The following is a 128,610-nucleotide window of genomic DNA, read 5'->3' on the forward strand; positions in this document are numbered from 1 at the left end:
GTTTTATTCATTAACATTTTGAAAGCTAAAACTATAAGTCAGAGAATGCCATAGATTATATATCTCAGTTCATCAATTATTAAAAATATTGCGGCAAGCCATATTATGCCTTCAATATTCAATAGAAATCACCAAAATTAATTGATTACTTAGGAGTTTACGAATGATGACTACTTCGGAAAGGTGCAATTGGCGGATTGGTATTTGCATGATTTACTAAGTATTGACCGTGTCGGGATACGTCCGTTTCCACAAATTAAGATTTTGATCGTTTTCTTTCATTTTCAGTGTGATATTATACAATGTGCTCCTCTAAGCCCATAGATATATAGCTAGAACTAGAATACTGTACATTATGTAATACTAATGTGACATGCAGAGAATGTGTCCTCGATTGCTGTTTCGGACAATTTGGGTATGTATAGACAAATCATGGTCAACAAGTCAGAAGAGGTAAATTTATAATTAATTGTGGTAAATTTTGTTATATATATTGGCGTTACGTTCTTCATACATATGCATTGTGCACCAATAACCACACGTGTCAAATGATGATGTTTATAGCCAAATTAATAAACTTTCACATCCAAGTCATGAATGATCCATTATATTTTGTTGTCTCTTTAGGGAAAAAGGAAAGAGCTATAAAGCAAGACCTACCTTGCCTTAAGAAGCTTTCCAAAAGGCATCCATATATTTTGTTGTCTCATTAGTTATCCATTCGAATTCAATAATACACCAGACCTTTTTTCTAATTGAAGCTTTATGCGCAAGCTTATCAATGGTGTACTGTTAATACATTTCTAAACGCTCCTTATATTATGTTAGGTAGCGTCTGGATAAATTTTTTAAAATTTTAAGTAATTTATAATGGATGGAAATTTAATTACTTTAGTTATATTTTATTTTTTATATATTATTTAAATAAAATAATTTAAATTTCTTTGATTTTAAATATTTTTATGATATGTAAAATAAAATTAATATTTTTTTATCAGGTTCAGGTTCATTCATCAATTCGTCTCTAAATGAAGTGAGTTTAATTTTCAACCTATCTCCACCCTCCTTAAGGTGGGTTGAAAATACATAAGGATGGATTGGTCACTCTACCACACTAGTATGAAAGAGAGGGAAAGAGAAGGGAAAATAAAACAAAAGTGCAACAAAAATGGAGAAAAAAGAAAGTATTCTAACATAACTAAAGTATACACTAAATATATATTTAAGATAAGAGACTTCATAATGATATAATTATAATTTTCTTTCATTTGTAAATTCTTTCATTTCACTTAAAAATTCATTTTCTTAAAAGTATTTTATATTTAATATATAAAAAAATTATTTTAATATGTGATAATTTAAAATTATCCGAAATTAAATTGAGAAATTATATTTGAACAATAAATCTTACCATAAAGAGAGAGAAAGGAGGAAAAGTGAAAAGAGAGACAAAATTTTGAAATGCAACAAATAATATGATAAATAGATAAACATATAAAATAATATTGTATAAATTATTATACATGTATCATATTTCAATTAAATTCTTTTATCACAATTCTCCTTAGTCGTTTCAAACGCCGGTATGGATTTTTTTTTTCTTTTTAAAGTTGGATTCCTCGTTGAAGTCAATGGAAATATTTGCCAAGAATTGGAGGGAATAATTGCGTGACATTGGTAATTATTGTGGGGAGATTATTAATAATATTTCTTTTGGCAGACATGAGCTATATTGTTTAAATGCTAATATACACTATTTTTTTTATAATACTATTATTTTATCTCCCTTCACATATGTTTTCTTATTTTTCTTGTCTTTTCTACAAAACGAGTGGAATCACTTACAGATGATTTAATTATCTAAGATAAATTTATCATTTAGTAAAATCATTCAAAAATCCTAACTGACTTAGTTCTCTTCAATACTACTGTAGAGAATCTGGACTATTTTATCTACAAAATGTTACACACAAATAAACAAACGTTTCTCGTCATGCATGTATGTTGTTGCCACGTATGAAACGATATTGAGACTGCAAGATTCTTCTACTTTAACGTGGACGTGAGGAGTGCTTTGCGACTTAACGTCAAAGAAGTTTCGCAAACGAAATGATGGAAATTCCAAATCATTGAGATTTTGAAAAGGAGAACATCCCTCCAGGGAATTAGTACGAAATCCCCAACTTTGATTTTGCTCCGATCTTTCTAGTGAAATGACACAAAGTAAATTCTTTTCGGAACAGAATGTTCTACAAAGATTTTCATAACATAATATAATATCACAGCAAAGATTACTTTCCCTTCTATGAGTGGAAACAAACGCTAATTAACTCTTGTTGGTTTCATTGATATGAAATTGGTGAGAAAGCATAAGAAATTTTTATTATTTAGTGAGTCTTACTCTTTTATTATATTATCTTTTAATTAAAATACTTTTTTTTAATTTCTTTTCCTTTTCATTTTATTCTACACAGTCAAACTATATCTAAAAAAGATTATATATTTTTGTTTGATGTGAATAATAGTAGTTATTTGCAGAATAAATTTGGCGTGTATGGAAGTAATTTTGATGCTATTAGTATGATGTTCTAATCAATTGAATTAATAAATTAATTATATTAAAAAATAATTAATATCGTTATATATAACACTAAAATGTCTAATGTATATTTAATACACATATAAGTTTATATAATAAATTTTGTAATAATTAATTTTAATTTAATAATCTATTTTTTTAATATACATAAATCTTAAATAAAAATCATATGTTTAATAAAAATTTATATATGTAAGAGTTTTCTCAAAATATGTTGGGTGCAATAAGAAAATCTCAAAAATTGTTAAGATTTTCACTTGTTTCGTCGGCCTTAGTTCATCATGATTTGTTACATCAACAATAAAAATGAATGAGCTTTATTTTTCTGGAATTTTATTTTACAAAATACTTTTCACTTAAGCACAGAAGGTGTAAATTTACTGTATGCACCAAAAACAAGTTTCCCTTATGTATTTTGCAATTATAAAGGACAAAAAAAAATTCATTCAAATTTTTTCATAAAAATGATTTTGAAATATAGTTACGAGAAAAGGATATTTTCTATTAAAAATACAAAAATATGGAAGGGTGCAAAGGAAAAAAAGAGTGCAAAAAGAAGTTAGAACCCATTGGGCCTTATTGTGAACAGTCCAATAACGGGAGAGTGGAGTGAGAAGATACTTTACGAAAAATTCACCTCGGGCAAATAAAAAAATAAAGATATATAAAATGGACCCCCCAAAAAAAACACCTTATGCATCCCAACGGCTAGCCCATTCAATTTGAATCGGGGAGACAGAAAGAATAGGGCAAATTTTCGATTTTGATTTTCCAACCAAAAAATCCAGGGTTTACCCTCACACCCCACTCCCTCCAAAGCGTTTGCAATTCATCGTTCTCTTAAAAAAGTTTTCAATTGAAACACTGATTTTGAATTCGAGGTTTGAGTTAGTTCTCAGAAAGAATTGCAGCAATGGATCTCCCTCGAGACGTTGACGACTACATCAAACAAACCCTCGACGATACATTAGGTATTCCCGTATCGTCGAAAACCCTAGAATCCAAACTTCGAGCTTCCCAAGACTCGCAATGGCGCCTCCGCGAACGCCTCCTTTCCCTTCTCCCCCAATTGAAACAGAAAGACCAACTCATCGATCGCCTCAAGGTTTCGCGCCTCTTTAAGATCTTTCTCTCGCAATTTATTTTTAATTTGCAAATTGATATTGAAATTTTTGGTTTATGTTTTTTTTGGAGCAGTCTGAAGCGGGAATGAACGCGCGAGCTCTGAAGAAGTTCGTTGAGGAGAATCAGAGACTGGCGACGGAGTGTGAGAGATTGTTGGCTCGCTGCCATCAGTTGGAGAATGAGTGCGCGCTGTATGATAAGGACAGAGAAGCGTTGATGGAGTTTGGGAACGATGCCGATGAACGGGCACGCGAGGCTCAAACCCGAGTTCTTGATTTGGAACGGGATTTGCTCTTCATGGGGAATGAATTGAACAAATATAAGCATCAGCATCAATTGGTAAACCATATTTTTCCCCCCTTTTTGATTTTTTGTTAAGTGCTTTCCCACCCTTTTTAACAATTAAAATATATGTCTTCCCTTCTAACATAATTAGTGGATTGTAAATTGTAATGTGTGCAAAATATTGCAATGCAGCTAAGAGGGCGTGAAGGGATTTTAGTAAAGATTTCATTTTTATTCAGTTTATCGATTGTGAGAATAAATAGGTTTGGTGGATTAGTTGGAGTTTAATTTTCTGATGTTAATGTAAACTTGAAAATTTTAGAGGCCTCTCTTTTGTTTTTTTTTTGGTAGTGGATTAATTACAGATGATATCCTCGAAAGGGCTGTTAGGAAGGATTTTGGAATTAACTCACTCACCATAAGTTGGAGTTGCTGATGTGATGTGATGTGTTTTTTCTTCAAATCAGTAGCTGCAGTGACATTAGGATGAAATGAGTTCCATCCCAGTTAGTTATAGTTTAATTTTGGGTTTCCATTGGTAACCTTAGAAATTGAGATTATTTGGTTTGCTTTCTCTTTATGACGATAAGTGATATGCTACCAACATTCTCTCTAACATACTCCTTTAAAATACTCTCTATTGATGTTTGTAATTTATTGGAAATCACTAATTTAGGTGGATCACACACTACTTGTTTAATGAGCTTCACTCATGATTTTGTAGATTCCAATAACTAAAAATAGTGTTTGGAAGAGTGTGTTAGAAAATGTGTTACCAACACTCCTTATAATGATAATGCATTATGATGTTGTTAACTCATGAATCATATGATTGACTTTTGTCAGCTGTTAAGTTGACAACTTTTATATTAATGAAGTTCTACTGCTCATAACTAATCTTCCTTTTCACCTATCTATATTAATGAATTCTTATACTATTAAATGATGTTCTTTTTCAAAATTCCACTTTTTCCCCCTTATCTTTTTCCTTTACTCTTGAAATGGTATTAGCTTTTGCAAGTTCTTGTTCCTTTGGTTGTCAATGTTGATCCCAGATATTTGCTTTCTCCATGAAGGTCAATTCTTCTGTGTGCACACCTGGGGAAAAGAATTTACTTGATTCTGTTTTGGCAACGCCAACACTTACTAGTAAAGATGATGATTCTACATATGCATTTTTGCAAGTAAACAGTGAGAATGAGGCCTGTAAACAGTTGCTGAGTATGTGGAACTGGTGAGCCTGCAACCTCTCCTCATTATCTTCTCTTGTTTTGTTCTTTTTCCTTAACTCTCTAGTCTCTAGGCAATGTTCATTTGGCAAACTTTAACTGTCGTAGTTTTTATAACCATCAGAATCAATTTCTATTCATATTGCCATTTCAGTTTTTGTCAATTCATTTTTATAAGCCTAAATTTTTTTATTTTGGATTTGGTAGCATAAACCCATCAACTCGGAGTGTTTTGTCACTTGTTGCCAAAGTCAAGTCACTTGAGAAGGATAAGGAGCATCTAAGAACTAACCTTCACAAAGCCGAGGAGGAGGTAAACTTTGATTGGTTCCCAGGTTTTTGGACCATTTCATTTGTTTTGGGTGATGATTTGAGTGTGGATCAATATCTGACTTAACTTGGCATGGCATGCGCAGGTCAAATTACTGTTTGATGAAAACAATGTATTGGAAAAGGAGAACAAAAGGTTATTGAGGATATACAAGGAAAGAACCCATCCCGATTCAGGGGGGGAGTATACCAACAGCCCATCAGCCAAGGCAAGTTAGTTTTAAGATGTATTCTTGCAGCGCCAGTTCAAATTCATTTCTTTTTCGTTGGTGATGATATATTTATTAAGCATCTTCTGTGCATCATCACTACTTGAATGTATGCATATTTATATTTATTTGGATTTTGCAGTCAAACAAGAGAAAGTCTAGTCCCAGAACAAGTAGCCCAATGCAGAGGAAGATTGATTTTGACGATCAAGAGGTAGCAAGACGACCATTATCACCCTTACGACATAACTCCCCAGACTGTAGAATGCATAAGAAGTAACGTGACACACTAACAGTGTGTTTGGTCAGACGTTTGAAACTGTCAAACATCCCTTCAGCTCAATGATACACAAGACCCATGGTTTGGGTTCAATCGTGCCTTGTAATGTTTAAACGCTAAAACAAACACACATTAAGGGACGATGAGCTTACATCATGCGGAAAGTTTCAAACATTGTTTCCGATTTATAGATGGATGACTAATCATAGTATTCGTATTTGTTGCTCCTAAAAATCACTATTGATCATTCTTTGATTGCATGGGAGTAACTCTTTAATTTTTGTATTTAAATTTGATTAGAAACACCAGGGTAGACTTCTAATGAAAGATTTGGATAATTTGCACGAGATTAAAGTATATAAAATTAAAAAACAAAAAAAAATATTTGAATTTAATTAATAAAAGAAATTCAAAAATGAATGGAGTGTAATTAATTTTGTTTAAATTTAAAATAAATTAATTTAGCATGAATTTATAATAAATCAAATAAATAGAAAAAATCATATACATTATGGTTAAGAGAGGATCGCTATTAACATATATAACTAATTCTAGTTTATCAAATTTTGTCTTTTAATTTTTTCATTTTATCTCTCTCTTTTATTCATAAATTTTAAGGATATTATGTTAGGAAGACGCCCCTTTATCCATTTGGCCGGACACCACACACGGAAGCTATTCAGCTATTGTCTATTGCATTGCCATTTTCAAGTAATGGCGCTACTACGTCTTGTTTGCTTACCTTCAACAAATCAATTATCCACTCAACCCCATTCCCAATCCACCTCTTTCTCTTTTCTTCGCAAAACGCCCCATTCTCAACCCATCAATTTCAGTCTCTCTTCCTTTCACTTTCCACGCCTATCCCTTATCACAACCAAACAAACCCTTAACCTCACTCCCACACATGCCTCCACTTCCGAACAACAAACCGAGGAGCCTCTTGTCTCTGAAGAAGAATTTTCTCGCACCAGGTTGCTCGCTCAGAACGTGCCCTGGACAAGCACCCCTGAAGACATTCGCACCCTCTTCGAAAAACATGGGAAAGTCCTCGAAGTCGAGGTTTCTTTTTTCTTCCTTCTCTTCTTTTCGGTTCTGTTCATTTTTAAAGCTTCCGTTTTCTGACTAGTGTTTTTAAAATTGTTGTTGCCGTTAAGCTTTCTATGTATAAGAAAAACAGAAACCGGGGTTTGGCCTTTGTCGAAATGGGTTCCCCAGAAGAGGCACTGGAAGCTCTCAATAATCTCGAATCGTATGTAAGCCTAAAACACCACACTTACACTCTTTTACCGCTTTTATTATTTTTAGAGTTAACTCTCAATTTGGTCTATGAATTTGCATGATGTTGTCACATTAGTTCCTGAATTGAAGGACATTAAAAAAAAAGTCCCGAAAACTGTAAATCGACGGCAGTCACATTAGTCCAAAATTCAAAAAAATGTGCGACTAAAGTGATAATATTAACATATATTTAACAACTAAAATGATATTAAGTAATTAATTTAGGAACTTATTTGACATTCCAGAAACTTATTTAACATTTTATTAGTTTCAGGGATTAATGTGACAATGCCTACCACTTTTGGGACTAAAATAACTGTTTACTGTCATTTATAAGCACATGTTTTGATGACATTATTTGATGTGATCTTATTTTTTTCTTTCTTTGAATGATGCTTAGGAGTTTGAGGGTCGTGTAATTAAAGTCAATTATGCTCGGCCAAAAAAGGAGAAAACAGCGCCGCCCCCTGTGAAACCAAAGGTGGTGACGTTTAACTTGTTTGTTGCTAACTTATCCTATGAAGCAAGCTCCAAAGATCTTAAGGAGTTTTTTGATTTGGGAACTGGTAGAGTTGTCTCTGCTGAGGTTGTGTATCGTGATAATCCTAGAAGGCCGTCTGGATATGGATTTGTGTCCTTCAAGTCTAAGAAAGAAGCTGAGGCTGCTCTTGCTGAGTTCCAAGGAAAGGTAACTTGGGGTTTCTTATTTGTTTGAATTTGGATTATTTAGTCTGGGTAATGTCATTCTCACAAATTTTATCTGCGATGTCTTAGGCCTTGTTTGTTTACTGAATTTGTCTGAGTACATTTTTGTTTTCTAAAAGTTTGTTCAACAAACGGTTGAAGAAAACAGGAGATGATGAGAAAACATCTCAGTTATTTCTGGTTTTTTTTTAATACTTGATTTGGAAAAAAATTTCAAAACTTAATAGATTTTGGATGAGAACTTAATTGTTGAATAGTGTGAAATTATTTTAGGAAACAGTTTTTAAAACATGAAAGTGAGAAAGGAATCAAACAAGCCTTTAATGTTTGTTTTTAGTCTGAGTGACATGGGAAAAAATTGTTCTTCTACAGGTTTTTATGGGAAGGCCAATCAGGGTGGATCGGGGTCGGCGTTTTGTTCAACAACCAGGGGACGGGAGTGCAAAGTCTGAAGATACTCCTTCTGAGTTGAGTGTGAATGGGGCAGAAGCTCCACAACCAGCAGAGGGGAGTGCAAAGTCTGAAGATACTCCTTCTGAGTTGAGTGTGAATGGGGAAGAAGCTGACAAAGCTGATTGATATCAGTTTTTCCCTGATGCATATCGATATTATTGATGTTGTATGTCCTTGCTTCAGACATTTTGAATGTTTGCTCTTTCTTGCAGATAATCCGAAATCTTTGATTGGTTTAGATTATGTGTTTTACTGGTGGTTTTCACCCTTATATACCAGAGGCCCTTGAGATACAAGGAGCGGATAGGTGTAAGCACAAGCACTTCCGTGATTCAAGAATCCATTTATCTTCATTGCATAATTTAACAATTGTTGGCAAGCTACTATATCTTAAGAAAGCGAGAAATATATGTATATCAGTGGTGATGTTTTTTACATCTTTTTTGGTTAGTGGTTACTTCACAACATGTGTATGTCATTCAATATTTTTTCTTTTTATCTTTAATCAAGATATTGTGTAGTCTAAGAATATTAGTTTTAAATCTACCAAAAAGGGATCAAAATTAAACCGTTCAAAGAGGAATTGAAGCTTGACCATAAAATGCATGTAGTATAACAATCCAAACCATTTATTTTTATTAATAATAATTGAGGCATGTTTTGTGGATTCTTTCAGAGTAGCCCTAAGACTATTTAATTTAGTTTTTTTTTTTTATTTACTTTGATAGTATTGCTATTAGACAAAAAAGACTTGTCCTATAATCTATGAATGTGGCTTGAAGGTTGGGTTGGTATATGCATTAACTCCTAACATTAATATTTAAGCAGGATTGTTGTTCATAGCCAAGAGTTGGATTCTTGCTTTTACTGAGTTCACTATATGTGTTGTCAACAAAAGGGAATTGCTTACAATGCATGTAAATCTACCTTGTATTATCTACTAAATACTGCAATGTCATCAGAATCATGAATCATGGTATGATTTGTGTGATTTCATTTCATTTTGAGAATGCGTTCAAAATCATTTTTGGTGCTGAATTGCTCCTTGAATAATCTGAATTGCTAGAATCACACCTTGGATCATCCTTGTTGCACTGTGAATTGTTTTAGTTACTTGCTATCATTTTTTATTTTTTTTTTGTATTTTTTTAGGGACTATGCAGCTGGATTGTGTTGTCATTTTTTTTTGTCATTGTGAGTGCTGTGACTTGAATCTTTGTCTATTTTGAAGCTGATGCTTCACTTTGTAATGTTAGCTAGGCTAAATAGATAATGTTCTTTGCATACAAAATAAGGAAGCAACTGCTTCTTTTACTTTTGTTAATTGTCCTGCATTCCCTCCGCTGTAGAGTGGTTACGTATGCTCTTAAAATAATGTTGTTTTGAGTTTTTTTAAATGTTTTCTGCTTGCAAGCTTGGTAACTTCTTATCACGACCTCCCTTACTATTCATTATTTAGGGTATGATTTGAGATTTACATGGCATATATGTTTGAAGTGATGAACTTTACAGATGTAAAACGGTAAAGGCATCAGACATCTCTTCATTTCCTTTCCTTCTTAGTCGTTTGTGGGATTGCTGATTGTTGAACAGGTCTTTTTGTAGGCCAACTCCAAGGCTTTACATGTTTCCAACTTCTGATTATATACTTTTAAACTTGCAAATTATAATGTTACGCCCAAGTATATTTTGACTTTTGATGACCAATTCTAAGGGCAGTTTTATTACATGAATATTCAAAAATTGATATTAGATGTAACATTACCTATTATTTTTATCTCTTTGTCCACACATTTATAGATAAGTCGAAAATCAAGGAAATATTTGTTGTCCTAATTTTGTATGCGAAGAACATTATCTTTTTATACCGAATTTAAAACGTTTATGCCGATAACTTGTTTTTTCTCCTGTCACGGGAAGAAGAACGTAGCCTATGACACGAAATATGCTTCTCGTAGATTCTTACGAAGGTTACTTTAAATGCTCCTCAGCTGTACTGTTCAGCACGAAACACCAACGCATGATTGCTATCTTAAATAAATATTAATTGAAAAACACAAACGCAGGATTTTGTCAAACTTGCCCTAACGTGGTGACATTTTTAGCCCCAGTCACTTTTTTTGGGTTTTACTTTATCAGCCATTATCTCATGCTATTCGACATATGGTGAGCAAATTTACAAGATTGTATCAATGCCGTGTTGATTCTAATTACATCTAAGATATGATAAATTGAATAGATTTTTTCATCTCATGTCAAGTTTCAAGGGAGTGCTATACTACATAACTGTTGTTTCCTTTGCTGATAAAGTTCAGCTGAATAACTGGAAAGTGGAATCCCTTTAACTGTTAATTGTTGCCATGACATCAACTAAAAGCACAATAAGTAGTTGGGCATGGAGTAGGGGACCCAACAGCCCCAACCTTTGCAGCTTTATTTTACGTAATGGGCTCGTCACTAAGAGGTAAGAGCCTCCCTGTCAAAGGAGCCCATGAGACCAGGTTTCAGACTTTTTAACTATAAGTAATATACTAAATTAGTTCCTAAAATTATGAGTATAAGTCAATTTAATCCATGAAAATTAAAAATGCCATTTTAGTTTTTTAAAATTGTTAAGTGTTAATCATTTTTTTTTCTTACCATGATATTGTTGCAATGACAAAATATTCAGTATCAAAAGTAATGATTAATCTCCGTTGATGGTTTATGAATGCACATAAAATAGGTATTCTTCGTTCAACATAATTTATTTTATACTCATGGTTAGAATTTGAGCCATGGACAATTTAGTTAAGGAATATAATTCACTACCACTCTTACCAATAGTGAGTATTTTCCTATTAACATAATTTATTTCATGCTCATGACTAGAATTCAAACACTATAACTTAATTAAGAGATATAAGCATTTATCACTTATATCAATCCTTATGATAAATGTTAATCACTTAATATAATTCAAATAACCATTACTTTTCAAAGATTAAAATATTTTTATAATGTTAAGGATTAAATTAACCTTTTAAGAGAAATGATTAAGTTAACCGGTTATTATGATTCTAGTTTCTAGAGACTAATTTAACGTGCTACTCAACTTTAATTAGTCACCATGTTTGGTAAGCTGTTAAGATCAAGATTTCAGATGTCACATTCTTTCCCAAACCCCATTTTCTATCGCCAGAAAGAAACACTTCTCTCCGTTGCCACGTTCTCCATATTTTTTTCCTGCCGGTTTGCACTTTTTTACTTACCTCCAAAGCAATCTCAACAAACGAAACTTGATATTTTGCGTGACAATTGACAACACTTGAACCTTCCATTGGATGCCTAGAAGTTTTATTTCACCACCTCCCCTTTTGGTGAAAATCTGGAGCAAAAATAACACAAATTTGTAAATTGCCCCGTTCTGTTTAGCCAAATTTTGTTTTGAGATGTAAATTTATATCCCTATATTCAAATATAAACTACTCAAGAAAAAAAAAATATAAACTACTCAAAATTCTTTTTTTTTTTTCTGGTAAAACAAAGGATTAAGAAAAAAATAATATAAACTACTTGGTTGAGAATTCTTTTAAATATCATATTTACGGGAAAACAGCCTCAACACCAAATTAATCTCATTCTTGAAGAGATTGTTTATTTATTTTTATATATATATATATATATATATATAAATAATTTAGATGTGAATTACGTCATGCGATTATTAATTATACTTTTTCTTAAATGTTTCAATCCCCTGAAAAGTAGAAGCTTTTACTTTACGTACATGTCCAATAAGAATGGCCATACCGAACAACGCAACGATATCCTCCATACAAACGTTGATGTGTAAGACTCTATAATTATTAATGGTACCTTTTTAGCATGCCCATATATATATTATTACGCGTCATTCATGATTAAAAAGGATATAACGAGAAATTATAGCATGATTCCAGATGATTATGGCCTTACCTAATCTTCGTACGGCTCGTAGTCGAATGTTATTAAATTTCTATTGTAAATTGATAATACTTTATAGTATATGACGCGTTAGGAGTTGCATTGTCGTGTGCATCACAATGAGTATGTTGTAAGCAAATTCATTTTCAAATGATCTTGTTTATATAATTATGCAAGGTATTGAGGGACCCTCATCAAATATAGTTGACAAGCGTTCCTTCGAAGCATCAACACATAACCTTCCCAACTGTATATATGATCGAAACAAATAGCTACAAAATTGGAACTATGCATTTCCAATATTGGGCAAGCAAAGGAAAATATGTATAAAATTACACAACTTAATTGGCAATCCATCATAACCGATCATGTTAAACTACTACAGATGAGTTCCTATTGGAAGGTTTTGTTAAGTCAAAGGGCATTATGATTGCAAAAGAATAATTCCACTCAACCACTATTTCATCTCATAATAACACCATCTTTTCTGGGCGTTAGGTATGAAGTGAAACTCAAGTCATCCTCATGCAAAATGCGACAAACTGGGCCTAACTTTCAACAACTCGCATCCTCTCCTTTTCGATAATATAAAGCAAACCCATCCTTTAACTTCATCTTCAGAGCCTCCTCTGTTGTGTGTTTTCCTTGTTTCCCCTATTATTATCTCGCTCTCACAAAATCATGGCATTCTCTAGTGCTTTGATTCTGTGGTCGTTGCTAGCAATCAACATGGCCCTGCCAACCCTCGCAACCGTCTACACCGTGGGAGATACTTCAGGTTGGGCAATTGGTACTGATTATAGCACTTGGACTGGCGACAAGATCTTTTCAGTGGGTGATAGTCTCGGTAAAAGAAACTTCTTGTAGTAGTAACATATAGATGCTCTCACATTAAATTTTAAATAACATGACTATGTTCAGTAAGGAGAGAAATACACACATGATTTATGATTGATATAAACTCTCATGTAGCATTTTATTTATTTGTATTGTGACAGCGTTCAACTATGGAGCTGGGCACACAGTGGATGAAGTTAAAGAGAGCGATTACAAGTCGTGCACCGCAGGGAATTCTATTAGCACAGACAGTAGTGGTGCGACCACAATTGCCCTTAAAAGTGCAGGCACTCATTACTTCATATGTTCTGTTCCTGGACATTGTTCTGGCGGTATGAAACTTGCCGTCACTGTCAAATCAGGAAAAGCCTCTGATGCCACACCCACTACTTCCACTACTACCGCCACTAAATCAAACTCGTCTTCAGCGAGTAGTGTCTCACCAATTGTTGCTATGTTCATTGTTTCCTCGATCTCTTACTATGTTTTGCGTATGCTATAAGTTTCCCCACTCAGTCAGGACAGAGGCAGTGCTTTCTTTCTTTCTTATATTATTATCACTCTGTTTTCTGGTTTGATTTATCTCTGAGTACTAATCCAGGTCACTTGTTGTCGTGTATTAATTATCTAGGAAATCTCCCATGTTTGTCTTTCATTCTTTTTTTTAATATATGCTTGTTTTTATGGTGAAGAGAAACACATGAGAAATTATAAAAAATAGGGAGTCACTTAAAAAAAATTCAAAGTAAATTTGAAGTTAACCACCCAAATTTTCTTTGCAGTATTTCACCGGTTAGATCTAGCCTGATCACACGTGCACATACCAGTTATATGCACATGGAGAAAATTTGAAAGATTCTGTTTTCTGAAAATATGCCGAATTTGAAATTGAAATTACTTAAAACTTCTTGATACAATCAAAAATTAAAGTAAGTTTAATTATTTTGAGTCTTTATAATTGTAATGAATTAAGATTTTTTAATTTAAAAAGTAAGTTTTTTACGGTAATCTTTAGAGTAAAAATAAAATGAAGAGGAAATAAATAAATAAGAAATTAAAAAGTTAACATGTTTGGTTAAGAGGTCACCCGCTATTTCTGTCGTATTTCTTTCTTGTTTTCATTCATTTATTTATATTTTTCTTAAACCAAACACTTGGTAGTCTAGAGTCAAATACTCAAATAAATAGTGCAATTTACTAAATAAACAATAAAAATAAAATTAAAGCTAAATGTCTAGAGTCCTTAATCCCTAATCTAGGTGGAAAAAATCAGGCCAGAGGCAAAATTAGATTTTTTTTTAAATTATGTAATAAAAGATTAACCAAACTTAGAATAGAATGAATCCGTGAGAATCGTAAATATACAACTACTATTAATCTGAAATTCTGAATAATTCTAAATTCAAAATGAATCCGTGAGAATCGTAAAGATACAACAAGAATGTATCGCATAACGCAAACATTGAACTCAGTTTTTTAAGAGAATTAAGCTGGATATAATTCAAAATGCATGTTACTTATAAAACTAGAGCTGAGAGAATGAAATTAATAACGGAATAAATTCCATTTTCTAATAGAACGAAGCAAAAGGATAAATAAATAAATAAAAAACTCTTAAGTATGCATCATAGAAAGTCAGAAACACAATGAGGATGCTGTGTGTTCTAATTTTTACCCCTGCATGCTATGATCATGTCCACTAAGCAAGTGCCAAAGTGGTCCTATCGCTATAAAAAGTGCATAGAAATAAAAAGCTTAAGAGAATAAGAAAAGACTTTTTATGTTATGGCTTTTGTAGCGAAATAGAGAGGCAGATTTAATGTCGCGAAGCACATGAGTCAGTGACACGCGAAAGCCCGTTTATAGGCGTTTGCATGTGACACCTGTTAAAGACAACTCCATGCGTACTTTTTGTCCAAGTCCAACACTTTTATTAACACCACCGATTACCGAAAGAACCCAAAAAGAAGAACCCTCTCCCACCCCAAAACACGACAAAAACTTGTTCCTCCCATGAATTATGAAACTTGCTTCCTCTCTCTTTTTTCTTTTTCATAACAAGTGTATTATTTTCCCGAGCTAAAACTAAAGAGAAAAACCTCTTGTGAAACTGAAAATTGAAGGAACTGATTTTTCTATACACAAAAATCCAAAAATCGAACTCCTAATTATACATTTTAATCGAACAAACGGAATATGAAATATTAAACAGATGAAAAGATCGATAAGAAAAATCCGTAGACAAAGCGAATAATAAATAACGATGGTAATATTAATAATGGTAGTCTGAGTGTGAGAGGGAAGCGAAAGAACAAGATCTCCCAGAAGTCACTATCAACATGATCTGATCTCCCACCACTCACTCACTCACTAATGATGATAATAATAAAAACAAAATGTTTAGTGTCTTTAAACAAACTCTCGTACTCCAATATTTATACTACTAATAAACAATAATGGTAAAATAAAACCCTAACTACCGGATCTACATCATCAAAGCGGCCGCGGCGGCGAATGCAACGGCGGCGACAGATCCGGAGGCGGAGACTCTGCGGAGGTGGGCGTGGCTGCTGGGGCCAAGAGCGGTGGGGGCGTCGGCGGGTCCGTCGCTGACTACGGCGGGGCCGGAGGCGACGGGGGAGTCGGAGGGAGACACGGGGGCGGGAGGAGAGTCGGTGGGGGAGTTAGAAGGAGAGGAAGCGGTGGGGCCGGAGGAGGAGGAGGAGGAAGGGGTGGGGGACGGAGGAGAAGAGGCCGGAGCGGTCTTGGAAACGGGAGCGGGAGCGGGTGGAGGAGGGGTGGAGGTGGTGGGTGGGGGAGCGGAGGAGGTGGTTGGAGGAGAGGCTTTGGGAGCGGCAGCCTGTGGTGGCGACGGCGAGGCTTTGGGAGTTGCGGCGGGGGAAGCTGAAGGGGATTGGGCGAGAGAGGAGGTAGCGAGTAACATGAAGAAAAAGAAGAAGGATGTATTGGCCATTGTGAGAGAGAAAGGGTGGAAAGTTATGAGAAAGAAGAAGAAGAATATGAAAAGGGTAAACGGTGAAGGGGTGGTATATATATGAGTGTGGTTGGTTCGTATTGATAAGCGGCGAATGTTATTCTTTTTCTTTTCTGGATGGGTCCTGCCGAGTCAACCGCGCTAAACCAAGCGTTCTAAACAAAGTCTTAATCCTTCCTAACAAACAAACAAGATTCACTAATCACCACCTTTTTTCGTCACAACGCTTTTGCCTCATCATATCAACCAACAATAACCTAGGATTTCTTTTGGGTTTATTTTCCGGGTTAGATTCCAATCATCAATTTTTTAGGAAAGCAATTATTTCAATTAATTATTTTGATTTTTTTTATTAACTGTCTAATCAGTTTTTTTGGTAGATACTGCTTAATCAGTTTAATTTAACTTATACTATCTTATTTAGTTTTAAAATCTTAATTTCAAACTTCGATAATACTATTTTAAAATTAAATCAATCAAATTTTATTGAGTAAACTATCTTTCTATGTTTTTTTTTTAAAAAAAAGTTCCAATTTAATTCTAAATATGTAAAGTTATATTTACAAAAAAATATTATAAACTAAGGAGTGCAAGCCTCGCCCTAAAACCCAAAATTTCAAGTGGGTTAACACCCTAAATCCTAGAGATCAACAACAGCCCATCAATTAATATTGTTATTAAATAAAAGAAAGTCAAAAGAGTAATTACAAAAGTACGGAAGACATGCACCAAACCCATGAAAAAAAAAACTATATGAATCTTAACTTGGAAAACCTATCATGTTCCTGTTGAATTCTACTACAATAAAAGAGGGATGGTATCCCACCAACAGAATCGAAAAAAAAAAAAAAAAAGCCCAAAATACCATTTTGATCTCCTTTGGTGCAAGTCATATTTGTAAGAACTCATCTTGATGTCAATTGTAGACATTGAAGTTCATATTCTTTTTTTCTTTTTCATTTGATGTTACTGTAAATCATGATAAGGGAACCGATTTTTAGTTACCTTTAGATATCACATTGGCTCTGTTTTGGCAACAGCTTGGCAGTACCTGCATTTATGAAGCAAATATTGTTGTGTATTTGTGCTTCAAATGGAATACTAAATTACCAATATATAGACCTCGTGCAGTTTCAGAATTCACAGACGAAAGACATGTGCAACATTTATATTTACGGGACATTAGATTATTGACTGTATTAAGTGAGGGAGGTGTAGATTCACATTTGTGAACTTTTGACACAATACTCTCGGTCTCAATGTTGAGAACTTTATATTAATTGACTTTCGTTTAACAGCTTCATAAGTGCAACAATTACTTTAATAGGCTTTTTTTTTTTTTTTACAGAACTTTAATTGGCTTCTATCAAGCTGAAAGCGCACCTTTTATATACAATGATGGATTATAAAGATTTCTTTGATCTTATATGCAAAAGTTATTTGAGAAAACAAAGTGGTAATTAAATAATTCTTATATAATATAAATATTTTATTAAATTTGAGATAATTGTACCTTTTTTTTCTTCAACTATAAATTCACTTTTTCCCCTTTAATTTAATGTAACACTACTCAAAATATTTTATATTAACTCTACCAAGTCTTCAAAATATATTTAGGTTAATTAAGTTAAAAGTAACAAGTGACATTAAAATAGTCATAAAATATATAAACACGAGGATGGATATTTGTTTTTTTTATTTTATATAAAAACAAGTAGATAATTTTACACTTAATTCACGGGGATAGTTTAAAATGGAAATTAATATAAAATGTAACACATGAGAATGAACATTTTTTTATAAAATAAATAGATAATTTTACACTATAATTGACAGGGATATTTTTTTACTATATATATATCTGTGTGTAAATTTATTAAAATGGATACTATATATAAATTATAACACATGGGATGAATTTTTTTTACTATATATATGCAAATTTATTCAAATAAAAAATATAACATACAAGGATAATTTTTTTATGAAAACAAGTACATAAATTTACACTTAAACTACGATGATAGAATTTTTTTACTATATATATATATATATATATATATATATATATTATAATATCAATTATATATAAAATATAATACATGAGAATGAATTTTTTTTACTATGAAAAGCAAGTTGATATATTTTATACTTTTAATTGATTTTAAAATGTGCATTTATACGAATGCTACTGTGTGGGCTCACTGAAATGATCATGCTACTAAAGTTACAGGAACATATGCAATTAGAATACTCATGTTAAATTTGGACATTAATTCAATTGCTCTTGATTGTAACTATTGCAATTTCATATATGTTAAACATTACATCTCTTAACAAAATTTGGTTAATGCAACTTCATTTACAATCTTCCACAAATTATTAATTATTTTATAATTTCTTTACTGTCCATGCATCTATTAGCTTGATCAACATGTTTGGATGTGTTTTTGGTTCACATCAACTTTTATATCATGGAGTTGCTGCTACTCATTTTTTGATGCCATTAGACTCCACTGTTATCATATACAGTAACTGATATTTTGAAGATCAAATTGTGTCTTTTTGAAAATATTGTACTATGGATATTAAATTCAATATATTCATTCATTATTTAGCTCCTTTACAACATGCAAAATAGTCGGCACCACCCGTGAGTACCCCACGGGACCGTACTAGTAAAATAATATAAAGTAGAGAAGTCTTAATATGGAAGCTGCTATCCCTTCAATATTTGTTCAGGCGGTGCAGTAGGTTTCTCTATTGTCGATGGGTCCATTCTTAATATTTCAACAGTAAAACTTTCACGGCTTGATTTAATATCTTAACAATGTACATCAAACTGTTCTTATTCTACACAATGCCGTTATTTTTTTTTAAAGACATGGAACCAATTGAGCTACAAGCTCATTGGCCTTATTTACATTTTTATTTCAAGTTCAATTTCTCAGATTGCGCGGAGTTAGTGTGCGTTTTGTTCATTTTTCAGGAAATTATGAGGTGTCCTGTTAGTGAGGGTCTGAGGGAGTTAGTTAGCTGGGCTAAGATTTATCTAGTCATTTGGAATGCGTTGCACTCTTGAATATTTTCAACTTTCAATTTGCAGGATCTAAGTAGTAGAAATTAAGTATATTTTCAATTTTCGGCGTGTACAGGATCTTCCTCGAAGCCATGTTCTGCATGGACATTCCATAGAGGTGCTAGTTGATTCCTTAAAAAACTCAATAATCTCTTCCACAATCTTAGCACTGTGAAACAAAAAAATAACAGCCCACGTGAAAGTCTTCTGGTCACACTAACCTGGCAAGATCCGGTTTCTAAATGACTAAATCAGAAGATAAAGATTTTGAAAAAGGAACCTATGATTAGAGAAATGCTAGCAGCATTCTTCACCTGCCACCCTAGCAATGATAACATACTAACACCAAAATCTCAAATTCATTTGCATCAATTTGCAATAAGAAAAAATAGAACACATGATTCACATCTTGTTTCCACCTTCCATCTCCTGCAACCACGCTCAAAATCGAAACAGAATTATAACTTTTATTCCAAAAGTTCATCTTAGTATTCTCAAATTGCATAATTAAAAGCAGAACAGTACATTCTGCACCTGCCCCCCTCCTCCCTTGCAACAATAAATATTAATAATTGATACATAGCAAAAATCTCAGCCCAAAACCAAACAAATAGTAACAAGTTAAGTACATATTTATACCGATCCCAAATCCTATCTAAGTGCACAAGATGACTCGTGTGAGAGCAAGAGAGAAGCAAGCCATAGAGAAGAAGAACAAAGAAACAAGGTCCCTGGAGGACCATTTCCGAACCTCTTTGTTCTCCACCCTCAAACTCTTGGCCCTCCTCAATGCATCAACCTCCTTCAACAAATCAAATTCCAACCCTTTCTTCTTCAACTCCTCCACGCACCTCCCCAGCAACCCTTTGTCCTCCTTCTCCCGCTGCAGCATCTTCTCCACGTGGGCCTCCACGTCGCTCTTGTACCGCAAGGCCCATATGAGGCCCAGCGAGAACAACAGAGAGCAGAGTGATGGGACCCATGATCTATGACAAGATGAAGATGATGAGGAGTTGAAGAGGAGCATGAGGGTTGTGGAGTGGAAGAGGAAGAAGAAGATGTAGAGTGTGGTGATCTCTTTGCGGGTTGAATCTATTTGGGTCTCTTTTAACGCTATGCGGTTGTTGATGAGTTCTTCTTCTTTGAGCCACTGCTTCAGGAGGAGCTTGTGGGTGGGGGTTTCCGCGATTTGGTGGAGTGGGTGCATCTGCTTCCACTCCATGATCGATGATCGAATTGAGTTGTGTTGTTGTTCTTCGGTGTTGTTGGCCATTCGGAGCGTTGCAGAGAGAGAGAGAGAGCGAGAAGGGTTCGATTCAGGGTCTGAGAGAGGAATAGTTGTATATAACGGTATGTTTTTTTTGAATTTGTGCAACCAACGGTCGAATTTCGTGAATTCCCAGAAATGCCACTCTACAGTTTTATAAATCTACAATGGTTCCATTATTCTAATATTTAATAAAACGAGACAGAGATGACTTGAAACTTACCATCGACATTTTTTTTTCTTTTCATATTTTTAGTTAAAAGGAAATTTTTATATTTATTTATAATTTATAAATTAAGCTAATATTAGATAATTAATCTAACTTTGAAATAAACGGATTAACTTCTTTTTCTGCCATCAAAGGGTATTATTGTTACTGAACAACTAAGCAACTTCATTTTTTAAATGTCTTTAACATTTTTTTTTGATAGATTTGTCGTCTAATTAAATTATAGCAATATAAATAAATTCTTTACATAAGAAACCAACGTGTCATACACATTTTAACTAATCCTCAATTTCTTATCCACAACTAATAAGGTAAAGAACCCTCATTTTATACTGTTACTATAAAAAATAAATACTCTTAAAACTTTGAAATTTTTTCTATTGAGTACATCAAGACAACCAATGAAAAAAGAAGAAAGCATTTATCTAGTATTAGATTTTACCATTAATTAATTATGGAATTTTGTTGTCATGTTAAAAGAAGAATAAATATATTGATTCAATTTACTCAAAAGAATTAAATTTAGACGATTCAATATAAATTAATAACATTTATTCCAGTCAAGCCAAATTTACAAAGTAAACAATACCATTTGAATATACATAGATAATGGCATTTATTACACTCAGATCAAATTTACAATATATGTATAGATAAAGTGGTGATGATTAACCAAATTCATAAGACCGGTCTCAAGTACCTTGTAACCCAACTCCATGCCATGCTCCATTCTGGAAACGATAAGATTTTAGATTTTTCCTCTTCCGCTTTTGTTCCCCTTGACCTAGCTGAACTACACTTCCCATGCAGATGCAGTTATCTTTTGTTTTGTATATATGCATACACGTCTTCTAGTGCTTTTCTCTTTTTCGTTTTTATACAACAGCTTCTGCAATCAAAACTTCGCCTCAAGAAGAATGGAGGAGTATGGAGCTATATTGTACGTGTTTCCTACGTTAGGGACACCATCAAGGACAAAGTCATCCGGTGATTTGAGATTAGTGTCCACCTGCATACGCGTCCAGCATTCTTAATTTTAAGAGTTTTTAAATACTTGAGTGACTATGTAGCATAGTTTTTAAAAAACTTTAAGAACTACTTATATAATTTCATTAGTTTAAAGATTATTTAGGAAAAAGGGTGATACTTCAAGAACCAAATTTATGGTTTATTCTCATGTAAAAAACAAAATACTTTTTCTTTGTTTGATATACAAGGTATCCCTTTGGATGTAAAGCTAATCCCCTTCGGACATGAAATACTATGGTTAGACCCTACTCCCAAACGGTGCCCAAACCTTTGTCTTCCCCTGGGAACCAAGTTTGCTCCTCAACTCTTAATGGGTATAAATAGTGCTCTATGTCTAAGCATTGTAATTATGTATGCAAGTTGAAAGAAGTTATTTTTGGAAATGCCCCGAGCGAAAAGGAAAAACTTACCACACGAAACCAGTTTCTCTTTTTTGGAGGTGCCGGCAGCAGAACTTTGACAAAGTAATCGTGAGCATTAAATGCCAAATAGATATCTCCCCCGCTCTTGTCATGAAGCCTGCGTGCACATGCACAAACACAAGCACAAAGGGGAAAGCAAGTCAGTCTCAGTTAACTCCGATAATGAGCAATAAATATTCACTAATAAGAATGTTTTAAAAGCAGAGGAAAAAAAATCAAGAAAAACTCCGTTTTTCCATCGTATTAAGCATTGCACATTATGCATAAATTATATTCCAAGACCAAGATGATATCCCCATGTAGTGATTAGGTTCTTGAGGAGCCCCGTTGTGTGAAAGAATTACTGAAAATACAATATGGCTTTTCTATCTCAATTCTCAAATAAACATATGCATATATTCTTACGTGAATGCAAGAAATTTGCTGTCATGATTGTCCCAATTGTCTTCATGCCATGTTATGTCGTTCTGCAAAGTAAAAACTGTTGCATAAGCATAAATGGCAGTGTATCTGTGTATGTCTGTTTTAATAAAAATATAGCGATGTTTACCATATTATATTATTTATTAAAATGTGAAGCAAAAAATATTACCTTGCTGAGAAAACTTTCATGATTGAATACTTCATGTGCATGCCTGTACTTTATCATGTTTGAGAAAAACCGGAAGTGATCACTCTTCCGTGCATCCAACTATTTAGCAGAAAGATAATGCATTAAGAAATAGTCTCTAGTAGGAAGCGGTCAAAAGGGATGTTACAAACTTGCCTGATCCCACAAAAAATTATTAATGGCAGTATCATGCCCATAACTATTGTTATTTCCATTGCGAGTATGGCCATATTCATCCCCCATTAGCATCATTGGTGTACCCTGGTCATTCATTACAAAATTTAAAATCATTATGGTTTCAGTGATAGCATAGCACAAAAAAAATGAAAATCATATATTTGTGCTTCAAGTTTTCTTTAAAAAGGAAAATTAATCGAGAAAACGGAGTAATACAGTATAAACATCTAAACTGTGTGTATAGTTATATTAAAAATGCTAATATGCAAATACTCCCCAATCAAGTTTGACCCTTGCACATAGCCGTGGTTTTAACTTTAAATTTGTCAATTATGGCACTTTCAATATATAGCCAGTAGCAACTACCAACCATTAAGGGAGCGTTTGGTACAAGAAGTTTTTTTAGTTTCCAAGGAATCTGAAGTTGGGATACTTTGTTTCCAATGTTTGGTTTACTTTTTAAAAAATAACATTCCCAGGAAACAATGTTTCCCAATAATGCCTTTTAGCTATGTTTTCCATTAAAATTGTTCTCATGGAGGAGGTGGAATTCTAACTTTCCCCAGTTAATTTTATTTGAGGTGCTAGGAACACACTCCTTCAAACACACTCTCACTCGTTAGTTAAAAAATCCATTGAAAAACACAAAATCAGGAGAGAGATTCATTAAATAGGATATGGGACCCACAAAAGTTTGTGATTTCCCATAAATTTCAACCAATATGAGGGAGTGCATTCAAAAGAGTATATTTCTAGCATTTCTCATTTTATTTTATTGCGGTAAAAATACTACGTTACCCTTTTTTAGATCATTTAATAAAGCAAATGACTAAAGTTTTTGGTAAAAATACCACTTACTCTTTCATTCCCAAGAAACTCATAAATATTGACCAACCAAGAAACTCAAATATTCCTTTGTCATCGGTTGAAACTTGAAATTTTCAACACCTTAATTGCCAAATTGAAACCATATGGGGTTATTTGTTAAAGAGCCAAAGTTGAAGATAATTTGCATATTAACCCAAAATAATGCTGCAAAGACAAATTAGCCAAAATTCGATAAATGCAACCAGGAAAAGACAGGGTTTGGATTCCAAACACAATTTTCTGTTAACAAACAAATGAAGCATGCCAAAATGTAATCCAAGTATGTACCTGAGATATCATTAATGCCAAATGGAAGTTTTTCATTTGCCGTGATCGCAAAGCTCTTACACTAGCATCATCAGTTTCCCCTGACAAACAAATAGAGATAATTAACAGTTTTCAGTAAAAGGAAAATAAATGTCAATCTCTTCCTAACAAAGAAACATTGGTAAAGGTCATAATTGTATTTGTAGCTGGTTACTTTTGTAAGTTAAACATAGATATAACGATGTAAGGTCCACATTCCCAAAAAAAGCAAATCCACATTGCTAAACAAGCATAGCTAAACTGTAGACAGCAAATAAAGCATTGCAATTTGGAAATTACCTTCCAAACCACAATTCCAACTAAAATTATCATTGCTTCCGTCATTTCCACCTTCCCCATTGGCTTCATTGTGCTACAAAACCAAGAACCAAGAAAGATACTAGGTTTTGATGAACAATAAATTCAAGAAAAGAATTAAGAAGAGCTACCTTGAAATTGTATGAAACAAGATCACGCAAGGTGAATCCGTCATGTGCAATAACAAAGTTAATACCATGATATGGCCTACGATTGTTCACCTGTAAGACAAACAAATGAAGGAAGGAGGCAATCATTATAGGATTATTTATATAGCAGAGTATAGCAATTCATGAAATTAAGGTAAAAATCAGATACAATATATCTTAGATCAATAATTTCAATACATTAACTTGATACAACATAAAAACGGCATGAATGATAAGATGTGAGAAAACTCAACCTTTATATTTATATATGTATGCTTGATGTGAACGATAAAATGCTGTGACTTGAGAATAATTTACAGTAGTTTAATCTAATATTCTACCACCAAAAGTTCAATTTCATACTTTTTAGACCATAAAGCCATTCTCAGGCCTCTTAGTTCACAGCTTACGCTTTGGGAGAATTGGTCTTCAACACGATATCAAACACATAAAGTCAACAAACATACAAATCTATAAGCAGCTTACACTGTAAAGATCAGAAGACCCAGCTACACGAGTTGCAAAGCTCCCCTTCACACCAGAATCACCCTAGGACATGTTTTTAAAGGAAACAACAAAGAAGGAAAAAATCAAATAAGTCAAAGATCAAATCATAGCATATCACAAAGCCCGTCAGTTATTCCATCTGAATTTCTTACTTCCCAAACAACATAATTTTGATCAGAGACAGTTTATTTCTACTTCCTTTTACTAGCCTGTCAGCTACCTTTTTAAAAGGAAACAACAAAGAAGGAAAAAAATCAAAATTAGTCACAAATCAAATCATAGCATATTACATGGCCTGTCAGTTTTTCTAGCTGAATTTCTTACTCCCCAAACATAATATTGATAGGAAACAGTTGATTAATGATTTCTATTTCCTTTTTCTAGATGCCAGCAACCTTATGCAAATTATAGTACCTAACAAACCAAAAGAGAGGTCAGACAATCTGGATCAAATGATCAATTTAAGTTATGTATCTTGTTACTATTAGTCTCTTAGAATTACCTTAATAAATTTCCGTACATCATCACGATATTTCCCATTCCATTCAGCCCACCTACATCAAACACAAACCATTAATGAAGAAAACAGGCTTTCAATTTTAAAAATAGATTAACTTCTCCACGGAAGAACTAATTTCCAGTACTTGTGCGGAGATAATTCCCTTGAAATCATCTTATCGGCATTAAAAATAAAATCATATCGGTGCAGTTCAGATGTTGACCATTGGCAAAAACATAGATCACATTCCATTGGAGTGACCATTCCATGCAGAGGAGCTAAAAACAATGCCACAACCTTAAGTAATTTAATGACAGAATTATAGTAACTTTTGTGATGATTTTTATGTTATACAATTTGTGGTGCGCTTTCATACATAATCACTGCAAAGTTGCCAGTGATGAAGGTCGCAACCACAAAAAAAAAATAATTACAAATATCATGATAGCAAGCCACTGAATAAAAAAATTAAACTAGTAACCTATACACTATCAAAATCACAAAGATCATGAAGCCTGCATTGGTGAAATTGTTTGCTTTTGACCAGGCTGAAGGCTAGTCAACATGACCAACTGGTCACCAAGGTGCAACTTTACTGCTACGCTAGGGTTCAATATTATTCATAAAATAAATATTCACTAAAAAAATAAGAAACATTAACAACAAAAATATTACCGATCCCAATTAGGAAAACTCCCAACAAGATAGAGACCTCCACAATCCCAAGGCTCTGCAATAATTTTACATCTTGATAATACTGCATCTTTAGCAATAGCCTGCAAAAGAACATAAAAATTAGTTGACTAAAACATTAAAATTTATAAATTCTCAATTTTCTAGATGAGGGAGAAAACTACTACTCATTGTTGTCTTCAAATCTATAAATTGTAGGTGTGTTTAAAACTAATCAACTTAGATAAAACCAAATCAACCAAAAGTGATCAAAAACCGAATAAACTCAAATTCAGGTTCTAATTGACTCTAAATTTTCATTGAGTTGCTTAGCTCCTTTTGGCTTGCAATTTCTAACTAGGATAGCCTTGAATTTCCATCTGATGCGAAGGTCTTCAAGGTTTGGAGGGTTATAAGAAGAAAATGTGCCCTGAAATTCTGCACTTTTAGCCGATTAATGTTTCTGAAAGGAGCAAAAAGCCAGATTTTTCATTTAGCATTTTCTTCCTGTATCACTTTTGTATGACAGGCTTGTTTTCAAATCCTTTAATTGGTTTCAGGCTTTCAGCTCATGTGTAATTGAAATCAGTTTCTTTCTCTATTTTGCATAGGGGGAAATTTGCCCTTCTGTGTGCCAATTTGGCCAAACAATTCCTTTCACAACTTTATATAATTTTACTTGCTGCCTGTTTGATCAAATTTTCATCTTAATGCCACCACTATTTATCCATCTGTTTAGCTAACACTCTGTGTGCTTCCACCACCCCAATCCCAGTACCATTGTGAATAGGTAAAGCTGCAAATTTGCAGATACTTAAGTTGCTCAAGCTCTCCCTGTAACGAATGCTTGGAATGTTATTAACAACCTGTGATAAAATTTGGACTCTCATTTATTTATTTAGACTACTGAAAGCTGTAGGAACTCTAGATGTCTTAAGCCCACTAAACTAGAGACTTAAATTGAATGTTTATAGTTTGGATTTGTTCAGTCCAACACAATATACAGGTCTAGTTTTATTAACATCCTATGATAAAATTTCGATTCTCATTTATTTATTTCTTTAAACTACTAAAAGCTGTACGGACTTTTCTTTATATGTCCAAAACCTATTAAACCAGAGGCTTAAATCGAGTGCTTTCAGTTTGGATTTGTTCAGTTTGACACAATATATAGGTCTAGTTCTACTAGCCCCAAAGTAAAACTAATTTCATCAGTCCAGAGCTAAAAGTCATGGACACTAATAGAGTAAGTGCAACGAAAATCTAAAATGTCTAGAAATTTTAGAGTGTTGCATTATGTCTGACATGAATGTCCAACTCATGTCTGGCAGTAGTTTCGGATTGTTTGTGATCTCAAATGGCTGAACTAAACTAACTGACAAGCACAATAAGTGTCCTAGAAAATAACAACTGAACTCATTAAATATAGCTTGTGCATATTAATTATTTACCCTAATAAGTGGGGGTGCATTGAGGGGGGAGCCATCAATTCCTCGACACAGGACACTTGCAAGATCAAATCGAAATCCATCCACATGGTATTCGGTGACCCTACAATAAAGTAAAAATATTATTAAAATAACAATAGTGCTTCAATAATTAGGAACTTAAAAGAAAATGATGACTTAGTTAGTTTATAAATGTTAATACTTCCAATGCTAAAAGATGATTCCTTTCATTTCAAAAAATTAATAGCAATGGTCATACATTACCAAACCCTCATGCAGATTGCAAACAAGCCAGCATTTATTGATTACTGAATATAAAAGAATCACAGAAAAAGGGGGAGAACATACAGAAATCTAGATAATATGGAGAGCTTCATGAACATGTATCAGTTTAAGAAACCAGAAAACTATAAATTATGGTATATTAATTCTATGAGATACAAATGAACAAGGAGAAGCTGGTATTCAATGAATTCAATTTTTTATGAAATAAATCGAGATATATCAAGGCATATACAAATTCAGAATCATAAAATTAACATTTTATATAAGTAGTCCATACCAGTGTCTTAGGCTGTCAAGAATTAGCTCCATGACCACAGGATGATTACAATTCAATGTATTTCCTGCGGATAAACATTCACTCCCAGTGAGAAGACTTTAAATATTGATAATTTGATATCTCTTAATTTTCAAAATAGTCACAGATATGAAGTTTTGCATATTAAATGTTCTCACTTCTCAGAGACAAAAAAGCACAGCTCCACATAATGAGCAGCTACTGTGTGTTGTGAAAATTAAGAAATAGTTTGCAAGTTGTTCATGAAAATTAAGAGTACCCTTGTGTTGCACAAGGTTCCATTGAAAGGTAACAAGGAAACAAATACTACATAGCTTCAGGTCTCTTGACTCTCAGTGGAAGTGAAGATACATCCTGACACTTTGAACATTAACAAAAGTAGTCCAACAATTTGGTGAAATTGTCGTTCGTTTCATGTTGATTTCTTTCCATTACAAATGTGGATTCTGGAGTTTGGCGACATGCATGCTTAGCAGGCTTGGCCAGACATGCCTAGCTTTGGGTTTAACACACTTCAGTCCAAGCCAAACATTGGGCCTAGACCATTTTATAGCAAGCGTAGGCTTGACATAGGCTAACCCAAAAGCCTAACCCATTACTATATTTACACAACTTTGTAAATATTTATGATCTCTGTTCTCTTCATTTTTTCTTAGCCTTTGTTCCTCGTGTCAATTTTCTCACAACATAGTTATTTCTGTAAGAGTAGACACAATAAAAATGTGAGTACTAGGGTTTAGGATGAAAACACCCTTGTCTAAAAAAAAAATAATTACTTTGAAATGCATTAGTTCTTTTGCTCTGTTTTTTCTTTTAAAAAAAGTCCTCAGTTGCAATTCGCACCAAATTTCTTCAAATTTTCCCTTGTACATAAAGTGCAATTTGTAAGGGTTTATTCCTGGACTATTCACAGCCTTAGTCCCAAGCCTGACCCTTAGCAAGGGCCTGAAGAAAACTTGGATTTAGGTAACTTGGACTGGAACCAGCCTCATGGACAACATACATGCTATCTATTACAGCTGTCTGGCTATTCATGTGCTTTTGTTGTTCCTACTGGCAACTATTTTTGTTGCCTACTTGTCCATGTTACACCAATGTACAATATCATATGAATGGTGCTTGTTTTGTTTGCAAAAAAAGTTCTTTAAATTTATGGTTGGCTGATTTTCTACCCAGAGGGAGAGCAAGTGTCATCACATGTATATACAGTATCATTAATATAGAAAACCCACAAAATTAAACAAATATGTTCAATAGTATAACTTAACGATAGGTGAATGCAGTTGTAAATTTATAAGAATAAAGCTGCAAGGATAGAATCTCAATGGTTAGACCCAAAATATCAAATTACCACAGCCAGAGAAGTTCAGCAATTGCCCATTATTGTCCAGCATGTAATAAACCTGTAGAAATGAAGAAAGTTTTCGTAAAGAAAAAGCAACTCATTTTTCAACATTCTATATAACTAACATCACAGAAAAAATTGTTAGTGGATAGATGAACCCAAAGCTAAATATAGTGTTTCCAAAATTCCAATGACAGGTGAACAACTTGAGAGAGAAACTCACTAGGAATTTTTTTTAAGAAAGGAGACTCAAGTTACTGAGAATCAATTTGGTTTCATGCCGGGAAGGTCGACCATGGAAGCGATTTATTTATTACGGCGGGTGATGGAGCAATATCGCATGGCCCAACAAGACTTGCACTTGATTTTTATTGACTTGGAGAAAGCGTATGATAGAGTGCCTAGAGAGATTTTGTGGAAAGCTCTAGAGAAGAAAGGGGTTAGGGTTGCATATATTCGAGCTATCCAAGATATGTATGATAGGGTATCGACTAGTGTTAGGACACAGGGTGGAGAGTCAGACGATTTTCCCATCACAATTGGTTTACATCAAGGGTCAACCCTTAGCCCCTACCTTTTTACCTTAATTCTGGATGTCCTCACAGAACAAATCCAAGAGATAGCGCCGAGATGCATGCTTTTTGCAGATGACATAGTCCTCCTTGGAGAGTCGAGGGAGGAGTTGAATGAGAGGTTGGAAACTTGGAGACGAGCTCTAGAAACACATGGCTTTCGCCTAAGCAGAAGCAAATCGGAGTATATGGAATGTAAGTTCAACAAAAGAAGGAGGGTTTCTAACTCAGAGGTGAAAATAGGAGACCATATTATCCCTCAAGTCACACGGTTTAAATATCTTGGGTCTGTAATACAGGATGATGGGGAAATTGAAGGGGATGTGAATCATCGCATTCAAGCAGGATGGATGAAATGGAGAAAAGCATCGGGGGTGTTATGTGATGCAAAGGTACCGATCAAGCTAAAGGGAAAATTTTATCGGACTGCGGTAAGACCGGCGATTTTGTACGGAACAGAATGTTGGGCGGTCAAGAGCCAACATGAGAATAAAGTAGGTGTAGCGAAGATGAGGATGTTGCGGTGGATGTGTGGTAAGACTCGACAGGATAAAATTAGAAATGAAGCTATTAGAGAGAGGGTTGGAGTAGCGCCTATTGTAGAGAAGATGGTGGAAAATAGACTTAGGTGGTTTGGGCATGTAGAGAGAAGACCGGTAGACTCTGTAGTGAGGAGAGTAGACCAGATGGAGAGAAGACAAACAATTCGAGGCAGAGGAAGACCCAAAAAGACTATAAGAGAGGTTATCAAAAAGGATCTCGAAATTAATGGTTTGGATAGAAGTATGGTACTTGATAGAACATTATGGCGGAAGTTAATCCATGTAGCCGACCCCACCTAGTGGAATAAGGCGTTGTTGTTGTTGTTGTAGAATCGTGATATGAGAGAAAGTTGGCATTATTGAAATTACCTTATTATCTATGCCACGAAATGAAGTAGTGTAAGGAAAGGCATCATCAGCCTCATTAGTATGATTGTAGACAACATCCAAAATAACCTGCATATGGATAAGATTTATGGAAAGAACCAAGAGGTATATAAATAAGACTTTAGATAATATAAAATAAGACAGAACCAGGAAATTATAATGTAAAGCATACTTCCACTCCAAAGTTACACTAGGGAAATATTAACATTACTACCTCTATACCAGCAGAATGTAAGGATTTAACCATTTGCTTGAACTCTCGGGAAGCATTAACTGATCCTCCACCAGCACTAGCATAGCGACTCATAGGAGCAAAGAAATTTATTGTCGAATAACCCCATGTATTAATCTTGGAAAAAAAAATACAACCATCAGTGTCATATAATGCCACTTAGTAAACTAAAGTTATATATACTCTGATCTCTTCAATTCAATCATCAAAGAAAAATACATATCACAACTGTACTTGGTGTTTTAAGATTTGCACATTAACTCTGAAAACAAAATTCCTTGTTGTGCTTCCCATATGTATTCAGTTATCATGCACTAAGTTTCTTCAGAGTTCATGTGTAAACAGCAAGACAGAACCCCTTTACTTTTATTTATTTATTTATTGGGGAATACACAGTACATAAGGAAGAGCTTCAATAAGAAACCTTGACACAAAAAACAAAGCATAATACTTTTCTAGTTTACCATGTGATCTCTGGGATTTGGACGCCTCTGGAATTCTAACTCATCAAACTCAAAGACAGGCAGCAACTCTACTGCATTGATACCAAGCTCTAGAAGGTGTGGAATCTAATAGGCAAGCAACAAAATAAGTTTAAATAAAGACAATAAATAGTAAGTATGAAGCAGATAGTAATAAATAAACAGCTATATTTCATAAAATTGAAGACGGTGTGTAGCCACTAAAGAATTGCATACAACCTCCTTTTCTGTGATACCAAATGGTAACATAATTTTGTGTATCTAACAAGATTGCTGCAAGAATATCATTTCCAAGTAACTAACAAGAACATACAAAGCTTCTTTTAAACATATGGCAGTAACACAGTATCTAAGAACTACTACATTTATGAACTTTGCATTTACCATAGAACAAATTGAACACAAAAATAACATGTGCCACCCAACAGACTGAAATTTGCTAGCTGTGACTATGAGTCTCATCACAATTCTGAGCGCAACATGAAGAAAATGACTTTTTCTCATCTTCTATAGAAGGTTTAAAACCACTCTAGGATCCCAGCCATTTTTAACATGCATATATTTCGCATACACAGTGTATTAAAATTTGTTGTGTCAATGTCATGTATTGTTATGAGATATCAAAGAAAGATTCGATAAGCCCAATATAACTCTCTTTGGAAAATCTATCCTGTTCCTATCCTTCAGATTTGAGAGCTATATATCCCTGCCAAAGCACGATTCCAGAGACTGAAACTTCCTTACTAACTGAAACTCATCGAAATCAGTTCCCTTCTAGTGGTGGGGGAAGGAGATACCTTCCATTACTTTTGTAAAAAGTCAATATGTTATTCCATCAAGGGTTTGAAACTGCTACAGAACTTCAACAGTACATTAGGAAATTAGCATCATTCCGATATTCAAATGCCCATCCTTGTCAATATAACATCTTTTTCTCATTTGCCTATATTTTAATGGTTGAACTGCTGTTGGACTCAAAGGAAAACTTTCTTCAATCCATTTCATAAACACAAGGAAATGTAACTTTTAGAAATTTGTACTCATGAATCAAAGTGATGCATCATATTTGTCTTAATCATAACACAAACATTACCTTTTCAATCATACCGAGGTAGCTGCCACGAATGTTGCTATCCAAACCACTAGATTCATCACTTGTAAATGCACGGACATTCATCTCATATATAACAAGATCTTTCTGTATTAGCAGCCACAAAAATGATGAAAATGGAAGAGCATACATTAGACTTCATTCAGCCAGAAACATATTCTCAGTCAAATGAAGACTAGACATCAGGTGTAATAGCATACAAAGCAAAGGCAGGATCTAGCCATAGACATAACACAAATCAGCTTGTAAGAAGCCTTGATCTAGGAAAAATATCGTAATAAATATCACTTATAACAGCCAATTGTGCAGGAAAAATACCTCAGAAATATTTGGAAGCTTGTAATTTTCTCCCCAGTCAAAAGGCAAGCTGTCAAAATCATATGTGCCAAGAAACTTAGACAACTTCATGCTAATATCCCCGAAATATCTTCGACCTTCAACTAGTTTCGCATAAGGATCGACAAGCACAATGCTGCAATCAAATCGATGCCCCTTACCCCAGTCTCGAGGTCCATCTATGCGATATCCATACAGAACATTGCTTCGTGGAAGATCCTACACATTGAAAATTGAAGAAAAAAAAATACTTAAAAGCTACTACTAAGACCGTGTTTAGATAAGCTATTCTAGGGGGGGAGGGAGAGCTTCTTTTAGTTGATTTCTGATAGAACTGGGTCTTGACAGAGAAGAAAATGAAGAAAGTAGATGAAGTGATAGAAATGTGTATTATCTTCAGTGCCAGTGTACAACTCTTTGGTAATAGAGCTGGAGATAAATTACAGTAGTACTAGGGGTATTCAGGAGACCCTGACCTCTCCCTACTCTAAGAGTCCAATCCTTTCCAAGAGACAAGATAAATCTCTCTCAACCCATCTTCTTATTTATAGGCAACATGCTTTATTTCTTAAATTTCTAGAAGCTTTTGAAAAAGAAAAGTTATTCTCCCACCCCCAAAAAATAAAAGAAACACGAACTAACTAGTCTGCTCAATGAGATATTTCTGACACATGATTAACAAGCTGGAAGATATTGCATAGATGTAAGCAAGTTTTACGCTCAAATACTCAGAAAAATGTTATTTATTTAAACAATTTGGAAAGCTACTCAGGTTATTGTGCAGGTGTTGTATTTTAAAGCTGATACAGACCCTATAACAACAATTTCAACTGAAAGACCAAGGCAAGGCCAAAGTCTAGGCAATCTAATAGAAGATACCTCAATACATATGTGCCAAATGTCCCCAGTTTTGTTCAAATCAGGATCCAAAACCATTTCTATCATGCCACCATCCAATGCGTCAATGCTTCCCCTAAAATACATTATAACAAAATAAGTGTGCAAAACAAAAAGGAAACCGATATTTTTTTATGGTTATATTGACTTAAAAAAACTAGAATCAAAGCATAATGTTTAATGGCTGGATTATTCCGGCAATATTGCAGTCAAGAACATATGATTCTTATCAAGACATATAGTCAAGCCACAGAAGAGAACTCCAATTAATTGTAGCTATATTGGATGCAAAAGATATATTGGTCTTAAAAATGACCAGAAGGTATGATGTATGAAGACTGAAGTATGCATTACAACGTATGGAACATTAGAAAAATGTAGCAGTCTGCAGCCTCTTCAAAATTTCATCTGGACCTTGAATGACAGAGAAAATCCTGCAAATTTTGACTTACACAACATGGGGGGGATAAAGCTTTAATTTGACTGAGAACAAGAAAGATTGAATTGTAGGCCATTTTGTTAATCATACTAAATAAAAGCCTAAGTTAATAAGTGAGGGCCAATTAATGGTTATTGTAAATATATAACCTTAATGCCCCTAAACCAAAGCTACAATAAAAACTGATAATGTAATTACACAGTTACACTTTCCTAGCATGAATAATATCCTAAGTTTTTTAGTATTTATTTAAGTTGCACCAGTGCCATGAGGCCCTGCCAAAAGAAATCCAATTAATATAACAATGTTAGAAACTAAAGACTCATGGCAATAATGCTTACATGTGGCTAAAATCAAATTAAACAAAATACATCTTTCAAATATATACATCTTTTAATTCCATGAAATATTTTAAAGTTTGAACTAATATAATATTGCATAAAGAATATCTAAATTTACCTCTCAGGAAGGACTAAACAAAGTGTGACAGCAGTTGCATTTTGTGAAAAAATAGCAAAATTGATGCCACTGTCAACTTCTGATACCCCCAATGGAAATGACTGGCCTGGAAAAGCTTTCCATGATGGTCTGCTCTCTATCACCTTGGAGGATTCTTCCTGGAATTGCAAACAATAAGACATTACAAGATGGATAGGTTAAAGTATTTGATAGATTGATACTCTTCAACAGCAGATATGGGATGGGGCACTTAATGTAGTTGAAGAGCAATAGGTGTAAAGATAAGCAAGAATATTGCAGCACATAGTTATGTCAAAAAAGTCGATGAAAATTTGCAGCAAGATTGAAAGATAATGACATTCAATTGCATCGATTTCATCCCACTATTTGCTTTTAAGATTAAATTTTGAACTTTAAAGGTCATTCTAGAAGTAATGAGACTAACATCAAAATTCAAAAAGGTTTCATATCCGTGAACCTTGCTCTTTTTTTATATCACAGATGTACATTAAATTTTGAGTTGCATTACCAATTCCAGTCATTCTACAATCATGCTCTCTGTTATTGTGAGAACCACAGTTTTTTTTTTTTTTGGATAATAGAACCAGAGTTTTCATCTTAAGGCCAGTGACGCACATAACATAAATGACATAAATACCTCGAGAACACCTTCTTGAGCACGACCACCATAAGCAGTAGTTGCCCTATGCTTGGCACGATCCATTGTCTAAACTATGCCAAAATTTTCAATCAAATTTTACAATAGCTATGAGAAACCACTCGAAGTACTTGAATAGTTGAATGCATTTTGATTACGTTATGTACCTCGCTAAAAACACCATGTTCATTGTTCGATTGTCTTCCCGATGCTTGCTTCATAAACCTCAACGACCTAATAATAAAACCAAATGTAAATTCTAGAAACCACTTGCGTTTGCTAATAACCTAATATGCTTGCGAATTACAACCAGTGGATGCAAATTTGGAAGTGAAGTACCTCACGTCACGGACGGACGAATTTCCGGCAAACGAGCAACGGCCGGCGTTGTTTCCGCCGGAAAAAATCGGAGCGAAGAGTGTGAACTGATGGAGCATTGTGAAAGCAAAGGATATGCAAGATTGGAGTGTTGAGGTGATGATGTGAACGAATGAGATTGAGCTTATTTTTAATAGAGAAGCATGGAAGCAAGCAATGCGAAATTCATGGCTGACACGTGAATGCTAATTTGGGAATAGAGACGAGAACGTGGCAGTGGATTCTCTCTGTCACTCATCAATGTAATCATATCTCACGGGAATACTTTGTTGCTATTAGTGATACCGGGGACAGGTGATGGATTGAGGAAAAAAATGTCATTAATGGAATTATTGGTAAAGTCATGATAATTAAAAAAATATTTCACTAATTTTTTTTATAAATTTAATAGAAAATTATGTTTGAGAGTGTCTACTTCCGATAATATTTTTTCATTAAATTAAAGTGTAGTTTGAAATTATCTATAAATTTTACATTTTGGCTTACTGTTAATTAATTTCTAATAGAAAATTTAAGGTGTCACAGGGTTGAGTGTTTATATTTTATTTTTATTTTTTGAAAATAATTTTTATTTTTAAATTTTTAAAACTTAGAGGATATATATCGAGAATAAAATATTATAAAGTGCCACAATAATTTTCCTTTTCCAAACAAAACTTGAGAAAATATTGATTGATTTGTTGTTTTTAGTTTTGTATCAGTTTATTTAAATAAAATATTTTTGAAATTTTAACCAAACTTACTACGTTTACTTTTTTTGAGATCCCTTCCTAATTCCTAATGTGAGGAATGAAAAAATGTATGTCCAAAATTTATTATATAATAAATATATTACATAACTTATATTATTATAAAATTTCAATTACTACATGGAGAAAATGAGATCAGTTGTCAGCAACATCTGCATTTAAAAAGAACATGCATAAAAAAATATATATTATATATTTCAATTTTAATGTTTGTCTCATATGTTAATATATTTCATCTTTCCATAATTCAGTAATTCTCTTACTGAATTTTTATAAATCTTATAAATCTATAAAATCATTTTAAATTTTTTAAATTTTTATGATATAAATCTATTAAAATTCAAATTATTATTGTAAAATAATTTGATAAGTTATAATATTCTTAAACCCAAAGGATTGGAATAAGGTCTCGCTGAGTTTCAGATGAGTGAAAATGATTGATTTAGTCGAAGAATCTTTATTCAATTTTTATTGTTTACAAAATTTTCTTGAACCACCGATAGTCATGCATCATGAGTCATATTAGTCTCTAACACCCATGATCTCCAACTTAGAACAAAAAAAAAATATTCTTATATAATTCGTAAAATTCACAATACTTTTTTATACTAAAATGATTTTTAAAAATTATAATCCAATACATTTTCTTTACACTAAAAAATTCTATCATATGAAAAACAAACTTTTTACGATTTATCTTTTTGGTAATTCTTATTAAAAATGCTAAGATAAACAATATAAAAATAATCATCAATAATTGGTTCAGTTATAGTTTTTATGCTTCAATGCATAACATTCAAGCTCAAAGTAGAACATAAAAATGATATTAAATTATACTTTGGTAATAAAATGAATATTTAATTAATTTAAATTTAAATATGTTTTTTCATTGTAATTAAACCAATTTTGTTATTTTTGGTCATTATCTTTAATTTTATTTTGTTTTCTTTCCTAAATTTTCCACACATTTTATTTTTTAGTTACTCCCACCATTTTCTTAAACAAGAAAAAAAGATGATGCGACTAATAATAAAAAAATTACACTAATAATATGATCACATCAACAAGTAACACATCATATATCATGTCACCTAAAAATATTATCATCAAATATTAATATCATTATAAATTTCATCATAAGTGTTATATTATAAGATGATATCATCATAAACTAAAAGCAAAAAACAAAAGTGAGATATTTACCTGAATTTAAAAATTAAAAAAATTACAAGCAAAAATATTTAAACATTAAACTAGATATTTATTCCATATACTCTCTTGGCTGTGTCACCCTTAAGTCGCTATCACTATTGACTAACACCTAAAACATTGTAGTTTGCACTTCACTGTTCTTCACTTTGATACTAAAGGGAACCATTGGCATTCCACACCACGACAAACCCCACCATAGGCAAACCTACCCATGGCATTCCTCACTTTGAGGCTGGGAATCACATTGTTGACCTTCCATGCAGATCAACATTTCTCTGCCCAAGAACTTCGTTAACAATTTGCAAAAGTATAAAAACCTCCACACCAGTACAATCTAAGCCGCTATTTAAAAAATCAATATATCAACGGCTGACAAAAGATGCCGCCCCAATGCACCTCCGACAAAATTCAATTATACCTTATAAGAACTAAACGTTAAAGTTTTTAAATATAATAACTAAAATCACAATGAAAGTAAATTATAAAAATAAAATATGTATGTATTAAACCCTATTTTAAAGAAACATACAAACGCGTTAGAAAAAAAAACAAGGATAGATAGAAGGAAACCGACCTATTTATGGTAACGTGAGGGGTAGGGTGGGTGGTTAGCACGAGCAGATAGGTATTCGGTGGTCAATTTTTATTTTTATTTTTTAAATTCTACTTCAAGAGATTAATATTAAAAGATTAGATAAAAGTGTTTAGTATCCTGAATGATCTTTTCGTATATGTAGGTTTGATTTCTTTTAATTCACTAAAAAATTGATGTTTTGCAAATTTTATTGGTTAAAAGATTAAATAAAAGTGTTTATTATTTACTATAGTAATTATGTTGTAGTAAATAGACTTTTACTAGGTGTATTTGAAATTTTGAATGGTGGTTAACTTAAAGTTGCGTTCGGTGTGAGGCTAGGACACATAACAAGAAACATGGTGACATGTTGTTTGTGATTGGCGCGTTACCCATAGGTATTGGGGTGAGCCGTGCAAAAAAAGTAGGAGGAGACAGAAGACACAGTGGAACAGCGAATTTTTTATTTTTTGGTCAAAGCGGGGTCTTTAGCATGTTTCGAGGGATGATGAGCGTGAAGGCTCCCATGGGTTGGTGTCTGTGTTTCAAACCAAACAATATTACAAATAAGGTGCGAACGCCACAACACCCTCGTAGCCGCCAAGGTATGCACCAACATAACAACTTTCCTTCGCATTAGCCCTACCCTAGTAGTTACCTTTACTCCTTCATTCGCCGCATCTCTCTCTCCGTACCTGTAAGTTCTTCCTCTTCACCTCTCACCGACAACGTTTTCTGTTCTTATATGTTCATTATTCTCTTTTCCTGCTTCCTTTCCAGGATATACTACCTCTATTACCAGTGTGCTCCGTACTGCTTCCGAGACTAACGCGATGGCGCTTACTTTCGAGGTTCATCTTCTAATGCTGCATTGCATTGTCTCTGATTTTATTCTATTAATTATTAAATCAATTTGAATTTTTGTTAGTTGAGTTATGAGTACTTTTTTATGGTTCATTTAAATGTCTCAATGAACATTGAACGGTACGTGGATACAATAAAGTGTTATGGCTATATATGTTGGCTGAAAATCACTTCCCACGTGTTATTCATGCCAGCGCGTGATCCTTTTTTCTTAACGGTTTTTAAACAGTGTTTCGGTTATTCTTAGAAGTTTGTCCTGTTTCTTTTCCCAGGTTCTTGGCAGATTCAACCGTGCTCGCGCTGCGAGGTTGAGACTCCCTCATTTTGTGTGCCAAACTCCGTTGTTTATGCCTGTGGGCACACAAGGTCAAAGTTCTAACTTGATTCTCCCTGATTTGGTTTCTGCAATGCAGCAAATTCAATTTTCCTAGTGCTTTTTTTGTTCTCCTACTTAAAACTTTGCATGCAATAACAAAATAAACTCCTTTTTTTTTTTAAATGTGTTCCCAAACAGCTAAAATATTATTTTGTTTCAGTTTGGTCCCCCAAGTTTTAAAAGTTTTACTCTGTTCCATTGAAGTATTTTTGTTATACCAAAATTTTTCTTTTCTCAGAACATTGATTTGGTTAGTTTGGTGACACATAACAAACTGTGAAAGATGCCACGTTAGATAGACATTTGCCACATTAGTCAAAATTAATATTGTTAGTGCAAAAACATTTTAAGAACATTAGGAATCACATTGAAACTTTTTAAACTTAGGGTACCAAACTAAGACCAAATGTTCATAAGAGGGATCAAAATTATATTTTGGTCGTTCCCAAATTGCTTTTAATTGGAGCAAATTACTGAAGAAATGCTTCACATTTTGAAGTAAAATATTTTCCTATGGGCATTGATTCTTGCTTGTACATAGAATGCACATTACTGGCTGTTGGTATTTGCATTGTTTGATGTGAATTTCTTAGTCTGTTGGGATTTTGGTGTATTGCTTAATAGCTGTGGTTCGCTTTAGATGCTGCAATTTTGCTTATAGATGATGGGATTTTTGAATGATCAGTGTTAACTCGTTGACAAGTGTACCAAATTTGTCACAAGTAATAAAGTATTGAGAAGTCCGAGTGTCAAATTCATAGAGATTTTGTGTTGTACTTATCTTGGAGACCTTTTCAATTTACAAGGGAATAAAAGAAAGAGTAGAAGACAGAATAGAAGACAATAATAGTAAATTATAAATAAAAAGCAAAGGAATTAAAAGCAGAATAATTAAAGAGAGAATTCAATGGAATGCAAATGTTAGGACCTAGCATGCCTTGTTATCCTAGGATGTATGGATTTATGATTCTTCTTTATCAATTTAGGTGATTCTATTCTACCCATATCTGTTCATTTACTTGCCCCTACTTCTTCAGGATGACAAGCCTATTTTATTTATCTATCTCCCAAATTCCTTTGCAAAGACTCAACAAATAAAATGCATGGGCATAAAATTATCATTTTATTCCTAGCAATGATTTTTTTATGAAATCCTTTCTTTTTGTTATATTAGAAGTTACCCTCTTCTAAGTGTCTAACCCCTAAAACTAATGCATGCATATTTTCTTTAAATTTTATCTAGAAGTTAGCCTTTCCCCCGAATGTCTACCCCAAAGATGAATAATGCAAGATAAAAATAGAAAAGATAAAGAATAGAAAAACATGGAAAAGAATCCTGTTGCATTGATAAATATGAAGTACATCATACATCTCTTTGGTTTTTTAGGTCTGTCAGGCCAGTAATCTTATCTTTTCATATCTGCAAGCCATAAATAATAAAAGTATCAATTCTTATCATTTAAGTAAAAATAACTGTTAAATAAATATTTTGAAAGATATTTTCAACATATTTTTATTATAAAATAACTCATATTTAACCGTTATTAATCACAGGAACAATAAAGGCATTGACAAATAGCCAGCTTGAGGATATTGGTTGCCAAATAATACTTGGAAATACATATCACTTGGCCCTTCGACCTACTTCTGAGCTTCTTGATGAAGTTGGTGGTCTTCATAATTTTATGAATTGGAAACGGGCTCTGCTTACAGACTCTGGTGGCTTTCAAATGGTAGTTTATGACATTATGTATACTTGATTCTTGTTTTCATTAGCATTGCATGAACTGTTGTGATTTCTAGCATTCTTTGATCCTGTGAATACTTTTGCTTGCTAATTTTACTTGATGGCAATTGTTCATGCCAAGTAGCCTATGCCAACAATGGAAAAAAAAAAACTTAATTTTCATGATTTTTATTGTTAATATACTACATGAAAATTGCATAATAATGAAGAAAGCAAAAATTTGATAAATTTCCGAGTGAGTGTGGCATAACATAAGTTCCCCCCCACGTGCGCGTCCTTTTTCAGTTTTTGTTCTGTGTATCTCTGTATCTTAAAGCTTTGAAGTGTTGCTGTTCTGTTTTTAGATATTAATAAATGAATTAGTATAATGTTTTATGTCATTTATTGTTTAACCTTACAAAATTAAGATCATATTTAACTCTTTAAGAGAAGTGATGAAAGTAACTCATTGTCAAAGAAGTGAACTATGAAAATAGGCTTAACAACGAATATGTTATGTGAAGTGGACCAATATTATACGTTGGTTGATTGATATTAATGTTTAGGATCCTGTTAAATAAAATCATTTTTATTTCTCTGATGTTTTAGGTTTCACTGTTGCATCTTGCTGATATCACAGAAAAAGGTGTGACATTTCAGGTAATTTTTTTCCTTTCAAAATATAGAAAAGATTTCAAAGGTGTGTTCTGCTTCACTTGATCAGTGTTTTAAAATCTGCTTTTGTGACCATGCCTTCCAAACTGCTAACTTGACTGCATACTAGTTTGATTAAACCCTTGTGTAGAAACAAATAACTCAAGAATGAGGTTGAATTGTGTTTTTAGAAATTTTAAACTTTACGTTGATTAAAAATACATTTATATGTAGATTTTACTGAAAACAAATAAGAGATCTTTTGAGAAAAACTCTATTAGACGATGGAAAAATCGTTCTCTTAACAAATATAAGAACTAAAAATAAATTTGAATCCTTTGTTAGTCAACACAAAGAAAACAGAAAAGAATAACACAAGAGGTTATATTGGTTCGTCTCTATGGGAGACTATGTCCAGTTTTTGTTAACCCATCAAGTTTTCACTAACTTATCAAAAGTTACAAAGCTCTTACAAATACAAGCTCTACCCAAGTTTGACTTAACACAATATTCTTTGTTCTACCAAGTCACTGTTGTCTTTAAACAAATCAATAGGATCTATTGGAAGTTTACACAATGATTAATATAAGATCGTCTTACCGAGAGATATATCACTCAACACTTTAGTATTTTCTCTCAAGGTTTACAAGGTGTTTTGAAAGCTTAATATCTAGACAAAAATTTTTGTACAAAAAAGAATAATGAATAATTCGCAAGTAGGTTTATTTTTTATCTTCAATCCTTTATCTCAATTGATGGATTATTCCCTTTGTTTTTCGTCTAAAGTCTTGAGGCCGTTAGAGGATTTAATGCTTGCATTAAATGTATATCCTTCTTCATGCAAAGTCTAAGGTTGAAGTATCTTACACTTCAACAGGAAAGTCACTTTTTCTATCATAGCAGGTCTGCACCAGCAGAGCGTGCCTTTATTGATGAAGATCAACACTTTCTATCATATCGTCTTATATGGATGTATCGTTTGAAAACTTAGATATCTGATAGCACATCAAACACAATTTTTATCATTTGTATTTCTATGCATCTAATCAAAATAATTAAGAGTCATAATTCGTCTTTAAGACATAAATGTCTTTTGACCTAACACCTTGACCACCTTAGCATTTCAAGAAATAATTTATGGAATTATTGTTATGAAGTATATGTCATCTTTTGTTATTTGTAACAAAAGTTTATTCTCTTGTTGTAGTCACCAGTAGATGGAAAACCAATGCTTCTAACACCTGAGGAATCGATTCAAATCCAAGTAAGGAAACTAAACTTTTCTCCACGTTTCTCTTTTATTTTTATTTTTACCTGGGTGCTTTCTTTTTTCTAGTATTTATATATGTTGTATTTAAAATCTATAGGAGATTATGGGAGTCTGCATAATGTATTTGTTTTTAAATAAAATTTATCCTTGTTTTAAATTAGTTATTTCTACAGTATTTCCATATTGAGGGAGGGTTGATCTGTCTTTAACATTTGGAATTTATCCCTTACAATAAAAGGTCTTTTCCTTTATCTTTGCTTCCTATTCCCCTCTTATTGCAGATTTTGATGTTCTCTACTCTTGATTCAACTTTCTCCCCATTAGTTTTTATAAAGCAATTGTAAATGGCAATTCAAGACAGCCTGTAGTACTCTGCAGTCTACTACAAATGGAGAATGACTACTCCTTCTTAGTCATTCTCAGTTGTGTCTTTTCTCAAGATATTTGTTTTCTTTCTTTCTGTACCTGGAAAATGTCCCCACTTAGTCTATTTATAGTCTATATATAGATGTTCTACATAACTCGAGTATTGTACAATCTATCAATTTCACTTAAACAATGCCATCCCTTTTCCCTCTATATTTGTCCTCTAAATTCAACAGTTTTAAGATATTCATTTGTTGTTGTGACAGTTTTTCTCCCCTAAAGCAGTCTGAAATATTTGATGCTCTCTTGTTTCCCATGATTTCATAATTTTGTCATAAATTATGCAGAACCGAATTGGAGCAGATATCATTATGGCTCTCGATGATGTTGTAAAGACCACCATTACTGGTCCACGAATAGAGGAAGCCATGTATCGAACTCTTAGATGGATAGACAGATGTATAGCAGGTAAATATTGAAGTGAATTAGTGTCACAAGAAAGGGAATTGAATTGTGACCATTGACAAACTTTGGCCTAACCTGTACAACTGATATTCTTGTGATGCAATCTAGACTTAGTTCTATTTTTCAAAAGAATAAAATAATCGTCTGACTTTCAATTAATTATTCCCCTATTGTGAAATGTGAGTGCAACTGAAAATAATTTAAATTCCAGACTTACACATTTTATTCAAGCTAACCCGAGAGCAACCATTAAACCATATCAGTGAATCCATTTTTCCTTCGCTTGAAAATCACTGGAATACCCTTTACAATCCGGATCCTATAAATTATAATCTTGGTAACTTGCACATCTTTGAAATGGAACAAACATAAAATTTTTATTTTTCATTTTTTTTTGTAGTGGCTATTTTGAGTTGTATATCAATTGTTTATTGGACTGCTGTTTTTTCATAATGAAAAACCTGTCCTTATTGCAGTAATATATTTTCTTTCCTAATATTTAGTAAGCATTTCTGTCGTATATTCTATTTCTTGAAGAAGATAGAACTGCAAAAGACAATGGAAGGGAAAGCTTATCTAATTTGCCATTCTTGAGTTCCCTTTATTCAATCACTAGCACATTAGATACTTTGTTAGAGAAAAGAAAGGGTGAAAGTGATTTATGTTCGTCTCTTAGCATTTGCCGAGTATAAAATTATGGTCAATGATGTCAAGCATGGCCAGTTTGTAAAAGGTTTTATATTTATTTTAGCATGAATGTTGAATAGAAATGATAGGCCAAATTTTTAATCCTACTCATACTTTTCTATCACTGTCTACTTTGCATGCTGAATATCAATGCACGTTGCCTTGTGTTAACAGCTCACAAGAGACCTCATGATCAGAACTTGTTTGGTATCGTGCAAGGTGGTTTAGATCCCATATTGAGGTGAATTCCTGCACAAAGCATAACCTTCTTGCTATTTGTTGTGCACTATATTTAGTTTCCTGATTACTGTTTTACCAGTGTGGAAGTTGTATATTGCTTATAAATTATGATATTTTGTAATCAGGGATATCTGTGTCAAAGGTTTGGTGGAGCGCAATTTGCCTGGGTAGGTGCAAATTCTTGTCAACTTGTAAACCGTTTATTGTTTTTCCAATACTTTTGTATTTTATTTTTTTGCTGTGCTTTATGAACAAGACAGAGTCTACTGATCCTACTGGCCAGTTTGGTTGGCTCGGCTTTGGGTACAGTTGCCTTCCTAAACTTGACTAGGTCAAATTATTCATAAATTGTCTTTGCAATGTCTTTATTTCCTCTTTAAAACATGATAAGTTTTAATCTTAAAAATAATCTTACATTTTTTTTATAGATCAATATTAGTTGTTGTTAGAATGTAAAAATAATTTTTCATTGTTAAATGGATTTAATTTGTTATTCGACTATTTTCCCCCTGGTTTATATCCAAATTTGATTTTTTTGGAGGGAGGGAAACCCTGAACTGGTGGCCTTACTTACTGCTCTATTTGTCTGGTCTGGTTTTTAACACATTAAAGGAGGACTCTGTTTTTTATCCAAAACTTAGTAACATCCATGGATGCGTGAAAACAAAATACATATTGAAGACTCTGATATAGTATATAAGATATCTTGAAAATGTGCATAAAGGTTTTCTTTTATGAATTTACTCAAATTACAATGAACCTTACAGACTATCCCTCACAATCTGCATGACATTGTCACGTTTGGATATTTTTACTTGCATATGGTGTTTTTTCCCCTGCAAAGAATGTAATTTACAAATAGACATAAGTTGCTTTTATATACGAACACCAGCAGCAGCACAGAAGAGTCTTGAAATTAATAGTTTTTTCAGTAGTGATGTGGAGTTAAAAATAATTTTATTTTGTCACAGCTATGCTATTGGTGGTCTTTCAGGCGGTGAAGATAAAAATTCATTTTGGCGAGTTGTTGCTCAGTGCACTGCTGCTTTGCCAGAGGACAAACCACGATATGTTATGGTGAGATTGAGAATGACTTCATCTTATCAACCTCTTATTTTTTTTCTTAAAATATATTAGTATTATGTCGTCTCATTTTGCATGAACTTTCAGGGAGTTGGTTATCCACTTGATATTGTTGTTTGTAGTGCTTTGGGTGCTGATATGTATGATTGTGTGTATCCTACCCGCACAGCACGCTTTGGCACTGCTCTTGTTCCTGAGGTGATCATTTTTTATTGATTATTTGTAACATTCTTTCGTCACACACGCGCACATGCAATAGTCGTTTATATGCATTCATGATCGTGTATAGATTTTAATTTTTTTAATTAATTCCACTCATTCATAAATCAATTTCTTTTTTAACTTGTTTTTTTTCTTCCTGTAATTTTGCAGGGAGTATTGAAACTAAAACACAAAGCAATGGCTGATGACACCCGTCCAATTGATCCTACTTGCCCTTGTATGGTATGTTTGTAAGAGGTCAATTCTTTATTTGATTCAACTGTTTGCAGAAATCAGCATGTGTTTTAGTTTATTTCTTCTGTCACAGGTTTGCAAGACCTACAGCAGGGCTTACATCCATTGCCTTGTGACAAAAGATGCAATGGGGTCTCAACTTTTGTCATATCATAATTTATACTACATGTTGCAGGTAGAAGCAGTAACATCTGATAAAAAGACCATCATAACTATATAGTTGTGTACTCGTGTTAATATGTATGATTAAAGTCATTGTATTTCCAAATTTTGCAGCTCAGTAGGAATCTACACTCTTCAATAGTTGAAGGAAGGTTTCCAGAGTATGTTCATATTTAATTATTCTTTTCTCTCATTCTATCTCGCTTTTGATCTGAATTGATACTTTCCATTCAATAATTTCCTTCCTTTATACGCCAATAACCATATTTCGTTTTTACTTTTTGTAGATTTGTATGCGACTTTCTACGCAAAATGGTATGCTTGAGAAAATTACATCAACCTTGAATTTTGGTCACATTACATTGACTTTTGTTTTGAAATTGAAAAACTGTAATATATCTCTGTTGACATGATAATTTTTTCCAATTCTAGTGATTGTTAGACCTACTTACATGTTCATACTGCAGTTCCCGAAAGGTGATGTTCCTGAATGGGTCTGCGATGCTATGGAGGTGGCTGGAATCGACATTTCTTCCTGCTGTGCTCAGTTTTCATCATGCCAAGAACATGATTCCAAAAGTATGCCCGAAGAAGAAGTTAGTTTAGTGAGGTAAAAATGATATACACGGACCAACAGAAACATTGAAGAGATACACTATAGTTTACTATGATTTTTTCGGCATAAATTTTGTATCCTGCTTATGCCGCTTCAGTAAAAATTATCAAAGGTTAGGCTTATACTAGGTTCCTTTAGGGTTAGGTTCTTATTTATCACGCAGGCATCTGAAGATTCGTCTTGTATTCTAGAGAATGTAAAACGATGGATTCAAATTACACTTTGTGAGACGTTATACTGATAAGAGTAAAGCCAAAGCTTAAATGTAACTCCTTTACATCCACAAGTATATCTTTGTTCAATTTCCCCCAAAATGTCACTAAAAATTCTTGTAATAATTAATTTTCAATCATTGACTACCTTCATGATCATAGATTATTTCACTTGAATTTTAATCAATCAATTTCATTTGGTGCAAGAGTAGTACGCATATTAACGATAGTAATATTTTAGGCTTTTTTTTTTTACCTATATAATCCTTAACAAGAATGCACACACTTTGGCTGTAAACGTGTAATTAAGATACGTCAATTTTCCTTTATTGAATATCATGACTACATTGTGTTTATGGACACTATATATCATGCACCTAACTTTAACAGGAAAATTCTTTTTAAACAAGGATGGTTTTTAACCTGAACTTTTCCAAATTATAGAATCGGAGTAAGATTGAGTTGAGACTTGAGAATATTACTTCTCAATGCAGGACCCATAGTTAAGTAAATTACAATAATATCCTTAATTTAAGCTTTATTTATATTAAATAAAAAATTAGAATAAAAAAATGAAATACAATAACATAAAATCCCAAGCTATTTTATGATTTGAATCACTTTAATTAAAAGTATGTGATTTATTGACCATTATCTTAAGAACATTAATTAAAAAATAAGAAATGTCTTATTAAATATTTCTAATTACTTAAAATGATATGCATTACATTTTTAATGTTTAATAAGATAACTATTTTCTTTCATATTTTTTTTACTATTATATTGTTAATGGCTATTTCTAATTAACAAGACCAAAGCCCATTTTGTTATATGGTTATATTTACAGGTAATATTTTATACTGTTATACCACTATTTATTTATTAAATTATATATTTATCCTCCTCTTGTACCCTAAACCCTCACAGTCACGGTGCTACACTGCCCCTGTGTTTCTTCTTTCTCCACTTTCACTGATTATTCGTCGACGTTTCCAACCCAATTTGTTATCTCTCTGCGACTTCTAGGTATGCTTCTCTGTTCTCTCTCTAATGTATGTTTGGTTACGGGTAACGTAACATTTTCACGCGTGTAATATTTAACGCACCTAACTGAATTCGATTTGTGTTTGAATTGGTCCTGTCTGCATTTTCCATTTTTTGTTCACTATTAGCAGAACGAAGGAACTTGTTTTCGTCTGTGCAAAGCTTTTGGGTTTAGTTAATTTGTATCTTGAGTCTCATAGGTTAAAGCATGGAGCTAGTGATTTCAGTTTCAGATTTGGAACCCACCTTTCAGTGCCTGTATACCAATTCAGCGTTGCTATGGTCAGGGTAGCAGAGCTTTGATCTCTGAGACAATTAAGAAATTCTTGGTTATGCCTAATTGTAGCCCTCGGAAAGACGAATTCCCTTTCCTTAATTTTCATTTCCTCAATCCAATCCCAGCTCAGATCCGTTTCCTTGAATCCTCTGTTTGGCAATCTGCGGGCTTTCTGTTTCACCTTCATCAATTGCCAATGGCGAGTGCAAAATGTAGTTTTTACGCAGACATTTTTCTACTTTTGATTATGTATTATTACTGCTATTATTTGTGTTTATATATGTTATTCTTGATTGTGACATGTTTGGTTTTGATAATTATTGGTTTGTTCCGTCTCTTGTAGAAAAAGATGCCTCTGGGACTCATCTTGGGAATAGGAAGGGCATTTCGAAGGAAGCGGCCATCTTCTCTTGACATTCTATCATCAAAACGTGCTCCTCGTGGTTATTACAAGGGAAAGAATTGCAAGCCTACTGGTTTCCACACTCGCAAAGGTTTGTTTCTTCAATTGAAGTTGTGGTTTAACCTGTGTTTGTTTAAGGAACACTTATCTTGAACTAGAATACATTTTGTTGTACTAGTCTGACTTTGATTACCATGTTGAACTAGAATACATATTTTGTTTTGTCATATGAATGGGGCATATTTATTTGTTTGGTAATGGTGTCTATTACTAATTTGCTTGCAAATAGACAATCAACATGTTCGGCAGCTTCAGGAAGAGGCTTTTTCTGCGTTAATGGTGTTTACTGATTACACTTGCTGAATTATTGACTAGTGACTACAGTTTTAAAACTTAAGTTTTGGAGATTTAGTGGTGTTCTGGAACTGTTGAACTGGATCTTCTTAATTGTGGTGAACGCACATTTAAGGTGTATGATTAATGTTTTCCAGTGAAACTTGTGTTTTTTTATAGTTATAGTAAAAAACTTGTGACTTCTTAAATTAAATCTTAGTCTAGTTTCACTATACTGTGACTTTGATTGACGAGGACTGCTTGGTGTGAAGGATGCTTGTTTTTTACTTGCTCTTTATGAGAACTCTTACTCTTTAGCCCATGTCTATTTTTTGGGTTGGTTGACTGAAATTACATGCATTTCCATATCTTAGTCTAAGAATTTGTTATATCGTAAATGTCTACAGTTTGTAAATGTGGCTTTATAAAACTTTGGATTCATTACTGAGGTTGTATTAATAATATAGTAATAAAATAATTTGCCAAGCTACATATGATGGGATGGGCCTGGAGAGGCCCAAATAGGTAGTTTAAATATTAGGTAACTTAGGTATTATCCTTCTTATATTATTCAGTTTTATTTTATATTTTCTAAAGTTAAATGAGGACACTTGTATGGTTGTTATTGACAACCACTAGGCTATATATTGTATCCCTCATTTGGCTATTATCATCAATGAAAAATATCTCAGTTATTATTTTATCTTCTTCATAGCTTTCTTTATAGTCTTTAATGGTGTTTTCTTAGGAGTAGTGGTAGTGTAGCTTTGAGCACTATATCAACATACATATTATATTAATGTATTTTTTTATACTGTCAAACTAAATGTAAATCTCCATATTGTTGCAGGTGGGTATGTAGTGATGCAAGAAAAATTGCCAAATTATGTAGTTCCTGATTTGAGTGATTTCAAGGTTTGCATCTTCCACTTATCTAATCTCATCACTATATTGTCTTTTGTTCCCCTACTTTTCTTCCACATGTTTGCTGTGCTGACATTTGCTTGGATAAATTATGTACTCAAGTCATTGCTTTGTTAATGATAAATTTAATGTTGTTCCTTCAATGCTTTTCTCTTTTGAGCTTATTAGCATAGTTTAGCTTAGCTATGACTATTAATTGAATTTTTCTTTGTCTTCTGGTGATGTGGTTATTCTATTTAACTGTGCTGTGCTCTCTCTTTTATCTTATTAGTACTTGTCTTTAATTCCATAGACAGTCTATCTTAATGTCTGCTATAGTGATCTAAAAACATAGTCATTATTCCTAGCCTCACCATCCCCTCACAACTCTGTACCATTTAGAGGGGTCAAAAAATGATGGCTTCATCTTCATAAATGACCATAAGCTATGAACAAGATTATTTCTCTTCATGAATGACTATGATTCAAGAATTTCTGCAAAGCTAACTAGTATGAATTTAGATTTTTCATGTACCGTTAGTGACCGCTGATTCATATAATCACTTCTTTTATGCAGCTCAAGCCATACGTATCTCAGTGTCCTATAGAAGCCAATACCTCTGAAGTTTCCTAAACGGCTAAATAACCTAATTAAATTGTGTAAGATACTTTCTTTGTAACTGCAGATGTTTTTCCAAGAATAGGAGTTGGCATGCCCTTCGTTTTTGTTGTTTGTTCTCTCCTTTTGAACTACAACGTCTCCAGTAATTATTGACCAGCACAAATGTTTGATATTTTGACAGGATATTAACCTATCAATCAATATCATTAATATATGTAATGCGATGAATGATTTGGACTATCAAAATTATCAATAATTTTCATCTGTTGTTCCCCGATTACTTTGGTTATGTTTGGATGGGTGGAGTTGTTAATAATCGAGTGGAATTGTAAAAGCTGAAAAGACCTTGAACCATTGTCTGGTTTTTTTTTATTAATTATTAATGAAAAGAGATTATCAAAGGTGGATTCAAATCACTTTAAATTCAATTTCCACTATGTGCAACAGTCACTTATCATTAGTTTCTTTTAGTGGATTAGGGAATACCAATGATCTTGCCTTGTGGCTAAATTTAATCACTTTAAATTACTCAAATTTACCAACTGTCATATTTCACACCCCAAACTTTTTGGGGTATCCTTTTTAAGTCATTTACAATTCATTTTCGGCTATTGTTATGCACACGTGCTGGTACACCCAATCAAACAGTAAAATTTTATTTGGGTCCTTTTGTAAAGCTGATATAGATTGATCAATCCCTATGAGGTCTAAACAGTTTTTTTTTGTTTTTTTTTTAAATATGTTTTACGAATTAATTTAAAATTAATGGTTCATGTAAAAATTGAACCAGTAACTTTCAGGTCATTAGCACAACGTTTTAATCAATTAAACTAATAGATCAATTATGTTATAAAATAATTAATGTTATTATATATAACAATAAAATTTCTAATATATATTTAATGCACATGTAAATTTAGATAATAAATTTTATGACAATTAATTTTGACCTAATAATTAATTTGTTTACATATATAAATTTTTATGAAACCTAAGATTTTTATTTACAATTTATATATGTAAATAAATTAATTATTAGATCAAAATTAATTGTTAGAAAATTTATTATCTAAATTTATAGGTGTATTAAATATATATTAAAATTTTTATTGTTATATATAATAAAATTAATTATTTTATAATATAATTAATCTATTAATTAAGTAGATAGACCCGGGCAATGTTATCTGCTGGGTCATTTTGTCACTGGACGACATGGACTTGGACTTGGCATTTTTGGGCTTTCTAAGACTTAACCCAGAACAATAAGTTAAATTAAAAACGTACTTTATAAGAATTTACTTGGACATTTCCTTTTTTATTTTATTCTATTTCGAAATTTTAGAGGTTGGAAAGTTGGTCTTTGTTGCTAACTTTGCGGCAGTGACAAAGCAATACTGTAGGAGCAGAATACGGCGACAGGAACAAAACAACAGAAGATGAAGTTAACTTTTGTGTCCCATTTTTTAAATTATCAAAAGAAATATAATTTGAATATTTTAATTATATTTCAGATTTACTATAAACAATTTAAATATGATATAAAGTTATTTTTAATAAATGAATAATGCTTATTTTTTATAAATAAAAAAATATTTTTGGTTTGAATATTTAAATTATTTTTATTATATTATGTAATTTTTTGTATTGAACATTTTATTTTATTTTTTGTTTATAGTTTTTAAATCTTGCAATACAATCTCTTTAATATTTATTTTTTTATTTAATTTAAAATTTAAATATTGACACATTATATTAAATTAAATATATCTTTGTTTGTATATATATTATGTATTATATTTAATAGATATATTCATAATAATCTTAACCATACTTAAAATTAATTTTTGAAATATTATATTAAAAAGTATATTGTTTCTTGATTTCGATAACCTTTTATAATTTTCTTCTCAATTTTTCTTAAAAAATATTAATAATGAAACAATTTATTATTCGATCTATGTTATATAAATTCTATTTAAATTTATTTGTATAAAAAAATAAAAACCCGCCTTTGCAGTACGGATTACGGAAAACACTCACCTTGAAACTGCATTCCAAAAAGAGAGAAAAAAAAGTATGGTTAAATGGCTGAATCATTGACCAAAATACACACACCTGTCACAATTCACAACACAAGTTAAGAATGTGCAGAGTGCAGTGTCCCAAGGTACTCATCACACATGACAGCCAGGTGGGGTCCTACTTCCTACCAAACCAGATAATAAATTGAAAATTACTCATCATACTTTATGCTAATTTACATATTCATAGACATCAAAAGAAAGATATATAAGGTCCGTTTGCTAGAGTAAAACATTATTTTTTTTATATGCTTCAAGAGAAAATAGAAGCAAAATTAAAAAAAGATTTAATTTTAAGAAATAATTTTTTCCTTTCATATTTCTTCTAGTTTAAATTTCAATTTTTTTTTTCTCTCTGCTGAATAGAGATGGTGTGATGCTTATAGAAGAAAGGAAATATCTAATCCTACATTTGGTTAAGTGGAAAAAAATCGAGACAATAGAGAAAAGTTTAAAATTTAAATTTAAAAAATAGAATTTTTAATTTATAAAAATCCATTTTTCTTTTACTTTTTTTAAAACTAAACAACGGAAAGACATTGTGTTATCCATGTTTTTCTCTCTCTATTTTCTTTTTTCTCATTTTCATCCCTTCCAAAAATATAAATTAATTAATATGAAATTTTTTATTTTAATTAACAACTTTAGTTTCTGTCTTAAACATGTAATCGTTTTAAATATTAAAAAAGCTTTATTATCCGTAGTTGTTTTACCAAAAAAATTAAAAGAAGAGAAATAGGAAAAAAAAGTATCAATTAAGTGTATATACTGTATGGATGTTTATATATCGTTTTTGTAATGAAAATAAGAGTCTCGCTTAAGACATTATTGAAGAAATTAATAAAAAATGTTAAAACCACTCTCAAAATGAAATCATAATAAATATATTAACAATACATTTAATAAAAAAAATCATTTAACTAATTTCTTGATTGATGTTTGTCTAAAAAACAAAGTTGTAAATTAGAAAGACCCCCACTCCAGAAAACAAAATTCTAGTTTCCCTTTCTTGGATAGGAAAATAGCAATACAAAAGGGCCACGTTGAATAGTTTACCATGAACAAGGTTGCTTTGATTTTGATTTTGATTTTGTCCACGCCAACCTTTGTTTCCACGCCGCCCCCAAAAAAGAGCTTTGGCATTTTCCACACACCCAAGACCCATCGGGGCCATCCCAGCCACCGACTCAGGCGACATGTTTCAATCACAACCGTCCATTTTAACCTTCCAAGTCTTGTTTTTCAACCGTCAAAAAGACCATTTTGAGGAAACAGCCATGAACTATCACGGAAAGTGAAACACACCCTCATCACCCCCTTCCTTCCTTCCCTTCACACATCTCTCTCTCTCTATATCAACCATATCGATCCCTCACATTCCAAACGACAATGTTGCCTCCAACGTTATTACTATCTCTACGTCTCTTCCTAGCTTTTTCATAAGAAACAACTTATTTATAGTATTATGGCAAGCCTTAGAATTCGACCACCTTTGAAGGACAAGGACATCATTGGGAGGTTCATGCCTGATGGTCGTTGTTGCAAGAAGCACCCCAAACACCGCCAATCACCCGGCGTATGTTCTCTTTGTTTGAGAGACAAGCTTTCTCAACTATCTTCGGCATGCTCATCTTCTTCTTCTTCGCGTAAAACAACATTCATTTCTTCGTGTCATTCGTCTTCCTCCTCTTCTTCTTTAACCTCCTATTGCTCCTCTTCCGCCTCTTCTTGCGCCTCTCCAACGCTTCCTTTCCCTTTTCATAAAGATTCAAAGAGTGGCTCCAATTCGGTTTCCATCTTTTTGTTGAGCGCAAAACCTGGTGGAATACTCAAAAGTAGGTCAATGAGCGTTGTTGCAACAAGGAGAAGAACAAAAGGTCAAGATGAAGGTGATGATCGTAATAAGAAGAGTGGCATGAAAAGTGGGTTTTGGTCCAAGTTGCTTCATCCCAGAACCAAAAGCAAGAGAATGGAGGAGATCAAAGGCACTAAGCAGCTGGTTCATACTAGGTCTCTAATACAAACTGTGACATAGCTAGTGATGCATGATCATTTGTTCGATCGTCTCTAATTATAATTAGTGATTCTTTCTTTCATTTTTTAATCCCACCCTTTAATTTTTGAGTGGATTATATTTATGTCGTTGAATATTAATTAGTTCGTGTGTACAATTTCCCTTCTGCAAAAGCAGGAAACAAAAATAGAGATCTTGTATTGCATGATATGCTTGTAATTGTTTTTGTATATAAATGAACACTTTTTGGATCATTAATTAATAGGGAGGGAATAACTAAAGGCAAATATAAGAATTAATATACATAACCAGATGTACGTACAGTACGTATATATATTAAATTGTACACGGATCAATATGCTAGAGATTGTTCCTTTTAGATCTGATTCTATCAAAATTATTTGTATGTTATCACTGGCGGTTATAGATGTAATTATTGACAAGAGGAGAGGTCGGAGAATACTTATTCAGTTCAACATGTTGATTAACTAGTTTGGCGCGCAGAGAAACATGTATTGCTGGCATGACTTGGCAATATCGATCTATGGCTGTAATATTTGAGGCTGTGTTCTCATCCATTCATTAGGATAAACTAAATAATGCCCCAGTTGAGAAATAAAATTTAATTTAATAAAAATGAAAAAAATATATCTCTCTCAACAAGTGTTTAAGGAATAAAAATAATTAAAAATGCAGTGAAAATACAGTATTTCATGCACAAAACTTTTTTTTTTTTCAAATCCTTAATTAACAAGTGTCCGGCCAGGAACACTCATTGGCATTGTTACCAAAAAAAAAAATCAAGAAATATTGTAATTAGAGAGGAAGATCACTTTCATTAATTTTACTTATTTTAATAATATAAAAATATCTTTGCTGTGGATGACAAATGCTAGTAACTCACTTAATTTATTATTAGTTGAACTTTATTAGAAATCATAAATTTATATGAGTTTTATTTCTAATTTATTAAGTTTTTCACTCAAAAATTTGTAGTTTTTAATAAATTTTAAGCAAAAAAAAATGTATTAGAGTGTGTGTTGTTAACAGTTACTCCCTTGAGTGATTATGTGAATTATTATTATCCATTTTTATTGAAAATTATTATTCATTTTTAGTGGTTAAATTATCAAGAAATATTGAGTTATTATAATCTAATAATATTTTTTTTTTTAAGAGAATCCAATTATTGTTGTTAATGGATAACACTTATATTTGAATGATTGATGTTATATATCTTTATACGTATGAAAAATGTCAATACCACTCTTTTTCGCTATATATGTCCAACAATATAATATGTATTTATGTACTATTATTTATCTTTGATTAATAAACCGTTCTAAAAAAAATGTAAATATTTATTAAAAGCAAAATAACATAATTAAATTTTACACAATAATGTCATGTGAAAACCTTACATAAGAGGTTCATTTCCTCACTTGAATGGTTATCACTTTTTTACTTATCAGTCTTTTTTGAGCAGTCAAAGTAAATTATAGAAATGTGAAATTAAATTGTTTGACTCTAATTACAATCTGAATAATTTCTCTTAAGAATTTAACGTTTTTAGCCCATTGAATTAAACATTACTTCTAAGTGATTTTCTAAGTCATTTTTCCATGCATTTTCTAATATATGCAACATGCCAACATCAAGAAAATTTATTCGAGGTGACAAAATTCAATGGTGGGTTCACGGTGTTCGATCGGGGACTTTGAATTTTCTTTTTCGTTTCTTTCCTTAGCCTTTTGTTTTTAAAATTTTTAATTTTTAATTTCTCTTGTTCTTTTCGCATATGCAGAGATTAGTCATAATAGGAAAATCGTAACCCTAGCTACTTGACAGCTCGTAGATATTAGATAATACCCGTGGGACCATTGTATATATTCCTCCTCGCAATTTTCTTTGCATGCGTTGTAAAGTTCAAACTTCTGAATTGGCACCACAAAGCTGAAAATTAATGTCTTCTTCATATCTTGAACACGCAGGATTTAAAAATTGAAGTTAATTAAGGAAAGGCAGAAAGAAGACCTAGATCCAATCTTCGCGGCAATCTCAAAGACTACACATTCTAGTACAAGAAAAATGTCGTTGTACTCACTCATAAAAAAATGAAAATATTATGCAAGCAAAACACACATACTTCATACTTGCAAAGATTTCTCAATTAATTAATGCAGCTAACTACCCTTTTCTTGTGTCATTTATTAGTTGCGATCTCTTGAAAACTGAAATTAAATTATTTCATTTTGTTTAATTAGAACTTAGAAGAAGGATCAATATACCAAAGGAGTTTAATTAATATGATTGAGTAAAGTACGTGAGTATTTTAAAATCTTTAGTACTATCTTTATTTCCTGTCGATAAAAAAAAGAAAAAAAATCAGTATATTAATTATTATCAAGTCAGATATACGTATTAATTAGAATTTAGCTAAAGCAAGTTTTAACTTTGAACGGTGGAGCAGTTTCACTTTTTTATTTTCCATCAAAGTCTATAATAAGAAAGAACAAAAAAAATAGTGAAATCACTTTTTGGTTGCTTCAGTAAGCAACAATACTAACACGTATGAATTGCTTTTTACACAATCCATGTAAAGAGTTAATCGTAAATATCCACTGTTAAGATTGTCCTTATCGAGAGCATGATCTCGTAACCAAAATGAAAATATTTAATGTCCAAAAAAATGAAATAGCATTGCAAATATACATGCATGCAATATTTTGAAAAATATAAAGAATCGTTTTAGTTGAGAAGTTGAATTAATCATTTTAGATTTTGTTAAGACCCGTCACTTATGATCAACTGATTAGATAAACGACGGATGGTAAATCGTCACCTTTTGTTTCTTTGCACTTTCAGTTGATTATTCTTGCTATATTTGGTCTGCAAACTACAGCATCCCACCCTATATGTATGGATTTCAGAATTCAGAAAATAATTCTTACACGCCAGTAGCATTTTTTTTTTCTTTGTCAATGCTTGTGATCGGCCAATTAATCGTTTAATTAAATTTTCTAAGTACTGGAAAAAATTCAATAAATTTGTATTTCCCTCTTCAGGCTGAAGCTGGAAAAAAATTAAGACGTGACATACATTAATCTAACTACTGAATTAATAGCTTGCATTAAGTTCATAAAAAATCTTATAATTTAAAAGTTATCAATATTTCATCAATCAAATTTATTTTGATTAATGTATGATAAAATTTTCAAAATATTGAAATATTGTTTAGTTGATCTGAAATTTGATGACATTGGTGATCACTAAGATAATATTCATTATAATTCAAGAATTAGACTTGCCAAATTCATATAGTAAAAATAAAGTTATTAAGTGAAGTAATTAAATCTTTAATACTTACTCTTAATTTTTATAAAATAAAAGGGATACATATATTAATAAAAGGATTAACATACAAATCTGTCGTTTAAAGTAAAAAAAAAAAAATTCTGTATTATCCTTTTTATCTGTCTTTTAAAGTTTTTATGTAATAATTTTTTTCTAGGTCTAATTTTGTTTTACAACAATTTCACGCGTGTTGCTAAATGTATTTAACATTATTGTTGGTGCACCCAATACTTAAGGGAAAAAGACAAAAATACCCTTAATTCGTAAGCATTTTAAGTTGATCCGTAAAAGGTTTATGGATCAACTTGATCCGCATGCGTTTAATATCAATATACGGATCAACTTGATCCGTAAGTTTTTTACGGATCAAGTTGACCCGTATGATTTATGGATCACCTTGACCCACACCCATCACAAATGCAAAGAAAGCACAGGGATAATTTTGGTATTTTCAAAAAATGATGGGTACACCTAGCAACACCCCAATTTGACTATTTGAGTCTGCTTAGTTTATGATAATTTTGGACACGTGCTAGTAATATGAGTGGGTCAATAGCACAACCTAATTAATTTAGTTTGGGCTAATGAACATAGGCCATTTGGACGGCTGTTTGACATTTTAATCCAGATACCCTTCACAAAAAAATAATAAGGGTCATGTTGGAAGCATTTAAATCCTGCACCTCCCACTTTGAATCTTGTCACTTAAAATTGAATGAGCAAAAATGTTTCATCTTTTTTCTCCAGTCTTCTTCCTCTATTAATGTGCGTGGATCCTCCACCCCGCATCATGTCACCCTCCGCCCCACCCTCTGCCTCCTTCTCCAACATCCTCTAGTAATGATGTCATACATCACACACCACTACTGCGTCACACCAAGAAAGAAAATTGTAGATATGAAGCTTTTCACGTCGACTATCTTGTAAATGATTTTACATAATACATATACATTTTTAAAATAACTATTCTGACATAAAAAAAAATCTTTTTAAAATAACTATTTCGAAATAGTTATTATAGAAGGTAAATTTTTTTTTCTAAAATAATTATTTCATAATAGTTTTGTATCATCTTGTTTTAGAATGATCATTTTATAAGATAATTTTTATCTTTAAAAAAATATAAAAATAATTCTTTGGAACGATTATTTTAAAATAAAGATTCTTCATAAAATGACTATTTTATCCGCACATATAAAAGAAGAGGTGCATAATATAAGTTGGGAGGTATAGGATTCAAATTCCATCATAAAATAAGTTTTTTGGGGTTGGACTGGGTAGGTCTAAAATACAATTGAAAAAACTTTATTTATTTATTTTTCTTAGTTTATTTGAACTTGTTTTGGAGTGAAACAATATCATAATGCAAGAAAAGGAAATAATAAAAAAGAAAATCAAAATCAGTATTTTTTCCATTATTTATATTGCATTATATATATATATATATATATATATATATATATATATATATATATATATATATATATACATAGATAATTTTTTTTTTAAAAAAAGTTAATTTAATAATATGTCAACTTTCGTTTTTAATAAAGAACATATTAGTTAGAATATAGCTTGGTGATTTATTTTATCACTATCACATTTAGTTCCTAACTTAAAATAGGCAACTTCTCCCTTTTAAAGAGGGACAGTTTAGCTGAGACAACTTTGTTAAGACAATTTGTCAATTCTCTTTTTTTAATAAATGTCACTTTAGCCAATGCAATTTTCTGAGCCATTTCTTATAAAAAAATATTTTTTTATTTCTTTCCTAATTTAAATTATGGAATGATTTAGCTTAAAAATCTTGTTAATTCGTTTTAAAAGGGAGACTCGTTAGCATAGACAATAGATCATTTTTCATAAAATAATGGTTTATGTCTTACTATATTCATTTCTCAATTTCATAAAAGAAGATTTCATTTCTCAATCCAAATTAAAGAATTGATTCAATTAAGACATGCAACTTGTCAACTCTTCCTTCTAGATGATACACCGCCATCTTTAAAATTTATTATCATGATTACATAATTTAATTGCTCGATCTTCTTACAAGTTACAGTTTTCAAACTTTAAGTTTGCCATTCCTTTTTAAAAAATGACGTAGCTTTGAGTGCACTATTGTATTAAGTGATACATTGGAGTAATTAAGGAAATTTCCTGACAACTATCTAGCTAAAACAATTTTCTGTCAACCAATTTCTGGCCAGGTCGAGTCATACACACTCCTAAATACCATTAAATACTTTCAAATCAACCACACACACATATTCAAAGTTATAGTCAAATAACTAAATATACCATTTTTATATTTATCGACTAACTTATTGAACAATATCACAAATACTAATGAGCTAGTTTACAAGCTTTTTCCTTTTAAACTCCTCACTTATAGCTTATAAAATATCAACTGATTTAATTTTATCAAATACACTTTTAATCAACAATGGTGAACACATTTAATAGATTATCAGATTCTTTAAGCATATTAGTAAGAATTTAATTTTCTAACGGTGTATATAAAAGACTCTTAGAGAGACAAAACTCATTTTGGTGATCTCTATATGTGGAAGGATAATTTCATGACTTTCAGATGTAAAAATATCTTTCTTCCAGAAAAAATACACTCTTAGTTCTTATTTAATTTATAAGGAAAAATATTTTTAAAAAAAATATTAATTATTTCACAATTAATCTGTAAGAAAACTAAATTTTAATGAATGTATTAGGGCTTAGTGATATTGAATTTTCATAATCATCAATATATACATAATTAGTCTCTGATTTAATTCTAAGCATAAATGTCTTCCAATTTTTCTGTTTTTTAATAAAATTGATCGTGACTTCCTTTTTTTTTTCATAATTTCAAACGTCTCCCCATTATGTGTTGTGTGTGTGTGTGTGTGTGTTCGTTCATAGAAAGCTTGTATTTTCCGTGGCTTGATAAGCAATGGGATCAAAATGCAGTTGGATAACCTTAATTAGAAAGGATCACGTAACACTGTCCCTTGTTTTTCGGGAAAAGAGTAATAGCAACCAGACAAGTGTCCCATATCAATATCATAAGTGATAGAACAAGGAGCTTAATACTGATCAGTGATACTTCTTTTAATTTAATTTATTGTTTAGGCCAAGGCAAAAAAATTTTGTGTGTATGATGCAGAAAGAAAAGATAATCGCTTACCGCAAGTATTTTCTGCATTTATAATTTTTTATATTTTCGTTATATGAATGTCCTGTAAATCAAATGGATTTTGAAGGCTGAAGTAGCCGCTACTAATATCGAAGATGACCGTCCGCCTCGGCTCCGACGCCACTGTAACCACCATACTCTACCATTACCGACACCTGTGAGTTAAAACAAAAACAAAAAACAATAAAGGAGAGAATATGGTGAAACCATGGATAGATATGCTTAGGTCTCTTCACTCCCCGTTTCCTTAACGCCTCAGTTTTGGGGTGGAAGGCTCTGGAACTTTGCGAAGTGCGTGAGATGGTGGTGAGGGTGATTTGGGAGTGACCAATTTTAGGGCTAATGAATTATTGTGTGTTGTCTCATTTCTGCTGATAAAATTTAGAATAACTATTTTTAGCTTGTGGGCTGTCTTATTTCCGTTTGATTTGATGAAGAAGATGAAAGGGGTTGTGCAAGGGTTTTCAATTTCTTGCTTTCTTTTGTTCGGAGTGTGCGTTGAGTGTTTGTATGTGCTTGGAATAGTTGTTGTTGGAACAGTTTTGTATCCATCGTCAAATCTGAAAAATGACCAAGGAGGCTTGAAAGAGGTTTGGATTTTGGTTCTTTGATTGAAGCTTTTGCTTCTTGATGGTGTGAAAGTTTCAAAGAAGGAAATTGAGAATGAAAGGATTGAAGGAGAGGTGAAAGTAGAAGGACAAACTGGGAAAATATTATGAAACATTTTCCGTAAGTGAAGGTGAGACGGTTCATGCATGGTGATATTTAAATTCCCAGTTTCCCATGATGATGAGCATGGAATATTTAAATGCACAAGTAGTACGTTGGTGTTGTTGACGTGCCACAATATGCAAATTCCAATATTCCACAGGATAATGATAATATCTCGTGTTAGGTTTGTGGTTGATTAATGCTTATGAGTTATGCCCCCATCGATCGTGCGCATTACGTTCAAACTATTCTCCAAATTCCAACTCGTGTTGATCGCTCATTAGAGATTTCCTCTCCATTATCGCCCAAAATGCTACACCCTAACTAAGTTTAATTTGCAGCCATGTAAATTGCCGATGCAATAATTCCAGTTCCACACCAAAATATGGAGAAAATGACAGCGTTTCTTCTTGTTACTTTCTCATACAGTCATATTATTTGTTACTTTTTTCAGCAAAAAAAAAAACTACATTCACATATTAGTATTTATAAACTGGAAATATAACTTTTTAAAAATTCCCAAATAATTTCTAGTTTGCTATTTTAAATTTTATTTTCCAAAAAAATTCTTATTATGTTTCTCTAACTGGGGGGTATTTATTTTAGCGGGTGAAGCCCCGTGGTACCATGGATGGGCCTCACTAGAGGATAGTAAGTCTAAAATGCAGCCGAAAAAAAAATGGTCCTTAACATATTCAAAAATTCAAGAAAGATACCAATGCATGCTAAAGGTTCGGCGAGAGGATTTATTGCCTTTATGATTCATAAATTTAAATCTATAATTTTATTCTTAAAATATAAATATCATTGTTTTGATTTTTCAAACTTTTATCATTAATTAAATTAATCAATAATATAATTGTCGTAAATTTGGTTTTTGATATTACTTTTTAAAAAACATAAAATCAATCTAGTTATTTCATGAATTACTGCCTAAATTGGAATTGTGGTTCACTCATTTTTTCATTAATTTGATCGCCCGAAAAATCATTTTAATGGAATCTTGTCATTTACCCCTAATTATGGCAACAGAGTCTTTCTTTTTTAAATAATATATATATATATATATATATATATATATATTATACATTGTATGAGTAAAAAAAATTACATCTTCAACTAATTAGAAATTATGGTAAACATTCAGTCAAAAAAATTATGATAAATATGAGTTTTAAAGTGTTTATGCTAAAGTCAACAAACTTTTTAAAAGAAAAATTCAACAAATTTATTATATGTAACTTTATAATTGAATAATAGTATAAAAAAACTATACTATCAATACATACACTATTTATTTTTATATATAAATTTTATTTTATTTCATTCCTGAAATATGATAAATGACAAACTATTTTCTTCGGGAAACACTAGTAAAATAACATATTTCTTTCTTTTAAGTGGTACTTCGTATAAAGAAATTTTCAATTATAGTTAAACTATTTTTTAAGAATCTCATTTAAGAATATGTTTTCTTAAAAAAATTACAAAACGTGTCTGATCATCATTTAGTTTTCTAGAAAATCATCAATATTAACAAAATTTTATAACTAGAATTTATATGTTGCCTATTAATATGGAAAATATGAGAATCAAACTCTAATCACAATTTGTGTGAACGGAAGACTTAACCAGGTAGATGAATCTCTACTTTGCAGGTAATAATATTTGAAGTGCTATAGGTTATATAAAGCTTGAAGGTGTAATAAATATCGTTGGTACAGTAATTCGATATTTAGATATTTTGATTAAAGTCTATGAATTAATTTTTTATTTAGGTATGAAGTCATAAATGAATATATCATTTGATTTAAAAATAAGAGAATTTTGATAGAAAAAAATGAATTAGATGTCAAATAAGAAACTTATATACCTTTTAAGTTAAAAGAAACAACAACTTAAAGATGTAAATTTTGATAATGAAAAAATTAAGAACTGTTTAAGAAAAATATGCTAATTTAGCAAATAAAATAATTTCTAGTTCATTTATATCCAAATCGTTGATAAAGAAAAACAAAACAGAACGAATATAGGAAATATATAAATAAAAATAAAATAAAATGCTGCAATCTCGTGCAAGGAAGATTGTGAAAGGCTACTGACTTACGGTCATGTGCTACACTCATCTCTTTACTTCAGGCTTAGTATAATTATTTTTATAGTTTGTTTTTCTTATTATCTTTCTTCGAACAAACGCATCCTGAGTCACATTTTCATGCCGTTAAACATCCAAGAGGACCTACTTCACTCATGACAAACAAATCAAATAGGAACTTCGTATTCCAAGTGCATCACCAACTTTGTTATGTGCATGTTTCCTTTGACGTTGAAAATTTGATTTTAGATAAATTTTAATATAATTGATTTTATATTATTTTTGTAAAAAAAATTGATTGAGTTGAAACCATTTATAATATTTTTTGTTAGATAAAAGAATTTATAATAAATTTTATTTCATTATAAAAATATCCAAATATAAATTACATTATTTTAAAATTAAACTTACAAAATTAATTCCTTTTAAAAATAATTTTGACAACGCACAAGTACTATGTATTTAGTTCCCCGTGTTGCATGTTATGTATTGCACTAACTGGAGGATCAGTAGACAGTAGTTAAATCGGTGCATGCAACATGAAAATATGTGACATTCTATCCTGAAGTCAGATTTGAACAACTGCGAACTTATCCAAATTTATGTGACATTTTTTAATTCAAGTTAAATTTTAAAATACAATTTCTAAAAGTTAAAAACTTTCACAAATACAAAAATGCTGCCACAAATTTTTGTATACCCTCTTTCCTCACCTTCTTTGAAGCTAAGATTCCATTACAGTTTCAATTTCTTCATGAATACAGTTTAATGTGACCAGAATAAAAAATGTAGAATCCAAGAAAGCTTGATGTTATTGTCACAATTAAAGTAACAGCCTTGTTTTCTAAATCCTTAAGAATAATTACAACTATAAAACATGTTAGACAACACAAATTTCTCATCTTATTCTCACATTTTCTACCCCCAAAATCTGGAAAAGTCGAATCCAAACACAACCACAATACTTGAGTTTTTTCACAAAAACCCTCCAGTGAAAATCAAAAACCTCAATTTCTTTCTTCTCAACATTTCCAAAATTTCTGCCCTTCGAACTTCGTTCTTCCGAAACCAGTGTACACTTTGGCGGCGTGGCGAGGCATAAATGGCATGCCCGAAACCAGCGATGGTCCTAGATCTGAAGCCTTCGTCGGAGGCACCGCCATTCCTCCCGTTGACGAAGTCCGATTACCTCCAATGAGGCTACGGCAGCGACGCCACTGCCTCCAAGGAGGACGAACCTACAGCGCGAGCTCGAGTTTGCGGCGTAAGAAGAGGTGAAACGAATCCAGTTCGCTACGCTGCCCACCACCCACCACCATCCCTAACGTCACTCCGGCGCGATCCCAACCAATATCCAACCGCGCCGCTGTGGCCATCAATCACGGATTTAGATCTGGGTTTTCTCACAAAGGTTTTGAGAATTTGTTTTATGGTAACTGAGTTGTGATTTTGTACTTAGCTTGCTTGTTGTGTCATTTCGTTCCATCATTGTTGTTTTGATTTTGTTTTGCTATCTCGGGGCTGGGGTTGAATGGTGTTCGAAGAAGACGAAAACGACAAGGAAAGAAAGATTCAAAAATTTGTGACGGTTTCTTATATTTTCTGGCAGTTTTTAATTCTCAGATATCATATTTTAAAATTTAAAATAAAAAAGAGCATCACGTGTGAACATAATTAAACATATTTTTGGATAAAAAATCACATATTTTAATTTTATAAATACGAAAAATAGATAAAAAAAATTCAGAGACTAAAACTAAACTTGTAAGATTTTACAAAAACATATTTTAGCATTTGTTTTGTTATTTTTTCCCTTCATTTATGATTTTATTTTTCATTGATTTATTAATAAACTTGATCACCTGGCCATGGCTGGCCTAGTAGAACTTGAATATGTTTTAGGATGATTCGTTTTGAATTATTAAAAGATTTGGAAAAGTTAAACCAATCTAACTAATTAATATTGATTAGTTCAGTTCGAAATATGTTTTATAAATCCGACCCAATTTCACCTGTGGGGAGAAGGACAAAGGCATCACAAGAAAAGGAAGAGCTTCTTGGCTTCATTGAGAATTAGAAGAAAGTTAATAAATCCAAAATGATAAGGACTTGAAATTTCCGTCCTCTTCACAAACATAACGCTCCATACCACAGCTTGAATGATTCTTTCTGTCAGCCCCTTTTTGTTGTTGCATTGGATGGGTAACGAGTACTTTACAGTGACATGACATACGTATATAGCAATAGTATTTATCGTATGCTGCCATTTGTGTTTATTGAGAGAAGATAAATTGAGTAGATGGAAATAATAATAATAAAAAGAATGAAAGTAGGTGAGAAATAAAATGATAAATAAATTTTTGTTGAGGAGAGAGATAAAAATATCAGAAGAAATAGGTGATGAATAGAATATTAGTCTCTCTCATTTTAGAATCATTTCTCTTCATTCTCTCACCTATCAAACACTTTTATTTTACTTTAATCTCACTAATATTATTTCTCTATAGTTCTAAGCGCAACTTCAATACCTTTGTAATCCTCTTTGTGGGTAACAAGTACTTTATAGCTATATGACATACATGTATAATAAAAGTATTTACAATACATACTTATTTAAATGTGTTGTATATCCTAATTTTATGGATTAATTTTAAGAATTCTAAAATACTTAAAAATTATGTTATTTATGGTATAAATATTTTAAGTTTTTATAAAAATTAAGTGTATAATTAAATTTTAAATTGTGAAAAAAATTTATCAATTCATTTTACTTTTTTATTTTCTTCTCCTTTAAATGTTTATAGAGAAATTATTTGGTTGAGACCTCAAATGAGTGTTTTAAATAAACTAAGACTTTTAATAATTTAAAGATGAATTAGTATTTTAATTTGTGCATTGTTCGTGATAAAATTTATTTTATGATTAAAATTTATACTAAATAAAATTCAGAACAAATTAATTATATTAATTTCATATGATAAATAATTTATATTATAATACAATGATATTTTTTATTATTAATAATTTCTTTTAAAATTATTGGAATTCAAGTTAAAAGTTAAAACAACAATAAAAATGATAAATTGAGAGATAAGATGTTAAAAATTCCATAAAGATGCTCTTGTTGAATAAAGGCTTCTAAAAATACTCTAGTTAAAAAATCACAATCTAACATTGTTTCTCTCAACGAATTTTTTTTCCACACTGAAAACATTTTGTGATACATCCTCTTAAGTTCATTCTTTGTTATTAATTAAAATTTATTTTTATGAAATAAATGTTAACCAATAATAAATGAAGAAGTAAATTAAAAAAAAAGTGTATTTATGAGGAGTTGCCAGCACTAGACAAATATACAGTAAAACTGAATCTAGCTATGAAAAGAGCAAGAGAGATGAACAAAAAGCGTGGGTCGCGAACGAGATCTGCAAGCACCATGATGCACGAACAATTTAAATTTTAATTCAATTAAGCACATAATTAGTTACAGCATGGTAGTACTATTACTGAAGAATAGGAGTAATAGTAATTCATAATTCGTTATAGATAAAAAAGAAATAGGGAAAAAGGAGCACGACGTTGAGAGAAAAAAAAGCCAAAACCGAACAAACAGAGCAAACAGCACCGCTTTTTTATTCACATCCTCCCTCACTGTCACTGCAAACTCATGAAGAACCCCACACTCCGAGGTTCATCTTTTTATTCTCAACATAACTGTTGAACCAACCTTATATTATACTTATAATAATTATACATTTATACCCTGTTTCTTATATTCAATATTACCATTACTATTAATACTAACGTGTAGAGAGAAGAGGAGGATCAATGCATAGGCGCAACAAGACGGTTGTTCCATTGGGCATGCTCAGAAGGTTTCTCGCCGCGTCCATATTCTCAATAGTCGTCACTTCTTTCTTCTTTGTTCACGTTCACGTTTCTCCTTCACCCACTGATCACAAGTTCAATGATAAGATCCCCTCGGTTTGTTTCTTCTCTCTATCATTCATTCCTCTGTTTCGCTGAACGAAAAAAAAGTTTGTTTTTTAGGGCACTTCTTGTTGCTCCGGGCGTTCTGGAAATCTCCGTGATCTTCTCTAACTTTGTTTCAAGGCTAACTGATTCTATTTTTTTATTTTTTTATTCAATTTATTTGCAATGGGTCTGTTTTGAGGTTCTCTTTTGAAAACTTCGATTTTCAGTGTATTGTTGACTTGAACTGGATTGCCATTTGTGCATACAAATGTGGAAAGTGTGGAACTTTGGCTTTCTGGAATTTAGTTTTGAATATTTTGATGGCTTAGTGATCAAAGTTCCATTTCTGTTGTGTGAAATTCTAAATTTGACAGTTTCGTGACCCGCAAAGCTGGACTAGAGAACTCGCTCCGCCTCATCTATCCAAGGCTCCACTCTCTGTTCCCAAGGTTTTGTATTTCCAATCATTATTCCCTTAGAAACTGATTTGTTGATCTATCTGTTTGTGGATGCTGAGAATGTGACTGAGAAATGAAACCAATCCACTGGGTAGTGATCCCAATATAATATTTTATTTTCCACATTTTTTGAGAAAATCTTATATTATAAATCAGAGATAAATGTTACCCTTTTTTTCACTAACTGCCTTTAGTAAATTGCTAATTATTGGAAAACCATCTTAAATGCAGAAGTGTATTTTTAATTTTTTTTTTCTGTCAATAGTGGAAGTTTCTTCTTTGCTAATTGCCTTTCAGTGGGGAGTTTCTTATTTTATTTGGTTTTAGTGCTTGTCAGCTATGTTGGGGTGTCATGTATCTTAGCAGATACAGTATATTTTATATTCTGCAAAGCAATTATGCATCTTTTTCTTTGTTTTCACTCCTTTAGTTTTGTAGTTGAAGGATTCAAGAAAGGATTCAGACTACGAGAAACTGTGGAAGCCTCCATCAAATCATGGGTTTATACCCTGTACAAAGCCTACTCCTAATTACTCAAGTAAGAAACTTGAACTTGTGTAGCAATTTGTAAGTTCGAATTTTCTTTTCAGTCTTTAAATGAAGTGTTGACTGTTTATCCAGCTCCTGGAAGGTCACGTGGTTACCTTTCTGTTCATACAAATGGAGGGCTAAACCAAATGCGTACTGGGGTGAGTTCTCTCTTTAAATTTCTCTCATATGAAACTTTTGGTTTTAGTGTCAGCTACTCAGCTTATTCCATGTTGAATTTTTAACTTCTTATTTGATTTTTGTTAGATGTTAGAAAGTTCTCCATTAGTTTAGTTTCTGAGAAGTTATACTAATACTACCATGATACTTCAAGACAAAAAAGATTGCTAAAAGGCCTAATTGATGACAAAAGTCTTGAATTTAGAGAACGTCACTAGTATGATAGTCAGTTTTGGATGTTTCTTATCATTGCATTGCTAGAAGCTGAAAGTTTGTTTTCTCTACTACAGATATGTGATATGGTAGCTATAGCTCGTATCATAAATGCCACTCTTGTAATTCCAGAACTTGATAAAAAGTCATTTTGGCATGATACTAGGTAACTTTTGAATTCTGTATGAGTTCTATTTTTCTACTATAGTTCTCTATTTTGGATTTTACATTATTAGATTTTATAGTCTTTTGTTTGATTTGCAGCATTTTCTCTGATATCTTTGATGAAGAGTGGTTTATTAGTTCTCTAGCTAATGATATAAAAATCATTAAGAAGCTTCCCAAAAAACTGGTTAATGCAACCAAAATTGTCATGCAATTCAGAAGCTGGTCTGGTATGGATTACTATGAGAATGAGATTGCTGCCTTGTGGGATAATTTCAATGTATGTAGTCTGGTTGAAATCTGTTGGTGTATACACTAATATGTTATTATCCATCTATTTACCTTAACTTCTAACTACTGTACGACTATCTTATCTTTGATAACCTCTAAAGGTAATTCGAGCTTCCAAATCTGATTCTCGGTTAGCAAATAACAACCTACCTCCAGAGATTCAGAAACTTCGCTGCCGTGCTTGTTATGAAGCTCTTCGCTTCTCTCCGCACATTGAAAAAATGGGAAAAGTATATAAGTAGATATTAACTCTTATTGGCTTCTTTTATTGCTTGCTCATACTCCGTCCTTACTTTAGGATTTTTTTTTTTCATTTCCAAATACTTTTTGGATCATTGTAGATATTGGTGGAGAGAATGAAGTCATTCGGCCCTTATATTGCATTACATTTACGTTATGAGAAGGATATGCTTGCATTTAGTGGGTGCACACATGAATTATCTACAGCTGAGGCTGAAGAGCTACGGATTATCAGGTATTGATGCTTCAAAATGATTAGTTGAAATCTATTTTCTTTTCCTGATATCTAATGTTTGAAAATTACCATCTTGGACTAAATTTGTAGAGAGAATACTACTTATTGGAAAAGAAAGTATATTAACCCCATAGAAGAAAGGTCCAAAGGTTTTTGCCCCTTAACTCCAAAGGAAGTTGGAATTTTTCTTACTGCTCTTGGATACCCATCAAAGACTCCAATATATATTGCTGCTGGGGAGATATATGGGGGGGAGTCCCATATGACTGACCTGCAATCCCGCTATCCATTGTTAATGAGCAAGGTAAGCAATTACAATTTTGTTGCTGTATGTTGGTGAAGTTTGATAAGAAAATCTTTTGAACATATTTTCTTTTAATGAAGTTTGATTAACCTAAAATTTTCTTTCAGTAACTAGTTAGTTTATTACCAGATTGAGCAATAATAAAATGAGGTTTTGATAGGAAAGGTTTGAATTGTCTCATCCACTATATGATGACATCATACTCCTAATACAATTCTTAAATTGAAAACAAAGCAATGTCAAAGGGGTTAGATAACTGGTGACAGAAAACCTATCCTAGAAGAAAAGAAACACAGGCTGGCTCTATTTTTTAAATGCATGAGGAGCTTTGCATCATAAGCCAGATTCTCTATTAATTAATCACAGAGATCAGGTTAGTGGCATTGTGCATTGATCCAGCTCTTGTTTCAGTTAAATCATTTAGGTGCAACCATGTTTTCTATCAAAGGTTTCTTTCGTTAAATCATTTAGGTGCAACCATGTTTTCTATCAAAGGTTTCTTTCGTTAAATCATTTAGGTGCAACCATGTTTTCTATCAAAGGTTTCTTTTGTTAAATCATTTAGGTGCAGCCATGTTTTCTATCTATGGCAAGTGCTGAGTTTAAGGCAAGAAGTCTAAATAAGTAATAGCAGTCAGCTGAGAATGCATTGATATCATGTTGATAGCCTACCTATGATTATTTTCAGGAAAAGTTAGCATCCATTGAGGAGCTTGAACCCTTTTCTAGTCATGCGTCTCAAATGGCTGCTCTTGACTATATTGTATCGGTTGAAAGTGATGTATTTGTACATTCTTACCCTGGAAACATGGCAAAGGCTGTTGAAGGCCATCGTCGTTTTCTTGGGAGTGGAAGAACAATATCTCCTGATAGGTGAGACTCTTTTCAAAAGATGTTCATCATTACAGAGCTGTTCAGCATGATCCCATTTCTTTTATCAGGAAAGCGCTTGTTCATCTGTTTGATAAACTGGCAAATGGATCAATGACTGAGGGGAGAACACTTTCTAATAAAATCATTGATCTCCACAAAAAACGGTACATGATAGAAGAAGCATTAATTATATGTTAAGTAATTTTATGATTGCACTATAAGTTCCTTATATGATATTGTAATTGACATTTGTGCATGTCCCATCATTTTTATGATTTTGATAGGCCCTATCATTTTTTAACAAATCATTATTATCAGGTTGCTCGACATTTGGATATTTACATAATTATAACCACACCTAATAAATAACTAGATTATAAGAGGAGATTATAGCTATAATCATAACTAATTTTTAAAATATGGGTATATAACTAGTTATCAATAAATTAGTTATATAACAAATTATATCTAAAATCAATTACATAACTAGTTATTAATGAATAAATATAAGTTATTTGAAATATGCATTTCTTTTAGTTATAGTTTTATAACTAATTATTTTTTAAATAAAAATAAGTTATTTGACATACCCATAACTATAAAATTGGTTATAGTTTTATACCCACTTTTGTATAACTAGTTATATTTATAGTTATTTTTTTAAAACTAGTTTTTTGGAGCATCCCTAATTATTATTACTCCATGAAAATTTCTTCTAATTTAGGCTCTTTGATCCATGTTTTTTCTTTTTTATTGAATGAATTCGTTTCTTAGAAGCTGTATTGGTCAAGTAATATTGGCCAAACACCAATGCCTTTGTACCAATTATAGTTGTCATCATTAGCTTGACAGAATATGTTGTCATTTGTCTGGTAATTGTCATCATTTTTCATTACATGAGATGAAAATATTTGAGGTGGTATTCTGAATTTTGATAAAATGCTTATGAAAAAGAAAAAAAAAATACATTTGTTTATTATTCGGGTTTGTGCTTATGGTGTGTTGAGCAGGCTTGGCTTCTTCAGAAAGAGAAAAGGACCCGTTTCTGGAACAAAGGGCTTGGACAGGTTTCGCTCAGAAGAAACATTTTATGCAAACCCTTTACCTGGTTGTTTATGTCGGACAGAATCACTCAATATAAACGCTTCTCACTTCTCAGTATAGTTAGGCCAGAATAAAGCAAAAGCTTTTTCCTTTATATTGGTGAAAGGATTGTCACATGCACTTCCCTTTACTAACGTTTCAACACTAGATCAGCTGGAAGATGTTAAAAGGGTGTTGTCATAGTGTATATATTGATAGAAAAAAGAAGAAGAAGGAAGTATAATAGAAAGGAAAAGGAAGGAGGGGGGAAATAAATAAAGAAAGATGCAAGAGTTGATATACAAAGTTGGTGAGGGTGACTAAATCAGATTCTTGAGTGTGTGATTGGGTCTTTTGGAAGGCATGATTCGTTCATTCATTCAGTGAGCATTACTTGTTTATGTAAAGCTTTTTAGATTTGGCCTGGGACTCAAAATCACACATTATTGCAAATATTTTTGTTTTTGGTGAAATTCATTATTGGAAGTATTATTGCAAATATTTATCGTATTCTCATCATATGTTTAATGCTCTTCCCACCCCGAACAAAGCTTGATCTCCTTTGACCCTCTACGGCTATCTTTAGATTTCCATTTGGGGAATTCCAAACTCAATTCGAAGAGTAAACTCAGTTTCTGACATGTTTAGTTACCTCAAAAGTATGTTCACACACTTATATTTTACTGGAACCAAATTTCTATAAAAGCAGGACCAAGGTTCATTTTGCAAAAAAAAAAACTAAAACCTTTTCCAAAATTAAGTTTACCAATATTAACCCAAACATAGTATCATTAGTTGGTTGGAAGCTCGATATATATTTGGGCAGGCGCAGCTCAGCTGTTCAAGGCATGCCAACGAGCTGTATTGGATTAGGGAGTAGTTTTTTCCTTCCCATCTTTGTTCTCCAAAATTGAGTTGGGTTTTGACAAAGGGAGCATAAAAACTTTTATCTCCTTTGCATTTGAGGAAGCCTCATTGTCTTTTTTCTTTTTAAATTCAATTTACTTATGTAGTTTTAACTAAATCATATATCAAACACATCTTAATTTGAATCAAATATGAAAATTAAACCCACTAGAATCTATCTGGTGATGGGAGACTCGTAGTTTGCTAGAGATCTTAGGTTTTTATCTAACTTTTGTCATTGAACACCAAAAAAAAAATTAGGGAAGTTAATAGAAAATAAGATTATTTTTAAAAAAAATTAAGATTTCATATTTTTCTATAAAATTTGTAATTTTAATTTATTATTTTATTACTATAATTAAAATGATTTAATAAATATAAAAATTGTTTTATATTTTTAATAATTATAAGAAATGAGAGTATCAGAATAAAATATAAATTCAACTGTATAAATTTGCTCATGGAAGATACTTATAACTTCAAACTCACTCCCATAGTTCCCATCCTTGTTTTCACAAACTAAGTAGATTTTTTTTCCTATCAGAGTTAGGTGAAGATTCAAGAATATATGGATATTCAAGGGTTTGGACATTGAACTTTTAGATTAAATTGGCATGCCATCGCTGTTAATCTCTAAATACCACGGCAACTCACTAGTTTATGTGCACAAGTCACAGAAAAATATCAACAGTAAATAATGCCCCTCCCATTAATCTTTCAGTTTGCTAACTAGTTCTTTTTATTAAAAAAAGAAAAATGTACAAGGATGATTGTTTTACTGAAAAAAATTTACACACGTTGCATTAACAAATTTGTATGGCTACATTCCAAGAAAAAGGAAAAACGATACAAAAAAAAAATAGTTTATAAGGAAAAAAATCCTTAAAAGTATTGGTAAAAATATCATCCTAATGAAAATTGCTTCAACTCATCTATCACCATAGTCTAATGCCGCAACAGCATCCTCCAAATGGAAACAAATACTGTGATCAATCATAAAGATTTTATAGCGATGACACTAAGGCCACCCATGAAAGACCTCAAGGGCTCAGGGATAAGGACAGATCCATCTTCTTGTTGATGATTCTCAAGCAAACATATAATCATTCGTGGTACTGCACAGGCTGTTGCATTTAATGTGTGAACAAACTGTGGTGGAGCAAGATTGCCTTTAGATTTTTTTGCACTTGTGGCTTGTGCTTCTGATGCAGGACAATACCTTATTCCCAAACGACGGCTCTGATAGTCTGTGCAATTTGAGGCGCTTGAGATCTGTCACAACTCACAATAGGTCAGCAAATTATATTGAAAGCCACATGATTTTTGTATAATGGAATAGCATGAAGTTGCTTTTTCAAGCTTTGTTAACAAGTAACAAAACAAAATGCAGTTTCTCTTGGTGCAAGCAAGAGTAATTCTTGCACACAAGTATAGTATCTACAGGCTATATTAAAATAAAAATGAAGTTTGTATTAAGGTCTGTGTCGAAATTATTTTGATAGTATCTTATACTTTTGATTGGTCACACCCACAGGCATTGTACTCAAGCAAGAATCTCAGCCTTAGAGCCATAAAATGTATAGAGATATATATGTCTTGGAAGATTGAAAGGGAAAGAGTTGTTGCAGTACCTCACCAAACCGTTCTAAACCAGGCATCCATGCCTCCACATCGAATTTATGATAAGCAGCTGCACCTAATCTTCAGAAGCCATATCCAAAGTTCTGCATAAAAGCTTAGTTATAATAAAACAGCAATGGAATCGTGTTAAAAAACGAAGAAAGAATGTACTAACTACAAAGTACATATTAGTAACTCTCACTTAAAATGCAATCCCAGGGATGAGAAGAGGTCTTCTTCAATTTTAATAACCTCTTGGTGATAGTGTTCACTCTCTTCTGGGCGGCAGAAAATAAACATTTCCACCTTGCTGAATTGGTGAACTCGATAAAGACCCCTGCTCAGTAATAATTATGATCACAGAAGTTAGAGGAACCAAATATTTAAAAACAATTAATGTTATTGGTTTTGTTTTGTTTTATTTGGATAAAATACACAATTAATGTGGATATTAGCCATTTGATGTTATTATACTTGCATAATCATTAAAATTTTCGTTTCACATAAAACTCTTTTGAAGTGATGAATTTCAAAATGTTAATTGAGCTTAATTAAGATTAGTTTATGAAATTGCATCCAAACATGTGCATGGGCATGCTAAACTTAATTTAAAGGAGGGAGAGAGCAAACATCTCGGGTGCTATTAAAAGCGTCCGCCATTAAAGAAGCCAAGCCTATGCACTCGAAGCAATAATCAGCACCTCCATTTGTCATGTCCTTAATCACCTGAGAGAGTGAGAGATGAATCAGAAGTAACTAATTAGACAAATATTAATCAAACGCTGCTTATTTGTAGTATGATGTAAATGGTAAAATGCAGGAACCAATACGAGTTATATATAATAAAAGACCTGGCTCACTGACTTCTCTTTGCAATTGGAAGGATTCACAAAATCTGTGACTCCAAATGTTTTTCCTGCGTAAGTTATAATCAAGGGAGTGATTCTTCTCAAGACTCAAAATATCTAAAAGACCAATTATGTATACTATTTCAAAAGGATCATTGAAAAATGAGATAGCCAAAATACCTATTTCAATTTTTTTGTCATTTAGATCGATGCCTATGATCTTTAACGTTCCTCGTTGCTTTGCTGCCACAGCTACCTGTTGCAACCCAAAACTCGCAGAGGTTAAATCACAACAACGTAAAGAATCTTTGCTCTATGATTCTTTTCGCTGTTTTTTTTAGAAGATTCTTTTCACTGTTTTGGTCCGGCAAGAAAATAAATCCTCTGGAGCGACAAGTCTAAATCTGGTTTTAATCTTAAAAATATTATAATTTTAGTTTTAATTTTTATAAAAAAAAATATTCATTTTAGTTTTTACATTAATAAAATAATGTGATTTAATCCCCAATTATGCCTGTTTTAGTCTCTAGTAAAAGAAAATTACATTACTTTATCTATCCTTGCGTGGATTAGAAAGAAATCACTTCTAAGACATAACTGTTAATGTTAGATTAAACATATAATCGGTATTAGTAAGCTACATGTTTTAATTTCTAAAAACAAACTGTTCTGTAAAATTTTGCACAACAGATGCCATGTCTTGTGTCATCTTTCTTGTGCGCCATCTTATATAATCAATTATTTTGCAGTTCAAAAAAATGTTAGATTAAACAATTATGTTGAGAGTGCAAGATCGTTGTTGTTAATCAAAACTTACAGCTAGGCCTACGGTACCCAGCCCAAAAATAGCCACTGTGGACCCTCTTCAACGTTAGCCACCTTCCATGCGGCCCCCACCCCTGTAATCTCAAACTAGCTTTTTAATTAATTAATAAAAAAGTTTATGAAGTTAGTTAAGAATAATGATATAAATTATAAGATTAACTTATAAAAAAAATATAAGATTAAACTTTATTTTAATTGAAAAATAGTACCACTAGTACTGGCACACGAATAAACTTTGAGTTTTGCCCATATTATGAACTAAAAAAAGTATTGTTATTTTCATCTATCTGTTTTACATACCTGTAAATGTAATTATATTTCAATTATTTCCTACCACTAAGTCAGACCCTTATTCCCTTTATGTTCCAAGAAAAACCCTAACACCTAATTAATCAATAGGATGTTTATGGGTTTAGATTGACCCTTGATCCAACTTAATTATTGGATTGGATTTTAAACTTGTTTGGATTAGAGATATAACTTATTCAATATAAATTACATTATATTTGGGTTGGACAACGAGTTACAAATTGTCAACCCGTAACTCAATTCGATCCTGATCATATAATAATAATAAAAATATTAATAAAAATATAATAAAAGTTAAATTGTAATTTTGATTTTCTTAGTTTCTTAAATTCATGGTTTTGGTCTCCTGCACTCCTCCTGGTTTTATAAATTAATAATTTTGATCCCCTTTATAGATTATTAATAAATAATTTTGATTAATAGTTATTAAATTAATTATAAATAAAATAAAAATTGTTAATCATTCAAAAACTTTAATAAAAATTATTAACTCTAATTATTCACAATATTGTATTTTTCTTTTTCTATGTAAACATCCTTCTACCTCTAACGTCAAACACAAGTTCACTAACAATAATACTACGTTTTAGAGTATTTTGTTTCTCTTATTCTTTGTAAGCATTCTTCCATTTCTACTATCGCACACAAAACCACATTGACAACAATATCACGTTAGGGTTCATATTCTTTTATTAAAGTTTCTAAATGATTAAATTATAGGAAAAGCTTGATCTAGTTTTACTTCATTTGTATAAAAATACTATGTAGTCATTGTATAAAAGAAATAGTTATTTAAATTTGATCTATTTTTACTTCATTGATTCTCTAATCTTCTCATGATTGAAGCATATCGAGAGTATTTACCAAAGAAACTTTAATACTCAAATCAATATAATATGAGGTGTTTTAACTTTTAAGTATAAAAATAATTTTGATCACTTAATAGACCAAATAATTATCTAGTTGGTAACTGCGGACTAACCTCCCCTTTACATGTCATGTGAAATTATAGGGAAAGTTTGAGTATGTCAAGTTGTCTAAGTGGCCACTTTACATGTCGTGTGAAATTATAGGAGAAGCTTTGAGTGTGTCAAGTTGTTTAAATGGCGGCAAAGTCATATGATATATTTTTTTATTCGTAAAAATTAAATCTAATATAAAAAAGTTTACTGTTTAATTAACCAACTTAGTAGGATATATTAATATAAGCTTTATTAATCATACAAAATCAATTATTTATAAGCTTGTCCCTTATCATTGAAATAAGCATATACTTTAAAGAAAAAGAAAGAAAAAAAGCATGTACTTTTATATACTAATACTTTACGTGCATGACAACATCATTTAAATATGTCGTAATACATTTATATAAAAAAATAAAAAAATCATGTCATAATACTAATATTGTTGTTTTCATCTTGCCACACAATTTATTAGGGACATTTCCCCTTACATCCCTCTTAATTGCACCAATTTTATTTCACCATCTTCACTTTTGCATGGAATTATAACAACTCATACTCAAAAACAGCCTAACGTAACATAGTGATGGTGAAGACCCACTCTTTTAGAGAGGATGAAAATCAAAAGCAATCTCGGTCCAGCGTTCTTGTCTATTAGTCCAGCATCAAAGTTTAAGTAGTACATCGATATTAAATATTTGAAATACTGCCTCTAGACTTCAATGTAAGTAAATTTGACTATTAAAAAAATTGATTAATTTCATTTAATTCTTGTAATCACATTTTTTTTCTTTCTAAAATACCTTTTATCATACGTTCACTTGATATGAAGAATAAAAATGAATTATTTGAATTAGAATAACAATTAATAGAAGAATATGTTTGGGATGGTATCATTAATTATAGGATCAACGTAGTTAAAATTTGTTTATATTTGAGTCTAAAAGTATTTTTGTTGTTTATATTTAGGTTTAGAGGTAATACAATGTAAGCCTGTAATTGAAAAAATGATTTCATTAAACGCGGTAAAATTAAAAAAAATAAGAAATAACTATTTTCCACCAAAAAAAAAACTTGAGTAGAGTATATCAATTTGACCTACTAGAGTCGATCCAGTGATAGGAACTGGAATAGTGATTACCAAAAAAAAAGGGAGACTGTGATAGTATTTATCAAGTGTTAGAATATAAGTGAGACCATTATAAAAAAAATCATAAACTTGATTTCACTGAACATGGGAATAACATAGGAAATTGATAACTTTCTGCAAAAAAAATCATAAAATATGCGTATAACCCAAATTGTTAATAAACAATTACAATAAGATTCATAGTATTATCAACTTCAGTAGTTTACCAAAAACATGTTTATTGGCATGTGAAATGTTATTCCATGCACTGCTCATAAGAGAAGTGCAAACAGATCCACAGGCCCAAGCCCAACTACCAGGCTAGTTCGTTTTTGTCTATTATTTGGACTGGGCTTCCTATAATTGCTTTGTAGTTTCTATCATTACTATGAAACTATAGTCAAAGCTTATCTTTGAGTCAATTGCTGACAAATCAATGTAGAATAAACTCCACTTAATTTGGTAATTGGTTCTCCTTTTTTCCCTGTATGTTGGAGTAGGCCCACCATGCCCATCTACAGTGATGAATTAGTTTAATGGCAAAGTCAAAATGTGCGAGGATGCGACAATTATGCTCGAAATGATAGGACAATGGTAGATAATAGATAAGATGATGATATCACAACTCAAAAAGTTGGCAAAACCTGAAATCGGATCATCCATCATGCTCATACCTCACAATTGAAAAAGTAACACGTCAAAATACTAACTCACCTATTTAGAGAACCAAGTTTAGCGACTAAATTGCTACTTTAATGGAAGCTGTGCTAGCTAGCTGAGTTTAACTTTACCTATCACTGAATGAGTGAATTGATTGTTTGGTTAGTTGATAGAAAGGTTTTAATCTTTGTTTTTTAACCTTAAAAAACGGAAGAAAAAGAAGCACGTCACCTTTTAAAAAAAATCCTAATAACCAAATTTTAACATGGGTTTTGTTGTATGAAAATACTCAGGTCAGTTGACGGAATGATATCATTTAGAAAATATCAGTGCTAATTGGTACGAAAAGATTTCACACGAACAAGTACGAAATGCAATTTTTTTTTTTTTTTTGAGAAGGAATGCAATTTTTTTTCCTGAGAGGCAATGCAATTTTTTTAAGATGAGGAAACAATAGCAGTTCAGCTGGAGTATAACTTTTAATCCTTGAAGAGTTAATTATATAATTATTTTATTTAGAGTCTATTTAAGAGAGAAAAATATTTTAGAGATCTAATTGATAGTTTTATTCGTCAAAAGACCAATAGCATTTTTTATGCTGGCTATTGAGGACGGCAAAAAAACCATTTGCATTTCGTATCTAAGAATCCCGTCAAGACATATAATTATTGCATTATGAAGATTAATTAACCTTCAACACGTGCTATGTTTGCAAATAGAAAACCTGCTTTGAGCCATGTTATTGGATTTTACTTTTCGGTTTTTAAGAATTGTGCTATCAGCACTTTTGGTAACTTTACTTTTCATTCCTCTGATCCTCTCCCTAGTTTTCTTTTAAGATTATTATGGTTTATTTCCTCATCCTAAACTATATATCGTCTTTGGTAACTCTTCTACTAAACTGCAATGCTTCATTTTTTTATGGAAATAACACAATCATTACCTGAACTTAATGGCATTAATAAAGGATACATGCAATATATAACTGCTGCTGACAAGAACAGATTTTGTAGATATAAATATTCCCAGTTTAAACAACATTAATAATTTATTTCCTCGTTATATATAGGTACTAGTTTAGTTTTTATATGTCCTGAACCCCCTAGATTTTAGCCGAGTTTTAGACTTGAGTATTATAATTATTTGAGTAATGTTTGGTAAATTATTTCAACCAGCGTCTAATTCATTTTATTAATTAAAAAATTTATTTGATTGTTTGATAAATAAAATATTTTTATTGATTTTAACATTTTTTAAAACATGATTTCAAATAATATTTTTTAAAATATTAGTTTCTAATTTTTTTTAATTTTATTACTTATTTATCCTTAAAATAATCACAATAAAAATGAAACAACTTAATAGAAATTTTTATTTTGAATTTCTTATCTAATGTCACTAATGACACTAGTAATTACATTGGTTGAAACATTTGGCAATTTGGTGCTCATCAGTCATCATAGGACCCAATGAAACTCTTTTTCATTCACACATACCTATATTTTCTGTTATCTTTTTCGGCACATAGAACTACCTGTATGGGTACAGTGTTCTCTTCGTTTGAGTCAAACGACCGAGAATCGAGAAACAATGTAAATCACAATTATCATCCAGAACACAAACCCATTTTCATCATTCCAGCGTCACGATATTCCTGTTAACTAGAGCTCAATGATAATTGGAACATGCCCAAAAAAGAAACAACAAAATACTTTCTCCTATTAAGGACTGCATTGTTGCTTGCAAATGAACTTATATGGAAAATTTGGTATCGTATATTCTATTATATATACAGTATATTGTTAGGTGAATGCATATCCAATTAGAGAAAATTGCCCGTGAAGAACAAGAAATCAAGCTCTTCTAATCACAAACTTAATAGAAAGCGACGACTAAACCTAACGCCATTGTCAATATATATGTTCAAACAAATTGTCGATATATCAATGAATATAAAAAGGAAGAGAGAGATGAGAGCCTCCTAATCAGTGGCATATCTGAGATTCTAAGGCTCGCCCCTTTAATTAACACGCAGAAAAACAAACAATACACAAGTTGCTTTCTTTGTTCTTATTAATCAAAAGACTCAAGAAGTTGATCAAGTTAATATAAAGAAAGAAACACTACCATGACATAAGGCTGGAAAAGTTACCAAGTGATATTTCCGATCGCCGTTTATTAATCATTTGCCTAGTGAAATGAAATCAATTATCAATCCAAGGTGTGGGTCACAGCCACGGAAAGCATAAAGATTGAAGACCATAGACCTGTAATGTTAGTGCCAAACAAAGACCATTGGGGGCCGACGCAAAAAGTCCATCAAAAGTGAATTTGTCTTAAAACAAAGCAGCAGTATAAAATAGTTATGTTTTTTCCTTTTAAATATGTTTGCATTTACTTTGTTTTTTTCTTTTGCAAAGCATGTTTGCATTTAGTAAATTGAATATACTCAACTACTTAAATTTATCTTTAAAAGTGTGATATCATCCTAAATGATTGAAAGTATAAATTTAATTAGGGATGAGTTTAACTCTCATATCTCATCTTCGCAAAAGTTGGATAAGACTATAATATGAAAGATACGTATTTAAAACTTGTAATGTTCATCCTCGTACTCGTTGAATTTAACCTAGTTATATCCGCAGTAAATTTATTATACTTTTTTTATAACTTTAATTCACTTATATATTTTTAAATAAATTATATATAAATATAATTAATAACAAATAAATTAAATTTAAAAAATTAAGAATTTGATTACATTTTTAATTAATTGAATATTTTTAAGTTTGTAATTTAATTATTTAACTATTAAGCTAGTTGATTTATATTTTAAAAAATTATATCTATAAAATCTTTTATTTATATATATATATATATATATATATATATATATATTGTAAAAAAATTATTAAATGTAATAGAGGTGGGTACAAGTATGAATACAAATATAATTTGATATTCATCTCATTTTCATTTAAACTATTCGAGTAATACCCATTGTTACCCATACTTTGGTCAAAGTGAGTATTTTCTGTCAAAGTCATACTTGAATGTGCAAAAAGTAGGACAAATTAATCATATTATTAAATTTGTGAGATCATTTTGTATGTTTACAGAATAATTTGATAATAAGTTTTATTTTGTGAGGATCAATTTAATATTAAGTTATAATATTTAGGAACCAAATTGTCACTTAATTATCTACAGAACTAACTCGTTGTATATTCATGGACTAAATTTAAATTTTTTATCTTTCAACGGTCAATTTATTAATGTCTCACATTTTTAAAGATGAGTTTAGCTATATATCTTCTTTTTAATGTAAATAATGTTCATAAAAATGAGTTTAGTGAGTATAAAATAGTTTAGATTATTATTTTATCATAAATTATCTTTTGAATTATGTTAAGATAATTATTTAATTGTTAATAAATTTATCATACATAATAAAAGATAGTTTTTTTAAAGGTATAATCCTTTCTATTCATAAAAATAATAATAAAACTTATTTTTTTTAAAAAAATCATTGTGCAAAAGGAAAAATGAAAAAAAAAAAAAAAACTACCCGCAAAATGTGTATACACAGATTCCACTGAAAGTTGCATTGAAAGAATGGTAACGTATAACGCATAGTATCAGCTTTTTGCAGCTTTTTTTAATTAATTTTTGTTATTTTTTAACACTTCACTAGTTCTTCTATCCTATGTACTAGTCACAAAAGAGAATTAGAGGCAGTGATTATGATAAGGATATGGTCAAAAGGCCTTTGGAAGTTCGGAAAATCGTTCCATAGAATCACTGACTAGCACAGTACAGATAACGGACTTTTGACCAGAATAGGAAAACCGAAGAAGCTTTTGGAAATTGTGAACCCATTAATTACTTGCTTTAAATCCCCAAAACCACAAATGATCCCGTGGTAGGCATCAAATCAATAAAAATAATCCTGTGGTGGACAAGGGCATGACATCCTAATATTTTATTATAGTATTATTTTATTATTTCTCATAATATTTCACGCAAAGAATTAAATAAATATATTTACTGTTTTTAAAATATACAATATTTAGTAATTAAGTTCTTCAACCCGTTAATAAGAGGATTAATTTGAGAATATCATACAAAATTTAGAAATAATCCTTCAAATAATATTTTTTAGTTTCTTTTGTGAGTTTGTTTATTTTTTAATAAGAATACTTTTACAAATTATTCTCATTTTCATTAAATCAAGTGTCTTTTCTTGTATTGAGTGTTTTATTTTATTTTTTATTCATTCTTTCTATTTCTTTCAAATGATATTTGTCAACTTTTTATTTTATTTTAATAAACTGTACCAAATTTGAAATATGTTTTAGATCAACTTCATTTAAAAATTATTGTAATTTTAATCTATCGTGTTTTGAATTTATTTTTTAACACATTAATTGATTTTAATGATTTTTTTCACCATTTTTAAGTTTTGTTATTTAAATTTGTTGCAATTAAATATTTGTCAGCGATAATAGAAAAATATTTAAATTTATTATTTGTAAAACTATTAAAACTTAAAATATTTCATAATTGCACGAAAAAATTATTAGTAAACTATAAAAATATTTTATCCGGAAACAACATAATTATCTTTGTTCACGTCCAAGCATAATAAGAAGTCATCTAAAAATCCTATTGTTCCCAATTTGCTTGAGGTGAGGTGACCACAAGGTCATTCTAATGTGATTGGACTCAAGGTTAGATGTTTAATTATCTCATATTGAAATATCTATTTACTATGCTTGATTGATTTTCATGATTTGATGGTTTACAACTCTTTAAGTATTAAGCATGAAAGAATCTGAGTGTTTCTAATGGTTGATTTTTTTTATGATTGAAAGATCTAATCTTCTGAATAAGTAAAATATATTAAATTACAAATTCATTATAGCATTGTCCTTGCATATAAAAAGCAAATTAATAATAGTAATTTTTGTAAGATGAAATACTAACTTATTATCTATAATTGTGATTGGACTCAAGGTTAAAGGTGCAATGGTGTTATATTGGATTGTCTATTCACTTTTTTTTTGCTATGCTCGATTTGCATATGTGGTTAAATGGCCTATGACTCTTTAAGCGTTAAGCTTCAAAGGATGTGAACACTTTCAATGGTCGATATCTTTATTGTTGACTCATCTAATATTCTAAATAAGTAAAGTGTTTTGAGTAATAAATCTATCATTCATGCATACAAAAAGAAAATTAATAATTTTTTAAGATAAAATATTAATTTAATATCTATATTTGTCATAATGAACTTATTTATTTTTTAAAATAATAAAAAATAAAAAAAATATTATTATTGATTAAATTTAGCTACAAAATTAAAATATTAATTTAATATCTATATTTGTCGTAATGAGCTTATTTAATTTTCTAAATGATAAAAAATAAACAAAAAATATTATCAATTTATTCTTTGAAATTAGTATTATTGATTAATTAGCTACATAATTACCAACTTATGACATTCAATTCTTAAAATTATAAATCATTTTGGTCGATCAAGTTGATTATTGATAATTAAATATATTTTTTGCCTAATGAAAAATTCTAAATTATTTAATATTATTAATTTCATGCATGAATTAATATTTTTATGATAATAATGATTAAACTGGTCATTGAGAAATTAAATCAATGTTTTAATCATCATTCTTTTATCATTATTTTACATTTATTGTGTATTTTAAGACAAGAAAAGTACTAAAAACATTTTTTTTAAAATACATATTTTTTGGTTGGTTAAAATTTATTAAAAATTATAAAATGAACAAAGAAAAACATTAAATAAAATGTAAGACCAGCAAAATTGTGTCATTTTTTAATAAATTTCAAACAAACAAGTGAGTATATATTCAAATGAAGACCGTGTCTAGCATGCAAAACTAAAATTTGTTTCGCATGGTGCAAGTGCAAAAGTCTATTTTTTTTTTCTTTTTTAATTTCTTTTTCTAATTTGTCCCTTATCCTAAACTTAAAACCTGGGATTTATGCCATCACCAAGAATGATCTTTTCATTGTTCATTTTTTACTTCGATCAAGTCATCCGCGCGAACACTCGTCCCTTCTAACAATTTTCAACACAGTGTGTTGCAACCAAGCGATTTTTGACACCTATTATTTTACTTATTTTTTTGTTTTCCCTCTTTTCCCCAACTTGTAGTCTCCCCTTCTCTCACACCACAAACATCAACCCACAAACAAATGCATGGGTATGTTGAAATCCAAATAAAAAAAAACAATTGACCACATTAAAACCCAGATCAAAAAATTGAATGTGGGTATGTTAAAACAGAAATAAAAAAATTTGTGAGTTTGTTTCATTAATGACACACATTTTCTAAACACTAACAATTTCAAATTTAAAAAAGATAAGCAAATATCAGATATAGAATTAAAATAGAGAATTATCACCATGGTGTCCATTGACGGTAAAGAAAATTTAAATGTATAAATTTTTGGATGTCTTTGATTTTTGTTGTCGGATTCAAATTTGTGATTTGTTTGTTACTATCTCTATTTTGTACCTGTGGGGTATGATTGTGTTGGTGAGGAAATGGTGATTGGAAGTATGCGAATGTGGTGATTGAACAAGGAGGAGCATCATCGTAGATAAAGAAGGAGTTGAGAATAAGAGATGAGGGATGATGACAAATTGTTAAAGATGAAGGAAGAAATAAAAAAAGCAATCTCATTTATCTAATTTAAAATTAACATATCTGATACTGTACGAAATAAATTTTCGTTTTACACGCTAGACATCTTCTCAAATGAACCTGGCAATGTGTTTTTAGAATTTCTCTCACGGTAAGTACCTGGTGATTGAAATCCTTAACCCAAACGTGCCAATGGTTTTTGAGTTTTTTTTTTTTTTTTGGCTTGGGCATCATTCAACTTGGACATACATGATTTAAGATTCTGTGTCATGGCCAATTTGGTAACAGCAAGGCAACCGTAACAGGTTTGTTTGACCAGCTACGGTGAGGACGACTGAATTTGAAACTCACCACGTGAATTGCCCCCTTACCAGTTTTTTGTTTGTTAGTTAAAAAAAATTGTTACTGTAGTATTTAATTTCAAACAGTTAAAAACAATTATAATATGTACTGGAATTAATTTCTTTTAATCTTGGAACTTGTGCCATAATAAAAGAAATATTTTAAATATTTTCCTTAAATGCATCATTTACCGGTTTAAGTTAATGAACGATTTTTAATAAATATCCAATTAGATTAGATTGTCTAAAAATTCATTCCACCGAAATGATATACTACCACCAAAGAATAAAAATCATTAACTACCGAGTATTAGACAACTATTGTTCTAGCCGTTATGAAGAGAACAATCTCGTCTCTAAAAATTAAAAGTCGATAATTTTGTTTCAAAAACTAATTTAATATATTAGTCTCACCCTCACATCCAATTTGAGTGTGTGACAGTGAGGTAATATGACGTGACGAGTGGCAATTCATAGATTAGCAGATAAGATCATAGTTTTTATATTTTATTTAATTTAATTTAATACTATACTAGTATGCAGAGGAGAGGGAAGAAAGACACATGCGCTAATAAAATGGGATCCCTTGTTTTGCGAGGATCATATAAAAAGCAGCGAAAGAGAAAAGAGAGACATGTTTTAAATTTCTGGAATTTTCTTTTCCTTGGTGAGGCTTGGCAGTGAAAATAGATTGGGATGCTTGAAGCCCCTAGGGAAAAGTAATATCCTTCTCTGCGATAAGAGGAAGCCCACCACCTCAGAAAACAGAAAACAGAGTGAGTGAGTGTGTTGTGTAATATGGATAAAAGCTATCATCCCTCTAGCAATACTAGTATAAGCACATCCTCTGCTGCCAACCCCAACAACAATAGCAGGGATCAATATCTTCGCCATCTCAACAAGCTCTCTCAAAAGATCTCCAAACCCATCATTAAGAAACCCGTCTTTGATCCTCCTCAGGCCCAAGTCCCAAACAATCAGGTGCAGCATCAGCCGCCGGTGTACAACATCAACAAGAACGACTTCCGTGATGTGGTTCAGAAACTGACGGGCTCACCTGCGCACGACCGCATCTCAACGCCGCCTCCCATTCAGCCACCCAAGCCCCCGAGCTCTCGCCTTCAGAGGATTCGCCCTCCTCCCCTGCCTCAAATTACTAACCGCCCACCCCCGCTCCTTAACCCCACCACCCTCCCCCGCCCTCAACAACTCCCTAACGCCGTTACCTTCAACAACAACTTCTCCGTTTTTTCGAGACCCCCCGCGCCGTTATCTCCTCTGCCGCCGTTCCCCACCGTCCACGCCCCCGCTGAGTCACCTATCTCCGCCTACATGCGCGATCTGCAGACCCTCGTCGATGCAAACGCCAAGCACTTTACAGGCTTTTCTCCCTTGCCTCCACCGCCTCTGGTTCAACCTCAACCTCAACCTCAGCCTCAGCAAGAACAACAGCCACAGCAGCAGCAAGGGATGGTTCCGTCGCAAGCGCCGTCGTCGTTTCAGATGCCGTCTTCGCCTGTGCCGTTTGGGTGTTTGAATTCGCAGCTGGCGTCCTACCCTCTGCTGTCGCCGGGGCTTCTGTTTTCGCCAACTTCTGGTCAGTTAGGGTTTCCGCAGCTTCCGCTTTCGCCCACTGTGCCGGTTCCTAGCCCTCGCTGGAAGGGAATTTGAGAGGGGTGAGGTGAGTTTGGTCACAGACATGTCAATTTAGCTCAGCTTTTTTTAGGGTTTTTTAAATTTTGTTGTTGTTGTTGTTGTGTTACCTGTACATGGTGCTGGTGCTAGGGGGAATTCAATTTGCGGTGGTTGGACTCGAAGTGGTCCGCTGCTGCTTAGTTTAATTCTGTAAATGGGATATCAAAGACATCAAAAAGGGTACAATTTTGCATTGGTTCTTGCCATGCTGTTTGGGGATATGCAAAAACAAAATTAGATGTTATACAATTATAGTGGGATTATTATCATCATTATCATTATGCTGTTTTCAATATAATCAAAATCTTTATTGTCTTCACTGTTGTTCTTCTCTTCTTTTAATTATGTGTAAATGTTCCAACCATGTTGATATTGTCATTTATTTCTTTGCTGTTTGTGACACTAGCTGATGATAATTGCCAATTCCTTTTGACACTTCAATTGGGTAGATCATGGTCCCTTCCCTTATGAGGGATTGTGGCTGGCTATCCCCTGTTTGATGCCTTCCAAGCCTTGAAGGGGAAATAATTGACTGGTTGAATTATAATTGTGTGTGTTTTGTTTCGGTGTACATATTTTGTACTATAACACTGCTTGCCTTTTGGATTCATGTTTTTGCTAGTGGCAACATCCCATTCAGTCATACAAGGTTGAAATTCTTGTACAAGGCTAGTAATTTTGCCTGCAAATATTATTCCAGGTTTTGTTTCTTTTAGCCTGCAACTTTATATTAATGCCGCTGCACTGTAATGATCACATCCGCAACTTAATGTCATATGGCGCAGCTTAGGCGTTTGAATGCTTTTTGAATCACTATATTATGCGCGTGTTTCATTTGGTCGTTAGCCAATTCAGTGTGTGGATTTCACGCAAAAACATTAAAGCGGTCCTTTGGAGCTTAGCTATCACCATTAAATTGATTTTTTTTGTTTAATGCACACACCTACCCAAACACTTGCTACTACACTCTACACGTGTGTTTGAATGCACGTCCACTGGAGATGGACGCCATCTGCAACATAATGTCATACCATGCAGCTTAGGCATTTGAATGCTTTTTGAATGATTGTATTACAAGCGTGTTTGGTTTGGCCGTTAGCCAATTCAATGCACGGGTTTTATGCGAAAGCATTAAAGCGGTCTTTGGAGCTTACCTATTAGTTATCACTACGAAAATTAATTTGTTTTTTGTTTAACGCACACACCTACCCAAACACTTACTAGTACACTCTACAGGTGTGTTTGAATACACATCCGCTGGAGATGGACACGCATCTGCAACTTAATGTCACACACCCTGCAGCTTAGGCATTTGAATGGCTATATTATGCGTATGTTTGGTTTGGCCACTAGCCAATTCAATGCACGGACTTTATGCAAAAGCATTAAAGCAGTCCATTGGAGCTTAGCTATTAGCTATCACCATGGAAATTAAATTGAATTTTGTTTAACGCACACACTTACCCTAACACTTGCTACTACACATATGTTTGGATGCACGTCCATTGAAGACAGACACACATCACATCAATGCAAGTATATAAAGCTTCTGCATCTTTGGGTTGAAATTGACGCGGGAAATATCAAATGACACACACTACGTAGGCATCTTTTTTTAATCTTAAAATGTATTTCTCTGTTTATTCTTATTTTTGGTTAATGCTATTCAATTTGTGTTCTTGGTTTGCATTTTCAGACATCATATGCTATGAGATTGGCTGTGATTCTGTTATCTTTCACATTCTGGGTTGGCATTGGTTACGGTTCTTTAAATGTAGTTTTTTTGGTTAAAATTTTGTGGTGAAATATTCTTAACTATGATGATTGTAATACGGATTTTGATTATCAGCAAGAATGTCGTTTTTGTTGTGATTTGTTTTTTTTTTATCAGCTTGTTGTGATTTGTTTGAATTTGGATAGTACCATATGTAAAACGATATTTTGTTAAAATACTGTGTTAAGTTGAAGGAGCAGGAATTAACTTGGTACCATGAATTCCTTTTGTAAAGGGATCTTGTTTCATATCTTTCCTTGCTGCTGTTCTCAAATCTTTTGCATACAACTGGGTTGGGGTGGGGAGGGGTATAAATTAAGAATTGGGAAACTATTTATAGCTAGTATCTAAGGAAGAAGGGATCGTAAACGAAGAGAATAAATTGCTCTGTTTATTGTTTCACCTGACTTATATAACCTGGTCCCAGAATTTAGTTTTTCTCCCAGGCCGTGACAGAAGGAAGCTAGAGAGCATAGCTTTCTGATATTCAGTAAGAATATATGATTGTAGTAAGTTCATCACTAAATATTTGGTAGTTTAGTTTTCTAAAGCGATTGATGATAAATATTGATTCCCTTAGTTTTGAAAGTGTTCCTTTCATTTGTGTTTTTAGTTGAACTATGGCTTTTAACAGCCAAATACTTGTGTGACACAACAAGTCTTAATTCTGCTGTTGTTAGAATGTGTTTTCTCGCATATCGGCATATGTGGTCGGGATAATTACCGATTTTTTATTACACAGATTGACAAGCAGAGAAAAAAATGCTATGCAATCAGTTTGGATTCAACAAGTCAATTTTCTTTTTCTTTTTCTAGTCCGGCAAGTACCTGAATGTCATTTGTTTTGTAATTTGTCAAAGGATACGCCACATTTATTTACACTGCTTTTTCTATATTGGGAACTTTTACATATCCAAACACATGGTGGTGGGCCTCTGTGCTGGAGATGGACGAATCCTTGTGTAGGGAATGGATTGTTGTAAATCTTAGTATCTTACAACAAAAAAGAAAAGTGTGATATTATCTTTTTCTTTTACGTGAAAATGGTTTAAAGCATGTTTTGGGAATGCCTTGGGTTAGCACCAAACGAAGGTTGGCCAATGGATCTTTCCCATGCCTTTTTTTCATCTGTTGGATCTGCTACGGAATGTGCGTTGCAGCAAAATAAACAGAAAAACATTCACTAAGACAAATGAACCGGTCTTGTTTTTTCGCAATTTAAAGGTGGTTAACTCTGTGCTATTTCAGCCTTGTGGCAATAAAGTTGCTAGTTGTAAGCAAAAAGTAATTTATCGTTTCTCGTGCTTGGCAATATAAGCAATAAAACGCCATCATGCATGGATAGTGTTGAAATCAATTGATTTTCTTAAAACAATACATTATTTTCAATTCAACATCCACCAAAATGGATTCTCCAAAATTGGAGCAAAATTTTGGTAATAGGTTAATATTTTAAAGTTTATATTTTTCCTATTTTTATTTAAAAGGTTAAATATAGAATAATAATTAAAACATTATTATAACTAAACGAAAAAAATAAATCCTTATCCCTATCCCTTATTCTTCACAATATTCTTAGATTATTACGCCTTTCATTTGGGCTAAAATTTATCGGACAAGGAATTTTGCTACCTTAACATTATTATAGTTACGACCGCTAATCACCGGGACTTTAGTTGTCGGCCCTCTATCATTAGATCATCAATTTCCTTAATCTTTCAGCATTGGGTAGGTAGTGATGAATCCATATTATAATTAGGGATATAAATGCACCCCTTCATTTTTTAAAAATTGCATATAAATATGTGAGTGTAGATTTTGCCTCCAAATTTAGTATATTTGATCCACTGTTCCTAATTTTTTACCATTTCACAATAATAATTATTAATTTTTGTTTTTTTTTAATAAATTGTTGCCCTGCCATTGCAACCCCTTTGTGAGAAGGTACCTTTCGAACATCGAGTGAGAGAAAAGAATCAAACAGGTAAAAGAAAAGTGAGAACAATGTGTAGGCCAAATCAGGTATTGACTGTATCATATAGCAAGATATAATATTCAATATTAGTTTTCCAATATATTTATATTTTTTAGAAATATTTTAATATGCATTGTTTTATATTTGTTAATATATACTAATAACTGTAAACTAATAATGGTAAATATAAATTAATAAGTATATATTAATATTATTAAATATTAAGAAATATAATGAACTCATATTTTATGTTAATAATAATATTATTTATTGAATGTTTAATAAAATAATATTAAATACAAATATATAATATTTATACATTAACATATTAAGTTAATACTTAATATAATATTTTTATTACAATAAATTATTATTTATTCTTATATTTAATTGTACTAATAGTATTAAATATTAATTAATATATTGAGTAAATAATCAATTTGGATTTTGTCTTTCGTGTTAATCCCTCCGTACATATTTGTTAGTTGATTCTGTTAGGCTTAAGTAACGGGTTAAGTGCCAGCTTAGGTATGAAACTGATCTTTCATGTGTTTATTGTCATGGCCATGGGCATTTTCTTTTTACGGCGATTTAATTTTCAGAGTACGGAGACGATCTAATCTTGAAACATGTTCCTTATTTGAAGATAATTCCCTAAACTTCCACTTACATGTTACTCTTTTTTTTTTTATGGTCACTTACATGTTACTTGGAGATTGGGGATTGGTTTTTATTTTTATTTTTTTATCTATACTATATCAAAGTATTTAACCCAATCACATGTTCAAAGATTAATTGGAAATTGATTTGAATCTTATTCTTTTATAAAAGATGTATTTTTTTTTATAAGTTGTTATTATAATTTATTATTATTATTTACGAAAGCAGCTATGAAATGAATGTCACATTATAAATTGATTATATGAAAAATGAATGATTGGTGAGAATTGAGTATTAATGCACTATTGATATTGTACAATTTTTTTCTTTCTTTCTTTTGACTGTCACACTAGTTGATTTTATTTGATTATTTTGGCATTAAGTTGTTCCTTTGATTTGGACGTAAGCCTAACGGATACGCTACCACTCAATTGTTGGTCAACACTTCAATAAGAATCAGTTTAGTTTAGAATTGCACTGGGATTTTACGTGCATATGTAAATAGTAAATTTTCCCTTCTATTTCCTACAGTAGGATTTCGAACTATTATTTAATTTCTAGACAGTCTTTGTCTCGGGTTATAGTTTGGTACTTGTTTATCGAGTATTGATGGGAGACACCTCGTAAACACTTCTGCAATTGAGAAAATATCCTAACAATTTTCTTGGTGGTGGGAGATACTTTCGTTTTTTTTTTCACTGTAGAACTTCTCCATGCCTAGACATTAGCAATCATATTATGTGGCTGTTGATTCAACTAAAAAGTTATATGAATTACTGTCAGATGCAATTGGGATCTATTATGACACAAAGCAATAACACAAATTTAAAAGAGGTTTAGCTAAAGATGAACTATAGAAAATAATTTATAATTGAATATTTTTAATCTGTGCAAAAATAAGGTATTGTGATGACACAGTAAGTTTTTATGTCACATTAACAGGATGCTGTCTAGCTTATTTTAGTATTAAAAAGTATACTTTATAAAAAATAGTTAGGACTCTAGGTGCAATATAAATTAATAATATCTATATGGTATTTTTTTTGTCAAATTATAAGTCAATGATGACATAAACATCACAGTTAACCTCTACATCCATTTACTCTATCTCTAACCTATTAACCTCTTTACTAGAACTTAAATATTTAAGTTTCTTATATTATATCATTAATCTTTATTGAAAAATCTAACTAGTTTATTAGACTTGAACATGAAATTTTATTCAAGGTATTTAAGCTCAGTTATACTTAAACCAACTATATGTCAATAATAAGAAGGGAAATATGAAATATTTTTTGTATCCATAAAAATTAAACATAATATCAAAGATTTATAATACTTACCTATCATGTTTAACCAATCGAGTTAGATAATTGTTATGAAAATATGAGATATGTTAATAAGACGAATAGAAAAATACCATGCTAGTAATTGGATTTACCAAGTGGATGGAAACGTTTAACACAAAATTGAATTATTTTAGAAAAGAATAGTTCAACCCAAATAGAGTTGGACTAAGATCTACTTCAACAGTTCAATATAAGGTGAAAGGACATTTAGGGTTGCCATCGGCGAACAGGTTAACTTGTTGTCCCTAATGAATCATGGGATTTTCTTTATGCACCTAGTATTTTTCTAATACATCCACTAATGAGAGAAAAACCAAAAATACCCTTATATATAATCACATACAGATTAGCAATTCATAAGTCTTATATGGATCCGTAAGAGACTTTACGCATATTAAAAATATGTTTTTCAAATTAATTTAAAATTAATGACCCATGCAAGTCTCAAACATGTGACTTTCATGTTATTAGCACAATACTTTAACCAATTGAGCTAATAGGTCAATTATATTAAAAAATAATTAACGTCGTTATATATAACACTAAAATTTCTAATGTATATTTAATACATATATAATTTTACATAATAAATTTTGTAACCATTAATTTTGATTTAATAATGTATTTTTTTACATATATAAATTTTTATTAAACCTATATTTTTTATTTAAAATTTATATATGTAAAAAAATATTATTAGATCAAAATTATTATTAATTTTTTTACATTATTAGATCAAAATTAATTTACAAAATTTCTTATGTAAACTTATATATGTAATAAATATACATTAAAAATTTTAGTGTCATATATAACGACATTAATTATTTTTTAACATAATTAACCTATTATCTCAATTGGTTAAAACATTGTGCTAATAATGTAAAAATCACAAGTTCATGACTTGCATGACCATACAAATTATCAATCTATATGAGTCCATATGGATTAACTTTACGGATTGGCAATTCGTAGGTTATACAAAGAAAAGAAAAAAAAAGGAATGAAGAAGTAAAAAAAAAAAAATAATTTTTAAAAAATATATTAGATGTAAAAGAAATTTGAATACTATAAGAAGAATAATCATAAATGATTCAACCTGATTTGAATGGGTGTGGGAAGAATAAGCCATAAATCATTCATAGAACCTATTTCACATAATCAGTTAGCATCTTCCATTCTTTAGTTTTCGTCTAATAAGACTGCTCTATCAATTTTGGTTGCCATTCCATTATTGCATGCAATTCTTTTCGCGAATCACTGCTAACACTTTTATTTGTTTACCAGTACTACCGAAAGCTGTTCACGTGAAAAGAGGGCAGCATCTATTACTTTAATTTTGAGGCACCAACTAACAATCCATTTCAAGCCAATTAAAAAAGAGAAATATTGTCAAGTGAAATAAGCTAGCCAGTGATTTTGTAAAATATATTTTATAAACAAATATTTAACGGTCGGGATCTCCACTGAAAATGTCATTGAAGAGCGTCCCTCTCCAATGAGACTCGTTAAAAAAAGTACAAATCATACTTTCAAGACCATAATTAGAAAATAAAAAATGCAACGCTCGTAAATAACACTCCAGGTGTTACGCATAGAAAAGAGGTGCAAATTAGAGAAGACATAGGTGACATTTACCCTGAATTTGGATGAAGCATTACAGAGGATAATGTATTTTACTATTTTTTAGGGCATTTTAATTGCTGCTTAATAAGATGCTCTGTTTGGATGTTTAACATGAGAAATTGAAGAATTCTCCATTTTTTTCATCCTTTGTTAAGATACAGAATTTAAAATTCCACCAAAACGTGGGATTTGAAAAATTCCTCAATCCATGAGTTCATCATCCCCAACCTCATCTTTTGCAACCTTATCTCTTTAATTTTTTCCAGTGACTTGGAGGCTGACTGGTGCACCGGAGATAATGGCAACGGAGGAAAAGTGAGTTCGCTAGATGAGGAGATAACAACATCAAAGGAAAACCAAGTTCACTCGATGGTTGGCAAGGAGGAGTCAACTCCCCGAGTGTCACATTCACCGCATAGTCATCGATACCGTGAAAAACATTTGCTGCATCATGACCAACATCAATGACACCGATTTTTGCAAGGTGGTTCTTGACTATCTTAACAACCTCCTTTGATGGTTAGAAATGGCTGTGAATGAACTTGATTCTTTTAAGTTTTCAAGATTCGATTTCCATCACAGGATTTGTGGTGGAATGCTGGGATTTATGGTTGAAATGTGTGGAGATAACAAAATCACAAGAACATCTGTTCTGAAATTTAATGAAAATATTTGCAAAATTTAATAATCCAAACAAGTTATTTTATAATTGATTGGATTCAATTAAATTCCTCTATATTAAAAATTCCTTGTCATTTGGAAATTCTTCATCCACACACATTACACAGGGTAGCGATCTCGAACAGCAGACCTACTATCAGAATGAAGTGCACAATCCTCAAAATAGTTCAACGAGCACAACCCAATTCCAATTCCAATCAAGCTAAATTCAAATTTCGAGGCTTCAAAAAGAATACAAATATATCTAATCCTCACAATAAAAGCCGGTAACAAAGTTTACTAGATAGAAGAGAATCTTAAAATTCCAATTCCATATAATAAAAACTTCAGTGTCCTTAATAAAATAGGCAATTTGGAAAACACTTGAGAAAATGGAAGGACAAACTAAAACGGCCCAGTACATCCACAATTCATAACAGACATGAATGCCTAAAATCCCAGTACCAAAGAGATATTAGCAACAAACACCTTCTCCCTTCAAAAAGATATGGAGGAGAAGTTCAATTCTAATTAGCAGTAAAATATTTTTACTGGTCATCCGGTTTCGGTGCTGCTTCTTTAATTTCATCTGCTCCATCGTCCTGAAACCACAATAAACCCATATCACTCTAAGTTGATAACAAGAAAAAGGGAGAAAAAAAAATAGATGAACAATGGCAAACTAAAATAATCAATACCTGCATGTCAGAGGTCCAAAGTGTGAGGTTATCACGAAGGAGTTGCATGATCAAAGTGCTATCCTTGTATGACTCCTCTCCCAGTGTATCCAATTCAGCAATAGCTTCATCAAAAGCCTAGCGAATATCATAAGGAAAAAGATTCTTTATGAGTACGATATATGCCATTAGAAACAGAACTCACAGTAAAGTTATACTCTTGCAACTTGTACCAGAACATTTTCACATCATAAACTAAAAAGAATTTATTCAACGGGTATTCCTCAAGGTCAGATTCCCATCTATACCAGTATCTAGATTAAGAAGTCAAATATTGATTGATTATTGTTTGCTAGCTATAACTATTAGAATTCCAAACACCTACTGTGAAACCCAATAAATATTTGACAACTCATTTAAGCTACAGGTAAAGGAGGAACAACTGTACAAACCATATTACAAATTCATATTTAGCCGCTAGAATCCAACCAGTAACATCATTATTGCTTCGACATTAACGAAATGCAACATGCAGTAGCCATAAAGTTATTCAAATCAATGGACAACAATAGCTGCAAATTTCACTGTATATGGCCGAATTCCTTCCTCTTTTCACGTTAAACATCCAAAACTTTGCTCAAAATATAGTAAAACACAAATAAACAGAGCAAAACAAAGGCCATGATATTCACTATCTCTGAATCTAACCTGTTTTGCAAGGTTGCAGGCACGATCCGGAGAATTAAGGATTTCGTAGTAAAATACAGAAAAGTTAAGAGCAAGGCCAAGCCTAATTGGATGAGTAGGAGGCAGTTCGGCATTCGCAATGTCCTGAAAAACAAAGGAACACGCCCATTCGTTAAAACAATAGAGTAAGACTAGAATAAACAAAAGCAACACAACGGAAATCGTTCAATTCAAATTGTACAGAATAAAAGCGCGCAGATATATTATTATTTCATTTGCAATTGAAAAATAATAGCAGTTAAAATTCATATTAGCCAAAACATTTTAACCAAGAAAAAGAATAACGCATAACCGCTCCACAGAACCGCATCGAGTAAATAATCACATAGATTCCATAGTCAGAATAACAAAAATCGGAAAACAATAAAACGAAATCTCAAATCTGGAGAATAAACCGAACAGATCTGAATCACAAAATCAGATAAAAATTTGAAAAGAGAAAAAAACGGCTAACCTGTGCGGCTTTGTATGCAGAGAGAGTGCTCTCGGCAGCCTCCTTACGCTCGGCGCCGGTCTTGAACTCGGCAAGGTATCTGTGGTAATCTCCCTTCATCTTGAGGTAGAAGACCTTGGAATCGCCGGAGGAAGCGGATGGAATGAGGCGAGAGTCGAGGAGCTTGAGGATACCGTCGCAGATGTTGGAGAGCTCGGACTCGATCTTGGATCGGTAGTCGCGGATGACGGAGACGTGATCCTCGTTGCCGCGGCTCTCCTCCTTCTGCTCGATCGAGGAGATGATGCGCCACGAGGCGCGGCGCGCTCCGATCACGTTCTTGTAGGCGACGGAGAGGAGGTTCCTCTCCTCCACGGTAAGTTCCTCGTTGTCGGCGGCGGCGGAGACCTTCTCCATGAACTCCACCATCTCTTCGTAGCGCTCGGCCTGCTCGGCGAGCTTCGCCATGTAGACGTTCTCTTCGCGAGGCGAGGGAGCGGCCGCCATTGTCGTCGAATCCTAGAGAGTTAAAGCGCGAGTGCGAGATCTGGTTAGAGAGAGAAAGTGAGCAAATGAGGGGAGACGGAGAAGGACGAAAGGGAAAGGGTAAAGGGTGGTTTTGAGGCTATTGCGTCCGATAATTGCGTTTTGAGAAGCGTGGGAGGGGTCGTTTTGGAGATTGAATATGGACCGTTGGATCGATGATTTATTTATTTATTAATATCTTGAAATTGGAAATAAGAAAAAAGAGACAGCTGTCAGACACGGGGTTTTGATACTCTTTCTCTGTTCTCTGTGTTGTGTGTGGCGGAAAAGGTTGGTGCGTCCCTCTCTCTCACTCTGTCATTTACATTAGCGAATCTGTACTCTTTTAATAACCAGGTAGTATAAATATTCGTTTTCGTTGGTTTTGAAAAGTTTCAACTTTGAATTGAACACCCCAAAAGAATGGGCTGGGTTGGTTGGTAATGGGCCCGTTTCAAGATTGGATTCGACTAGGCCCTTAAAAGTGCTTGCTTTTTCACTGTAGCTTTTCTTCTCCTCCTTTTTATTTCAAAGTGGTAGGTCATACTATGCACTAGCCTCTAGTCCGCCCAACCTGCTACGCGGTCGCTCTTTTTTTGCTTAATAAAGTTAGCTACACAATTTCCATATAAAATAGTATTATGTCACCCAAGGTTCTGTTAATACTACTATAATGTAACAAGTTTTACTTGAAATTATTATTATTACACTACTACATTCAATACTTTTTCATTGACATTATACTAATCTCTTTCAATTTATATAATAACACGAATAAATCCAAAGAAGCTATATTGACAGAAATATATGTAGTGTTTTGGTAAAAGAAATATCAGATATAAATTCTTTAAAAACAACATCATTGAGTGTGATTATTTTTAATTTAGTTGGATGATTGTGGTTAGATTCAATTGTAACCAATCAAATAACATTTTTTTTTGTTTTTTATAGTAGTCTTAACATTTGTGTAACAACAATGCTTTTTTTTTTTAAAGGAGTGTAACAACAATGCTAATCATATATTTTTAATATAAATCTCATGTTGACCTCTTCAAAATGTAAGTTTAAGGAGTGCTTTTTAGCCATCGTACAAAAATGATTCAACAAAAATAATTTATTAGAAAATGTTTTTAAAAAGTGTGAAATCATGTGTGAATGCTCATTTAAAATAACTATGCCCTCTAGATGATGGTAGCAAGCAATTTAACAACTCTAAGAGTTTGGTGGCTCCTAAAGTTTGTTCTCGATTTAGTTGAATTAATTAATATCGAGAAAACGTGTGAAACAGAAAGGAGCGTCTAGCTTGAGTGTGTTTTGCTTTAATTCTAATTCATCCTCCCGTCTTCTAAATCACTAATTTTATGCAATCTAGACGAAGTAATTAGTAGAAGAGGAAAGTGTTTCGAAAAACAAAGAAAGAAAGAAAGAGGGGGGAGTGTTTGCTATATTTTATCAATTGTTAGGTCTATTTCGTCACTTTGGTAGACCACTGTTCATTGGCTACATTATTGCTTACAATACTGAACCCGACATCATCATTTATCACACACGAAGTTAAAAAAAACCATTTCAATAAAATTCAGTTAAATTCAAGGATAAAAGTGATAGAAACTGCAAGCATGTTATCGTTTGAAAGTGGTTTATCGCTTTCCAGAATAATTTTACAAGTATTTTAACCTACAAAATTGATTAAGATCATCGTAACATAGAGAAATTAATCGTATTGAAAGATTACGAACAAACTGTTTAACAGTCAACTGTTCAATATATATGATATCATATATGATTTTGGAATTAATTGCGTGGGAGATTTCACTTGAGTGGATTGCAGTGTCATAATGAATTGAGTATTTGGAATTTTTGTATTTTATTTATAATAATAGATAGAAATTGAAGTATGGATACTTCTTAATTAATATATTTTCATCAATATTAAAGTGTAAATTTTGTATTGACATTCCAATTGCTTGATTAACATACTTCGTGTCATCTTAACATTTTGCTACCAATTTTACATTTACCCACCAAAACACAAGTGTATATATATATAAAAGCTTAAAGGGTACACTTGTTCGTCTAAAAGTTATTAACGTATATTTTTATTAATATTTTAATATAGAAAAAAGTGCATAAGATTATTTTAAACTTCTTTTATAAAGTATCTCTAATTTTTATTTCGTCGTAATTATTTTTTAAATTATAATCATTGATTTGGATTAGTCTGAGACATTCATTTATATTTTATTTTAAAATAAAAAATTCTAGACCCAAAAAAAAAACACAAATCAGAACGGGCTAACCTCGGGTTTGTTCCTCCGTGACGACTATACTCCTCCCCATCTCATTCGCCACACGTGGCTGTCTCTTTTACCGTCATCACGTCGTTGTTTAGGCCTTGCATACAGAAATTGGTATAAAGCCTTAAAATTTTACTCAAGAAGAGGCTAGGTTGAAAAATGTGATTTTGGGGAAAAAATAATTTAATTACTTCACAAGTACATCAACTATATTCGGAGGGAAACTTTATTATGAATATCAAAATTCAAACAGAATGGTCACGGAACTAATTGAAGAGCTAAACTCCTCTCTCTCCTCCTTCACAGCTACAGAACAAGTTGAATATTTATTATTGCAGGGGCTCCGACGTGCAATCAGGCTCCAAAAATATTTAAATGCAGCCAATGGTCACGGAAAGCCTTTGTAATTGTTCAATTCCCCCCACACTGTTAGTTCAACTTCTTCCCATGACTTTGCTGATCTCAGTTCTTCCCATATGCTAAAAAGAGCTCCCAAGACATTGTCATCATGCAAGATACAATAGCACCTACAATTTCAAAAGAAAATGAATAGATCCCAACGAGCTACTTCAACAATTGCTAAATTTATTAAAGCCAGGCACAAAGCAAAACATATTTATTTGTGCTGGCACAAAAAGTTGTCTCGTCTAACATAATGCTTATGTGATAGGTAGAATGAAATGTAATAGAAAAAATATGGGATTAATTAAAAAAAAAAAAGGATAAAATGGAATAAAACTAAGAAAATTGAAATACTAGTTGATAAGAGATTAATTAAGAGAATTATGGAGACAGTTAGTTACTTACATGGCAACATATGAAAGTCGGCCGAACTTTTGATCACCCTCTGTTGACTCATATCTTGATATGTTACTAGCAAAAGGAAGTTTGTAGCTTTCTAAAAACTTCTTAAGGAGATAAGAATCACCTCTAAACACATCTAAATAAATTGGTATCAAGTCAACAAGAGGATCACCTGAGAAATAAATGAAAAAAAAAACTGAAATAACCACAAATAGAAATAACATTATAATACTTTCACGGAAATGTTACTTTTGAACATGTATCCGCGTGGAGTTAAAGAGCTGATCTAGATAATGACGAGTCAATCATAAATCATTGTACAATTAATTATCAATACATTAGACAGACAAATCAGATGAAGGTAAAATAAGGACTAATGTATAGGAGACAAAAGAGCTGACAAAAAGGCAAGCAATCTCAATCAACTGCAAGGTTGAAGAATGAAACAGAAGTATGAAAACACCATAGAAAGAAACATATTTCAGTTTAAGAACTATTCATCACTCGTTTGGTTAATGTTTAAATATTGGTTAAGAAGTACCCATGTTACTTAACAAACTACTGGTTAATTACCATGAATATGCATCTCATGGTCAACAATCACTTTAGAACGAGAATTCTTAGGGACAAAACTGAAATTATGATGATTACTTATTGCAGAACAGCATGCATAAGCCTAAAAACCATAAAAATAGTGCAGGAAAAAATGAAGTCATAATACAGAAAAAATAAACAGTACTGGGGGTTAATAACATGTCTTTGTTCATGTATTAGAGAAAACACAATACCAGTTCAATTGTACAAAAAACTTCGTACCCCATTGCCCAAAGGCTCTTCGCTATGCGAAGATATGGGAGAGGGATGTTGTACGCAGCCTAACCCTTGCATATGCAAAGAGGCCGTTTCCGGATTCGAACCCATGACCAACAAGTCACCAAGGCACAACTTTACCGCTGCACCAGGGCTCGCCCTCACCAGTTCAATTGTACAAATTAAAAAAAATCTTGTAGATACTGAAAGCACATGAAAAATTATGATGCCATATGATCACAACATTCCAATATAAGTTGGATAAAATATTTTTGGAAGTAGGAAAGGAGAAGTACTGACCTATCGAAAGATCACTAAAATCAAGAATATTACTAGGACACCATGATTTTACTTCATCGTTACTCAACAAACCATTGTCCACCATGGTGGTATCTTCAGTATTCCCACTGGTGGTAGAGCAAACCAATGATGGTTTCATGTAAATGTTATCATCCATAATGTCAGTGTGTATCCAGGAGCAAGGTTTACAAGCACCATTTCCAAAATTCTGGAGTCAAATAAAAGTTGCATAGATTATATAAACAAATCAACTCTGGCATATCCATAAAGAAAATAAAAAAATAAAAAGTTGACATCCAAATGTGATTTTGAGTTTTAGAAGAAACCTCAGTTATATTTAGCAGCTCAGCAAAATCAGGTGGGATATATTCATCAATCTTCTCTATCAGTTTGCTAGGAATTGGATCTCCCCTACAAAATATTAGTAACAAGCATAAGAGGCAGCCTTACAAATAAAAATGACTAAAAGAAAGATTAATCATAGAGACAAATACGTTAGGAGCACATAAGCAGAAGAAACAAAGAAAACATAATAACACATAAAGTACAATCTAAGAAAGTCAAAAGAGAGCTTATAAATAATTGATAAACACAGCTACTGAAATTGGCAGTTTTTTTTTCTTTATGAACTCCTTTTGAACTTCAAATTGCTTAGAAGGTCTTTAAATTTTCATTCATATGCATAAAAAAATGATGTCTTTTCCTCAGTGTGTTTCTTACATATATAAAAATTCAAACTACACTGTTTAACAGGAAATCAGAGGGCCAAAAAGAACAAATTATACCACTTGGTCAAACGGCTTGACACATCCTTCCTCATCTTTGTTAAGGTTCTGGTAAAGAGCCTCCATTCTGCTGTAGCGTTAGATTTACAGTGAACAGTTGCAATGCAACCATTAGCCTCACCCAAGCCTAATTCATGTTCAATATCAGAGAAAGATGAAATATTTAGACGTGGATATGATAAAAGATGAAGGTGGCGTAGCTGCTCCCCCAAGAAGGAGGCCAAGTTTGTTGTATCTTCCCATGTTAGTCTGTCTCTTCTGCAAGAGAATGGAAACAAAATCCACAAGATTCAGTGAACTATCTTAACTTTTAGAAATAAAACATTTGAATTGCTGAGTTAATGCTAAACCCCAACGATATGACTTACAAGTCTGCAAACATATTCCCTTCACATCGTTTTATTATCATATATGGCCATATGCTTGAGTTACCAGCTAAGCTAACTGATCCATCCACCGGCATCCCAGCATTTCTGTACTCTAACTGTTTCTTTCCCCATACCCCAAATGAGAAACCATCAACACTGCATTTCTCCCTGATCAGATTATTTTTCACAATGACATCAGGGACTCCTTTTCCATCCCAACTTAAATTGGTATAAGATCCATTTTCAAGATAAATAATTCCACTGGCCAAAACCTCAGGAATGTGTTTACTGAGAGGGGAGTTGGCTTCATGCAACAGACTATGAAACTCTAGCTGTAAAATATACATATTAAAATTAGATATGCACAACAGAAGCAATGGAAACAGAATGCCAATAAAGTACCTCTGTCCCAAAACCATAAAGTGAAGCTTCCAGTCCTCCTTCAACAAAAATCTTAACAACAGAGTTTCCCACTAAATAAACCTAGTTAGACAACGGAAAATATTCAGTTAGAAAGGTATTTTATACTCCAATAGTACTCTATTAGATAATGAATGATCATACCACAAGCCATTCTCATGCCATAACTCAACTGGAGAACCTTATGGCCTATACAGGATGATTGTGAGCTTTCATTTTTTAGTTTTCAAGGGTAAATTTCAAAACAAAATGTGTTTGGCTAAAATGAGGTTGAATTGGTTTGTAACTCAATTTCAAAACACTCTTATATCAATTTTCATTATAATAAAAAGTAGTTTTTTTAGTTGTAAAAATATATTTAATTCTTCCATTTCTCCCAAAAGACCCACTATACATCACTACCACCGCCATCATTGTCCTGCAGCTACCAATCAATTATCATCACCAATGTCATAACCACCACCTGCCACCACACCAGCCAATGACCATCACTGCCACAGCCACCACCACCACCATCTTCACATGACCATTGCAATTAATAGCAGCTGCTGCCCACATTGTTGTTCATGCCACCATTATCATTGTTGTTGTTACCACTACTAGAGGTGTTTGCAAATTGAATTAGATCAGTTTTGAGGGAAAAAATATCCGATCTAATCACTTCACTTTTGTTTTTTATCATTCAATCGGCTTGACTTTAAAATCAAACTCAATACAATTTATTTCAGTCTAGATGGATTGGTTTTCGGTTTTTGAAAAAAGAGTCAACAAATATTAAAATAAATGATAAAATACACAAATTAATCCAACATCAAACATCACATCAACACAGTTCGAAGTACACATTCAAATTATAAATTAAAAATAATTTCACAATCTCTTAAAGAACAAATGCACAATAGATAGTGGACTCTTAGTTCATACAAGTTCTTGAATACATGATCATGTAGTTGATTATTGAATAATCTTAAAAACACAACAAAATTCAGTTTGGTTTGAACTGAACTGGTTTTCAACAAGAATCTGAATCTGATCCAGTCCAATAAAAAAATTGGTTTTTTTATTTTCAGTTTGTTCAATTGTTGATGATTTTTTTTGTTTGGTAATTGCAATTTGTATTGGATTAAATAAGTTGACGAACATCTCTAACCACTGCTACCACCACCACCATCATTGTTGTCACCACTGCCATCATCATTTTCATCAATAAATAAAAGTTCACCACCACCTCACTACCCTACTCCTAACCCCACTATCATCCACATCATGAAATGAACTTGAACTAGGCAGTATAGAATGATTTGTGTTATTTTCGGTGCAAGAATTTTATGAAAATTTGAAAACTAAACATCACAAAATTTTGAAAATAAAAATTATAAAACTGAAAAGTGGTTTTAATTTTTTAAATTTCCTAAACTCAACTTACAACCATACTGAATAAGGCCTTAATAAGCAGCTAAGTAATTGTATATTTATAACAGTTCAACAACCACAGGATAATATTCATGATGGAAAACTATGACGTGAACTTAAAAAGATGGTAAAAAGATCAACAACTAAAATGCCATTTGATGTTGTTATTTTTGGTTTTCTTGGTGCAATTGAAGTGGCAAACTAACTCTTCACATATTCCTAAGACTTGGTGCTGGACCTTGCCACTTGTAGGTACCTTCAGTAAGATACCTTCTCTGGTGCACTGTGGAGCACCTCATGAGTGCCAAATGCCAATCCAAGAGTGACCCAAACTAAGTACCTTAAGGAAGAATAAATAGAAAGACCCCAAAGGCCCAAAGTAGAAGATGAGATCAATTCAGTAGTTGATCAACAATTTTGTGGTCCACAAGCAGTGATAGGAAAGTTCATTGCGGAGGGGGCACATTGAAATGTGATTTTGTTTTCGTGGGTTTTAATTGATTATTAACTTCAAAGCTTTGGACAAGATTAATGTACTTCAATCTTCAGGATAATACAAGTTAAAAACATAAAATTATTAACTACAAAAATAAAAACTCACAGGATTGCTACCCGTACCGACTGGAAGCCTTTCATCGTCAGTGGGAAGTGGCAAATTATGAAAGGCACAAATTTTTGATAGGCATTCTAACCACTTGTCGGCATTTAGTGCAATACATGCTCCCTAGACATATTTCAACAGATAAAGGTTATATAAAATCTGATAATGTAACTTTGTGAGCTCAAAGAATGCATAACTGTAGGAAGAAAATGACCTTCCATATTAGCTCTCTCAATTTTGGTTTTTGAATCCAGAGCTTGGATAACCATTCTCTTAGTTCTCGCTGGCCCATGCTGTTGCCTGAGCTCCACAGGGAACTGTAATGGTCTCTGTCTCTATCCAAAAACATGGATAAGAACTTTATATCATAGGAAAATCCATCTTTCCATAAATTGTAGTTTCTAGATACACCATCCATGGCTCTTTTGTAATATAGATCATCTACATCTTTCTGAGTTTTGGCTCTTTTCTCTTTCCTTGACAAAGCAGAGTAACTTGAGTCTGTTTCATTACATGACACATTCTGTCTGACATTTTCATAACTAACTTCATCAAGAGCAAGTAACCCAACACGGCAAACTCCTTTATGACAATAACCAGGTGCCATATCCAAACATACATATTCAAAGTTGTTGGAATTCACAAAATTCTGCGTGACAGCAATAGTTGTTTCCAAATTTAGCACACAGTGCCACCATCCACTTGGAACATAAATTGTTTCTCCAGGTAGTTGTGTACACTCAATTGGCTTGTCTTCATCAGCAAGAAGAGGATAAAAGTCTAGCCACCACTGCAAAAGACAGATATATGTGATTAATAATAATGACCACATCAACAGATAGGCACAATAAAGTTAGTATAGTTATTAATCATAATTATACACCACCAAAAAAGATGTATAAATCAGTACAATTCGCAACATTGAAGTACCTGAAGTGATGATGGAGTCTCAACATTGACATCACCATCTTCTTCATTGACATGCACTGTCACACCCAAAGGCACTTTTCCTGGAGGATATAATGCCCATCTATCAAATGCAAGTGAAACATTACCACTTAAGCATTAGTTATCTGAAACATAATCAAGCACTAATACAGAAAATCTAAGTACCAAATTACATAAACTTTATGTTATTCGCTATGGAATCAATAAAGAGCAAGAACTCCAATTTGAGTTAAAAATTGAACCTAGCAATGGCCCTTCAAGCCCATACCGCCTCAACATTTTCCTTATGCTTTACCATGACGTATACTTAATGCATGCTTGGTTCAGTTTACTTAGAAAATTAATTGCTTATTTTTGCCAGCTTGCTGAAAGAATTTTGAACAATAAGCAATTATTTTTCTGGATTGGAGTTGTGCCAAACATGCTATTAGTAATCCATTGACTCCCATGTTAAGAAGGATATCTACCAACAAGCCCCTTTCCCCAACACAAACACACGCACACACAAAGGAAGGGGGAGAGAGAAAGAAAGATAATTAGAGAAAAATAAAAACAGCAGAGCTTAATATTGATTTATATATGACACCTATTACTGCATCAAAGACCCAGACGATTGAAAAACTGAAAAGTCTTTAGTGGATATAGGTTTCCTGTTTTAGGATTCTTGTTCAATCTTGGTCTATGTAAAATTTAAGAACCTAGTACTAGAAAAATATTAGCTTACATATCAGGAATAGCAAGCTAAGTCTAAAAGTGAAAAATCTTATTTCTCACATACTATCTTAGTGCTACTAATTTTATAAATTCTAGAGAGAAAATTCTGCCAGGTAGCATTAGTTCAGAAAGCATTGAATTATAGTTTAGATTGCATTAAAATTCAAAACATAATTATCAATCTCAGATAGCCACACGTAGTGGCTAACTTTGAAAACACTATAGTGGGAAGTGGAGTGACAGTTATTTTAAATATTAGAATACAAACTAAATAATTATGATACACATATAATGATATAAATACTAAAAAAAAAGTTAAAGAAGTTATACACACAATCACTATCAATCAATCTAGGAGCTATAAGAACATGGTAATGAAGTCAAAAAATGAAAAAAATGATAGTGAAATTAGTAGAAAAAGAACTTAACAAATTAGATAAAAATTAGTAGAATGTGAACTGGGAACACAAGAAAAAAAACCCTGTAAAGTGTGAAGAAACAAAGGTCAAAAGAGGACTAGCTTTTTTGTGGAATAAAAAGGGTCTCAAATCCTATTATGTTTCTGAATTTAAAAAAAAAAATGCATTAGAAAACTATCACAATTTTACCCAAAAAAACCCTCTAAACAACATTGTTTCAGACTTTCAGGAGTAAAACGGGTTTTTGAATCCTGCACAGGGTACTGTCGCTATAGCATGTGAAAAGCCACTATTGCAGCCAAACCAGCTGCTATTGAAAACCATTCAACTATTGGAATCCCATAGTAGCCAAGGGAAGCTGTTCAAAAAAAAAAAATAGTAGCCAGGAGCCACTCCACTATAGCATGCTGTTGACTACTATGATTCAAAAATGTGAAACTTGTAAACCAAACAACATCTTTGTATGGACCAACCATTGGGTTGTTGTGCATTAATAGCAAATAGAAAGTAATATTAATAGCAATAATAAGCTGAAGCAAATGGCCTTGCAGCCTAATGGCACCTAGTTTCCTCAGGAAAAAAAATATGCCTAGTTTAATCCCTAACAAGCCTCAACACTCACATTTAATCCAACCTTTCCTCATTCCTAGCCCACTAACTCCCAAAAACAAAAAGAAAGAATTGTAATAAGCTGGAGGTACCAACTAATTGTTTTCAAGGATTAAACTCAAAATGGATACAGCCTATACATATAGCTTCCTCAAACACCATGTAAACAGTAACAGTCTATGCTACAAGATACACAGCCAAAATGAAGTCAAATTTTACATGTCAAGAAGCTTATATCTTTACCTTTTACGGCCACAAAGAAGAGTATTCCATGCACTGGTAAGAGCTGGATCAACATGCCAAGAGGCACCAGATCTCTCTGGTCCAATTATGAGCCACCTATAGGATGGTCGTTTTTCTGTATCTAAGATATCAAAGAAGTCTTCTTGAAAAAGATGAGGCACACAATAATCCTTCAATAAGCTAGGTACAGCTTCACCAAACTGTATAAGTGCTAAAAAAAGTTAAAATAACTCCAAAACTCTAAAATTCTGCAGAGCAAGAAATAGGAATGCAAAAAGTGCAGGGAGGTGGAGCAGAGTATTATTGAAACATAAATATCTCAAAACAAGCACCTTTTCATCAAAAATATACAAGGGATCTTCATCATGCTGAACTTTCATATAAGAGACATAATCCTTTAACTTCATGGAGATCTTCCGGGAACTCCTTTGAGAAATTTTAAATGCTACATCTCCATAGTTTAGCAACAGCTGATCAGTTGTCCATTTATGCCTGGCAGGCCATGTATCAGCCAATCCAGTGAGCATAACCTGGGATGCATAATTCATCAAAGTTCCATTGCAATAAAAAGAAAAGTATCAATAATTGGTAACTAATAAAATTCTTTTATCTCAGTACCGGTTTCTTTGCATCATACTCATTATAAAAGTCCTTCAGCGGGATGTCTTTTATTCTTTTCACATTTCCAGTATCTGCATAAAATGCATCCAATGTGGTATGGCAGCGGTATAATCTCCTGTACAAAAATAAAGAGTTGAACCCTGCAGAAAGGCGAATATCAGTGACTTATAGAAAAGTCCTTCTTATGATTTTCTAAGAGCATATAACCTAAATTTGCCCGGAAAATAGAAGATATTGATAAGAGTCTTGTAATGTTAGAACTTTTACCGTCAAAATGTAAAGGTCCTTGACTGTACTCTTTGTATTTGTCTAGCAGATTCTCACTGCATTCAAAATGCCCAATTACAAATAAGTTCAAATTAAATAATAACTAAAATCAAGTACCAAATAGGATAATAATTTGATTTCAGAACCAACAATTGCATATGGGGGGAGACATACTTATGCAGGGCAGTTTTCTTCCAAGAGCCTTTGTATTGAAGGAAACCAGATGCTCCTTTTAGGCATAGACTCATCCACAGTGGATCTTCATTGCACAGTATGTACATCACACTGCCAAAATTCAACATATCACACTTAAATAAACATTATTATACTCAAAGTACTATATATATATATATATATATATATATATATATATATATATATATATAGAATGTCGGTCAATAAAGAATCATCACAGTCACACAAAAGGCAAAACATCAAAAAGTGAAATTGAATAAAACATGCAGCACAATTCACTTCTATCATCCAGATTCAATATGATGAAGGAACTGTATTGTGGGGATATTATGGTTACCTGCTAACGCAAGAGACGCGAGCAGCATCTCGGGGAGTGAGACGTTCCAAAATAGAGCAGAGGATTTCGTCGGGAAGGACTCGAAGGTCTCCAAGAGCATCTGCCCTGCGATCTCTCTGACTCTGAGACTCCATTCAATCCAGTGTCAAATTCAAATTCACAAACACGAATTAATGAATATCCACCTCTCTAATCTCTTCTTCTCATCATAAATTGTTCGTTCATTCCTGCGCTGAACCGCGTATTTTGAATCCAAATTATACGATTTCAATGTGCGAAAAACAAAGACACGGGAAGAAAAGAGACAGAAACGCGTGATGATAAGGAATAATGAAAAGGTGATGTCGTGAAAATTAATCAAATAAAACAATTGGGTTATTTTAAAGTCCCTTCCTTACTGTGTACGCGGTTTTCGTTATTCCCACGCTACAGCTTAATTTTTAACGGTTTTTAATGATTATTTATAACTATTGTAAAGAAAATAATTTTATTTAGTGTTATTTTTTAAAAATATTTTTATCTTTAACTATTATAATCACTGTATCATTTTATTTTAACTTTTAATAACAATTATATTTTTCGGTTCAAGTTATATAGGATGACTTTTTTGCACCAGTATAAATAATGACCGGGGTCAATGTACAAATAATTAAATTTCAAATTCTCTGTTGTATACGCAGTAGAAGTGAGAATAAGAAAAGAGATTTTTTTTTTTCTGATATAAGGGAATAACGAAAAGAGATTATTGTTTTTTTCCCTGATATAAGGGAATAACGAAAAAGGATGCTTCTTGCTTTCCTGTGTTAATATGACCGAGGCTAGCGTGTGAGACCCAAATAGATCTCCCGAAATGAGAAAGTAACGTTGTCCGTTGCTATTTATTAGTTTCTAAATCAACCATTAATTTTTAAATTTTTTTCCTTTTGTTTTTTCTAAATTTCCAAATTCATCCCTCTGTATCTTCGTGCCACGACTGCACTCCCCCCTCCACCTCCTTCTTCCTTGGCCTTGTTTCTTTCTCTACCTCTATCCGGCACAGCAATGGCTGTTACAATAAAATCAAAACACCACAATAGAAAACAAATCACACATCAAAACCAGCCTACACCAAAGCTTCATTGAAAGAATTGCAAAACCCCTTGCCGACGCACAATAGATGAACTTAGTACCAAGCAAAACAAAAGGGGAAAAATTGAGAGGAAATAGTGGGTATGAAAACCCTTGTCGTCGCTGAGAATTTTGAATTGAGACGATTCATCACTGACTGTTCCTTGTCCAATTTTGGTAGTAGAGTTGGAAGACAAGAGAAGAGGGTCTGAGATTCGACAGAAATTTTTTATCGGTGTGGTTCCGTTGCTGGATCAGTTGTGTGAAAGATAAACAAGATCTTGTTTGTATTGGAAGAATTTGTGACGCAAAACGAGTTCTATGTTGCAGATGAGATTATCATAATGCGGTATGAAAACTTTTAGATATCAAAACTTAGTGTTGTGCTCGCCTTCGCGTTTGAGGAGAATCTCCTCGTCGCCGCCGTGACACTTGTGGCCGCAAGAGCGGTGTACTAATGTGTAAGTTTGATTTTTGGGCGGCGGCAAGGGTCTGAGACCCTGAGTAACTGGAAGATGGAGAAAGAATGGGGGTAAATCCGAAAAAATGAAGAAGTAAAAGAAAAATAAAAAAGAAGAAAAACTTTGCCATTGATTTAAAAAACTAACAAATCTAACGGACACCATTATTTTTCCCGTGTGGGACCCCACGCTAGCCTTCGTCGTGTTAGCCCATCTTAGACCCAAAATATTTATATCATATATTTTCAATTTACCTTCTTTTAAAATATTTAAATTTATATTCAAATATATATTTACTAGATTCTTAATTTTTTTATCAATATACTAATCATGCTTATAATATTACTATTAATTAATATTATTATAATTTATCAATAGTATTAATTTCATCCACTTCTACTCCATTTTCCACCATTTGAAGTTATTTTAATGAAGTATTTAAAATAAGGAAAGTAATTTAAACAGGAATTTAAAATTCTTTAAGATAACTAAAATTAAGGAATTCTAATTTGATTTGTTGATATTTTATTTGAAAGATTTTAAAATTCAATAAATTTCAAATAAAAATTTTAGTTAACTAAAATTAAGAAATTTTAATTTCTAACTAAAAGGAGAGAATTTAGAAATTCTCACTGCTCTTGCTCGTTCCTCGTTCCTTGGACCTTCTCTCACACTCTCTCGCTCGACCCTCACAGGTATCGACGGTGGTGTTGCATCTCCATTGTTTACTTAATAAAAACCATTATCTTCATCTTCACTCCAATAAACACGCTGAAGTTGACAAGTCGGTTGCTTGAAAGCTGCTGAGCTGTCATCCTCAAATCGGAATTAGGTGAACTCACAAGCTGTGAATTTAGCTGTGGAGGCAGAATCAAGTGCGGTGAAGGAGTAGGATAGTTACGAGGAGGTGACAAACCTTTTGAAGACAAAGGGAACCCACATAAAGGGAATTGTGAACCCCTGGCAGCTTCCAACTAGATTAACAAGGGATTGTGACGTGGAATTTTCTTTTGTTAATTTTGTTTGTGTTGTGCATCCATACACATGAATGATGAATCGTATTGTGCAGACTACTTGCACATGTTAGTTTGTATTTGATTCAAGTTTGAGGGTTGCATTGTTACCAAAATAATATAATGTTTGTGCTTAAGAAATGTGCACTTGAAGTTATATTTTTTGCGCTTAAGAAATTCAATTAACATTTTCAATTTTTATATTTTGGCTTCCTAGAATTTCATCCCTCATCATTTCTTCCATAACTCATTTGTCTTGATTTGAATTTTCGTTTGGCTTCAGTAACAACCAACCAATCACCGTACAGATCAAGCTTCCCATTAATTACGTTCGTCACCAATTTTGCATTAGGGTTTGCATGGCTAACAGTTTCTTTTTAGTACGCATCTCCTTTTGTCTTAGGGTTAGGTCCAACAACCGTCGTCACTTTTTGTGTCGCCTCATTTCTTGCATAATTTCTCACATTGTGGAAATAGAAGCCACATCTCTTTACAACATATGCCAACCTTTATATTCCATATCAAACCAGTGATTTCTAAACCATGTTTTCCGCACAACGCACAGAATCATCAAGGTTTTTCCACATATACTCTAGCAAACCTTTCCCTTAATCCATCCATCGTCCTTATATATGTCTGCCATTACTAGTTTCTCAACAGTTGTGGGCAATGCCAAAAGGACACTTTCACCACAATATTCTGTAGTTAAACTTGGAGAATGAATCCAAACCAAGGTTGAATCAATCTAGATAAAACAAAATCCAAGATACATAAACAAACTGTCATTAATATAACATTTTGGCTTTAACCTGTCATCCTCTGCATACTCAATCCTGAACATATTTCTACCAATTAAATCCACGTTATCGATCTCTCCTTAGCAATGGTGTCTGCCACTGCCAACCTAGTAGCTTGTCCTTGAAGAAAACTTTTTGTTGACTATGTGCCCTCCCCTTTACATTTGGTATAGTATTTAAATAAGTCAATATACATTTTTAATATTAAATATATATTTTTTAGTAGAATGTTTTTAAAAAGGACATGTTTGTAATATTAAAACAATACTAATAAATTTTAAATTGATAAATAAATATATTTAAGTAATATTAAAAAAAAGTAATTTGGAAGGTAATATTTTTTTAGGCATCTGAAAAGTAATAATAAAAAACGGCACATCATATTATTAGGGAAAACTTGCATAAGAGTTGTGAAGGCACTCCAACTCCTCAACGTCACAACCATATTGTTTGATTTCCTGTGAGATCAATTTCAAAGTTCATGACTGGAGTTCTCGACAAATTCAACCAGGTGGTCATAAATTTGATTAAGATTGACAAAATAATATTTACTTTTTTCATTAATTACATAAATATTTTTTTTTTTTAACATGTTACATGCTTGCATTTTATTTTAAAAAAATACTTTTTCCTTAACATATGTTCACACGTTTTATCAAAGATCCTTTAAAGCAGTCTTATATTAATAAACATGTTCCTCAATTAAAGATAAGTATACATGCATGTATCATGCATATGATTGTACTATGAATATTGTAATTATCATTTTTTATTTTCTCATCATGCAATGAGAATCTAAAATAATTGTAACACACGTCATATATCATGTCATAAAGGATAGCAAGATAAATAAATAAGCTTTTGTATAAAATTTTTTATAAAAATTCATTTACCCTATTAATATATTTAGATTATTTAACTTTAAGCATTAACATGAGTAATTTCATTAGTTACTTTTTAGAAATATCTTCTTTCACATTTGAGAGTAACAATCTAATCTCCTTTCATCGTGAGATGGACTTGTCCCGGAAGCATACACAAAAATAATATAAGCTTGACACCCATAAAAATGCCATGAAAAATGATTAATGTAGAAGTAGATTAGGTGGAGTCGTCGATATATAGCATGTACACCCAATTAATTTAAAAAACATGACTGCTTTACTAGTCAATATATACGAATAAAATAAAGTGCACAATGCAAGCTTTATATCTAAATGGTCCATGTCCAAGTTTAATAACATTCATGGATACTTCATTAATACAAAACAGTCATTTGATCTTCCTTAATTATTTCTCTATTTCTCTTTTCTTAACATGCTACCTATTATACCTATCTCCTCTCCTATCCACAAAACATTATTCAATAACATTGTTGGTTGCGTCCATATATATAAAACTTAAGGAAAAGGAGCAAAGCCATTCTATAGAGAAAAAACATTGTTCAGATTTGACCCGATCCTATTCTTTTTGAGGCGTTCAGAAATGATGAAAGCAAGCTCAAGAGACTGTGAAGCATTAAGCCTGGGGTCACAGTGAGTGTTGTAGCGTGAGCTGAGATCATCAAAGGTGACCATCTTTGACCCACCAATGCACTCAGTCACATTCTGACCTGTCATCTCTAGATGAACCCCACCTGGGTGGCTTCCTTCTTGTTCATGCACGTCGAAGAATGATTTCACCTCCTCCTGTCCCATTAGGGGGAAATATAAATTAGAGGCATCAATAAATTAGAGGCATCAATAATCAAATATCAACTATCAAGGTTGACAGTCATATGATGTTGCTTTCTCTAAAGTTGGTTTTGAATTAATGTTCAAAATCGGTCAATGTTGGTTCAAGTGGTGATTGAAAAGTGAAAATATAAATTAGTGGCATCAAGAATCAAGTATCAAGGTTGGCAGACATATGATGTTGGGTTCTCTAAAATTGGCAAGAATTAAAATTCAAAATCAATCAAGGTTGGTTCAATTTGGGATTGGAAAATGAAAACCTTAAGTTTGATTTCTGTAGCCAGCTATCCTTTGTGGCACAGGAATTCACAACACCTTACCTTAAAATGAGATGGTTTTCGTCTCCTTTACTCTCATATGCTTCTTATATTCCCCCCCAAAAAATAGATAATAATGTGTTTGGAAGTAAATTTTGAGAGAAGAAATATTAATTTTTATATAAATTTAAAATATTATATCTCAACATGACTTGATTAAATATATATTAAATCTATTTTTTCAAATGATAGATTTTTTTTTTTGGAGATTGAAGAGATTTTAAATATTACCAAACTATGTTTTATTTGTCTCTACCATGATTATGTAGATAGCAAGATAATGAACACATTTGTTAAGTTTTAATATTTTAATAATTAATTGATGAGATAAATAAATAATTGAAAGTGAAATTGAAAGGTATAAAACTATAGATTACAACAAACACACATGCAGCAACATATATGCACATATTAAAATAATTTGATTATAAAGCATTAATAAATAATTTTAATACCTTAGAGATCTAAAAAATTAATATAAAATTGATTTTTAATATTATTTTAAATTTCTTTAAAAAATTTGGGCTTAGACCCCTAAATACCTAAAGAGGGCCCCTAGTCTCTACACATGGATTCTATTGATTGATAAAGAAATGCAGTCCAACTCTACAATGACATTTCTTACTCTGTTTATCAAATAACCAAATATATAAGCTATCATACTTCACTTCACTATCAGCCGCTAGCTACAAACAGATGTTTTCTGACCTACTAATCCTGGTTCTAAATAGTATATATAACCTTCAGGTTTGGTAACCAACCATTCAGGCTAGTTTAGATATCAAACTTTCAACAACTACTCGCGATCGGCAGGCAGCCACAACCATGCATTAAAGCCAATAAAAATATGTCTACTTGATACTTCATCAATTACAAACATTGATGTTAATTGTTTCTCAAAGCCTTTCAGATAATTAGATTTAACTCAAAAAGACATGATGATTTTAAGAACAATTATACGGTTTTATTATGATAACTATCACGATTTTAATGTATGTTTTGAAAAGCATGCACGACTCTCTTATAATCAATCAAAAGAGAATCAGTGACAATAATATTGTACCATGATGGAATGGAAGGGGCGAGTTTTGAGTCCACAGGGAGCTTTTATGGTGTTTCCATGCATAGGATCACTGACCCAACATACAATTAGTCCCGCATTGCGTACTCCCCTGATCAGATGTGGAAGTTTCGCCCTCGTATTTTCAGCTCCCATCCTCGTTATCACAGTTATTCTCCCTGGCTTGTTCTGGGGATTCAAGATCTCTATTAGTCTAATAAGCTCCTTTGGATCGATCTTATCACTTACCTGCAATATCGTTCCATTTTATTTCATCAATCATTACACTATATATCAAGATACATATCAAAATACAAAGCATAAGAATGAATGGTTCTGCATGCATGTACACGTTCATAAGATGAAAGTGCAATTGTTTTTAGAAGAAACATGCATGTCCAAAGTAACCTTAATTCCAAGGGGATTAGCAATCCCTCTTAGAAATTCAACATGAGCACCATCGAGCTGTCTAGTCCGTTCACCAACCCAAAGCATATGGGCGGAGCAGTCATAGTAGAGACCAGAAGTTGAATCCAACCTAGTGAGTGATTGTTCATAGGGCAATAACAAACATTCATGTGAAGTCCAAAACTCGGTTGTTTTCATTATAGGATGATCCATTGTGAGGCCAGCAGCAGCCATGAACCCAAGGGTCTCATCAATTCGGCGAGCAAGCTCTAGGTACCTGCCATACAAAAAAAAAAAAAAAACATTTTTTATGCAAAGACTTGAATGAAGAACTTTTTCTCATAGGGACTTCAAACAAACAAGTAGCTGTAGTGCAACGACTAAATTTTTTAATTTAATCATTTTTTTCTCTTTTTACCTCGTTAGAATTAGATAAACCAGTACAAGATGTGCATTGTAGATGTTATGTACCTATAAACCGAAAAATGTGATATAAAAGGAAAGTGCACAAGGGAGCCAAATCATGGAAATGATAGTAAACATTAAGAAAAAGTTTAATTATCACCTCAAACTCCTAAACACCTAGAAATAGAATAAAAAATATAAGAATAATAAGATTTTTAATATGATAGGAAGAGACATAGAGAAAAACTGAGAGGAGTTAGTGGGATGTTTCAAACATTAATTATGGAAAAAAAGAGGGAACTATAGACATGAATGTAACAGAAACATTTAATAATATTTAATCATGTTATTAAATTCCTCTAAAAAATAATTTTATTAAATTATTTAACTTTATTTATTAATATGACATGGCATGGTGGCAATAAGGTCCCTTGAATTTTTTTTATGAAAAACAATGAGATCGTATTAATTTATTTAGAATTAAAAAAAACAAAATAATAAATTTATTTAGAATTAAATTAAAAAACATCAAAACAAATATTTTATTTATATGTTGTTCCAAAAAATATTTATATATGACGAATATTCTACAATTAGATTTATTTTATTTAAATAATAATAGAGTAAAATTAATTATAAAACTCTTAAATAATAATAAAGCTAGGGCGCGTTTAAAATTAATTTTATTAAAATTAAAATTTTAATCTATCGTGTTTTGATCGACGAGAGACATTGACACTGTACACATAACACAATTTTGAAGAAGAAAAAGGTTGTTCAACCCTATTTTGAGGAATAAAAATCATGACTAAATGCTGGTAGGGTTTATTTGGTTACGTAGAAAAGCTGGTAGGTTTGTTTGGTATCATAGATATAATAAAAATGTATAGAACAAGATAAGAAGTAAGGATAGACTAGGAAAATAATTAATAAAAAGATAAAATAAAAAAAAAGTTCAAGAAAAAATAAAAAAGATGCACAGATTGAAGAAAAAAGAAAAGGTTTTCATAGGACGTACCTGTCTCCTTGCTCGCTGTGTTGCGTGAAGTCCAAATTCCATTGGCTAACCCTTTGCATAGCAGCATATCCTCCCGTCGCAAATGCTCTCAGAAGATTGAGAGTCGCAGCAGATTGGCTGTATGATCTTATCATTCTTTCAGGATCAGGAATTCTCGTTTTCTCCTCGAAAGCATCTCCATTCACATTATCTCCTCTGTAACTTGGGAGTTTCACCCCGTCTTTCTCCTCAAACGCTTCCGATCTCGGTTTCGCAAATTGACCCGCCATTCTTCCCACCTAATTAAAACACAAACAAGCAGTCAAACGTGGAGTTCAACAAGACATTGATCCAGTGTCTTTGGCCAAGTCGATCATCAGTTTGGTTTTTGAAACTACGGTATTACCTTAATGACAGGCACTTGGGCTCCGAACATGGTGACGACACTCATTTGGAGGAGGAGTCTGAAGGTGTCACGAATGTTATTTGCATGAAACTCCTTGAAGCTCTCAGCGCAGTCTCCGCCCTGGAGGAGGAACGCGTTTCCCATGGAAGCCTGGGCGAGGCGCTCCTCGAGGTTGCGGGCCTCTCCGGCAAACACAATCGGAGGGAAGGCTTCCAGGCTCTTGAGCACCGACTGGAGCTTCTCTTGCTCCGGGTATTCCGGGAGTTGAAGAGCCTTTTTGGACTTCCAGCTGTCCACCACCCACTTTGCCTCGCACTTCTTGTCGGTTATTACAGTCACGGAGTTGTTCAGGGCCTGGATGGGCCTGGGCCTGGGCCTGGGAAAGGAGGAGCATTGGTTGCTGTTGTTGAGGTTGTTGGAGGAAGAAGGGAGGGTTGGGACTAGCGTTTTGGTGCAAAGGAGAGAGTTGGAAGCAGTGGCAGCCATTGTGGTTGTGTGTGTGTCTATCTATGATCTCGCAAACACTGACAATGGTCTAACGTAGAATAGGGATATGACAGTTTATAAAGGAAGGGGGTTGTTGGGGAAGGGTATTTTCGTCTATTCAAAGATTCAGGGGTATTATGGGGAATATGAGGGATTAGATATAGTAGTAGCTGGTCAGCAAGTCAAATTCTCAATTTGTAACTCCCACTATTTGGGGTAGATGGCTTCACCTTGTGACTCCACTTCATAGTTTTGGATTCAATGTATTTAATTGATCTTCACAAAAAGAATATAAATAAAATACAGAGAATTAATGATCTTCATTAAAATATATATATATATAAAACAAATACAAAGATTTACTAGTACCATTGATCTTCACAAAAAAAATAGAGAGCGTTATTGATAGTTTAATACAATGGACAGTTACGGAAATATTTGATCAAAGAAAAAAAATTCATTTTATTTTATTTATGTTAATATTAAAAATGATTTTTTATTTTTATTTTCTAGCAACAGTAAAAAAAACATTTTTTTTGTTTCTATTTTTTATATAAATTTTTGGAAACAAAAAAAAATAGAAAACGTAAACAAACGATCTCTTAATTTATTATTTCTCACTTACATTCAACCATGGTTTAGTCCTAAATTAATTTTTAAGAAAAAAAGACACATTTTTCATTAATATTTGATGGAAAATTAATGATAGAAATGAATACTTAAAAATGTTCAAGAATCACATTGCATATTTTTTAAAATTTAAAGACCAAGGAGTATACATAACCTAAATATTAAGTAGTAAATTAATTATTTTCCTTTTTATTTAAACACTCATATACATATCTCAGAAAAATAAATTATATACATGAATTTATATTAATTTTTTTACTGCTATATTAATATTTTTTAGATGAATATAAAAATACTAAAATAGTGTTAATCATATTTTTTTGGCAAATAATAATTAGTGACTTTAGAGTATTGATTAAAGAATTAAACTGAATTTTTTATTGATATATATAAAATTATATTATTTATGATTTTTTTAAACTCTTTTGTGATCTTCACAAAAAAAAATTTAATTAATGTTCTAAGCCCTATTAATTAGCTCAGTCAATCTAGACCGAGCAGTGCGTAACAATTTTTTTTATATAAATTTATGTATTTTTTTTAAGAAAAAAAGTCATCATGTTTAGAAATGATGACGTTGAATTATTGGTTTAAGTCTATTTTTTTATGTAGTGGTTTAGGTCTAATTTTTAGTTAAAAGTTAATATCTCCATTCTTTCATTTATAAGACTAAAACTAAAACTGATACTAAAAATATTTGTGGTTCGCCTTTCTTCGATTTTTCTTCGAAAAATCACCCAAACTAAATTTAAAAAATATATATGATTTTTGCTTTCATTCGATTTTCATTTAAAATAAAATTCAAATCATGCATGTAGTTGATAATGATTTCTGCATGGTGAAATTTTATCTAAAAGTAGATGGAGACAAGGCAACGAGAAAGAAACCATGATGATCTTTGACTATAAAAATGCTAATTTTCTGTATATTAGGTTGACATAACTCAATTTTTTTAAAACTCAGTGCTAGTTATTTATTTATTTATTATTTTTTGTTAATAAGAGGGATTCAAATTCACCATTTCTTTCAACCATTAAACTAATCTTATAAGTTAGACTTGTTTTTTTATTAACTATGTAACTAGGGAAGGACTCAGGATGGAAAATTAGGATGGATCAATAATGACAATTTTTTTTGAAAATTTATTTCTATTTGTCACTCACAACTATCAATAATAAAAATTAAAATAATTAAATTATGTAAACAAATATCTAAATTAATTACATTTTTCACGCCTACAATACAAATTAAAATACTCATTTTATGAGATAAGAAACAAATAAAAGTATCAAAACATGTTTGCTAATATTAAAATGTAAAAAAAAAAAAAGAATATGCATTAATAGTGTAATAGTTTTATATATTCATCTAATCAATAAATCAATGTGTAATAAGTTTGTTGATTTTTATAATAGCAAACTTAAAAGTTATATAAATGATTATTTGTGATTGAATAATAATGTAAAATTGTTTAATATTACTAATGTTTGGCCATTAAAATCTTATAATATAGTTGTACAAGTTTATATTGGTCACATAATTGAAAATGATATGTTCTATTAATAAAAGAATTTATTAGACTATCTACATTGGGAGTTGCTTAACAAAAAAATATTATTTTAGTTTATTATATGTGATTTTGATATGCTTAAAATTAAATAGAGTTACTTATATAAACAAATAGTACTCATGAGTTTATTATATATGATTTTGATATGCTTAAAATTAGATAGATCGAGTTATTTATATAAACAACTAATACTCATGATTTTGATATGCTTAAAATTAGATAGATCGAATTACACATAATTTTTTTTAGGAGAGAAAAATTAAATATTTGTAAATTAAACAAGTTGTTAATAAAAATACTCATTGCAAACAAAATTAATTGAGTTATTTAAGATTAAAATGAGATACATTAAGTTGCTTATATCAATATTATTGAATATATTCTACACTTTTACTAATAAAAGAATTTAAAAATTTCAAATGCATTAAAATTAAATTAAATTTCAAAATTTATCCTATATGTTTTTAAAGTTTAACATTCATGGACGGAAATAAAAAAAAAAAAAAGCCAACCATACCACCTAACAAAACCTTTTAAAGTAGAGCAAAATTTTATCTGATAATTAAAATTAAATTAACAAAATAAAAAAACTTTATAATTAAAATATTTATATTAATTATGAAATTTAAAAAAAAATGAGGGTGACCATGGCCCTCTTGCCTAATGCATAGGTACGCTCGTGTATGCAACACGTAAACGGACTCTGATACCATGTTAAAGGGATCTTTTGAATGTCTGGTCGAATTTTAACATAGTATCAAAGCAGGTTCTGGCCGGTGGTGTGGATAATGCCGCTAGTCCTCGCTTTGTGGTGACGAGCCCTGTCTCGAGGGAGCGTGTTACGAGTCCCACATCGGGTGGTTAACAAGCATGATAAGTGCTTATATAACTGAGTAGACCATCCCCTTATGAATCGGTTTTTAAGGAGACCTTTCGGATGTCTGACCAAACTTTAACATGGTATCAGAGCAGGTTCTGCCCAGTGGTGTGGATAGTGCCGCTAGCCTTCGCTTTTTGATGTCGAGCCCTGACTCGAGGGGACTTGTTACGAGTCCCACATCGAGTGGTTAACAAGTGGTAAGTGCTTATATAGATGGGTTAACATCGGGTGGATGTCTGGTCGAACTTTAACAAGAAGTATGTTAATAAGTTTTTCTCTTTAGGCTCAAATATAAACAAAAAAAATTGTTTAGTATGTTAGACTTAAAAATATAAATAAATTTAATTAATTTATTTTATTCAATGATATAATTTTTAAAATATATTTTATTTAATTGTATTTTTTTAGAGTTTTTTTTATTCATGATATCAAAATTTAATAAAGAATATTTTGAGAATAATTTTATTTTTGTATTTGAGATTTGTAAAATTAAATAATGTTAACTAAATTTTTTAATTAGTGTAAAACTAATTATTTTATTTATATTTAAGTTGAGAGGAAGAAAAAGTACATCCAAAGTATAACTTGTTAAGTCTCACTCTAAAACACATGCATGCGGGTGCTTGTTTATTAGCAAATCAGTAGGATACTTGCTGATGTACACTACTTAATTAATCGGGAATATTTTATCAAGTTATAAACTTTGATTCTCTAAAAATACATTTAAGGTGTAAGTTGCTAATCTATTGCTAAAAAAGAAATAGGTGTACATTAACAAATACACACATAACATTTTACTGTAGAATTTTTGTATGTTTTATTATTTTCTTAATTTTTATTGTTGTTTTCTTAATTTAATTGGATGTAATTTTGATTGTTTGAATTAAATACAACTAACTCAATTCTTTATGGATTTTTCTTCTCTGTTGTTTTGAAAATCGTTTTTTATAATTTTTAAAATTAAAACACAATCCTTCAACTTGATTTAATCTCAACCATTGAGGATATGTATCTCATCTGTTTTTTTTTTACATCTCTGCTGTTGAATTGTAACTTGCATTCTTTCAATAATAAGCAAAAGAAAAATCCTAAATCAAAGACTATATTTAAAATTTATCTAAACAAGGTTTAGAATGACAGTGAAAAAACAATAATCCCAAAGCAAAAGAAATGACAAAAACGTTATCCAATGTAAAACAATAATCCCAAAATCTACATTTTTAGAATTAGAATGACAGTTAAAAAATAAGGTTTTGAAAAGAACCTACAAAGCCACTCATTGAGAGAATTACCTTTGTGTGGACAAAGATAAAAAGTTTTAGTAAGTTTTCCTTTGATTTGAATTGAATCCACCCTTGCATAAACACTTCATTTAGCTTGTGGAAGAAGACGCTTGCTTTGATGGACCTGGTAGGTTCTCCCACGCTTGCTTTGATGGACCTTGCATAAACAATGGCTTTGTAGGTTCTCCCACTGTTTCAAAGAATCTGCTTTGATGCTTTGATTTAGGCGGGAAGCCAGATCCAGGCGGGAATAACTATCTGTGAAGAGAGAAGTGGATTTCGGACTATCGTGCAAGTTATAGATTCAACGGCTGAGATGTAAAGAAAACAGATGAGATACATATCTTTAACGGTTGCGATTAAATCAAGTTAGAGGATTGTGATTTAATTTTAAAAATTATAAAAATGGTTTTCGAAAGAACAGTACAGAGACCGTTGGAAGAGGGATAAGAAATCAAATCCGTTCTCTATGTAACAAAAAATAAAAATCCTGGGGCCAGGCCCCTCCCTGTTACAAAATAATAATAAATTCCAGTAACTCTTCAGTAAACTTCATCTTCGGCTTTCTTATGTCATCCTAGCTTACTTTAGGGAGATTTTTTTTTTTATGACTACTTTAGGGAGAATTAGATTAAAGGAGACTACATTTCATTAATTCGTGAGATTATTTTCATTAGGAGGTAGTAAATCATCGACTATTCTAGGATAAAATGAATTAAGTTTTTTTATTTTATTTTGTAAATTAAAATACAAGCTGATTCTCGCTTCCTACTCTTTTCGAAGTCAGGTAAGTGAATTTATCGGTGGATTTTTTTCTAATAAATTTATCACCCGAATATAACGTTTTCACTAGATTCTTTGTTTTATTATACAACGCATACTGCTCAACTTTAATAGATTCTTTGTTTTTTTTTATCAGCTAGATTCTTTGGACAAAACCGTCTTTGTACCAGAATACAAAATTACCATTTCGTCATTTTGCATACCTCATCAAAGCCGGTTCTTCACAAACGTGTTGTTATGTTTCATTTTATTACAAAAATGTCACCCTGAACCTTTTTAAGACAGTTCTCTAAAACCGATTTAGAATCAACATCCTAAATTATAACCTTTTTAGTAGTGCCAGTAGTAATAAGATCATCATAACGTTAGACATCATAATGCATGTCTAAACTTTCCCATCTTCAGTACACATTTTTTTTATTCTTGAAACCGGATAACAAATTGTGTTTCCCCTGGAGTCTTTATATTGATGTTCAGTGGTATATATATATTGATCATTGCAAATTGGTATTGCAATGCCTATGTATGATGGGCCTCATAGTCACACGTCCCAGAATTGATTTTACCTCCCATCAAATGTAATTTTTTTTTATAAAGATACAAATTAAAATTTGGTTATTGTTAAATAAAATTGATTGTAACTCTAAATCATGGTTTAACTATTGTGTTTGGTTTTGCATTCATTACACACATTTATATACATTATCTCGTGTCAAATGTTTCAAAAGACAAATAAGCCACTTCATCTTGCTTCAAAGTGACGTACATCCAATCTTTTACAGCACATAACCAAGCAGTTCAACACACAGTAAAGTAATAAAAAATATCTTTAACACTAACTAGAAAAATTTACACTTAAGTTTTACGACAAACTTGTTTTCATGAATAAGCATACGAAAATTAATCATTTACTTTTTCAAAATCAGTTTTATAAACTTAATGTCATTGAGAATTAATTTCACAAATGATGACTCAAAAACACAATTGAGTATATGTGAGTGAATTGAGCGTATATGGAAGTGGGACCACTGCTTATATCATCATGAAGCATTATGTAGCACCTCACACACTGACTCTGGAAAAAGTTGTATATTCCTACCGATCTAATCTGTGATCAAGGAACAGGCACCAGATATGTGAAACTGAGGACTCTGCATTTGGTGGTCCTCAACCCTGCCTTCACTTTTGAACAATGAGGACAAACAAAACGTCCTCCTTGTGATTCACATTCAGGGAAACTCAGAAATCGAATTTACTAAAGCTGTTAGACATAATAAAAAATAATGATAACAAGGACAAGTTATAATCACCACCATTTTCACCTCAATTTTGCACCCAAATCACAACCTATGTTAGTTAACTCTAATTATTAAATCTTGATGTTCCTAAGCACGTGCTTCACCAACTTTAATGGCATTATCTGAAGTCTCCAAAATAATGGTCGGACACAAGTTTCAAAAGATGGATTGAAATCACAATACTCTGCAAGATCCAAAAACATTATCACATGTAATCATGTGACTACTACCTACGGTATAGCATAGAAGTTAAACTTAGGGAGAATATACTTAAGTTTAATTATGTTTATGTAGATGGTAAACAAATATAAAAATGTAACAACAAATTAATTAATAATATGAAGTAGTATGATCAAAGATCCATCAGAGACATTCCTGGAATCATCACACAACATGAATAGTGCATGAATCATAAACAGATATTCACTGTCCCCCTTATTACACTCGATTTCCGTGAGAAATTGAGAACATAAGAAACGTTTTTTTTAACTCTTAGCAATCATTTGATTCCTAACACATTTGCTAATTGATTTGAGATCATTTCAGTCACGAATCACACACACTTAAGGAAGGTCTCTAGTAAGCTTTTGATTTTGCTGAGTGTTCGACTGGGTGGTGTATTTTCCTATAATTATCTGTTATTATTCTCATGTGAAAAGTGAACAAAAAATCTAAATTGTAAACAATATGAGAATGTGTATTCGGTGCGTAATGAGTTCCTATTGTATGGGTCCAGATAATAAAGTACGGGACTGATCCACATGTTGTTCACCACTTACCAAACCCCAGTAAGAAAATCATCTTTTTTCACTGCAATGTTATCCTCTATCATTTGAATTTTGAAGGTTA

At 32.1% G+C, this 128,610-nt stretch overlaps 14 protein-coding genes and 1 pseudogene across 16 annotated transcripts; 8 read left to right on the forward strand and 7 right to left on the reverse strand.

Moving 5' to 3' along the window:
• The first annotated feature begins 3,307 nt into the window (after positions 1-3,307).
• Positions 3,308-6,304, forward strand: LOC114415290. Its single transcript, XM_028379906.1, has 6 exons — positions 3,308-3,704; positions 3,797-4,063; positions 5,086-5,243; positions 5,446-5,551; positions 5,655-5,777; positions 5,920-6,304. The coding sequence occupies exons 1-6, from the start codon at positions 3,513-3,515 to the stop codon at positions 6,055-6,057; spliced, it is 984 nt and encodes a 327-aa protein (XP_028235707.1). The 5' UTR covers positions 3,308-3,512; the 3' UTR covers positions 6,058-6,304.
• Positions 6,305-6,688: 384 nt separating this feature from the next.
• On the forward strand, positions 6,689-8,946 carry LOC114415291 (RNA-binding protein CP31B, chloroplastic-like). The gene is made up of 4 exons (XM_028379907.1): positions 6,689-7,119; positions 7,215-7,313; positions 7,739-8,026; positions 8,416-8,946. The coding sequence occupies exons 1-4, from the start codon at positions 6,772-6,774 to the stop codon at positions 8,620-8,622; spliced, it is 942 nt and encodes a 313-aa protein (XP_028235708.1). The 5' UTR covers positions 6,689-6,771; the 3' UTR covers positions 8,623-8,946.
• A 4,099-nt stretch (positions 8,947-13,045) lies between these two features.
• Positions 13,046-13,933, forward strand: LOC114415292 (blue copper protein-like). Its single transcript, XM_028379909.1, has 2 exons — positions 13,046-13,288; positions 13,440-13,933. Exons 1-2 carry the CDS (start codon positions 13,123-13,125, stop codon positions 13,778-13,780), a joined length of 507 nt encoding a protein of 168 aa, XP_028235710.1. The 5' UTR covers positions 13,046-13,122; the 3' UTR covers positions 13,781-13,933.
• Positions 13,934-15,763: 1,830 nt separating this feature from the next.
• On the reverse strand, positions 15,764-16,252 carry LOC114414279 (classical arabinogalactan protein 4-like). The gene has a single exon (XM_028378573.1). The coding sequence runs from the start codon at positions 16,250-16,252 to the stop codon at positions 15,764-15,766; it is 489 nt and encodes a 162-aa protein (XP_028234374.1).
• Positions 16,253-19,705: 3,453 nt separating this feature from the next.
• LOC114415293 lies at positions 19,706-20,687 on the reverse strand. Its single transcript, XM_028379910.1, has one exon. The coding sequence runs from the start codon at positions 20,623-20,625 to the stop codon at positions 20,008-20,010; it is 618 nt and encodes a 205-aa protein (XP_028235711.1). The 5' UTR covers positions 20,626-20,687; the 3' UTR covers positions 19,706-20,007.
• A 663-nt stretch (positions 20,688-21,350) lies between these two features.
• On the reverse strand, positions 21,351-36,540 carry LOC114415294 (isoamylase 3, chloroplastic-like). Its single transcript, XM_028379911.1, has 24 exons — positions 36,232-36,540; positions 36,060-36,126; positions 35,893-35,961; positions 35,235-35,392; positions 34,319-34,412; positions 33,422-33,658; positions 33,086-33,190; positions 31,975-32,079; positions 31,493-31,627; positions 31,261-31,347; positions 29,784-29,835; positions 28,415-28,478; positions 27,856-27,955; positions 26,408-26,508; positions 25,736-25,787; positions 25,213-25,275; positions 24,709-24,798; positions 24,560-24,632; positions 24,242-24,321; positions 23,066-23,170; positions 22,892-22,990; positions 22,705-22,766; positions 22,288-22,396; positions 21,351-21,857 (listed from the first exon to the last, which is right to left on the reverse strand). Exons 1-24 carry the CDS (start codon positions 36,327-36,329, stop codon positions 21,744-21,746), a joined length of 2,319 nt encoding a protein of 772 aa, XP_028235712.1. The 5' UTR covers positions 36,330-36,540; the 3' UTR covers positions 21,351-21,743.
• Positions 36,541-38,838: 2,298 nt separating this feature from the next.
• Positions 38,839-48,076, forward strand: LOC114415295 (queuine tRNA-ribosyltransferase catalytic subunit 1-like). 2 transcript variants are annotated; one of them, XM_028379913.1, is made up of 16 exons: positions 38,839-39,502; positions 39,586-39,656; positions 39,942-40,035; positions 41,600-41,778; positions 42,381-42,431; positions 43,633-43,689; positions 44,409-44,529; positions 45,388-45,454; positions 45,579-45,620; positions 46,425-46,530; positions 46,624-46,734; positions 46,909-46,980; positions 47,066-47,167; positions 47,269-47,315; positions 47,442-47,469; positions 47,622-48,076. In XM_028379913.1, the coding sequence occupies exons 2-16, from the start codon at positions 39,639-39,641 to the stop codon at positions 47,766-47,768; spliced, it is 1,242 nt and encodes a 413-aa protein (XP_028235714.1). In that variant the 5' UTR covers positions 38,839-39,502; positions 39,586-39,638; the 3' UTR covers positions 47,769-48,076. The 2 variants fall into 2 exon arrangements, with proteins under 2 accessions (XP_028235714.1, XP_028235713.1); XM_028379912.1 differs by having other exon boundaries at positions 38,839-39,410.
• An 803-nt stretch (positions 48,077-48,879) lies between these two features.
• On the forward strand, positions 48,880-51,844 carry LOC114415296 (39S ribosomal protein L41-A, mitochondrial-like). The gene is made up of 4 exons (XM_028379914.1): positions 48,880-49,008; positions 49,647-49,797; positions 50,890-50,954; positions 51,520-51,844. Exons 2-4 carry the CDS (start codon positions 49,653-49,655, stop codon positions 51,574-51,576), a joined length of 267 nt encoding a protein of 88 aa, XP_028235715.1. The 5' UTR covers positions 48,880-49,008; positions 49,647-49,652; the 3' UTR covers positions 51,577-51,844.
• A 3,137-nt stretch (positions 51,845-54,981) lies between these two features.
• LOC114415297 (uncharacterized protein DDB_G0271670-like) lies at positions 54,982-55,920 on the forward strand. Its single transcript, XM_028379915.1, has one exon. The coding sequence runs from the start codon at positions 55,114-55,116 to the stop codon at positions 55,681-55,683; it is 570 nt and encodes a 189-aa protein (XP_028235716.1). The 5' UTR covers positions 54,982-55,113; the 3' UTR covers positions 55,684-55,920.
• Positions 55,921-68,255: 12,335 nt separating this feature from the next.
• Positions 68,256-74,079, forward strand: LOC114415298 (O-fucosyltransferase 7-like). 2 transcript variants are annotated; one of them, XM_028379917.1, is made up of 13 exons: positions 68,266-68,704; positions 68,827-68,999; positions 69,365-69,439; positions 69,887-69,986; positions 70,070-70,137; positions 70,447-70,535; positions 70,634-70,814; positions 70,927-71,055; positions 71,167-71,300; positions 71,391-71,604; positions 72,293-72,477; positions 72,546-72,641; positions 73,488-74,079. In XM_028379917.1, exons 1-13 carry the CDS (start codon positions 68,683-68,685, stop codon positions 73,639-73,641), a joined length of 1,620 nt encoding a protein of 539 aa, XP_028235718.1. In that variant the 5' UTR covers positions 68,266-68,682; the 3' UTR covers positions 73,642-74,079. The 2 variants fall into 2 exon arrangements, with proteins under 2 accessions (XP_028235719.1, XP_028235718.1); XM_028379918.1 differs by lacking the exon at positions 72,546-72,641 and having other exon boundaries at positions 68,256-68,704.
• A 1,157-nt stretch (positions 74,080-75,236) lies between these two features.
• Positions 75,237-77,288, reverse strand: LOC114414044 (annotated as a pseudogene).
• Positions 77,289-88,417: 11,129 nt separating this feature from the next.
• LOC114415302 (VQ motif-containing protein 9-like) lies at positions 88,418-89,869 on the forward strand. The gene has a single exon (XM_028379921.1). It carries the CDS (start codon positions 88,654-88,656, stop codon positions 89,524-89,526), a length of 873 nt encoding a protein of 290 aa, XP_028235722.1. The 5' UTR covers positions 88,418-88,653; the 3' UTR covers positions 89,527-89,869.
• An 8,003-nt stretch (positions 89,870-97,872) lies between these two features.
• On the reverse strand, positions 97,873-100,199 carry LOC114415303 (14-3-3-like protein). The gene is made up of 4 exons (XM_028379922.1): positions 99,473-100,199; positions 98,980-99,102; positions 98,293-98,409; positions 97,873-98,196 (listed from the first exon to the last, which is right to left on the reverse strand). Exons 1-4 carry the CDS (start codon positions 99,956-99,958, stop codon positions 98,143-98,145), a joined length of 780 nt encoding a protein of 259 aa, XP_028235723.1. The 5' UTR covers positions 99,959-100,199; the 3' UTR covers positions 97,873-98,142.
• Positions 100,200-102,421: 2,222 nt separating this feature from the next.
• LOC114415300 (F-box protein At1g78280) lies at positions 102,422-112,477 on the reverse strand. The gene is made up of 16 exons (XM_028379919.1): positions 112,128-112,477; positions 111,770-111,880; positions 111,596-111,651; positions 111,326-111,468; positions 111,040-111,237; positions 110,708-110,907; positions 108,705-108,804; positions 107,989-108,564; positions 107,775-107,897; positions 105,743-105,823; positions 105,341-105,672; positions 104,973-105,230; positions 104,514-104,598; positions 104,188-104,395; positions 103,081-103,249; positions 102,422-102,800 (listed from the first exon to the last, which is right to left on the reverse strand). Exons 1-16 carry the CDS (start codon positions 112,259-112,261, stop codon positions 102,662-102,664), a joined length of 2,913 nt encoding a protein of 970 aa, XP_028235720.1. The 5' UTR covers positions 112,262-112,477; the 3' UTR covers positions 102,422-102,661.
• Positions 112,478-116,711: 4,234 nt separating this feature from the next.
• Positions 116,712-121,536, reverse strand: LOC114415301 (phospho-2-dehydro-3-deoxyheptonate aldolase 1, chloroplastic-like). Its single transcript, XM_028379920.1, has 5 exons — positions 120,832-121,536; positions 120,447-120,724; positions 119,024-119,300; positions 118,619-118,864; positions 116,712-117,193 (listed from the first exon to the last, which is right to left on the reverse strand). Exons 1-5 carry the CDS (start codon positions 121,315-121,317, stop codon positions 116,930-116,932), a joined length of 1,551 nt encoding a protein of 516 aa, XP_028235721.1. The 5' UTR covers positions 121,318-121,536; the 3' UTR covers positions 116,712-116,929.
• Between the last annotated feature and the right edge of the window lie 7,074 nt (positions 121,537-128,610).

Source organism: Glycine soja, chromosome 6 (assembly GCF_004193775.1).
Source record: "Glycine soja cultivar W05 chromosome 6, ASM419377v2, whole genome shotgun sequence".
NCBI classification, from domain to species: Eukaryota; Viridiplantae; Streptophyta; class Magnoliopsida; order Fabales; family Fabaceae; genus Glycine; species Glycine soja.

Excerpts from the sequence above, each read along its gene's own strand:
- LOC114415290 (XM_028379906.1), top strand. The coding sequence starts at position 3,513 with ATGGATCTCCCTCGAGACGTTGACGACTACATCAAACAAACCCTCGAC. Across the intron at positions 4,064-5,085 it reads ATAAGCATCAGCATCAATTG|GTCAATTCTTCTGTGTGCAC; the intron begins GTAAACCATATT and ends TTCTCCATGAAG. Across the intron at positions 5,244-5,445 it reads TTGCTGAGTATGTGGAACTG|CATAAACCCATCAACTCGGA; the intron begins GTGAGCCTGCAA and ends TGGATTTGGTAG.
- LOC114415291 (XM_028379907.1), top strand. The coding sequence starts at position 6,772 with ATGGCGCTACTACGTCTTGTTTGCTTACCTTCAACAAATCAATTATCC. Across the intron at positions 7,120-7,214 it reads GGAAAGTCCTCGAAGTCGAG|CTTTCTATGTATAAGAAAAA; the intron begins GTTTCTTTTTTC and ends GTTGCCGTTAAG. Across the intron at positions 8,027-8,415 it reads TTGCTGAGTTCCAAGGAAAG|GTTTTTATGGGAAGGCCAAT; the intron begins GTAACTTGGGGT and ends GTTCTTCTACAG.
- LOC114415292 (XM_028379909.1), top strand. The coding sequence starts at position 13,123 with ATGGCATTCTCTAGTGCTTTGATTCTGTGGTCGTTGCTAGCAATCAAC. Across the intron at positions 13,289-13,439 it reads TTCAGTGGGTGATAGTCTCG|CGTTCAACTATGGAGCTGGG; the intron begins GTAAAAGAAACT and ends GTATTGTGACAG.
- LOC114414279 (XM_028378573.1), bottom strand. The coding sequence starts at position 16,252 with ATGGCCAATACATCCTTCTTCTTTTTCTTCATGTTACTCGCTACCTCC.
- LOC114415293 (XM_028379910.1), bottom strand. The coding sequence starts at position 20,625 with ATGGCCAACAACACCGAAGAACAACAACACAACTCAATTCGATCATCG.
- LOC114415294 (XM_028379911.1), bottom strand. The coding sequence starts at position 36,329 with ATGCTCCATCAGTTCACACTCTTCGCTCCGATTTTTTCCGGCGGAAAC. Across the intron at positions 36,127-36,231 it reads TCGTCCGTCCGTGACGTGAG|GTCGTTGAGGTTTATGAAGC; the intron begins GTACTTCACTTC and ends TTTTATTATTAG. Across the intron at positions 23,171-24,241 it reads TGGCATTAATGATATCTCAG|GGTACACCAATGATGCTAAT; the intron begins GTACATACTTGG and ends ATGAATGACCAG.
- LOC114415295 (XM_028379912.1), top strand. The coding sequence starts at position 39,173 with ATGTTGTTTGTGATTGGCGCGTTACCCATAGGTATTGGGGTGAGCCGT. Across the intron at positions 46,531-46,623 it reads ACAAACCACGATATGTTATG|GGAGTTGGTTATCCACTTGA; the intron begins GTGAGATTGAGA and ends ATGAACTTTCAG. Across the intron at positions 47,470-47,621 it reads GCGACTTTCTACGCAAAATG|TTCCCGAAAGGTGATGTTCC; the intron begins GTATGCTTGAGA and ends TTCATACTGCAG.
- LOC114415296 (XM_028379914.1), top strand. The coding sequence starts at position 49,653 with ATGCCTCTGGGACTCATCTTGGGAATAGGAAGGGCATTTCGAAGGAAG. Across the intron at positions 49,798-50,889 it reads TGGTTTCCACACTCGCAAAG|GTGGGTATGTAGTGATGCAA; the intron begins GTTTGTTTCTTC and ends ATATTGTTGCAG. Across the intron at positions 50,955-51,519 it reads CTGATTTGAGTGATTTCAAG|CTCAAGCCATACGTATCTCA; the intron begins GTTTGCATCTTC and ends TCTTTTATGCAG.
- LOC114415297 (XM_028379915.1), top strand. The coding sequence starts at position 55,114 with ATGGCAAGCCTTAGAATTCGACCACCTTTGAAGGACAAGGACATCATT.
- LOC114415298 (XM_028379917.1), top strand. The coding sequence starts at position 68,683 with ATGAAGAACCCCACACTCCGAG. Across the intron at positions 69,440-69,886 it reads CTCCACTCTCTGTTCCCAAG|TTGAAGGATTCAAGAAAGGA; the intron begins GTTTTGTATTTC and ends TTAGTTTTGTAG. Across the intron at positions 70,536-70,633 it reads TCATTTTGGCATGATACTAG|CATTTTCTCTGATATCTTTG; the intron begins GTAACTTTTGAA and ends TTTGATTTGCAG.
- LOC114415302 (XM_028379921.1), top strand. The coding sequence starts at position 88,654 with ATGGATAAAAGCTATCATCCCTCTAGCAATACTAGTATAAGCACATCC.
- LOC114415303 (XM_028379922.1), bottom strand. The coding sequence starts at position 99,958 with ATGGCGGCCGCTCCCTCGCCTCGCGAAGAGAACGTCTACATGGCGAAG. Across the intron at positions 99,103-99,472 it reads CTGCATACAAAGCCGCACAG|GACATTGCGAATGCCGAACT; the intron begins GTTAGCCGTTTT and ends TTTGTTTTTCAG. Across the intron at positions 98,197-98,292 it reads TTTGGACCTCTGACATGCAG|GACGATGGAGCAGATGAAAT; the intron begins GTATTGATTATT and ends TTGTGGTTTCAG.
- LOC114415300 (XM_028379919.1), bottom strand. The coding sequence starts at position 112,261 with ATGGAGTCTCAGAGTCAGAGAGATCGCAGGGCAGATGCTCTTGGAGAC. Across the intron at positions 111,881-112,127 it reads CGCGTCTCTTGCGTTAGCAG|TGTGATGTACATACTGTGCA; the intron begins GTAACCATAATA and ends GAATTTTGGCAG. Across the intron at positions 104,396-104,513 it reads AGCTGCTAAATATAACTGAG|AATTTTGGAAATGGTGCTTG; the intron begins GTTTCTTCTAAA and ends ATTTGACTCCAG.
- LOC114415301 (XM_028379920.1), bottom strand. The coding sequence starts at position 121,317 with ATGGCTGCCACTGCTTCCAACTCTCTCCTTTGCACCAAAACGCTAGTC. Across the intron at positions 120,725-120,831 it reads CCCAAGTGCCTGTCATTAAG|GTGGGAAGAATGGCGGGTCA; the intron begins GTAATACCGTAG and ends TGTTTTAATTAG. Across the intron at positions 119,301-120,446 it reads CACAGCGAGCAAGGAGACAG|GTACCTAGAGCTTGCTCGCC; the intron begins GTACGTCCTATG and ends TTTGTATGGCAG.